The sequence below is a fragment of the Lissotriton helveticus genome, chromosome 2_1 (genome assembly GCF_964261635.1).
Source record: "Lissotriton helveticus chromosome 2_1, aLisHel1.1, whole genome shotgun sequence".
NCBI classification, from domain to species: Eukaryota; Metazoa; Chordata; class Amphibia; order Caudata; family Salamandridae; genus Lissotriton; species Lissotriton helveticus.
Window position 1 is genome coordinate 1,541,658,338 of NC_136059.1, and position 144,179 is coordinate 1,541,802,516.

General features: G+C 46.5%; 1 long non-coding RNA gene and 1 other non-coding gene across 2 annotated transcripts; one reads left to right on the plus strand and one right to left on the minus strand.

Moving 5' to 3' along the window:
* Nucleotides 1–21,532: 21,532 nt before the first annotated feature.
* On the minus strand, nt 21,533–67,352 carry LOC144819839 (uncharacterized). The gene is made up of 4 exons (XR_013607592.1): nt 67,234–67,352; nt 61,967–62,059; nt 57,555–57,633; nt 21,533–24,330 (listed from the first exon to the last, which is right to left on the minus strand). It is a non-coding gene; the product is annotated as an uncharacterized LOC144819839 (long non-coding RNA).
* Nucleotides 67,353–125,160: 57,808 nt separating this feature from the next.
* TRNAA-CGC (transfer RNA alanine (anticodon CGC)) lies at nt 125,161–125,232 on the plus strand. Its single transcript has one exon. It is a non-coding gene; the product is annotated as a tRNA-Ala (tRNA).
* Nucleotides 125,233–144,179: the final 18,947 nt, after the last annotated feature.

A 144,179-nucleotide genomic window follows, 5' to 3' on the forward strand; every position in this document is an offset into this window, starting at 1 on the left:
AGACCTGCAGTGATGGACCAAGTCCTCCACTAGCCAGCAATATGTGCATATCTCTTCATTTATTCAATGACTGCTCAGTTGGTGATGGGTGGTTTGTTGCTGTTGACCAGAACAGTTCTGGGCAAGACATGACGTAAAGAAGGTCTGACTTATGTTAGTGTAATGAGCAGTATATTAGTCTGTCTGAACTACAAAACACTGCCTGGCCACTGAATGTTATGGTATTAATATTAGTGCGGGATAGGAAGGCTATATATGAATTGATATTACTATATAATACCCACACTAGATGGTCAGTCTTTCAAAATTACCTGGACATGTACAGCTGTGAGCTGGTTGGGCTGTTCCATATCTGTGGACTGTAGATTGTACTTGAAGGCGTGCTTATTAATTTGGGTTCAATCCCAGGTTTGTGGGATAGTATAGTTGTCTTGGAAGCAGCCATCTTTTCACCTTTCATCTGAAGTGCATATGTTGCTCAATGATTCAAATCTTGGCTGGTAACGAGTACCAGAACTTGGTGGCTTGTACAAAGAAAGTGGTGATTCTTGGTGTGCAGTGTCCTATTATGTTTACATTATTTGAATTTCATTTTAGGTACTACGGTCAGTGAGTGGACAATGCAGAGTGCCATGAAAATTGCTTTTATTGCTATAGCCAGTGGAGTGCTTGTATGACTGGAGTCGTGCATTATGTTGGTGGAGGCAGATAAGGACTTTTTCGGCTGTGTTTTGGATTAGTTGCATTTTGCACATGATGGAAGTAGGAGTGCCACAGTATAGGCTGTAGGCAAGTTTGGAAATTAAAAGTGTAAGTATAGCTTGTAGGTTTTGTTGGTATTCAAGATATACAATAATGTGCTGCAGTGTTTTCATTGTGTTGAATGTGCTCTTCCTGACATTGTTGACATGTGCTATCAAGAATAGTTCAGAATCAATGGTTATTCCTAAGTTTCTTACTTCTCTTGTTGTCATTGGAGGGGCCCCAAGTTCCTTAGGTCACATAGTGGTAGGATGATATTTTGCCATTGTACATTAGTCATGATCGATATCTTTTCAGTGTTGAGCTTTAGGTAGTTACTCATCATTCATGCATGTATGGTTCCAAAGCAGTTATCAGGTTCTGAGCTGTAGGGATTACTAGGCCATCCATCCAATTTTACAATAATTTGAGTAACATCTGCATAGTTGTAATGGGTAAGGTTGAATCTAATCAGGACCAGTTAGAAGGTTATGTAGATGTTGAATAACAGAGATGTTAGGATGGAAGCTGAAGGACACCACAGTTTTGGGTATGAGGAACTGATGTGAAAGATGGCAGATAGGCTACACTTTGTCTGTCTCTGAGCTAAGAGGCAAGACACTTAAGAGCATTTTCATGCAGATAATTGTAAAATAGAGTATGCTGCCTTTGGAGCTCATCATCTATCTGTTGTTGGGGACTTTTTATGTAATATATGGCTTAAGGTAACTGAGTTCTGGTATACAGTGCATGCACTTCAGATATTTGGAAGGTCTGAGGCAAATGAGAGGGTGTATCAGTAGCACATGAAATTACACCACTATGTCTTTCTGCCTAATGGAATCTGCTGGACTATATACAATACAATGTTATCTGGAGATGGCCGAATCAGATGCTTTTGGCAGAAGGTTGGGGGCAGAGGAGGGTCAAGAGTCCACTGTATTAGAAAGTGATGTAAGATGTAAAATGTTAATATTTTTATATGTTAATACATTGTTTCAAACAAACAAAATCATAGTCCTAAACACCTCACGAAAGGATACAAAGCAGCAGCACTTCGATGAATAATTCTCTGCACCCCCATTATGGCTGTATTTTTCCAGTTGGAGGGGCATTTTCCTCACATGCTTATGCACCAATTCTGTAGAACCCGCAAATTGCAGTTCCGTGTTAAGAACCTTTCTGTGAGTGTGTCACTGCTGTGAATGAATAGCCTCTCTACTCATCAGTATTTGAGTGCATTGTTCCCAAGGTGATTCAGAATCTTATCTGCTAAGGCCACCCTATTTCCAATCCCATTGCACCAGTGCCAGAGTGCCAGACTGTCAGCGTTGGAGGTAGATCATTCTTGGTTCAATCCCCTAAATCTTGGAATAGCATGTCCAATCAGGGATCTGTAAGATCTAAGGGAACCTTGAGTAAGGCACGGGTCTTAGATCATCTACAAATGTGACAAATCACTTCAATCCAAATGTGGCAAATCACTTCAATCCTAAAAACAATCACTTGAGCATGAGGCCCTTAACAACTATTAGACAAGGCCATTACAGTCTGCATAGTCACCCAATTGTTGTTTCACATCCAATCAAAGAACCTCAGAGTAGAGAGAGAGAGGGTGGAGAGAGAGAGTGGAGAGAGAGTGGAGAGAGAGACAGTGGAGAGAGAGAGTGGAGGGAGACAGTGTAGAGAGAGTGGAGAGAGCGGAGAGAGAGAGAGAGAGAGTGGAGAGAGAGTAGAGAGAGAGTGGAGAGAGAAGCAGTGGAGAGAAAGTAGAGAGAGAGTAGAGGGAGAGAGTGGTGAGAGAGTGGAGAGAGGGAGAGGAGAGTGGAGAGAAACAGTAGAGAGAGAGAGTGGAGAGAGAGTGGAGAGAGCGTGAGAGAGAGTGGAGAGAGAGTGGAGAGAGAGTGGAGAGAGACAGTGGAGAGGAGAGAGAGAGTGGAGAGAGAGTAGAGAGAGAGAGAGAGTAGAGCGAGAGAGTGGAGAGAGAGTGGAGATAGACAGTGGAGAGAGAGAGAGTGGACAGATCGTGGAGAGACAGTGGAGAGAGTCAGCGAGAGAGAGTGGAGAGAGAGAGAGTGGAGAGAGAGAATGGAGAGAGAGAGAGTGGAGAGAGAAAGTGGAGAGAGTGGAGAGAGAGAGTGGAGAGAGAGTAGAGAGAGAGAGGAGAGAGAGTGGAGAGAGAGAGTGGAGAGAGAGAGTGTGGAGAGAGAGAGAAGGGAGAGAGAGAGTGTAGAGGGAGTGGAGGGCGACAGTGAAGGGAGACTGTGGAGAGAGAGTGGAGACAGAGGGAGAGTGAGAGAGTGGTGCGAGAGTAGAGAGAGAGGAAGCAGAGAGAGACAGTGGAGAGAGAGACAGTGGAGAGAGAGTGGAGAGAGAGACAGGCGAGATATAGTTGATAGAGTTGAGAGAGAGAATGGAGAGAGAGAGAGAGAGTGGAGAGAGAGTAGAGATTGACTGACTCAGAGACTGAATACTGACTGACCGAGAGACTGACTGGCTGTGAAACTGACTGAGAGAGATAAAGAGACTGACAGACTGACTGACAAACTGACTGACTGAGAGAGACTGACTGACTGAGAGAGACTGAATGACAGAGAGAGAGAGAGAGACTGACTGACTGTGAGAGAGAGACTGACTCACTGAGAGAGAGAGAGCGAGAGAGAGAGAGAGACAGAGAGACTGTGATGGAATTGGGGTCACAGTGCGTATGAAGGTATTCAATGCCACTTAAGCATTATTGCTCTTGCCACTCTCGGTCTGAGAAGTCTTGAGAATAAGGGCGTCCCTGACGCTGATTTAACACCTTCAGCTCCCACACCGCAAGTCCCCCAACCTCCTCCTACTATTCCACGTACTACACGCCCGGTCCCTAAACCAAGGACTGTGGCTGTGGATAAAATTTCAACCATTTCAAACCCTAGGGCCCCCAAACGTGCCCCTACACACCCTCCGGTTAACCACAAACCTGGAGCCACCACCAAACCACAACTTAGTAAACCGGCCAGCCAGCACACCCAGGACTTCTCAGTTAAGAACAACTTTAGAGGGGGTTACATTGACCTTCCACCGGAGGCCAATGATTTTGTGGTTGTCCTGACGGGAGTTCCCCAGATAGGTATCGACCAACATGAGAACCACTGGTCCCTGAACCACAAAATAATGCATTGGCTTAATGTCAATAGACCCATCCCTAATGGCCATAGAAGTAGAGTCTTGATGGTGCGCAGAACGTCATGGGTGGGCCCAACTAGGAAATCCATTCCTGGGGACTGTATAGTCGTAACATTCGATGACCCCCACACGGCGCAGTATATATGTTCATGGCCCTGTAGCGAGGGTTCCTCTGTTATCCCCAGGCCATTGTCCTTTTTTTATCCTCCACGCCCCACTCACAACCAAATTAATAATTGGTCACTAGTCCACCACCAACCAAGGAAAGGCCATTTTAAGAATGTGGATCCCTACTCACACTGGAACGGCTTCCCTACCTCTAATAGATTTGGAGGCCTAGAGGAAGTAGATTGACTCCTTAAGCACCCTGATCACCACACAGGGGGGATTGTAATATCACCACAAGCCGGAAGGCCTTGTGAATCCCCCTCTGTCTCTAAGGAATCCTTAGCCATCGAACGCCCTTCTGACTTAATAGGAACACCTAACATTCCACTGCTAGAGGGTGGGATGACAGACATGAGCAAGGTTGCATTGGCTGATTCGACCATCCTAGGTGAGCCTTGTCATTATGGTAGGGAGTCCCAGTTGGTCCCCTCCTATATTCCACTGTCTTCATTACCCCGGCTCACCCCAGCACCGGCTTACCCACTGGAGGATACTATGGCTCCTAACAACTCTAAAAATGAGCCCTTAGATAGGCCACCGCCATTGGCTGTGTCCTCTCCATTTGCACTTACCCATTCCATCAACCATTCCTCCTTAGAGGTATCACTGTTAAAGATTGTAAGCTGGAATGTGGCAGGGCTTGCTCGCAACCTCGATAACCCGGAATGGAATGCGTTCTTAGAGCCTTTTAACATCTGCATTCTGCAAGAAACCTGGTCTCAGGAACCTAAACATAGGGTAGGGTTCACAACCTACTTTGTCCCAGCTCACCAGCAAAGCGGATCTAAGGGTCGCCCATCTGGCGGCCTCTTGATATGGGTCAGTATTGCTCTGGGCCTAAAGGTGAGTCATAGGCCCACCCAATCTCCTGACCTACAGAGGATTTCAATTCACTGTGATGGGGGAAGGATGCTAGAGGTTTTTAATCTGTACTTGAGAGGTGCTAGAAATGGGTCATCCAGCTTGCCATCAACAGGCCTAAGTAAAGATCTGGCTGCTTGCAATATTAACTCCTACGTCCTCCTTGCAGGCGACTTTAACTGTTGCTTTGAACCACTGGCAAGGGAGGACATTTTGGATTCTTTCGATGAGGACACTAAAAGAGGAATACCGATTTTGACTCTCGACCCAATTCCAAAATGGACGCAAAGTGCGATAGACATCACTGCACTTTGCATGGAACACAACTTGCGCTCAACGAATGGTCGATCCAAATCGGATCCTGGGGGTGCCCACACATATAATAGGACGGGCCATACCTCCAGAATAGATTTTATCATGTTGAACTATAATCTCTGGCCTCTTCACCATGACATGGAGGTCATCACGTCTTCCGACAGCGACCACAACCCCCTCTCCCTAACCTTGTCTTCCCCGTGGCAGATGAAGAACCAGGTCAAGCCTTCCCACATCTGGAAATCATCCCATAACATTGTACCAACGAACTGTGGCAGACGATTGAAGTGGGCTAAAGTTAAAGAAGACGAGGCTAGACTGATGCAAGCTGGGACCATCTTGTCTGTGGTGGTATCCCGGCTTGACACTTTATGCCCACCGAACACTAAAGTGCTACCATTATTCATAGAGACCGTAGTATCCTTGAGTGATTTGTTTGTTATTCCTCAACCCAAGGCCAGGTCTGTAGCTAATGGTGCCAACAAAGCTAGAGCTAAATGGTATTCCTCCAAATGTAGAGCTGCTAGGGGGGATCTCATCACTGCAGTAAAGAATAGGGATCCAGTCATTATCAAATCCGCAAGGAAATTCTATAAAAAAACGGTGACTGAGGCCAAGGAGAATTATGAATATTATTTTTGGTGTGAGTTAACTGAGGCAAGTAAAAGGAAGGACTCGAAGGGTTTTTGGGATCTTTTAAGAGCAAGGGACAAGCCCATTGACCAGCAGATAACCTGCAACATTCCCGGTGACGTTTGGTTTGCTCACTTTTCCAAACTATACTCTGAGACTCAGGGGATATCCCTTGCATGCCCGGGCCCGGGCCTCTTGAACAGCCCAACAGTCTTCTCCCCTGTCATCGTTGACCCCTTCACTAACCAGGAAGTTGAAAGGGCAATTGGTGGTATTGCTTCTAACAAGGCACCGGGCCCCGATGGAATCCCAGGCGACCTTTTGAAGTCCCATCCAGCAGTATGGAGCAGATTAATTGCTTCACTGCTAAACGAGGTCTTGATGGGAGGCTCCTTTCCTGACTCTTGGAGGGGCGCTGAAGTTGTGCCAATATTTAAGAAAGGCAGCAGGGACGATCCAGCCAACTACCGTCCCATCAGTTTGCTGGATTCAACCCAAAAGGTGGCAGGCAAGGTGGTTCTGGGTAGGATTCTGCAGTGGGTTGACGAGGGAAAAATTCTGTCTGATTTTCAGGCAGGATTCAGATCAGGGACAGGCACCATCGAGCAGACATTCCGTCTCCTAATGATATATTGGAAGGTGGTGGTACTGGGAGGGGGCAGTTTGTACCTAGTCTTTATAGACTTGCGTACTGCCTTCGACCTGGTCCCACGGGCACTACTTTGGAATGTCCTCGATGGACTAGGCCTACCACCCTACTTGCTGCTTTTGCTCAGAAAATTCCACGAAGACAATTTCGCCCAGATCAGATGGGGTGTCCAGGGAGAAAAAACATCTCGTATCCCAGTAGACAGGGGTGTCCGCCAGGGGTGTGTGCTTGCCCCCACTCTGTTTTCTCTTTATGTAAACGGAGTGGTGGAGCATCTCTTGGAACATCCAGCAGATGCACCCACCCTGGCGGGCAGAAAAGTTCCAACTCTCCTGTTTGCGGACGACACCCTTCTGATATCCAAAACACCTGCGGGCATTCAGAAATTGCTCACAAGTTTTAAATCTTTTTGTGACTCTAGGGGATTGGCAATAAATATAGGCAAGACTAAATTCCTTGTCCTTAACCCTCCTAAGAAATCCGTTACCCCTCCTGCCTTAGACTCTATCCCCCTTGAAAGAGTCAGGGAATTTGATTACCTCGGAATACGGCTCTGTGATACCATGAGCTGGAAGGCACACCACCAAAAGGTATTCCTGACTCACAAAAGGGCCACAGGAGCCTTGCTTAAGGAACAGCGAGCCTCATCCTTAAAACCAATCGGGGCATTGATAGATATCTACAGAGCGCGGGTTGTGAGTGCCGCCCTGTATGGGGCTGAACTGTGGGGCTTGCAGAAAGTTGATACCCTGGCCCACCTTGAAAATAATTTCCACAAGGATTTGATGAGGTTGCCCCATAGTACTCCTACAATCCCACTACTGTTAGATACAGGCACTCGCCCAATCTGTGAGCAAGCTAATTTACGACCTTTGCTTCTCTGGTCCCGGATCTGGAACGTCCCCGAATTGTGTAGCTACGCTGACGCCCTAAAAGACCTTCTGTCGCTTCCAGGTTGCAATAAGATACCCTGGTTTAGGGAAGTCAAACGCCTGCTTTATGAGCTGGATTTGGGTGACGCCTGGGTCAACAAAACCGCACCCCCCAAGCAGTTCCTGAAGAGGGTGTATTGGCTATGGGTACACAATAAGAGAATACACAATTCCAACCATTGCAAATCTGTTGCCAAGTTCTTGTTGGTCAAAGAGATCCCCTATAGGGAACCCTATCTGGACCTGATTCATAATTCTGGAGACAGATCACTGTATTTTAAATTTAGAGTGGGTGTGCTCCCCCTAGGCTCGTTTACCTCTACCTGGAAACCTCCACTTCAAACGCTTCCACATTGCCCGTTCTGTGCTTCAAGGGTTGAGTCCATCGCCCACTTACTGTTTGAGTGTAAGGCTTATGCAGCACCTAGATCGAAATGGCTAAAACCATTGTGTAGGAGCCTAGGAACAAGATCACACTCAGAAGCCCTACGCATACTATGCTCAGATGCCCGCCCATTTTTTGCATGTTGTATGGCAAAATTTTTAGGTTGGGCCTGGCGTATAAGAACCTCAAGGAAGCTGCTGCTTCAGTAAAGTGCCCCTTGATGAACTATATTCCGTATGGGTGTTCAAATGTTAATGCTACCCTTATTTGCGCATCTCGCTCTTATTGCTTTTATTGCTTTTATTATCAAACCTGAAGGTATTTTATATTATGTAAATTGTATTGTTTTATTTGATGCTTTGTATTGCTTTTAGGATATGTACTGTATCGAAATAAAGCTTACTTACACTTCAATGCCACTTAAGATTGCTATTGTCTACTAATAAAAATGTATTATCAAAATGTGCTCTTTGTAGTTACATCTGCTTTTGAAATACATCATTGTCGCATTGTCTAATGTTTTTAAACGGAAACGAGAAGGAGCAGTGGATGCACTTTTGTCAAAACTGAAGGATGAGTGGGCCCGATGTTGTATATCATGACAGGAGTCTGCATCAGGAAACCCACCCAAAATTGGGCAAACTTCTTCAGTGTACTGATGGCAGGGACCCTGTAATGATGAACCACCACCTATGATAACCTGCTGGCAGACTAAGCCCAACCTTTGACTCCACCATCCAGTGTTACTTATAACGGCTGGATTAGTTACAGTGGTGTAACAATAGCCCCGCATCCCCTGCAGTATGGCGGGTCGCTGGCCTGAGAGCTCTAGACTGGCACGGAGGATGGGAGGGGGGCCCCCTCCATGTAGTTTGCAGGGGGGGGGCCCTCAAGTTTCGTTACGCCACTGGAGTGAATAAAATCAATCAGGCCAATTTGCGACCACTCTCTCTTGCTTTATTTAGTTATGTATTTATTGTTCAAATTGTAAACCTTTTTTTCTCTCCTCCCAAGGCTGCATAGAAAAATGTCAGAAAAAGACATTGGCAGCCAAAGTGTTTCCTCTTTTGTTGGATCCATTTCGCAGGGGAACAAATGAAGGAAAGCAGAGGAAAGAAAAGTCACGGTTGCCGCGGAGCAGAAGAAGTGGACACAGTCCCTGACTTCTCTGGGCAAGAAGGAAACAACAGCATTTTCCTTCTGTACCCGCCCGTCCTTGAACAGCCACAAACGCCCGCGCTATTTCGGCCGTCCTGGGACGCATATCTAGAATAATAAAGTAGGGGAACGGACTGCATTAAATGAAAGAAGTAGGGGCACGCCGTGCCCCGACCATCCCACCCACTTCGACCATTGGGCCAAACGATATAATCACATGGACGTAGTCTTTGATACCTGTTCCCTGCAGAGTCAGGAGTATCTACAGTCAAATTTGCCTAGGTATATCAAAATGAAATATTAAGGTTCAGATTATTTTATATCCCAATTTATGAATTTGAGGGGAATGGAACCCAGTTTTTAAATATAAACCTGCTTATCGACTCTGTGGACATACAACTGAAGCCCTTCTGCACGTTCTATCTATTTCCCCTGAACATCTGTGTGTAAGGAATGCCGCTGGCACCACGACACGAAGGGGAGTATGGGGGGACAGCGCCCTAGTCCCATACATCTGGCGAGCGTAGCCTGCAGCGCGTCCCCCGGTGCCGCCCCCCCGGCCAACAGCCAATGGGGAGGGCTCCTTGTGGACGGGGGAGGGCGCTTCCAAGATATATACCCGGCCAGCAGCTAGGCTCGGCCTTTCTCTCCCGCCCCGTGGCTGCTCTGCGCTGTAGTTGCTAGCAGCGGTTTGACCCTCACTCCCGCTCCCAGGCTGTCCCTGCATCGTGGGACGTTGTCTGGTCGTCTCGCGTCGGATGCGTCGCGTAGAGAAAGGTATGTGCTCCCAACTTGCCTCCCCCCGGCCCCGTCCCTGGGCAGGACCAGGTTGTATGGGGCCCAGTGGTATCGGCCACGGGGGAGGTTAGTGGTGGCGGGTGAACGGGTTAGGCGGGAGAATCCAGCATTAGGGGCGGTCTCGACCGCATGGGCATGCGGGCGGCTTGGTACTTCTGTGGCCTCCTGTACGCTTCACTGACCGCGCGGCCCAGCGCCAGTAGCTGTCGCCCCCCCCCCCCCCCCCCCAACCGTCGCCAGGTTGAAGAACGGCCAAGAGCTTCGTTTCTGTGAATGCAGTGCCCTCTGCGGCCTCCTGCACGTTTCACTTTACCGGCGCGCATCGAAGCTGGGGTCGGGGCTCCGACGCCTTCGCCTCCCCCTGGGCCACGCACGTTGGCTCTGCCCCACGGGGGACCCCATCTAGTGGCGTGGCCTCGGGTCTCTCTCCCTTTTGGGCGTTGTTGTGCGAACACTAGGCTGATTGGCAAATAGCCCCGATGCCGTCGGGAGAACCCAGGTTTATAGCGCCGCTATTCACATATGCGAGGTTCACACTCGTTTTGTTCTCCGTTTTAAAAACGTCGTAAATATATCGTCAGTGGCCTCCTTCACGCTGCGCTTTACCGGCGCGCATGGAAGCCGGGGTTGGTGCCCTCTTCAGAAAGGGTCAACGGAAGTGGGGGTCGTGCGTAACTACGAGATGGAGGGGCTGTTACAGGGCCCGGAGCCCGGGTCCAGCATAAAAACAGCACAAATCCGAACCTGTGTCCCGAGGGGCTATTCCTCGTATGGCTGTTCAGCGGGTTCGCGTTTTACTGTAGAGTTTCAGGTACCACTTTATTGAGTTGCTACCAGGCGGGCGGTGAGAGTCGCTCCTCGTTTAGAGCGTTAATTGCCGGCTTTACCGCCTCCTGATTGAATGCGTGTTAGTGCCTTCGCCCCAGAGTTGCAGGCCTGTTCAGGCTGATCACTGAGTTAGGGTGCTAGCTAGAGTCATCTACATGTGACCCAATACGGCAGAGTTTCGTAGGGCTCACTCAAGGGTTCATTTTACTGAGCGCGATAACGAGTATTCCATTGAGTTAGACAGCATTTGGTACCACACAAATTTCAGTTTGTACTGTGCTCTATATAAATAGTCATTAACGGTGTAAGGATGTTTACACCTTGCGTGGATGTGTACTTTACGCTGAGCAGACGTTCTTGCCTTGTCCCGCCTGAAGAACGGGGTGAAGCCTTCTGCAGCCATTGTAATGGGTTTATTAGTTTGGTCACATCGCGTGCTTCACTATTGGTGAATTAACTGTTCAGACTCAAGAACAGTGATCACTTTCACATTTATGCATCTCTCCCAGGCCCTGTGGCGCCGGACACTGCAGACAGCGCGTCAGCCCACTCTTAATGACCGATTCAGTGTACCCCACTCGGCCAAGGGGTTCGCACACCTGCTCTTAATAAATATCCTTCATTTCGCCCACAGCGTACTTCTGACAAGAGATATTATTGATTTCCTTTTCTGTCTGGCGCTCAGAAGAGAACTGGAGACATTTGAATGTTGCGTATATAATTTCTGCTTTTAAAGGTCAAAGCTCCTCCGTCTCGACTGAGGGATCGTGGCCGGGCACACCCCTAACTCGCAGTCCCCAAGATGCGGCCCTGTAGCGTGACAGCCCGCAGGACCCTACTTTGGGTGTTACCCCAACACCAGTGGCGCTCATCCGCTGCAAACAGCTCTACTCACCCTCCCTACACTTTAAGTGCGAGACTGGAGTAGTGCCATTACCCAGCTGTAGTGCAGCATCTCGATGTAGTGGAAAATGAGTAGGAAATAACTCTACCCCCTAGAGACACTACCCGGGAACCACTCACTGTCCCTTCTGTTTTAGACTAATTTGCGTTCCTGGTGATGTGCACGGTTTTGCCACCTTCCTCGCCTCACGGTGTCTGATGGTTGGCCTTACCTGGGGCTCTGGAGGTGGGTTTGATGCCAGCTTTGGCGAGACAGCTGTGCCTGGCTCAAGTACGGTGCGCCAGGGCTTCGCTCCTTGTCCTGGGCTGAACGCCACTGCCCGAGGATGCCAGGACCACAGGTTCTGTTTCACGCAGCGGGCAGAGAAGGGAAGTGACGCGCCGGAAGAGTAGCCACTGATTGAGCCATCTGCCGAGGCCGAGCCGTCGTGTCGCAATGTTTTGATGCAAGTCTGTCCTAATCTCAGCCCAAAATTAATGTATTTCGGTGCTGGGGAAGGGAAAGGGTGGGCAGAGCCTGCGGTTCAGGAACGAGAATCCACCGCCTTTTGGTAGGACGGAGGATGAGTCCATTATGCAATATGGCGGTGAGGGCAGTGCTTTAGGCAAACAGACAGTCACTGCTCACTTGCAGGCTACAAGTCCTCTTTCGTGCAAGTCTTTCCTCAAACTTGAGGGTTTTTATTTAGAGGACACCACTTAAGCGCTTTCAAAGCCAATAGGTCCAGCATTAAAATTCAGTGAATCTTCTTTGATTGCTGAATTTCTGTGTGGAGTGAGAGGCTACTATAACACATTAATGAATGTATGGAGCAAGGGACGCGTGAGTGCCAGGATGAGCGGCAAGGGGAGTGACCGAGGTTGGAGTCCGAGGCAGATTGTCACGTTCTTTAGCGGCGCTCTCGTCTTCAGTGGCGCCCCCATCGGCAGGCTAAGAGGCTGCAAGGGGCGCGGTACTGAGAGTGGTGGCACGGCACACGGATCATGCTGCAACTCACTACAGTCTTTAACGGTAGCCTTTTGTGTATAAAGACAGGAATGCCTGTTATCTCACCACACGGAGATAAGTAAACTTCACGGAGAGGGCACATCACATTTGTCCTCAAAATAAATGTTTAAAATAAACACAAAAATTAACATATCCGGTTACGTCCTCACTCAGACCTAACGACACCCCTGGAGTGTGGCGACCGTTGCACGACACAGAGAGGGCAGAGCGCACGACAGCCACGTTCGCTAGACACGACCGCCATTGCCAGCCATGTAGTTTTGCCGGATTCGGCCGCCATTGCCACTCAATAGTATTATGTTTGTCATGGACTCACTTTGACCCCCCCCAGTGGCGAGGGTAGCAACGTTGGACTCACAGGGCCGTCGAGAGGGGCGGCCCGGCCGCGTTTCCTTCACCGTCGAGTGTGGCGATCTGGTTGCGTACCTGCTTTGTTACTGACACACATTTCCTGCGCGCGGCGCTGTTAAGAAATACGGTGGAAAGGATTGGGTGGGTTTAGCCTGATCTGAGTATAAACTAATTGGTCAAGGGGCGAAGCAATAGATAACATCGTATGCTATTTACGGCCACGGACGGGTCCCGGACAACGTTGGCAACCCTCACAGGAACCATCGGTTCCATGGCCGGAGGAGCGCTCTACCATAGCACATGTCCACAGCAAGATTGTGAGCATTGGTAATATCTTGCTGCACCTCGGTTGAGGTGATGGAAAAAATCAACTGTGATGCATTTACACGAGCACATAAGACTAAAATGCGTTTGGGGACAAGCTGCGAAATAATTAAAAGGGGAAAGGCGCGCAGAGACTTGACATGGACGGCTCAAGCATATTAGGCGCCGGTAAAATCAACTGTGATGCACTTACATGCGCACATAGGAATAATGCCGCGTTTTTAGAAACTACAAGAGTTGAACTCTGGTGGCGTGAAATGGATGAAATATGATTAAGCCCCTTTAAAACTATTTTACCTACATCCCACCACAAATAGAGCCCAATTGCCTTTCTCATTCTGAAGACAACAGGACTTTAACATTTTGCTCAAATGATGTTGCACCTCATTGCAAAGCTTGGAACGTGTGCAAATTGTGCTTGGTTCTGTGTTTTTACTACTGCAATTCCCACCAGCTAAAATAGAATACGGCCTAAATAGTTAGTATGGGGGAAATAAAACCCTATATTGCCATGCACTTTGATAGTAGCCTTAAAGACCACGAATGCTTGTCATTCAGATGGCAAATAATAATCGGGTGCGAAATCCAACCTAATACCATGGGTAGCAATCTAGCCCTGAGGTGTTTTTGAGGGTCCTTTGTAGTCTGCACTCTGTGAAAGAGGCCTCATGAAATCATCATTGATTTTAATGTCGCGCGTACAGGTCCATCAGCTGCAAGCTTCTCATGGGCATATAATAAATATTAATGCATATTGCTGTGATGTGAGTAGCAATGCAATATTTCTCCATCTGCCGTGCAAAGGTGGGTGTGCACCTGCTCCACACAGCCCTAGGCAGACAATTGCCCTGTTCTAACCTCTGAAATAAACACGGCAAGCAAGTTATCACTGTCATCTGCCTTCATCCACTTCCCCTGCAGAATGACAACCATCAGAAGTCGCTTGTTATTGGGCGGTTGCTGGGTGGCAAGGCAATCACAGGCTATAACAAGGTCTGGAAGAGGGGTACAAAAAACCGTTCTGTATGCCGTGAAATGGATATATTCCCTCATGAGTGGAAATGAGAGCTGTAGACTCCTTCTGTGGTCAACAGGGCCTGCCCCCTGTAAGTGTTTTTAACAGCGAGGCTAAGATCACCCGCATTGCTGCTAAAGGCGTCTTTTATTTGAAGCCACTGTTTCTGTTTGTGGCCAAGAGCGAAACGCTATTGGTATGTGCAGGTAGTGCATCATGACGGGTCGTGTGGGCACGATTCTGTGTATGACCATGAACAGTACGATCCTGCTAACATGGCTAACAGGATCATATTATGCTAACAGGGCATATTGGTCTCATGAATTTGCAGCTAGCCTAAGACAGCGGTGACTGCAAGAGTGATCTGTGGTACAAGGATTTGGCATGAAGTTAATGCATCATCGATTACTGCAATAATTTCATGTCGAGTTAGTAGTCTTTGATAAAGGATTACATTTCTCCAATGCCAACACGAAAAATTGGTTCTCGGCAGAAGTCCCTCTTCTGTAATACCTGCCGCAGCGACATCGTGCCATCCCCCGCGGATAAGGGGATTTAAATTCACTGGCCCCCTGTCCCCAGGGAAACAGTGTTACTCGGCTTAGTGCAGGCACATGGATCGCAGAGCAAGTGAAAGGCTAAGGAGGAGTCTGCACAGGTTCGAGTACTAGCTAGGCCGGCAGATTCCAGCCTACCAAGGGTGGTAATACAATGAAGAATAGCTCGCACCATGTCCCTTGTAGGTGTTTGACTATTATTCAAAGTGAGGAATAAACCTGATTACTTCGAGGAGCAAGGTAGGGTGGTGGCCTAGAAAAATTAATCATGTACATTTCCAAGGCCTCAGCAAGTAGTCAACGTGGTGCCAAATAGGTATGCGGGGGATTAGCTAAAAGGTCAGATGAGTCGATCTCCCTGCGGGTATATAAATTGGTTCAGTCCCTCTAAACACATAATTCGCGGGACCGCAAACGAAGCGTCAGCCATGCGTAATGCGCCTACATGTCACAAAACGGGTGCCCAGGTAAAGCGCGTGATACCCGATGTCTCGAGCTGGTCCCAGCCATTGGCCCCTGTGGACTTACCGCAATATAAAAAGTTTTCAACATTTACTGATGTAAATTGAACTATTGTTCTACCTATCTCAAGAGGTCTTTATTGCGTCACACATCCTTACAGGTGTACATTCAGACTGACTGAGGCCACCCGAAGCCGTAGGCTGCTTGGACGACTGAGAGCGCGGCACAATGGAACAGTAATGATAGGTAAAAAACTTACAAAGAAGTCGTTAGTACATAAGGTAAAAGTGACAATTGTGAGCAACAAATTCATGAGGTAGCAAACGGTGCTTACAGGGGGAAAAGTTTGACCAGTGTGAAGGTCACAAGGGTAACAAAATACAAACGATACGTAGGCAATGGTGGCACTTGGGCAAGTATTGAAAGCAAACAACATGTGAGAGGTAGCAAACAGTGTGCTACAGGAAAAAAGTGGCGTGGCATGTTACAAAGGAGTACGAACCGCAGGTACAATGAATACTGCAACAAACGTTACGTAGGCAAGGCTGTTTAATATAATTGTAATTGACTGAATTGGTGAATGCCAACAAACTGAACTTAACTTGATATTTCGACTATTAATGGCTCACATTCCTGAAACATAAACTGAATACAGGAAGACTTACTGTAGACATGAAATCCCCTAGAAATTAAGAAGCATTTCATAATAAAACTTTTGCATAATGTCTTTCTTACATCTAGTTTATTTGATGACGTATCTATGCACCTACAGGCGAATTCGAGGGGTTCAAAACAAATGTATGTCAATGTGAGGACCCACTTCAATGCAAATAGTCACGTGCGATCCCCCGAATAATATGTCTGGACAAAAACAATTAACAGTACCCAAGGTATCTCGGTAGGAGTTGTGGCCTATGTGACTAAGGGCGTGGCCTAAGAACGGTATCTAAGCAATACCCATAAGAGGTGCGGCTTATGTAATAAGTGCATGTCCTATGACCCGTGCTAAGAAATATACATAAGTGGTGTGGCCTATGTAATTGAGGATCTGACCTTAGCGAGGACTCGAATTCTGGGTTTCCCGGGAATGAGATGGGGTCAGCTAAAGTGCAGACTGCAGCAATGTCTAGCAGAACGGGGCGGTCCTCCCAGCATCCTGATTATCCATCTAGGGGGGAATGACCGGTCAAGGTGGGGAGGAGAGCCTCTATGGAGGCCATGCAGAAGGACGTGACAGCTATAACTAACCAAATTGGGAGCCACAGAGGTAATATGGTCTGAGATTGTGCCACTAAGGCCTGGATGGGAGCAAGGTCGGCAGTTGCTATAGAGCAAGGCCGGAAGAGGGTCATCAGGTCCATGCAGAAATTCATTAGGCATGCGATGATACAGGAAAAGACTGAAGGATATTGGAAAGGGACGGAGTCCATGTCTGGGCGGGGAATGGATGTCTCTCTCCTAGACTTACATGAAGCCCTGTCGGCGGCAGGGTGGCGGTAACTGGTAGGTGGGGGGGGCTCTGTCATCGACGGGGGCCTCCTCCAGAGCTGTGGCGGAGTACAGGGCGATCTGGAAGCAGATGGACAGTAGGGGTACCTCTGCGGCAGAAGGATACAGTCTAAATACCTCTGCCTGGCACAGTAGGGTGCCCGAGCCAAGAACCTGGAGCCGAGGGGGTTCCAGGAAACAGCGTCGGCGCCCCGTTAGTCCTTCGGGCGGTCGGGGGGCCTGAACCGACCGGGGGTGTGCCTCATCTCCCGCCCTGACAGGGGGGGCGGGAGTCTAACAAAATAAAGTGATAATGTACTGCACCGTCTGAGCATCGACTCGCCGTGCAAGATGGCTCCTTGGGCATGCGGGTCAGCGAGAGGCTGCCGCTTTGGATCGCCTGTAAGATGACCCACCTACCAGTACCTGTGTTGTACGAAATAAACCTGCACCACTGCTTTCCCATAAATATGTCTCATGGTTTCCTTGGTATGTAAGTGTATGCGCGCAGGGCGAAGTAAGCACTGATGGTGTGGGCACTAAAAGTATTTGCGACCTATGTTCAAAAAGGCAAAACTAAGATCAACTGTGGAGGCTGCAGATACAGTTTTAGCATTAGGAAAGACAGTGCAAAAATAATGCTAACAGCCTTTTAGACCAGGCTTACCAAGCTCTTAACTGCATGATTTTACCACTTATTTAAATACCCTGACTTGATTCTTTTTATATCTGGGTTTAAGCAAGTTATTTTTACACAATGAAGCTCAAACAACATGTTTTTTGCACACTTTGCCTTTTTGCACTATATATGCATGTTCCAAGGAAAGCTGGCTCCAAAAGATTTATAGAAGGTCAAATGAGTTTAACTGTAGAGGTTGCTCGAGAGTTGAGACTGTGACAATGTCTGGAACAATAGTGCAATAAGAATGCTATTGATATATTATTTGACTAGACTCATAAAGCATTTAATCTGTAATCATGTAAATGTTTATACACTGTTTTGATTATACTTGCATCTAGATTTATAGATTTATACAAACTGTTTTATATATTGATTGCAAACCATATGTGTACTGACCCAAAAAAGTGTTGCATTTAAGAAAAGGTATTTGCCACCAGTGTTTTTCATTAGGCTAACACAAGTTCTACTGTTTAACCCCTTCGCTGCGGCGGCTATTCCGCCGCAGCGCTAAGGGGGAGGCGGGGCCCCGCGGCGGTCCCGTGCTCGTGACAGAACCGCTCCGTCACGGCTCTAAGGTGAGCTGTGCTTGTGATGGAACGGTTCCGTCACGGACCCGCCCGCCCATTAGAACGTCAGCGCAGGTGCGGAATTCGCGCCGCGCTGGCGCGGCGAGCGGGCCGTGACGGAACCGTTCCGTCACCAGCACAGCCCACCCGAGGCTCGTGACGGAACGGTTCCGTCCCGAGCATGGGAGGGGTTAAACCGCTTGAAGCTGTGATAGTCTCAAGGACAGAAGTGAAATAATATACCAATGACTTTTTATAGACCAGGCTTACAAATCATCACTTTGGGATTGAAATATATTTCCTATACTCTGAATTGTATCCAGATGCTTCCAGATGCAAGTAAACTGTTTTTATGCCTTGATTTTAAAATATATGATCTTAGACTTTTTATGGATCACCCGATACTTGTACTGATCGTGATGTTTTATACCATTTTATTTTAATCTTTTGATTAATACAGTAAGCTTGCAGTGGACATAGTGGGAATGTGAGTTTGCGCCAAGTCTGCGCTGTGCAAACACAATCCTTATCTTTCCCGCTTTCACAAGCATCGGGTTCATATGATGTGCTTAAGTTGCATGTATTTAGGGTATTCAGAAAACTTGTCCTGGTAGTGGGGAACACTTCTCAGTACACACTTCTTGAGGCAGGCCATTAAAGGTAAACAGCTTTTTAGCGTTTGGAAGAGCTTCTTTAAATGAGGTTGTGCCGATGATTTTCACCCTCAGGCACTTCTTGTACTCACTAATCCTGGCTAAGAAGTGATGACTGTCTTGGAGAGATTATCAAAATCTACACCAACCCTTATCCAAGCGGTTGTTGGAATGTCTTCTGTGATCATATATGCTTAGGGGTCTGGCACACTGGATATCTGACACCAAGGATTCAACCTGGGAATCCAGATGAGGAAACCACACTGCGCGGAGGGAAGCCTTGGCCTTGATGACAGGCATGTATCCACTGCAGACTAGTTCAGTTTGGGCTCACGGGTAATAAAAGGTGGGTTTCTATCAGTGGAGCCCGTCTTTTATGACTGGCAGTTTGTGATTTCCGGAGAAATGAGAGACTCCTGATCTGTCAGAGACCTCCTGCTCCAACCTGCGCGCTTTCGGGGAAAAAAAACGTACAATCGGGCTTTCTCTGGGGCTGCTCCAAGAATATGGAGCTCTCTCCCACCTGACATCAGAAGAATCCACTCTCTGACTCGTTTCAAAAGGGAGGCCAAAGCCTTCCTTATGGGTGAATTTCTAGCTGAAACCTGGCCTCCACCATCACCATGGCCCAGATCTATGGCCGTCTATTACCTTCCTTCGGATTATCTAGATACCTCATCAGAAACTTGGAGCCTTGTCTTGAACATTTGTAAATGTAATCTGTAATATGTTATTGTGTCATGAGTATTTGGATATGTAACCTGTGAATACATGCCCTTATCTCCCTCATGTATCCTGCACCTTGTCCCCTACTACTCGATCTGTAACTGATTGATATTAAACCTATTCTGTTTATTGCTATATTTTCCTGTAAAATACTCTGATACCCTAACGGGTCAAGTTCGCGCTTTATGAAACTCATAAAGAAATAAATAAATAATAAATAGATGGCTTTTGTAGAATGAGGACTGGAATTACGCATTGCTTTAGTGTGGCATGACTGATCTTGTATCAGAGATCTCCTGCTGCCACACTGGCTGGCATTGATTGCTAGCTGCAGACATTCAACACAATTAAGCGTTAATTCACACTCAGAATCACTGAAACACCATTCTTAGATCGGATTTTTGCTCTTTGAATGTGGCTGCATGGTCCAGAAAGATATTACTGATATTCATCCCACCTAAAAGGCCAGACAGCACCACCCTTACAGCATTCTCTAACGGTCTGGCTAGACGTGAGATCCTGAGACTTATGTGTCTGTACCCCCAAAGACCTACATGTGTTGAAAAAGCTTCTGCTGCATCGTGAGTCTGGGTCACAGAGGAGCTGATGGTATCCAGAGTACTGATCTTCTTGTAGAGTCATGGTGACCCACTAACCTCCACCACATGATCATCAACGGTGGATGTCATACCGTGGATGTCATGTGGCACTCCCTGCAAATTGCTTTGTTCAGGGACACATATCCATGCAGAGGAGCACCTCACCAGAATGCTTCAGTTTCTTGTGAAGAAGAATACATAGATGACATTGAGCAACAGAATAACCAATCTCATCAATAAATACTTTGATTAGCTAGCCTTTGAACAACGTGCTATATTCACCCAGTTAGTCATCAAGCTTGCATGTATGGAAACTAAGGCCAAACTTCCCTAGGTGTAGTTGCTCTGTAGTGTGCAGCCAGTCTTTGTGATGAATATTGTTCATCACAAAGAGTGACCATTATGTGAGATTAAGATGCCACAGAGCGGAAGAGGTAAAGAGTTGAGGAAAGCACAGTTACAAACAGTGGTGGACCTCAGGGAAGGTGTGAGGTGTACAAATGATAATCTTGCCATCTCATGAATGGTTTCACCAGTGTTTATTAGTGTAAAAATTGGTTGAACGTGAATCATAACTTTACCTTTAATTTTGTTCCTTACTTGGCATAAAGGAGAATTAAACACTCATAGTAGAGGTTAGCAGAGGGTGTAAGCTAGGCAAGGCTTCCAGTACCATGTTGTTAATCAAATGTGGGTTAGCTCCATGTAGAGACATGAACAGGTTTTACACACAGGTGGGGGGGGGGGGGTTGGGGGTGTTACACACCTCTAAAACATGCATTCTGTAGTTAATAGTTGGGTAGAAGCGCTTTCAGTCAGGTAATGCGAACTGTCTGTTGGATTTCACCTGCGATTTTTACATACACACCATAACAAAATGCACACTCTCCCAGTTCTGTTTTTTGAAGGCCTGCAAAAATGTTGATTAGTTTGAAAAATATTGCATTTTAAGTGCCCCTAACAATCTTGCCCTTAAGCCCCCCTCATGTCCTGCTTCTCATATACGGTGTATTATCAAGGTTTCCCAGTGTGATTGTTGGAAAATCTGAAGCACCTCTAAAACATGCATTCTGTAGTTAATAGTTGGGTAGAAGCGCTTTCAGTCAGGTAATGCGAACTGTCTGTTGGATTTCACCTGCGATTTTTACATACACACCATAACAAAATGCACACTCTCCCAGTTCTGTTTTTTGAAGGCCTGCAAAAATGTTGATTAGTTTGAAAAATATTGCATTTTAAGTGCCCCTAACAATCTTGCCCTTAAGCCCCCCTCATGTCCTGCTTCTCATATACGGTGTATTATCAAGGTTTCCCAGTGTGATTGTTGGAAAATCTGAAGCTCACACGCCCCCCAAACATACTGAGCAAGCTTCGTCCCTGTTTACACAGCTTCACCCATCAGACAAAGAAACATAGATCTTTCACCTTCATCTTCTGTCTTTGTGGAAAGTAAATTTCAAGGTGGTCACACCATACCATTCATGTTGGATCCTACTGAATAGTACCCAGGCAGTCGAAACGAATGGTAGAAAGAAAAGAAGGTCCGCACAGTTACATATGACTTGGTGCAGGCATGTTTCTGTGGACATTTTTCTTTATTGTAGACTTTGTAATTGTATTGTATTTATTGTTAACTGTACAATTAATTAAAATTATTACAGTAAAATCAGTCATCATGTTACAATGTTACAGCTAAAAGCGTGAGTAAAAAAACCCCATTTAAAACATTTTTTCCTATGAAAGAAGTTTGCCGCCCCTCCCCAGCTCCACCACAATCAGCCTTCCCCAGGGTTTGTGGATGCGATGGTAGGGCTTTATGGCAGTCCGAAAGCCCACATTGTTCTATGGGGATGGATGACATTGTGCAACTGTGGCAGATGTCCATTGACCATGGGTACGTCTTCCTGTATGGCTCTGTCCTGGGTGCTAGAAGTACGGAGAAGCTTCAATGCACTTACAAGGCCACCTGGCTGTCGTTCCTTCGGTTTGTAATACATTGCTCCAGAGTTTTGTTTAATTCATTTGCCTTTTTTAAGGTGATCCTGATGCTGTAGATCAATTTCCCCAGTCTTGCTAGGGTCATTGTGCTAGACTTGGAAAAGCACATTGCTGACGCTTCGCTACAGGATTTTATTCCATAGATGTTACAGATTGGGCGCAGTAGTCTTCTTCGATCGTCCTTGAGATTCGGGCAGCAGCATAAGAGGTGCAGCCACGATTCCTTCTTATGTGGACAAAGTCTGCAATTTGTGGCATCTCCCCTTCAGGGCCATGCCGGATTTAAATCCGCAATTCCTAGAGTGATTAATCTCATGGACAGTATTTTACTTCGGGTTGATTGAGTGAGAGCGTCACTTAGGTAAACCTGGGCTTTGCCTACCATGTAGGAGCTATTCAGCGGGTCTAGGTATGGACTTGAGCGGAGGGATTTGGAATCGAGATCAAATGAAATTTCACCAACTTGTTTATTTATAGCTCTTTTCCAGGTGATTATTGGAATTTACGGCCTCGATATGCTCTCTTCCACTATGTTCAATGCCTTTATTGCTTTATGCAGGGCGATGTGCCAGAGCGTGTGTGGCTCTTCAAAGATAAATCGCAGTTGGTGTGTTAATGAATTTGCTGGGGCCCTTAAAATCCTGAGATAAAGTTTTATAAAGTCCCCCTGGCACATCACATCGGGCCTTGCCAAGCCTAATTCCAGCCTTAGCCTTGCGTTCCTTGCTGACATTGTAATTTGGAGCACCGTTTTATAAGCTTTAGATTGTATTGAATTTAAGCTAGCGTGTTGTCACCCGGGGAAAGCCAGGTAGCCATAATTGATTGCTGGTAGAAGTTTCGCTTTTAGAACTTTCAGTATTGGGCCGGCAGTCGGGCTGATCAGGTGGTGGTTTAATTGCTTGAGTAGATGTATCACCATGTTGGCCTTAGTACTCTGGTGTTTCAAGTGGGCCTTCTCAGTTCTGTTTTTTGAAGGCCTTCAAAAATGTTGATTAGTTTGAAAAATATTGCATTTTAAGTGCCCCTAACAATCCTGCTCTTAACCCCCCCTCATGTCCTGCTTCTCATAGAAGGTGTATTATCAAGATTTCCCATTGTGTTTGTTGAAAAAACTGAAGCTCACATGCCCCCCAAACATACTGAGCAAGCTTCGTCCCTGTTTACACAGTTTCACCCATCAGACAAAGAAACATTGATATTTCACCTTCATCGTCTGTCTTTGTGGAAAGTAAATTTCAAGGTGGTCACACCAAACCATTCATGTTGGATACTACTAAATAGTACCCAGGCAGTCCAAACAAATGGTAGAAAGAAAAGAAGGTTCACGCAGTTACACATGACTTGGTGCAGGCATGTTTCTATGGACAGTTGAGGCTTATGGTGGGCACACTGTGAGAAATACATTTCACAACACTCTTATCTCAATTGAAGGTAACAGCGGGTAGCCCTCTCTTGGAGCTTCGCACAATTTGTGGTTGAGTGATCTTCCTTTAGAGCACTATTCAGGGTAGTCACCCTTCTGTAGTGTCTTGGGACTATGTGCGCTAGGACTGTTGCGGTACTGGGCAGACTCAACATAGGAATTATGTAACTTGCTGGGAGATGTTAAGGTGTGGTTATTAACTGTTATGAAGTAATGAGAGAGTAGTGTGTTACTGTATGGGGAAAAATAGACATCTGTGACAGAGCTCCATGTGTGGTGCAGTAATGTGTATGCTCCTGGGATAGGAAGGACACTACAACTGGCATCGAAGGTAGGATATGTGCCAAGAAGAAGCAAGACTGCTCTCCCTGAGAGTTTGCAATGATACAGCAAACTGCTTGCACGTGCCTTGTGCCCCCAAGTCAATGAGAAGCAGTTAAAAGTTGTTGTATGTGGAGTCAAAGCCCCGCTTCAGCTCGGACACAGCCCTTGAAGAAGGTGAAGGCCCTGTGGAAGAGCCCAGTTTGAAAGCCCGCCAGAGCTCCTTGGTAATGGTGGAAGAAAACAAACTGAGCTGCGCCAAAAACAGAGCCATCATACATGGAAAGCAAACGTTAAAGGCAGTGATAACCAGGAATGAGAAACGGAAATTCACTCAGTGGCAAAAACAGACAAAACACTTTATGACCTCAAAATCAGGCGAGACGACTCTAGTGTAAACACGGGTTCTTGCTTGCAGAAGTTGCAAGTTCCTGTGGACGTGACGAAAGCCATCAGAACAGTGAGATTTTGCAATGGCTGCCGAAGGGAGTACGAAGTATGATGCAGTTGCAATTCTGAAACCACCACCGCCGTTCAACACCGCCAAGAAGCAGAACATTAGCACCGGGTGGACTGCATGGATCAGGACGTTTGATGACTTCATAGATGCCCTAGAAGAAGTAGATGGTAAGAAAATCATTAACGTCTAAAAGTGGTTCCATTTGGGTAAGTAACTTCTCAAACATACGTGTCTCCACATCCAATCTCAAACCGGTTTTACTCATTAGCCTCAACCCTAATTGTATTCACTGTACCATACAATTACCATATTTAAAAATCATTTTTATTGTTCTTAAATAAACATACGATCGTGCAGTAATTTAAAAACAGATTCCATACATCAAAGACAAACAATAATTCATAAATTCTATATTCGGTTGTATCACAAGATAAAAACACCACTAATATTCATAATAGAGTCATTAAAAGACCATTTCAAACTCCCTATAGCATAGTAAAACCCCAAACAGGATAGAAAAGGAGACATACAAAAGAAAAAGAGAGAGAAAAAAAGCATATACGACAATCAGTTTATATTTCTTGTTTGTTGACCAATTGGTTATCCAGATCACAATTAGCATGTATTTCCTAATTTCTTTCAAACATGCTGATATGTCCACCCAATTTAGTCTGTTCCAAGTGTCTTGGAGCTATGTGTGCTAGGACCCTTGCATTTCTGGGCGGACTCAATAGAGGAACAACATAACTTGCTGGGAGGTGTTAAGGTGTGGTTATTAACATTTATGATGTAATGAGACGTTAGCGTGTGATTGTATAAAGACCTCTATTACAGAGCTCCCTCTGTGGCATGTTCATTTGCATGCTCCCAAGCTGGGGGATACTACACTTTCCAGCTGATGTATCTTCTCCCCCTTATTTTCAGATGCAGTGCACTTGTATCGGAATGTAGAGGCAGTTGGTAAGATATAGCGATGTGGCTGCCTGGAAAAGCAAGGTACCATCTGATTAGTGAGAGGGGACGATTGCAGTTGGCTGTTCACTAACAGTGGTGAATTCAGGTGGGAGATGTAGGCCTCCACCCGGCTGGCTGACTGTTGCCAGAAGTGGTAGCCAATCACGAGCAGGGCATGCACCAGTGTAAGATGGCTGTTGGTGGGGACGGGGTCTTAATTTTGAATTTGTACTTCCTGATCCTCGTCGCCAATGTTGATTTCCGGCCTCAAGGTGAACCCTGGAAGACAACATGTGTAGGTGGAGAAGGTGACAAAGAAACAGGAGGCAATATACGTTTCTTAACTTTGTTGGATTGACCATAGGCAGGCCAGCAAATCTTTCTTTTATACTTTTACGGAACGAACCATGCTTTTCATTTCACTTCTCATCCGGCTCTTCATCCTGCAAAGTCCAAAGTAATTATTAATAAATAGATCGTGCATTTTCATTATTGCACATCTTACATTGTTTACTGCGAGGCAATCTCCGAGTGTTGCGTTTGGCTAGATCTACGTGCCTAAAATATCAGATTTTGTTTCTCCTTTGTTTAAAATGTGGCTCGGCGTGTTTTTCATTCTCTCTCACACCTGATGACCACACAGCGAGGTCTGGGATCCCAGCTGCGGGGAACCAGAGCCACGCTGAGCTCTTGCAAAGGCTGGGGGGGGGGGGGAGGGGCGAGGCACTCGAACTGTACAACGCCCCCCTTTGTTGGAAAAACTCCCTCTCCAAAGTTTACTTCTCTACACCTCAAAGTCCAAACATCCTCTGAAAAAAGAAGAGAACAGCAGTTCTGCATTTGTAACATGGTGGCACTGTGTTTATGTCTTTTGCTGCAGTCACATTCAGATCAGGGTGACCTGAACTGTAAATTACTTTTCATTAAAATAACCCCTCCCCACCCCCACTCAAACACTGCTATAGCCCTTCACGGACTAATTCAGAGGAAGGTCTGAGAGTTTGTTACAGTACTGTCCCTCCAGAGGAACTTTTAGCCTGCACTATAGAAGCATTTGTAGGGCTCGGCTTACTCAAATTCAAATTTCAAAGCTTTATTCGGTTTAAAAACAAAAACCATAAAAGCATATCACATCAATGCGTTTAAAATTCATAGAATTCACAATATAAATTTCAGAACTGATTACAAGCTAAAAATACCAGCGACAGTCCATACTAGTTACACGATATATACCATTTTCTAATTTTTTGTATAGTACTATACAGGAGGCTATGTTTAAAATAAACAGTTTTTTACATTTTCCAAAAATCAAAAACCATGAAAAGGTGATAAAGTGTAATGTACAATAGCCGCCGTTTCCAGTGGGGATTTAACTTTTTTAAATGCACTGCAAAGAATCAAAGGACAAAAACGCAAAAAACACAGCATAAATTCTTAAAGTAGCAGCATTTTGTATCCAATTGACAAATGTTTTCTCACATGACGTCAGGCTAATGCATTTAATCAGATTCTCGGCTTTTTCTTTTCTTAGATCATTGTATATCATTTGGTGACTGAGGGTCCTCATGTAACAAGGCATCCAAATGAGAATTGTTGCGTCTTATTGGCCTCCTGGATAAAAGCCACTACTGCACTACAATTATTTTGCTAATCCACATATGTATTCAAAGGCAGAGGGCATAAGTATTCTTTCCTGATCGCGGCCGCCTTGTGGACGCCTGGCTGCTCGCTGCGGGCTGCAGTGAGTACTGACCTTTGGCATTTGACCCCTGGAAGGACATTGAGCTGGTGGGTAACTGCCGACGCCCCTGTCCGCTGGGTCCCGGCTGCTGCTGCCTTGGCTTGATGGGAACAGTGAGACTTGATTGGCCTCCCTGATGGCGACCCGGCTAGGGCGTGTAATGTATGGCGGGCCATGTACTGTACTTACTTCTAACTGAAATGTTTTGCATCAGCTGTGCCTCATTTATGTTCACTGGGAAGGGTGATGCTCTCTTTCCTTACCCGGTTGTTATGTGTCACGGGGTCACGGGACCAGTCGAAGCAGCCCCCGTGACTGATGTTTCATCTCCTTCGCAGGATTGGGCCGGGCCCTTTAACGAAAGCCTGGACTTGCATGAAGACACATCCCCCTCCGTGACGTCAGACAGCGCTGGCGTATCCACTACAGCGCTGTACGTTAAAGAGACTGACCCGGAAGAACGCGGGGTCGAAGGCGGGAGAGGAGGAAGACGACCGAAGGAGAGCACAACGCACGGCACCGAAGAAGACCCCCGCCTGGAAGCGCTGTCAGAGCACCTGAGGACCTCGGGAGACATCGCGGGAGCTGCCCGAGAAGGAGACACGAATAAGGAGAAGCCAGGAGGCCACCGTCACCATTTTTCGCCCAGCCACGCTCAGGAAGAAGCATGGCTCAGCAAGGTACGGGGCCGATTCAGAGGTTTCTTTTCTAAGGGAGGGGCCAGGTAACGAGGAGGCCGGTGTCGTGCCCACAGGATAGCACTAGGACCCTGTAGCCCAGGGTCAGGGGGACAAGGACACGGGACACCACATTCGGTCAAGGGGCGGAGGTCAGGGCACTCTCCAGCAGGACTTGGGCGTGGGAGGTCAGGGGATCAGGAGCGCGCCCTATAATGCCACAAGATTGTATGCATGCAAATAAAGAAAAGCAGAGATCACCTTACCGTCTCCTGTGTGCTCTATGAACAGCCCGACGTGACAACTGGCGACGAAGGCGGCGACATCGACCAGCGTGACGGTCGTGTGCATCTCGTCGAGACTGTGGTTGTGCCCAGGAGAAGAAAGCGCCGAGAAGACAGAGCGCCGAGGAAAGGAAGCGCAGCGACGCAGGAGCCCACCCCGGCCGCTGCGAGGAAAGACTGCCGGTAAGCGCTGTGCACTGAAGCGCGAGGGGAAGAGAAACTTGCCGCGTTTGCCGCGAGCTCTCGCGAGAGTCCGAGAGTCTCGGCGGCCATCTTAAGGGCAGGCGCGAGTGCCAATCGGCGCGCGAGGAAGGTCCGGCGGCCATCTTGGAGTCAGGTGGTATTCCGATTGGCCGCGAAGCACCACGTGACCCTCGGCGGCCATTTCGAAAACAGGCAAAAGAAGCCAATAAGAAGAGAGATTAGCCCAGCGGCCATTTTGAGGCCAGGAAAAATCGATCTGCCCAGAAAAGGGCTGATTCTAAAGGCAAAAGAAACAAGCACAGATAAAAGCAAAGGAGAAACAACAAAGGGAAAGGAATAAAGAATAAAGGCAAGAAAAAGAAGGAAAAAGAAGAGAAAGGTCAAAAGAAAGAAGAAAGACAGGAGAGAATAGAAGAGTGCCGGAAGAGCACGGAGAATAGAAGAGTGCCAAGTGGAGCACTGGAAACCACAAAAGAGTGCCAGGAAGAGCACCGAAAAGAAGAGACAGCACAGGAAATAGACAAAGAGTGCCAGGAAGAGCACAGAACACAAGAAATAGACAAAGGAAACAACAGAAAGCAAGGAGAAATGGCAGACCCAAAACCAAGTGCGCAATACAGAAGACCACTGCCATTCAGCCTATCTGAACCGCAAACAGGGATAATATGGGAGAAATGGCTTCGGCGTTTTGAAAACTATGCCGACGCAACGGATGTCATGGAGGCCAAGATGAAAGGACTATTCCTGAACTATGTGGGCGATGAGGTCGAGGATCTGTTGGTAACGCTGCCAGCCGCGGACATTGACACCTATGACAAGCTAACAAAGTGCCTGACGGAAAAGTTTGATCCGCAAAGAAATGTCGACTTCGAGAGATACAGTTTCACGATTGCCTTCCAACAAGCTGAGGAATCACTAGACGACTTCGCAACGAGGTTGAGGAAACTAGTGACTCACTGTGCATTCGACAAATTTGACAACGAGCAGGCCATAAGACTACTGATTATCGCAGGCTGTCGAGACATAGAATTCCGAACAAGAATATTGAAAGAACCGATAACATTGGAGAGCATCCTCGCACTAGGGAGGGCAGAGGCACGAGCAACAGCACACGCGAAAGAAATGGAACGTGGCAAAGGAAGAGGTGGAGAACAAATAAATAGGATGGCGAGCAACAACAACAAAACAGGAAACTGGAGACAAGACAGAGGCGGCCAGACGGGGAGGAAGCAACAAGAAGGAACGTGCTACAGATGCGGACTAGAGTTCCCACACAGAGGTGGCCCATGCCCAGCGTTTGGCCAGACGTGCCGAAAATGCAACGGACGAGATCACTACGCAAGTGTATGTCAAGGGGCACAGTTTAGAAATGACCGTGGAAGAACAAGTAGAGGGAGGATGTCGACGCGCAGACACATCAGACATGTTGAGACAGGAGTGAGGAGTTCGTCCGCAGAATCCGGGGACGAGGAAGGAGAAGAAAAAACGGAGCGGCTATACCTCATGACAGAGGTCAACACAGACTCAGAAGATGAGGAAGAAGAGTGTGATGAAGTAATATGCCTGGTGGACAAAAAGAAAATAAAGCAAACGGAGTCCGTCACAATAAAAGTGGGGCCACACGACACCACATTTGTGTTGGACAGTGGCGCAACGTGCAATATCATGTGCGTCTCTGAATACGAGAAGATGAAAGTGAAACCGACCCTGAAGCCGTCTAGAGTGAAAGTATTCACATGGGGGGCAAAGCGACCAGTGATCAACTTGGGGAAATTCAAGGAGGAATTAAGATACAAGGATCAAAGATTAACGGAACAGATACACGTGCTCCAAGGAGACATCCCAGCGCCATGCTTGTTGAGCAACGTCACGGCACAAGTAATGGGGCTGATGGAAATGACGTATCAGATGTCGGACAGAAAAACAAACATTCTTAAAGAATATCCCAAACTGATAGAAGGGTTAGGGAAGCTGAAAGGACGGCAAATAACGCTACACATAGATGAAACAATAAGACCAGTCGCGCAACATCACAGAAGGGTGCCCATACACCTACAGCCACAAGTCGAGGAAGAGCTGGAGGCCTTACTAAAACAGGACATCATAGAACGAGCAGATGGACCGACACCATGGGTGTCACCAATCGTGGCCGTCCCAAAAAAGGACAAATCAAAGATAAGAGTATGCGTGGACATGAGGATCCCTAACAAGGCAATTGAACGTGAGCGACACCCTGGCCCACATCTAGACGACATGATTAGCTGTCTCACAGGCACGAGAAAATTCTCGAAACTGGACCTATGCAAGGGGTACCACCAACTGGAACTAGACCCCCAGTCGCGATACATCACGACGTTCTCCACCCACCTCGGACTATTCAGGTACAAACGATTGAGTTTTGGGATCTCGTCGGCCGCAGAAATATTTCAGGAGACAATTCGTCAAGTCATCAGGCCGGTCAAGAACAGTTTGAACTACAGCGATGATATCCTGGTGTTCGGCAAGTCGGATGAAGAACATGACAAGGCCTTGAGGGAGGTATGCTCACACCTAGAGGAAGCAGGTATAACGCCAAATGAAGAAAAATGCGAACTGGGGCGGAACGAGCTAGTGCTCTTCGGTCACATATTTTCCAAAAAAGGCATGCGGCCAGACTGCAGCAAGGTAGAGACATTAGAAAAAGCAAAGAAGCCCACGGACGTGGCAGAAGTGAGATCGTTTCTAGGGCTGGCAAGTTACACGCTACATTAAAGACTTTGCCACCGTCAGCACGCCACTGAGAGAGCTGACGAAACAAGGACAAAAGTTTCAGTGGACCAGCGAGTGTGACAAAGGGTTTGAAGAGATAAGAAGAGCGGTGACAGCAGTGGATCATTTGGCCTACTTCGACCCGAAGTTATGAACAGAGCTGACAGTGGATGCAAGCCCCGTGGGGCTGGGAGCGATTTTAGCGCAACATCAGCCCGGGAGAGATTCTCCACGACACATCATCGCGTATGGGAGCAAGAGTCTGACAGACGTTGAAAGGGGATATTCACAACCCGAAAAAGAGAGCCTGGCGGTGGTGTGGGCCTGTGAACATTACCACATGTTCGTGTACGGGAAACCGTTCACGATTGTGACTGACCATCAGGCTTTGATAACAATTTATGGCAACCCGAATGCTAAGATACCGCCAAGAATAGAAAGGTGGGGAATAAGACTCATGGACTACAATTTCAAAATTATCCACAAGCCAGGAACAGAGCAAAACCCAGCAGACTATGTGTCAAGGCACCCCCTGCCGCAAAAGTCACGAGCGACCACAATGGCAGAAGAGTACTTGAACTTCGCACTGAAACTCAGTACACCGGCGACAATAACAGAGAGTGAACTAAACGAAGAAACAAAACAGGACGCCACCATGCAGGAGGCAATGAGAATCAACAGGGCGCAACGATGGAGACACGTAAACAATCACATGTGCGTAGGAAAAGGAATAGACAGGGAAGAACTGCTGGCCTTCAAAAGAATAAATGAGGAGCTGTCCGAATGCGAAAACGGGACAATAATGAGAGGCACCAGAATAGTGATGCCCCAAACGCTAAGAAAAAGAACAGTGGATTTGGCACGCGAATCACACCGAGGCATGGTGGCCACGAAAAAGATGCTCCGGGAAAAAGTGTGGTTCCCGGGACTCGATAGCATGGTGGAAGAGATGGTGACAAAGTGCCACGTATGTCAAATAACAGGACCACTGTCAAAACCAGAACCCCTTCAAATGTCCCCGCTACCACAGGCGGTGTGGACCGAGCTGGCAGCAGACTTCTACGGGCCGCTAGAAACAGGAAACTATTTTCTGGTTGTGATAGATGAGTACTCAAGATTTCCCCTAGTGACGACAGTGTCGTCAACATCGGCGAACGCAACGCTACCAGTGCTAGATGACATGTTTGCAGCATGGGGCTCGCCACAGACATTGAAAACAGACAATGGCCCACCGTTCTCAGGCGAAGAATTTAAAAGATTCATGGCGTACCTAGGCATACGTCACAGACGAATAACGCCGCTGTGGCCACAAGCAAATGGGATGGCTGAGCGGTTCATGGGGACCATCAAAAAGGCGGTACAAAGAGCAAAACTGACTCAAATTTCGATCGGGCAAGCCCTGTGCCAGGTACTCAGGGACTATCGGAATACGCCACACAGTTCCACAGGGAAGTGCCCGGCGGAACTGGTACTAGGGCGAGTGAGCAGAACAAGACTGCCGCAGATGAAGGAAGGAGAAAAAGCAGAACAGAAAGAAATTGCCATCAGAGACAAGGGACAGAAAGCAAAAATGAAAGAATACGCCGATCAAAAAAGACATGCCACGCCTCACAAGTTAGAGGAAGGGGACATGGTGTATATGAAACAGCGGCAGGTGAGGAAGTCAGACAGCGCGTTCACAAAGGATCCGCTAAAGGTGGTGAAAGTGAACGGGCCCATGATCACGGCTGCTGCTGGCCAACACCAGGTCACAAGAAACAGCTCCCACTTTATTTTTTTTTATTTTTTATTTTTTTTAAAACCTTTATTGTACAGAGAAGGCTCACAAATACGGGCCTACAACCCAGCGGGCCGGCCACCACTGATAAGAAACAGAGTCAACAGCACCGAAACGCATACAGAATATCACAACAAAGCATACAGGAAATAAGGGCTAAAAGCCATATAGCAACCAGCATGGGCAGGATACGTGAAGGTTGATTTTCTAATATAGAAACGGGAATGACAGGATAATAACAGGTAGGAAGTCTCGGAGGGCCGTGGTGGGCCGCGAACAAGCCGCGTTGGAAGATACAGGATAACGCAATAATGACAAACACATATCGATAAAGGCAGAATAGGAGTCCCGCCAGAAAAACAGTGGCAACCGCCGTTCAGCGCCCACCCACCACAACAAGAACATATCATATCAAACAGAATCGAAAAAAGCTTATCAAATAAAGCCCTCCGTTACACAACCCAGAGAATAAGGAAGAAACCCCCCCACGAAAGGGGGGAGGAAGGAAAGAAAAAGAGGGAAAAGGGGACAAAAGGGGAAAGGAAGAACGCCGCCTCAAGCACGCGCCCCATGGCAAACGAGATCAGAAACCACAAATCGGAATACAGAACCAGTAGTAACCGGAGCAAAATTACGTAGGGAGCCAAAGTCACAGTAAGACCAAACGGCTCGTGCATCAAAAATAACCCACCCAGGGGGACATATGCTGAGACCGCGCCCCGAAAAAGAGGACACACAAGAGCCATAGAACCAAAGAAGAAGAAAAATGAGGGGAGAAACACCCCAAAGAAATGACAGACCCCCCCCCCACCCCGCAAGCCCACCCTGCACCCCTGCAGAAGGCTATGGCCTACCCCCCAGCAGCGTGCCTGTCGCCCTAATCAGAACCCGAAATATAGAAGAGTTAGAGCAAGATTGAACCATAAAGACAAAAAAAGGGGGGGAAAAGAAGGAATAAGGGAGGAAAGAACACGGGAGAGGGCCATAAAACAGAATCATAGGCTCCCACCCTCCCGTCCGAAACATCAGTGCCCACGGGAGGACAAAGATTCTAAGGACACATTACAGGAATACGACAAAAATCCGACAAGGTCATACCGTTACCAGCCGCTCATCCAACCATCACAAAACACCAGTCCACAAAGGCAAGATCGTCTCATCCCTGTCCTTGTTTTTCCAAATCTGTGGCAGTCCGCCTCACGAAGAACCAGACCACGAGGAACAGGAGGCAGAGAACAGGGAGGTCAAACTTTAATCCGCAGAGGATGTGTCGTGTACCACTTGGATGATCCGGAACAGTCAGAAACCATTGTACACAAAGCAGGCACAGTTCCGAAGATGATCTGAGGAAAGCCGACCCAGCGGAGTCAGCACAGGCTCTTCGGTCGGCCATTCGAGGAGATGAAGCACAGGAAGAACCACCGAGTCCGTTCCGGACAGGACCCGGCCTACCGACCCACAGCACAGGAGAGGACACATCACGATGGAGGGCAGCGGAACTCCGCATATCCGCAGAAACGGCAGCCACCGGGTCCATAATTTCCAGGATAGTTCCAGCCGCACCCAGTAGCGACGTAGCCGCACACGCCAGGGGGGGCTCAAACGGCCCAGCGAAACGAGCCTCCTCCAGGTTATCAGCGGGCGCGGCCACAGGAGCACCCCAGGAGCGCAGGGCGGCGAGGATGTCGGCAAGTGTAGGAACACCTTTACAGTATCCGGCTTCTGTGCCACATCGTGGACCACCGCCGCCCATCTCGGCCCGGCTGAGATATACAGGGTCGGCCGCCATTTTGGAAGCCCGGCGGGGTCGCAACGATCCTCGACCCCGGCCCGGGCCGCAGCAGGGCAAACGGAATTCAGCCAACCACCAGCAGAGGCACGTCCAGAGCAAGAAGGGGGGCCACCAGAAGAAGGAGGATCGCAGGCCCCCCAATGCCACCGGCCCCGTTCTCCGAGTCCGGGCGGAGGCACTCAAAATGGCCGGACCGGAGAACAAAGGGGGGGGACAAGCCACATCTACGGTCAGCCCCGTCAACGGAAGGCAGCGCCTCCACCCCAGGCCGCGGGACCGCCTGATCAGGCCAGAAAGCCGCAACCGGCCTCTCTGCACAACCGCCTCGGCGGCCGAGCCCACTGCGCCATCAAAGGCCGGCCATAGCGTAGCGCCCCATCCGGGCGTCGCCGAGGAGACTCAGGCCAGTCCGCTCCGGAGGCCCCGAAGCGAGCGAAGGCACAGTTCCGGAACCACGGCACCCAGAGACAACCGGAACAGACGGTAAGTGCCTAGAGATCGCCGCAGATCCACAGCGTAGCAGAAATTGTCGTCCCGGGGCAGGATAAAGGCAGGATTTATGTTTCGAACAGGAAAGTAGACGGAGCAGAGCTAAAGCGCGGCCATCTCGGACGCGAGCTTGGCTCCTCCCCCAGCTCCCACTTTAAAGAGGTGAAAACGGAAGAAGAAGGAGACACGCCAAAGAACGAACAGACCAGAGAGATGTGGCAGGAAGATCCATCACCCGCCTTCGGAGAACAGCGACCAAGGCGAGAATGTAAAAAGACCAAGAGACTGATCGAAGAGATGTGAGGGGACTATCACTACACACATCTCTCTCTCTTTCTCTCTCTCTGATGACCATCATGAATCACAAGGATAAGACATTTTGTTTGCAACAAGGGGGGAGATGTCGTGCCCACAGGATAGCACTAGGACCCTGGAGCCCAGGGTCAGGGGGACAAGGACACCGGACACCACATCCGGTCAAGGGGCGGAGGTCAGGGCACTCTCCAGCAGGACTTGGGCGTGGGAGGTCAGGGGATCAGGAGCGCGCCCTATAATGCCACAAGATTGTATGCATGCAAATAAAGAAAAGCAGAGATCACCTTACCGTCTCCTGTGTGCTCTATGAACAGCCCGACGTGACAGCCGGGAGGGAACCCTTCTAGAGGAGCACATGTGTTTTTTCTGGTGCACTTTATCACATCCCAAGGTGAAACGCCACTGCGCTAACTATACGAGTGACTATTTTTTGAAGGCATTTGGTGGTGGTACTCCCCTCATCACGACGTTACCCTCACACCCTACCCTATACTCTTAGTATTGAAGTAGAGCCGTGTCCTAAAACCGCCTCTCCTTTCTCTTTCCTTTTGAGCGGAGCTGGAGGAGTGCTGTCCTAATCAGAAGAGTCAGAGGAAGACCTAAAAGACCTGCCTCGAGCACTGGACCAATTGGATTTGTTTTGCCCTTGTTTGACCTTGAATAATCCTCCCGTTTTCAAAAGACTTCTGACTGGTGGCTCCTTCCCTCCTTGTTAACCCTAAAAGGTTACATTATGATACCATAATCGTGCTTAGTGCACAGCGACCCCCCTGGATCTAAAAGTTAACTATCTCCTTAGAGAGTTTGGACGGAGGCATGTTTAGCAACCGACCTTTTGGCATTATTCATTTATATTGTTCTTTATGGCTTATTGCATTATTTGAACCGCAATTCTTATTGTTTTTTTATATATGTGTTGCAAGCAATCATGGATGTGTCTTTGGAGATTCAACATGGGGGTGCTTGAGTGGTACAGCTCTTACGATCTGCTGTGGGGTTGTGACGAGGAATGGGAGGGGAGTTACCTGAAGTGTTAAAATGTCAGCGAGAAAACTCTGTACGTGGAATGTACGTGGTATGCATACACCATCGCGCAGATACCAGATTTACTCTTACCTTAAGCGTCATCATATCCATATCGCGCTACAACAAGAGACACATTTAAATGAGGCGGAGACCTGTGGTTCCGTGAATTCTGAACCCATTTTATAAATAGCATGGTTCCGTTACGAATTTGATAGTAGCAAACCGTAACCAGTGAGTTCGGCAAGTACGAGTGATCTCGTCATGCTAGACCTACAGATTCACTTTGTATTTGGAGATTTCGTTCCGGACCATGGGTTCCATTTTGTGCATGGCAGCCATTCTTTGGTTGCCCTCACATAGGCCGTCGACTGCGGCCGAACGAGTCCTTGGTACACGTACACGTCGGCTCGAGTTCGTGCTGACTTTTGGATGAACCAAGTGAACTGACCTCGTTGCCTGAAGCTGACCTTGCGGAACCAGTTCTTTGCCCTATAGCTGATCAAGATTAAGGATCAGAGCACAGGACATTGTAAAGTTTGATATACACACACATCCCTTATCTTGCTCTGTATCTGTTTCTGTTTCTTCCTTTATGGCCTCTTTTATGACATGGGTTGTGGTCCTTTTATTATGGGTACTGTCCAACTTATGTAAGAAGGAATGTTGGGTATTTCTGTGTAATTGATGGTGGGCTGGACAACCGGAAAGTGGGTTTGTCGTTATGCGATACCTTCTGTAATAATGCCTATGATTGGACAAATTGTAAATAATGGGTGTTTGTCCAGAATGTGGTTTTTTTGGCATAAAGGGATGACTCGTTTTTGCAAATTTGAGCATTCTCCTACTAATATACGCGTGTTCTACTTCGTGGACCTCTGTTTCTGGCTGCAGCCAATAAATTCGATCTTTGACGCCACCAAGAAGTACCTTGTGTTTCTGTATTCTAAGACAGGTGAACCCGAAGACTTTGGGCGTGCCCCTGGCGCCGCTGGGTACTAAGAAAGCCCAGTTCTTCAGTTGGCGCCCAACGGGGGGCGACTTCAGTGGTACCGGTCCAAGCCTGAAGATTGCGAGGAGCTTTGTGAGGAAATTCCGGAAGAGGGCCCCCACTTCATCGACCCCGGTATGTCGAACGTGGACTGAAGGTTTTTGCTGCAAGGCTTCCCGCTTTTCCTGACGGCTACGAAGGACTGCTGCCCTGACTGTCGCCCTGTCTTGGACAACCCCCTTGTGACGATTTGTATGGCGAGACGATAGATGGGTCTTCTGGTGGCGTGACTGATACCTTAGCTAAGTATAAGTGGGTCGCTCCCAGTCCTTTGTTTTGGGTTTCTTTGGGTCTTTGATTTGGTTCTTGCAATTACCAAAGCCGAGGGGCTTGTACATTTACGAGACTATCGTTTGTGATAAATCCCTTGAAGTTTGAAGCTAGATTAGTGAGCGAAGATGCCTGGTCTTAGCAAAATTAGGAAGATATTTTGTTGTGGTCATAACAGGGATTCCCGGTTGGAGGACTTATGTCCGATACCTCCAGTTGGAACTCCGACTTATGAGCTCTATTCTAAACATGGCGTGGGTCCCATTACGTTTAATGAAGTATGGGTCCGCTACACTAGGAAAGATGGTGTCTTACGATGGCCTCAACATGGTAGTTTCAATACCGAGATTTTAAATAATTTGGAAGCTGTATTATTTAGGAAGAAAGCCCGGCCGGCAATGTTTGACTCTTTCCGCCTTTGGCGAAAGGAAGCCAAACAACAAGAGATTAAGCAAGCTAAAAGAGATAAGAGAGAAAAGGTTGTATCGATAATGCAAGCTGCTAAGCAGTTTAAAGAAAATTAAGAAGATCAAGCGATTGAGGAGTTGCATAGGCAACATAATATGGCCATTGATAAATGTTATCCAGCTTTGCCATCTCTTCTACAAGGTGCAACTAAGGACCCTGAAAAGGACCCTTTGATGTCACATTTGTTGAGATTACCACCCCCTTATGTGCAGAGTGCTACAGCACCTCCGCAACCTCCTGCTGTTGCTCAGCCACCTGCTCCTCCTCAGCTGGTTTCTCCTCCTACGGCGCAGCCTCCTCTGGGGCCGCCGACTTTGCTATCAGTTCTGCCTCAAACTTCCTTGTCTCACTCTCCTGTATCTCCGACTCCTCTGACTACTACTGCTATGTTTCTATCACCTCAAAATACTTTGTCTCCTGTCCTTATGACAGCTTCTCCTTCTGCCCGGCAAACATTTACTGATACTGTTGCTGGTCTTTTGTCTCCTTTCTTTGGGTCATTGAGTATGACCCCTGTTTCCACACGTAAACAATTACGTAGCCAGCTTCCTGGTCCCGAAGAACGGGCAGTGTTAGATCTTTTTGCTCGTAGATGGATTTCGAATATCTTGAGATATGATCTAGAGTCAGTTATGGATGTCTTCCAGCAGTGGGAGGCACCGAAGCAAAGGTACGTTTTTGATGTTATGTGTACTTTCCTCCGTGAGGAATGGGAAGATAATGAATCGGGTCAGGTCCCGTTGGAGTTACTTAATGTACAGTCTGAGTTTGCGAAAGGGACGATAGTGGGTCCCGGCATTGAGAAAGCAGTTGGGACGATACTCGCGTTTAGGAGCGAGCTTCCTTCTCAGCCACTGTTTGAGTCTGATCCTTCTGTTAGGAGGAAAGTGAGACAGTATCCGATGAGAGAAGTTCCTCCAGTATGGCACGATACGGTAGCTGCTGGTCCGAATAATGTTCCCCCAGCTATACCAGCACATTTTCAAAGAGTATGGGTACATGTTCCGTGGAAGAGACTTGAGGTTTTGGCTCTTAAACAGTCTTTACCTGATCCCCCTAAGAATCCGGCTGGATATTACAAGGAATTGTCCCAGACAGTTGACGCATGCATCATGAATTTAGCTGACATTGACATGTTGTTGGGTAACGTGGTTCCTCAACCTTTGTGGGCGAAGATTCGTCATGAGGATCATGCGCCAGAGTTAGGTGATACATGGGTGAATATCGCTGCTGCGGATGGTAGACAGGTTGGTGGAGCTAAGCCTGAGCCTTTAGTTGCCGAGTTACCTGGCAGGATTATTGATCTTATGAAGACAATGATGCCGGCTTTACGAGTGAATTGGGATAAATTAGCCGCATGGAAGCAAAAGAAAGATGAAAGCGTGTCTGATTTCTTCACTAGGTTTGAGGAGACATTTATAGATCATAGTGGCCAGGATATGAGTACGGAAGGTGGTCAGAGGTTGTTTGTGGACAAGTTTGTCTTTAATTTGTTACCCGAGCTTTGTAATAAGTTGAAAGATTCTGAGAGTTCATGGGCTGTTTCTTCATTGGCCCAGATATTGACGACTGCACAGTACTACGAGAATAGGGACAAGGATGAGAAAGATAGAGTGGAGAAAAAGACTAAAGATTTAAAGACAAAGGTTCTGTTGCAGCAAGCGTACCCGCCTCGCCCGACTCAACAAGAGCCACAGCAACGTTCGCAGTTTCAGCAACAGCCACAGTTTCCGAGGCTATCACAGAAGCCTGGGTATTTTTCTCCAAGGCCGCCGTTAGGTCAGAATCAGTGTGCATATTGTAGGGAGGACGGGCATTTCAAGAGTGATTGTCCTGTTTCACGACAACGTGCGAGTGGTATGTTGGGTCCAAGAGGTCGTGGTGGTTTCCAGCAAGTATCGAGGGGTAGAGGGCGTGGCACATGTCCTCAGAACGAGCGTTCCTTTCCCCCACAGAATTCTATGAATTATTTTGATCAGCAGAATGTTCCGACTGGCAGATCTACTCAATATTATGCTGATGATTATTATGTTGAGAGCGAGAGTACTGGTTATAATGATTGCTAGGATAGCCGAGGACAAAGGGAGGGAGTAGTGTCAGTTCCAGTAGACCAGAGTTGACCTTATGTTGCAGTAGTCACATCGGGTGTAGTAGAGCCTTTTCTTTTGGATACTGGTGCAGCGGAGAGTTCTATCATGCACTCTAAACTCCCTGGCGCACCTTTGTCTGGCTTAACAAATGTTTCGGTAGGATTCTCTGGCGCCCCAGTTCGTAATCCAGTTTCTAGTCCTTTCTCTCTTTCTATCGGGCCTTGTGAATTGGAAGCACCCCTTATCTTAACGACAGGTTGTGGTGAGAATTTGTTGGGTTTGGATTTGTTGAAAAGGTTGAATGAGACATTGCATTGTGCTCCTTCGGGAGTGCAGCTTACATTGGGTACCGGAATTACGTTCTCTCCCTGATACTCTTTGGGCTACTGGTCCTAATGACGTTGGTCTTTTGGAGATTCCACCTTATGTTGTAATGCTTAAAGCGAATGTTAAATTGCCACGTATTCCCCAATATAGGATTTCTAGCGATGGTGAAAGAGCGCTTTTAGCGATCATCTATGATTTGATTGAGAAAGATGTGATTGAAGAAACGAGAGGTAATGTGTGTAATAGTCCTGTGTTGCCTGTTCTGAAGCGTACTGACCCTTCTCAGCCGCCTGTTTACAGGTTTGTGATCGACCTTCGAGAGGTCAATAAGATTGTCTGCCACAGTTTCCTGTTGTTCCGGACATTACTGCTTTGCTGACTATGATTCCTGCTTCAGCTGCCTGGTTTTCGGTTATAGATCTGAAGAATGCTTTCTTCAGTATTCCAATTGCCGAGGAGAGTAGAGATATTTTTGGCTTCTCTTTAGGAGGCCGAAGCTTCCGGTTTAAGCGCGCTCCCCCAGGTTATTGTAAAAGTCCCTCCATCTATAGTCAGGCTTTGAAAACACAGCTTGATGCGATTGTCTTGCCTACTGGTGTTGCCCTTATTCAATATGTGGACGATCTGTTAGTTGCTGCTGATGATGAGGAAACTTGTAAAGAAGCTACTCTTTCTTTGTTGCGACATTTGTCTGATCTTCACCATAAAGTGTCACCTTCAAAGTTGCAGTATTGTCGACAAGAAGTGACCTACTTAGGTCATCTCTTGTCGAAGGAGGGAAGAAGGTTGACCCCAGAACTATTTCAAGCGATTGCGCAAATGACTGTGCCATCCACACAGAGAGAAGTGCGTGCCTTCTTGGGTATTACCTCTTACTGTAGGCAGTGGATTCCGAATTTTTCATTACTTGCGAAACCTCTGTTGGCACTTACTCTTAAGGACACTGTAAGAAGGTACCTTTACCTCTACCGTACGACCAGTGGATCCATGAGGGTATTGGTGATTCAGAAACAGAAAGAGTGCTGAAATTTATGCCATTTAGAGACGCACATTTGGTAGGGACTAGGTCTGAGCGAGAGGACGACGATATCTTGCAAGCAGCTGTGCCCCCGCCTTTGAGATTGGACACCACTGAGCCTGAATTGTTGTTCTGAGATCAGACGGTGCCTGGTAAAGGCCGTTATAATTTGCGACCAAGAAACAATGGACTAATAAAAAAATAATCTATTTCTGCTCTTTCGGCACTATCTCATCCAAGAAGCTGTTTTGTTTTTGGGTTTCCTTTTTTTTTCCTTTTTCGAACCACCATCCGGGTTCAGCTGTAGGGTGGCGGTATCAAAACTTGGAGTGGCAAACCATGTAGACGCAAGGTCGACGGTTCTGGTTTGTTCTAGGGCGTTCCCTAGACTTACAGACGCACACCTGAGCGAAGAAAACCAACTGCCGCGAACAGCACGGTTAGCGGATGGAGTTTTTTTAGATTGAGAGAGCTGTTGCAAAAATGAACTTTAAGACAGAATTGTGTAAATTGATTCGTAGCAAATGTTTTTTAATAACGTGTCTTATAGTGTTTTTTAGCATGATGTTGTCTTTGATGGGTGGGATTGTTTATGCTACCCAATTGACATTTGCACCTACCTCCCAACCTATGTCTTTCCCTACTACTATTTCTTTGCATTCGTTCCACATTTTACCTGAACATGAACTGATTAGAAGGTCAGAATGTATTAATAATTCCTTCGTACAACTTCTCCATCAACACCAGTTGGTAGTGAACACCACTAATTGTTGGGTGTGTGGTCTTATGCCACATACTACGGATAGAGGTATTCCCTATTTGGTTCTGCCATTCAGTTACAATGGGTCTGTATGGGCATATCAGACGATGTTTATCTATGCCAACGAAGTTTATCCCCTGCGCTCCATGAAAGATAACTCGAGTAATAGTGCCTTGGTGAAGGGAATAACAGATATGATCAGAGATATCGATACATATGAGACTATTCCTAAGGATGAGGCATTAGCTTATATCGGATGGAACGTGACTGGATATAGTGTTAGTCTGAATGAAAAGCAGAGACGAAAAAGGTCACCTCCAATTTGGATCGTACCCCATCGTGGTCATTTTTGTCTGCAAGAATCCGAGAGCTCAGTTAGGGAAGAGTGTCCCAAACTTCCCCACCGTTTTGAGCAGCTAAGGGCACGTATTTTGTTTGCTATGATAGAGCATACACATGGTTGCCTCCTGATTTTTCGGGAACATGTTATGTTGCATATTTGTTACCTCCTACGTATACTGCTGCTGTAGATTACCACAGAACGAGAGTTGTTAGGGATGTCTTCAATCAGGAAGATACCACGGGACAAGAAGTGGGAGACTTTCTCAAGAGTTTCCTACCGTTTTGGGGACCTATGGCAAATAGTAGAAACCTACGGCAATTGACGAGAGTGGTTGAGTCCACCATAAATGAAACTGCCGGTGCCCTTAGTAATTTGACCGCTGAGCTTCAAGCGGATCGCCTTATGACATTACAGAATCGAATGGTTTTAGACGTCATACTTGCAGACCGAGGTGGGGTATGAAAATTGATCCAATCGAGTTGCTGTGTTTTCATACCAGATAATGCTCCGACAGTATACCAGGCCATTTCTAAGTTACATAGGATCTCCGAGTCTATAAATGTGTATAAAGGAGATTGGTCGTTGACTGGATGGTTCTGGGGGCTGTTATCAACTTGTGGATGGAAGATTCTGATGATCATCGGGATGGTTTTAGCGATTCTCTTCTCATGTTGTCTATGTGTACAGTGTGGTCCTGCCGTATGTGGCCTTTGTGCTACTACGTGTGTGAAAGGACCTGTCTCGAGAGAAGTACTGAGTAATAGGATGATGCTCCAGCAGCATCTTGATGATCTGATGAATATTGATATTGATTCAGATGCAGACTGAGTGATTGCCTATGTAAGGGCAAAAGGAGGGGCTGTGGTTCTGTGAATTCTGAACCCATTTTATAAATAGCATGGTTTTGTTACGAATTTGATAGTAGCAAACCGTAACTAGTGAGTTCGGCAAGTACGAGTGATCTCGTCATGCTAGACCTACAGATTCACTTTGTATTTGGAGATTTCGTTCCTGACCATGGGTTCCATTTCTTGCATGCCAGCCATTCTTTGGTTGCCCTCACATAGGCCGTCGACTGCGGCCGAACGAGTCCTTGGTACACGTACACGTCGGCTCGAGTTCGTGCTGACTTTTGGATGAACCAAGTGAACTGACCTCGTTGCCTGAAGCTGACCTTGCGGAACCAGTTCTTTGCCCTATAGCTGATCAAGATTAAGGATCAGTGCACAGGACATTGTAAAGTTTGATATACACACACATCCCTTATCTTGCTCTGTATCTGTTTCTGTTTCTTCCTTTATGGCCTCTTTTATGACATGGGTTGTGGTCCTTTTATTATGGGTACTGTCCAACTTATGTAAGAAGGAATGTTGGGTATTTCTGTGTAATTGATGGTGGGCTGGACAACCGGAAAGTGGGTTTGTCGTTATGCGATAACTTCTGTAATAATGCCTATGATTGGACAAATTGTAAATAATGGGTGTTTGTCCAGAATGTGGGTTTTTTGGCATAAAAGGGATGACTCGTTTTTGCAAATTTGAGCAGTCTCCTACGAATATATGCGGTGTTGTACTTCGTGGACCTCTGTTTCTGGCTGCAGCCAATAAATTCGATCTTTGACGCGACCAAGAAGTACCTCGTGTCTCTGTATTCTAAGACAGGTGAACCCGAAGACTTTGGGCATGCCCCTGGCGCCGCTGGGTACTAAGAAAGCCCAGTTCTTCAGACCCACACATTACACCGCAGATGGCGAGGGCAACTCTATGCCACGGGATACTCGTCCTATGCCCGTGGAGCGCTGATATGGGCGAGCCCGGGGACTCCTTTCACAGTCACACACTCCCACATAGTCCCGGAGGGTAGATTTGTGATAGTGAACGGCAGGTTGGATGGGCGCCAGGTGGTTTTGACATCGTTGTATGCCCCTAACACGGACCAAACTGGCTTCTCCACACGGCTGTCTGTTAACCTGTCGCCTTGGCATGGGATTCCCTGGGTGTTGGGAGGTGATTATAATTGTATCCTTGACACTGCACTAGACCGTTCTTTTCCACCCCTGCCTGGCACACCTGTACAGGGCGCCATGAAAGCCCTAATGAACTGGGCCTTACAATGGGACTTGCATGATGCTTGGCGCACCCGCAATCCAACCACCAAGATATATTCCTACTACTCGAGTGCACATTCTTTGCATGTACGGCTTGACAGATACATGATGTCTAGTGACTTGCTCCCCCATATTACGGACACTTATTACATGAGCCGCACTCACTCAGATCATAATCCACACATACTGGAGTTGACATGTGCGCAACCGCATCCACCCATACCTACCTGGAGACCGCAACCAGACCTACTTCTGGACGCCCCTTTTCGGAACTCCCTTTATGCACAAGCAGCTAATTATTTTGATGAAAACACGGGCACTGCATCCACCCCTCAAGTAGAATGGGACGCATTTAAAGTTGTGATCAGGGGCCACTGCCTAGGTACACAAGCTAACATAAGGAGACAACTGGCGAGAGACCTGACGCAGATCGAGACAGATCTGCTTCAAAGGGAGCAAGAGGTGAGGGAGGATGATGAGGAGCGGGTGTTGGAGGCTCGCGCGGGACATGATCGCTTGCTGAACAGGCTGCGTCACCTCAATTATGCGGCCCACTCAGCGCGCACGCACCACCTGGGCAACAAACCCGGTAAATTGTTGGCCGGCTGATTAGACATGAAGACAGACGACACCGGTGGCAGCAATATGCACCAGCCGCGATGAGGTGGTCTACACACAAAGCGAGATTCACGCGGCTTTCATTGCCCACTACCGTACGCTGTATTGTTCTCGGTTACGGTTCTCCCTTGCTGATATTACTGCGTATCTTCAAGCCATGGCCCTGACAGAATTAAACGACGCCCACCGCAATGACTTAGAGGCTCCGCTTACGCCTGATGAGCTGCGCACAGCCATCTTTGCTCTCTCCAACGGCAAATCCCCAGGCACAGATGGGCTGCCCACAGAGTTCTTTAAAGCCTACTCTGACATACTGATTCCTGAGCTGCTACAAATGTACACGGCAGCTATCGAAGACTCCTCCCTTCCCCCACGCTAAACGAAGCTAACCTCATCTCCCTCCCGAAACCGGGCAGAGACAGCACGCACCTAGGCTCGTACCGAGATATTGGCTTCCATACTAGCCCAGTGGCTGGGCCCCTTAGTACCCACCCCGGTGCACAGTGACCAAAATGGCTTTGTGCCCACACGGAGCACTTCACATAATATACGGCGACTGTTTAGGGTGCAAGACTATGCCACGCGACAATGGCCACGGTCGGGGTGCTTAGTACTAGACCTAGAAAAAGCTTTCGACTCCGTGGAGTGGCCTTATCTCATGGCAGTATTGCGGAAGTATGATCTCGGAGACGACTATATAGACATGGTAAGCCTATTGTACCAGAAACCCACAGCGCGAGTCCGCACCGGCAGACTACTATCCGACGTTATCAGAGTCAAAAGGGGCACTAGACAGGGATGTCCACTGTCCCCACTGCTTTTCTCGTTGGCAATAGAGCCTCTTGCGGAATTACTGAGAATCCATGGCGCGGAGTGGGGAATCCCCTTGGTGGACGGTATCATGCGGTCTCATTATACGCCGACGATCTACTCCTGTATATTAAAGACCTGACCCTCCTACCGCCGACATTGTCAGATACCTTTTGCACCTTTGAGGCCATGTCTGGGCTCAGGGTTAACTGGGCCAAATCTGGAGTGTACTCGTTCAGTCCAGACATACAAGAATGTGAGATTAGCATTGATGGTACGCGACTTGCCTGGTACCCCACTACGTTCCGATATCTCGGTGTCTACATTTACAGATCCCTGACTGACGTATTGGAGGGCAACCTTGTAAAAGCTATTTCCTCCTTACAGGCACAAATGACTTTTTGGAAGACCCTCCCCCTTAACGTACCTAGCCGGGTGACACTGACAAAAATGATAGTCTTGCCAAGGCAGCTATATTATTACTCTAATATCCCAGTGTATGTTCCGACCCGAATCTTTCGAGAGCTGGAAACTCTGATCAGGAGCCTTATTTGGAACACTGGAAGACCCGAGTAGCACTGGCGAAACTCTATGCGCCTACAGACGCAGGGGGACTTTCAGTTCCCAACCAAGAACTTTATTACCTAGCGGCGCAGCTGCAATGGGTAGCCAGATGGCTGAGTGGAAAGAATCTGTGCGATACAGCCACAGATACAACAATGCTGACTCACACACAGGTCCACACACTGTTCCACCCCTTGACCAAAACTCCCTGCCCGTTGCAGTTACACTTGGCTGTGGCCCGCAAATGCTATATACGTAGTCTGAGACTCACCCGTACAGTGAAGCCCTATGCCCCGATACTCCTTTTACTGGATACTCCCCGAGATGGCGGGGTGATGACAGAGGCCGCATTGGAACAATGGACACGGGCTGGAGTGGACACAATGGCAGATTTGTACATGGATAGTACCCTGATTCCCTTTGGAACGCTGACTGCGGACACTGGCCTCACAGCTGGGCAGTTTCTGCAACATGCATCCCTCATACACACGTTCACGCGGGCTTGCGGCGACATTTCTGAGGAACTGCCGATGCACCTTCTGGTGCAGTACTTGCACGTTATGGGGAATGGATCCCACGTGATCCACTGGTTAGCGCAGGCTCTATTGTCGCACACACAGAACAACCTCCAACCGCTGCGAGATAAGTGGGCGGCAGACAGGGGAAGGGAATGGACGGACAAGGAATGGGCAATGATACTGGCAGGCCCCACTCACATTAGACGCAACCCCGCTTCAAACTCATCCAATTTTATATAATACATCGGGCATATCTGTCACCAAATAAAATTAACCAATATTTCACAGCCGATACCTCTGCGTGCCCGAGATGTTCTCTGGTTGATGCGGATCTCCTCCATATGCTCTGGAACTGTCCCCAGATACAGACATACTGGCATAATGTGACGTCACTGTTGGCAAAGGGGGTTGACGAGGACTTGCAGCACACGTGGGAGACCTGTCTATTGGGCCTATACAGGAGGACGAAACACAATAAAGTCCCTTCCAGATTCTGGGACCTTGGACTTATCGCAGCTAAGAGACTCCTTACTAAGCGCTGGAAAAATAGTGAACCCCCACATATCCCGCACTGGCGCGCCTCATTAGATAACTGGGCGAGAGCGGAAAGCACCACCCTTCACAGGGAAGAGACAGCAGGGCTGAGGAAGTTCCCTATAGCGCAGCTTTGGGACGACATTTTGAGATCTTTCCATCAGGTGTGTCTCGATCAAGGAGTCACTTAAATCCTCTCCCCGCCGGACATGACTTGGGCAGTGGGTGTGATGGAGAGTGGTGCACACACGCGGTGGGGTTTATTCTAGCCTGCACATAGCATGCCGCACCCACGTTACATGATAACACTATCACCCCACGAAGTGACGGCCACCCCCTTTTTAGCATACAAGACCCGATGATTAAAGCCCATGATTGTGATGGGCCTCTACATGTACCCTCACCCTTGCACTAATCCACCCATGGAACCAAAGACACATACCCTTGGACATATACGGACATATTGCTTGCACTCTAATTTTTTTGTATTTTCCTTGCTTTATTTCTTTTTCTTTTCCTTTTGGCTGCTTTCTTTCCCTATTCAGTCATATTAGCCTTTCTTTCTTTTGCACACTTAAATTTTTATCCCCTCCCCCTTGTTGGCCAAGTTTTTGGTGTCACGGCGGTTTTGCTAGAGGACACTTTTGTTAAGATGTTTGGAATATAACATGTTGATTATACCGCTTTTCCCCCTTTTTTTGGTACACAACATCCACTTATGAGACCACCCTGGACGACATGCTTACTACCCGTGGTTAAGAGAGGGCAGAGGGAATTATATGCACACAAGGTACTGTTAAATCATATCACGTCCATGAACCACATGCCACCTTCACGGTTGAGCTATGTGACGGTTCACTTTCAATAACCTCTCTCGACACATATTAACTATACCCGTACAGGCTACGACTAGGGGATCATGATGATTTTTCAAACACCTGACGCACTGTTCTTTCCCGTAACGGACCTACTGGTCTGCAGAGATGAGGCTCATTCTAAAATATAAAGCACCGTTTGTAAATGTTGATCTAATTCCACTTTCTTTTCTCCTTTTGCCTTGTAAAATGTAATGTATGACCAATGTCCGAAGTTGTACTATTATTGTTTATGATTGATAATGTGATCCTCAGGGATGGTTTGCCACATTTCCTGCTTAGCACTCTGGCATGTATTGTGACTATGCATTGAAAAACCAATAAAAAATATTCAAACAAAAAAAAATAAGTATTCTTTACTGATCCTTCTATAAAAATCACAAAAAGGATAAAGTGCACCATTATTTGATTTGATATACCGTCACATGGGCACTTTGGCAAAATGCTATTCCCCTTTCCCATTTTTGGATAAGCTATTAAAAAGAGGGCCAAACCCATACGTAGTCTTGTGAGATAAAATCGATGTGATATGTTTGTGACCAGAATCAGGTAATTTTGTACACCTATCCATAGGGTTCTATCACAATACTCCTTTATCATCGGTTTCGTGTTAGCATCGACTTCCCTCAACCATGTACGTGAATCGATCAAATTACTCTTCAGCGGTTTTTTTCATAACCTTTTATTTTGGAGAGGTTTATCTAAATCCGTATTTGCTAAACATTCCTTTAGTAGACTTTTAATATATATTTGCCATGGGATTTTCTTACCATATTCTGATGCCATAGAGCCATATGACATCCTGAGTAAATGTTGTGCCCTCTTTATTCCATATCCCGTGCCAAGTGTTTATACTTGTGGTCCTTATAAAATCATATATGTATGTGGCCCCCAATTCTCTATGAACACTATGGGTAGGGGTTGAGTTAGGTACCGCTAACAGCCTTCGGAAAAAAGTTTTCTTGTGTTTGAAGGCTTGCACAATTTGCCGCCTCCCATAGTGCTGCACCATAGCAGGTACCACTAACGCACTTACTCTTGTATAATGTCATAATTTCTCTGACTGGTTTGTTGCCCGTCTTTTTGGAAAATCTAAAAAGTGCCTCAGTTGTTCTAGCAAGTTTTTGTTTCCAGCATCCGCTGGCTATAAAAACTAGACCTAGGTATACAAATGAGTTTGTTGGTTCGATAGGGACATTATTTATATGGTGAATCCTTGTTTCTGCTCTTCCTTGTTCACATACCATTGTAAATGTTTTTTTCAAATTTAACACCAAGTCTTTTTCAGACATAAGATCAGCAAATTTTTCTATGAGGAGATGGAGCCCATTTGCGGTTCATGATAAGAGAACTGTGTCATCCGCAAAGAGTAAGATTGGGACATGGCGTTTACCAACTTTTGGGGCATCAGCAGTTAGTTGTTGTAACTCCTTATCGACCCCATTTATGTACAGCGAAAAAAGAAGAGGGGCGTGCACACAACCTTGTCTTATGCCCCGGGTTACCCTAAAGCTAGTGGTACACTCTCCGTCCAACCCATAGCCAGAGTCTAGCGGTCAAGTGCCTATAGATTTGTGAGAGGTATACGACAATTTCATTTGGGGAACCCATTTGGGTTAGTGTTTGCCACAGCTTAGAGTGATTAACCAAATCAAAAGCACTCATAAGATCAAGGAAACAAAGATGTAAATGGCCCTTTTTTGCGATCGTATATTTACCAATCAATAAGTGTAAGTTAATGCACTGTTCCACGTCCCTATTTCCCTGCGGAATCCATATTGTGTTTCAGTAAGAATGTTTTGTTCCTCTACCCATAATTCCAACCTTTCCAGTAGGATCTTGTCAATTAACTTTGAAGTTGTATCCAGGAGAGAAATCAGGCGATAACATTTCGCATCATTCCTGTTACCCTTCTTAAAAATCGGGACTATGATACTTTCAGTCCATGATCTTGGTATCAAGCCATCGTCAATAGTATTAACTTTTTTTGTATTATGGGGGCCCAAAAACCTATCCTTGATTTAAAAATATCTATGAAAACCCCATCTACTCCGGGTGCTTTTCCATTTGAGTTTTTTTCCAGGGCCAACGTGACTTCCTCAAGACTAATTGGGTCCATATTTGGAGTATCAATGGTTTTAAATTTCTCATTTATGTTTATTGGATCTAAAATTTCATTTACGGAATTACTTAATGTTAAAATGTAAGATTCCTTATCTGGATTAAAAACCTTTGTGCAGTGACTTATCCAGTCTTGGGGTTGCACTAAACTTTCGATCTTAACAGCACCACTTTCTTTAAAATAAGGTTGATTTATTGTTTTCCAAAATAGCGATGAGCCTTGTATCTGCAGTCTGCATTAATTTTTCCCATGCCTCATTCTGGATCTCCATTTTCCTCTTATCAATGGTCTGTTTATATATCATCCTACGGTTTTTAACCTGTTCTTTATCTCTGGGTTAAATTTTAAGAGCATATCTTAATTGTTGGTTAGCTTCCGTACATTCTGAATCAAACCAGCTAACTATTTTCTTTTTTATCTTTTTACTCTTCTTTTTTAGTCCCTGGGAAATTGCAGACGGAATATTGAAGAAAGATCTGATGATCTGTTGGTTTGATGAATCCTCCCTGTTACATACTTCTATATCATTTTTTGCAGTCAGTCAGCAATTTCTCCACAAATACGTTTGGATTTACCCCAGACCATTTAATTGAGATGCCATTCTCGCCCTGTGTTATTATAGTGGGTGCTAGACATGGCCCTATCTGAGGTATTTCATGTAGTCTGATAGTTAAAATCAATGGATGATGGTCACTTAGGCAACTTTTTTTTACCTTCATTGCCACTATTTGTTTTTGGCCATGTGCCGAAATTTATATATGATCAATAATTGAACATTGACCATGTCCTACAAAGGTTGGTAACTCTTGAGTGTCCTCTGGAAGCGATTGGTCCACCACTTCTAAGTTGTATTTATTAAGTGTCCTATTATTTGCTTCACCGAATGCGTTATGTACAAAGTGTGCGTTACTTCCACCCTCCCTGATGTCATGTCCACATAATTTCCCATCTACGTCACCACATCTCCTGATATTAAAATCTCCAGCCCAAATCAAAAAATAATCACTCTTAACCTGATTCACGAAGATATCGAGCTCCTTCTCTAAAGATGTAATTACTTGGTCTCTTGTGTTGTCGAAGACATTATGATACAAATTAATTACCACAAAAAACTGGGAATCTTTAGAATATAGCAGCAACAGTTGGAAACAGGGTGAGTTGGTATATGCTTTTTTTTAATGTTAACGAACATGTAACCGAAAGTAGAACTGCTAAACCACCCTTTGCTCTTCCATTCCGTGAAGGTGTTGCTTGCATATCAACTATTGAGAAGCCATCAATATAATTTGTAAGAGTGTGCCACGTATGACTTGCCCCTATGATTTGACAAATCTAATTAGGAAATTAATTGAATTGTATTATCCAAATTACTAAATTTGTCATGGATTCTCCCCTAAAGCACATGGAGACTAGGTTCCCAAAACAAATAAAAAGTAATAAGTTTTGCCAAGAGTGGCATTTACATAGGAAGTCACACATATTTTCCTAGCCTAAGGAGGGAACATTTGAAGCAAATACAATTGAGCACACTAAAACACATATACAAATCAGATATACAGGTCAGAAAAGAGACAAAAGAGAGGACGTTTTAGAATTGTGGGCTACCTATAAAAAGGTTCAATCCAATACTCCCACGATGCCGATAGCAAGCAAAGCATCAGCACCTTCCCCACCGTATGCAGGGATGATCATGCTCATACCAGCTCACCTTGCATTAGGATACTCAAACACAACAGTTGTAGAAGCCGATGAACCCCGCACCCCCGTAAGCAGATCAGACAGTTCTAAGCACACAGAAATCTAAAACCAAGCAAGCTCAGACTCCTCCAGCACAGCCCACATTTCTAGGGAAGGCCCCCAAAAGCTTGACTCCCCATCCACCATACCTTACATACCACACCTCAAAGGCGAGTAAAACACACATTCCCACTAGGTCAGACAAGCACGAAAGTGTGTCAGGGAAGTTTATGGAGGTCGTCGACAGTGAGCTCAGGAGATGAAGGCCCCGATCCCCCGGGAAACGACAATGAGGGTGGGGCTACAGGGTTTGCCCGGGGAAGGTACAGAAAGCGAATTTGAGGGAGACGTCAAACAAACTAAGGCAGCAAGCAGTTCTGAGCAAAGGGAACAGGCAAGATGGTGTGAGGAAGAGAGGCACAAACCGAGGCTTGAGAGAGAAAGGGCATGCAACAAGGAGTTAGAGCGAAGCTATAGGGCAGCTCACTCGCCTCATGAGGGAAGGGGAGCTACGTATAGGGCATCGAGCTGGGAAGAGTCAGAGGTCAATGGAAGGCAGTTAGCAGGGCTCAGATCCACATCATTCAGGCATAAGAGAGGTGCAGACCAAGAGATAAAGGAACAGGGCAGCCAGGTACGTACTCATTGCGACGCTGAATAAACAGGATTACACCAGTGCACACACATGACGGGAGCAGCAACAAGGATACGTGTTGCTTCTCACGGTGCATGACAAAGATAGGTGAACCCAAAGGGAGATAACAGCTAAGAGGGAATGCAAAACCATTGTGTACCTGTTTTGCGACCTGTTAGCCGATTGGACTGAGGAGAGGGACCACTATGACAGGCCTTGGCTGACGGAAGGATCGTTTGAGCCAGAGGACTTGGAGTGGCAGAGGACTGCATCAGGCATGAAGAAGGGAACCCTAAGTGAGACTTCCTGTACATGCAGCAATGCCATGCAAGATCTAATCCGTCTACCCTACCCTGCAGTAGAGTAGTTTAAGTTTCCTTGCTTATTGCCCAGCGAATTAATTTGTTGGAAATAATATGTGCTTACAGAGTAAAGTGGGAGTAAGTACATCATTTGATATCAAGTTTGGCATATGGGATAGACAGTGATGATGTATGTACCAAATCAATCTACATAGCTCATTTTATTCCCTGTAGTATAGTCTGTTAGAAATGGGGTCTCTAGTTGGCAATGGCTGGTGCCAATGTCCAAATAGGGACCCTTTTTCCTAAGTCAGGGCAAGTGGGCTACCCCTTTTGACAACCCCTACTCAACCGTGTGGTAACGTAGCACAAGCAGTGAGGCCTATCTCAGAGGCAGTGTGTGAAGCATTTATGACCCTGTACAACAAGGCAGTAACGACACCACAAAAGGACACAACTCAGGTAAGTATAGAAAAATAATATCTTTATTCAACCGTTTAACTCAAAACTCTCAAAGCATTTCAACAAACTACAAGGCATGTAAACTAGTAGGGATTCAAAAAGGCAATAACGTATTCACCAGAACGTGACAATAACTGAGTTCAAGGCCGGGTCCTACACGACCCGTTGCGCACCAGTTACCTGCCATTGAAAGGGGACAGAGCACGCAGCTTCTCGAAGAAGCAGAGATGATGACAGGCGGACTCCCAGCGGCCACAAGACTGGGCTGCAGAGGTCCACAGCGTGCACCCACAATGATTTGAGCACTCGGGGCAGGCGGGATCTCAGCTGCAGCAGCACACGGCTGCGGTGGCCTGGGCTGTGCTGGCGATGACTCTCATCTAGCAGCTCCATGGTGGGCTCACAGCGGCAGCAGCTCTCTCTTAGCTGCGGCGGCCCACGAGACGATAGCGACAATCCTCGACAATGGTGAACAAGGTGTGGGCACCTTAACGGCAGCAGCTCTCCCTTAAATGCGACGGCCCACAGGACAAATCACAATGAGGCAAAGTTAGCAAAGGTGCGGGCAGTCGGCGGCAGCAGCTTTCTCTTAGCTGCAGCGGCCCATAGGACAAATCCCAATGCGGCAAAGTTAGCAAAGGTGCAGGCACATAAAGGCAGTAGTTCTCTCTTAGCTGTGGCGGCCCACAGAACAAATCCCAATGAGGCAAAGTTAGCAAAGGTGCGGGCACTCAGTGGCAGCAGCTCTCTCTTAGCTGGGGTGGCCCACAGGACGAATCACGATGATGCAAAGTTGGCAAAGGTGCGGGCACTCAGCGGCAGCAGTTCTCGCTTAGCTGCAGTGGCCCACAGGACGAAGGGGGATGCAAAGTTAGCCAAGGTGCAGGCACTCAGCGGTGGCAGCTCTCTCTTAGCTGCAGTGGCCCACAGGACGAGCCGCGATGATGCAAAGTTGGCAACGGTGCGGGCACTCAGCGGCAGAAGCTCTCTCTTAGCTGCGGTGGCCCACAGGCTGAAGGGTGAAGCAACGTTGGCATAGGTACGGGCACTCAGTGGCAGCAGCTCTCTCTTAGCTGCAGCGGCCCACACGGATTCAGCGAAGGGTCCGAAGATTCACATTCAGACGGGGTCTCAGCGGCGGCAGCTCTCTCTTAGCTGCAGTGGCCCACACAGGTTCAGCGAAAGTTTAGAAGGTTCACATTCAGGTGGGTTCTCAGCGGCGGCAGCTCTCTCTTATCTGCATTGGCCCACACAGATTCAGCAAAGGTTTCAAAGGTTCAAATTCAGGGGGGCTCTCAGCGGCGGTAGCTCTCTCTTAGCTGCAGCGGCCCACACAGATTCAGCGAAAGTTTCAAAGGTGCAGTCCGCATTCCCCACAGTAGAACTAGAGGCTCCGGATTATTCGAAGGAGACCTCACCTGACAGCAGAATTCCTCGTACAGGCATTTGGACGGCTGACGGGGTGAAGTCTTATGTCCCTGAGACTTCTGCAGGAGGCGCTCTCGATTCAGGCCCTCAGCTAGTTTCTTCAGCAAGCTTGGTGAAAGTTTCAAAGTCCTTTCCTCTGTTCACTCGGACAGAGTTTCATCTTGACATCCAGAAGGAACACACCTGGACAAAGTTCCAGCACAGCGTTTTATACCTAAAAAGTCTTTGTTCTCTAAGGTCACAAATCACTGACTCCAATCAGAACGAGTTCGATGGGGTCGAGGAGCACTTGGTTTACGAGGCGACATCCTGCCCTTTCAGAATGAGGGGGTCTGCTATCAGACACCCAGTGGGAGGTGGGGCCATCATTCACCTTGCCAGGCATGGCCCTGCTCGGATCAAAGATTCACCCCTCTCCATGCCCTGAATACCGATCTCTCTCTCCAGCCTGGTCTGACCCAGCTGGCCCTGCTGCTCCAAAACCAGACGGCCAATACACATACTCGCGAAACCTACAGTAACCCTTAGGCAAGAAACCACCGCATTTTCAGGAGAGGCATTTCCAAACATGGGATATATAAACGGTCCTTATTAAAAGGTGTCTCTCAATGTCCTGAGCATAAACATATAAACTCGAAGTTCCTATCAGGTTCCTGTGGTCAGATAGGAAGATAGAAGGTAATCCTCATCTGGCCAATTCTGGCCTATGAGAACGGATCGTTTCACAGTAGCGACATTGAAATGGAGGGTAACTCACTATTAGAACGTGAACTCAGCTCTAGGCATTATGGTTATCCTAATGCACACAGTCATATTTACACAGGGAGATTCGCACTGTGGCACTGATTAGCAGTGGCACAGCACCCAGAGCATCTAAATCCAGCCAACATAACAGAGAGGAAGATAAAAGAGGAAGGAGGACCCACGCTAATGGTGCCACACAGTCCATAATGTTTCCCAATGTCTACTTATGGCAGACAGGATAATATTAATATCCCTTTTTCATACATGAGGTGGGTGACGAAATATCTTATTTATTATTCATCTGACTCTTTGGAGTCAGAGTAGAAATATAAATGCTTTTGGAGAAGAGCAGGGCCATTGGAATGAAAAATAGATAACTGTCAACTACAGTTGACCCAGCTGCATACAATAGCAAAATACCTGATGCTCTGGCAAGCAATGACTACGGCTCCATTATTTTAGCACAACACACGATTTGACTCCATAGAGTACAATGAGGTCCCCATTAATGAGAGGTAATTTATTTTTCCATTCTAAGTGTCAGTTTATAGTTACTTCAAACCCCTTTAGAAGAAACAAAAGTTCAAATTGCTGTTTATTTAATATGGTGTTATTCTGCCTTAATACTTTTCTGCCACATGGCATGTGTGAGTATTACAGAATTGGGCTTTTGGCTCTCCTAATCATAATCATATTCCAAAGGTCCTAGGGGGCCAGCAATAAACTGCTACTGTGCCACTAATTTAAAACAATTGTTTACACAGAGCAGCATTTACAATTTGCCTTTTTTCTTTTTGTTTTTCTCAATATAGCTACTCCTGCTGGTCCACACGTAGGACCCAACAAGCAGAAGATATCAGCCCATCTGCGGCGGCAGAGGCTGTAGCTTATTCAGATAGAATATCAGCGACTGGTGGTCCTGGAAGAGGAGTAGAGGAGTAGAAGGAAATAAATGCCTCTCTGGCCGAGTGGACAAGCTTAGGTTAGGCATTTATGGTTATGCAACAGAACGAGGCCTTAATGATGCTGATGACTGATGTTCTTCGTTCTATGTCTAAAATATGGAACACTTTTCATGTGTAGGTGGGTAAATGGGGCCAGTGTGGGCTATTGCTTGAGGAAATCCTGCAGTAAGTTGGTGTTGCTTTCACCACACCCGTCCGGCCAAGTTTATGATCTATTGATGGTGTAAATTAAGTCAAACCTCAACAATCAATCAATAAATAAATCACACAGCACGGGGTAGGGTTAGGGGTTTGATGAATAGACAATCAAGGGTATTTGGAGAAAGGTTTGACAAAGACAAACACCACACAAGGTCAACAATCATCTGGGCAATGAGCAGCACATCATTCGTCCTCAATCTGTTGTGGAAATGAGTATGACAGAGTACAGATAAATGCATTGCAAGCAGTCCTTCTGCCCCAGAGACCCAAGTTATCAGATATCTAAATGTTCTCTCTTCTAGGTGCAGGAGTGAACCCACCCACTCAGTTCTCCAAATATGATTGTTAAAAGAAAAATTAGATTGTATTGCAAAATTAGGTGATACATCTGCATTCTCTTCAGTAATGTCCACTCTTTGGTACCTGTCTGGACTGGTCCGGTAGGTAAGCAAGTGTGTTGACCTCAGCTTAAGCCATTCATTCATGTAGGAGACTAGAAGGCCTGCGAAATTGTAAAACAGAAACTGTATTTTAGAGTCAAAGAGATTGACAGAAGGAAGGTAAGCTTCATGAGGAGTGTCTCAAGAAGACTCAGAGACAGAGCAAAAAAAAAACAAGAGGGTGACTCAAAGTTTCACTTTTGCCACAAGTCCAACACATAGACACACACATACATTCACAAAGAGCAGCATTTAACAAATAAATGCACTTCTCTCCATTCTTGCTTCTAGCTATTTATGAGTTAGTTCTCCTCCTCCTTCCCTGCTCCTTCCCTGAGTTCTTCCATCCCCCTTCTGAGTCCAAGTAACTCCGTCCCAGAGCTGTCATCATGACCCGAACAAGATAGATGTGTAGTGCACTGCTGTTGAAGTAGAAGTAAAGAAAGAGAATTGCAGTATTTTGCATAGGTTTTTGTTTGTTAACTAAAGTGACTGTTCTGGTCTCTGAAGAACCAGAAAAAGGGAGTGGATACTGCAATAAATCTGGCGAAGTGTGAAAGGCCCAATCACCTCCAGGGAAAAAAATTATTGCCCATCAATCAGGCCTCAAACATTGCAAATCAATATTCATCTCAAGACATTTTCCGTAATACAGTTCAACACACCTTCCCTCACTGTCGGCCACCACATCAATCACCACTCACAGTCACTCGATAATCCGATCACTCACTGGTGCAATGGTTACCTATTCCAAACTAAGAATGGTGGTAGGAGACTCCGATGGCTTGTATCCTATGGAACGTAGGCACTGCCAGGTCCTCCCGGTGTGATCGGACCTTCTGTGCTACTCTGTATCCTGTCTGCAGGCTGGTTCAACGTTGGTACTATTGACAGAAGAGGCCAGGGGTGACTTTGTTTGGGACAATGGGAGACTCATGGCGGGTTTATGGGGCTTTACGGGTGCGCTTTGCGGCGCTATAATTGATTGCGTTCTACATGACTGCCGTTATTTGTATTTCTCAATTGCTGCCGTTTAGACGTTTTTTTGCCTGCGGGGGTAGGGGGGGCTGGGACATTAGATTGAGGGCCCTCCTCCCGCATTTTTTCTCTTTCTTTTTCTCTTTTTCTTCTCTGTATTTCGGGTCTCTTATTTAGGGCGACAGGCACGCTGCTGGGGGGGTAGGCCATAGCCTTCTGCAGGGGTGCAGGGTTGGGGGTTGGGGGATGGGTGTGTTGTTTTGTTCTCCCTTTTTGTTTCTATGGCCCTTTGCCCTTTTCTTTTTCGATGTCGTTGTCTTTCATGTCTCCCATAGTGTGTTTTGCCTTGATGGGTGGGACTAGTTCGCCATGATTGCTTGGTGCTTATTGCGTCTCTCCTTGCCCTGCTGCCCCTTCCCCGTCATTCTTGATCTTTATATATTGTTGGCATACCTTTTTGTTACTAATTCGCTGTCCTGGGGGTGTGTATGACTCTGCGACATTGATTCTCTTCTATTTTTGTTATTGCAAAATGAACCGTCTCTGATCCTTATTATTGTGCGGTGATTTCAATGTATGGCATATCCTGACTGTTACTCAGCCTTCGACCCCCGGACCGCTGCATTTTGTATGTTCTATTGCCCTATCTCCTGCTTTGCGTAGCGGCCGGCCGGATTGGTTGTAGGCCTATGGTTGTATTTCTATGCTGAAACAAATGAAGGTTTAAAAAAAAAAAAAAAAAAAAAAAAGAATGGTGGTAGGTACACTATCCGCATTTTTTCTTTTGAAAAACAATCTTTATTTTTCATGTTTCACATACATTGCAGAGCTCCGAAGCCCCAAAGACAGCTGCAGACATCTAATTTGCAGTAACCAATGACAATGACTTTTGATATTAAAGAAAACAACAGGAACACCCCCCCACCTCCCCGCAGTCACACTCCTACCCCCCTGAAACACCTAGCCGGACGCTGGAGCACATATAGAACCCCCCTCCCCCCTACAAGGTCCCATCTCCAACCCATACATTAGTCCACCAGAGGGCCACCTCGCTCCGCCGATGGATCCAAGTCTAGTCCCCGGTAATCTGCCCATCGTTTCCATATCTTGTAATGTTTACGGGGACACACCCTGGCAGTAAAGATCGGCAGTTCTATACCCATGCAGAAATCTAACCCATTTCTCCACGTGGTCAGTGACGGGGCTTGGGGTGCTTTCCACGCCTTTGCTAAATCCCTCTTTGCCAAGGTGAGACCAAGCAAAAATAGGTGTCACTTATAACTATTACCCCCCACCCCCTCCAAGACATGTAACAGCGCCAGACGCGGCGAACAAGGAAACTCCCAACCCAGCACTTCTGACAAGCAGGAAAACACCCCACCCCAGAACCTGTGTAACGAAAGAAAGCTCCAGACCGTATGCAAGAAGGTACCCTCTTCTGAGCCACATCAAAGACACTCGGGGATACAATCATTCCTGCTCTCCACAATAGCACCCTAGTGAAGTACACCCGATGTAAGTATTTAAATTGAATCAGGAGCAATCACGTGGCTATTGCCGCCCCCCGCGGACTCGCTAGTGCCTCAGTCCAATCCTCCTCCTCTAGGTCCCCTACATCCTCCTCCCAAGCTGCCTTGAGTCGCTGCAGGGTTGTGGAGCAGTGGATGGACAAGGTCTGGTATATGCGAGAAATCTTGCGTCCGACCAAAGTCGTCCGACGCGGTGTGGAGTACAATAACGTGTTTAGAAAGTGACAGCCCATAAGCTGCCGCTCAACCGGATAGGCCGGGTCATTCCTATCTCCATACCACCATTCGTTAAGAACTAGCAAGTGTGCAGCTTGGTAGTAGGAGAGAACATCCGATGTTGCTAGTCCCCCTGTGTACGTAGATAGGAAGCATGTGCGCAGAGCCACCCTAACCGCGCCTCCCCCCCATAAAAACCCGCCCAGTGCCGAGTTAACTTGCTGTAACCATAGGGGTGGAATCTGGAAGGGATGATTTTGTAGCTGATAAAGAAGGCGAGGGAGCGCCACCATCTTAAATATAGCTGACCGACCATAGATCGTCAAGGGCATGCGCGACCATACCTTGAGATCTTCTTTAGTACGATCCCAGACCGGGGCCAAGTTACGCTCCCTAGTTTCAGCCAGAACATCAGATATATAAACTACCAGGCACTTCATCCCCCTGTCGCCATTTGTAAGGCCGATGCCCATTCCCCCACCCCGGAACCAACCCCCCAGGACCCAGAGTGTGGATTTACGTGGATTCATATACAGCCCGAGGTCTCGCCGAAAATCTGGAGAATGCGTAATAATCGCGTCCCCGATCTATCCAGATCTGTAAGAAAGAACAGCACGTCGTCCGCGTACAATGCTATCTTATTGGTAAGTCCTGGTGTCCATCGAAACCCCTTAAGTTGAGCGTCTATTCACACCCAGGCCGCTAAGGGCTCCATGGCGAGCGTAAATAAGTAGGGGGAAAGGGGGCATCCCTGACGGGTACCCCTCCGGATAGGGAAGGAACGAAAAATCGCCCCCCCCACCCGCACTGAAGTCGTTAATGTAGAATACTAGTTCTATAATTAAGGGGATGATTCTTTTGAGGAGGACAGGGGCTTGAATCAACTATACAGTATAACAAAACACGATACCCCTGACACCATAGATCACACTTCTTTTTTACAGAAGTCCCTTTATTGACTCTGTATTTATCTAATTATTTTTTCATTTTATATTTTCTCACATTTAAATATTCCTTTCACCTTACATATAATACATTTTCATTATTTACAACGTTTTGACACAATATACATATATACAAACACAAGGTTAATCATATATGAAACAATCTGTTTTCCTTTTTGTCAATTACTGTACATCACTAAAACAGTGTTTTAGCAAGGTTTGAGAACCTACACCTTTTTTTCAGTGTCCTACTCTACTTTGGAGGTGTCAAGATCGCATAAAATCTTGATCTTGTCCACTCTCTTAATCGATAGTCCTATCTATGTGGTCTAAAAAGATTGTTTAGAATTTTGTTATTGATACGATGGAGTTGAAATTATCCTGTTCCACCTTATCCTTCTATCAAATAAGTCAAAATTTCTTCTGTAGTTTTAGACTATTAGGTGTTGCCGACACGTTTCGATCTTGCAGCTGTGGGATCACCACAATTCAAGGTCTTCTTCAGGGCTGTGTTAAATTGTGGTAGGACATTTTCTCAATCTACAAAGATAAATTAACTACTTTTAGTATATGATATTTTTCTCAAGGCGTATATACCCACTTTGTGAGTGCTGCAGAGTACTTCTTTCTTGCTACCTGTTTAACGGGAGTAGTTGTTAAGTTATTGGAAGTCTTGTGAATATGTAGCCAGGCTATGATATTTTAACATGAGGGCTATGGGTACCTACCCTGTTTCCTTCGTCTTTGGTAGGAAGGAAGATGAATGAGGAGCGGGTGATGCCTCTGATGTTGACTACTTGCTTATCGTCCTGTTGGATCGACTGTGAGACAAAGAATAATAAATGAGGGGTCACTATATATGTGGTGCAGAACCAGTAAAAAAAAACATGGCAATTACATGCACGGCAACTGACTGTAACAGCATCCGACGAAAGTAAGACTCAAAGAATGTTGCATGTTAAATAATGGAAAACCGGGCGATCCATAAAAATTTAAATATAAAGTTATTCCCTAAATACAAAACATCTAGATGTAGGGGCTGCCACTTTGCTACTTGCTTTGCTGTGCTAGCCAGCTGCCTGCTGATCCTTGCCTGGCGTGAGAAGGACTAAGCCTATCTCTACATCCTGGAACTAAGATTCTCCAAGGACTTGTTGGCTTGCCCCCATTCCCCAAACTTTCAGGGCCATAAAAGACTACTTTTGCAACAATCAACCTATTGTGCCTGCCCTTTCCATGAGATTAGCGTGTGACAGCTGCTTTGGGCTCATCAAGCACATCTACCTTGGTGGTGCGCTAATTGGACAGTTGTGTCTGCCATTGCCGTGTGATCTTTGTGTGCAACAGTGCACCTCTACTTGACACAATCACCTTTTATGGCGCATCGCTAGAGCATGCTGTGCTGCCTGTAAGATATCTACCAACTCAACTCTACCAGCCCTTCGTGGTTCCATGCGAGGAGAGATCGCGGCACCCGCTCTGCTCTTCTACCCGGGAGGTACTGTGCAACACTTACACCCGCAAGGCTGCGGAGCTGCTCTACATAACCTACCAAAACTTTGGGTTCACCAACCTATAGAGGCCCAGACGTAAGTTGTCCACCTTGGATTGTGAAAGCGTTTTTGAATTGTTGATTCCCTACTGAGCCCTAGCCATAGACTTCAGAATAGAAGCGCAAGGGCTCCCATAACAGTACGATTTCAAACCTACATCACTTTGAACGGATATGTGTGATTCTTCCTGTTACGAGCTTGCCTACTTCATGAATAAACATGCTACCTCAAGGCCTGCACATCTCTAGATCTATTTATTGTATTTTTATCATTTTGATCTCAAGTTACTAAGATAAGAATGTTCTAGTTTTCTAAACTGGTCTGGAGTCTTTTTGTGGTGTCTTTCCCTCTCTTACTGTAATCAAGTGTTGCACAAATAGTTTACACATTGCATCCTAAGGTAAGCCTAACTGCTATGTGCCAAGCTACCAAGGTGAGCACAGGTCTAGGATTGCGGTCCCTACTTGGACAGGTTGCATACATCTGCCAACTGGAGACCCCAATTTCTAACAGTGTGGAAATAGGGTTTCTATGAATATTTATCACTTGTGTATCACCAAGTGTCTTGATTGGTTTTGATCGTATGAAACCTGTTTCCAGTACACTTCAGAATTAGATAAAATGTGTTTTATTTTTGCTTTTCACATAATTCAGTTCAAAAACTCCTCTCGCTTTGCAGTAAGAAAAAAAGAAAAGTAAACACCAATCCTGTAGCAATTTATCAGAAGACATAGCCAGGCATTTGACCTCTGTATTTGTCGAACCTTGCAAATGTGACAAGTTAAACACAGAATTGAAAAGCATCTTTGTTTAGTACGAGGACCTTTCCAACCAATGAAAAATTACACAAAGTGTGATTTGGGATGACACCTTTTCATTGTGCCATTCACCTATGCCTACAATCATACACGTGTGCTGTATTTGACGAACCTTGCAAATGTGACAAGTTAAACACAGAATTGAAAAGCATCTTTGTTTAGTACGAGGACCTTTCCAACCAATGAAAAATGACACAAAGTGTGATTTGGGATGACACCTTTTCATTGTGCCATTCACCTAGGCCTACAATCATACACGTGTGCACAGACACCCATAGATCCCACTGCTGTAGACATAGCTACAAGTTGATTATTGTTGCCGAATGAATTGCTTGAATTATCCCTACAGAGACCCCTTTCTTTGCAATACTGTTTAATGCCTAGGTTTTTGGTGGGTTATTCAGGCCTCCCCTTATTTGGTTATTATCAACCAATATAGCAGTCAGGTATGCAACTCCCTCCAGGTGTCTAAAGGCAGCCCCACCAGGCAACATGTAACAATTCCCACAAAAACCCTCAACTGACAGATTCATGCTTGGTAAAGTAGTTTGCTTCCGGTACATACGAGTTCACAAGTGGCCTTATCGCCCGAGACAGCCTTCTGAGGCTGAGACAAGAATAGTTTTGCTCTATGAAGGAAGGGTGTTGCAGTTTGTTCAACACAATCCCTATGTCATTTCAATGCCAACCATCCCCATGGCATGTGAAGCCAAGTTTCAATCATTGTCAGCCATGTCCAGGTAGGAATCAAACAAAGGTAGCAATGGTCTCCCCAAAATGCGCTTCAAGCATTTCTAACGCAACATGTCACAAAAAATCTTTTCACAATTGCTTCAGGTTTTCCACATCTTCTGAAGGCTGCAGAACAGAACTCAAAAAGTACTTGTGCCAGGATCATGTTTATGTAGGTCAGGTCAAGCTGAGTGCACTAACTCAGAGCACGGAACAGTGATTGACTCTCCTCACCAGAGCTCACTCTGCCATGCGATGTTATCTTTTTTTATGGCGCTCTAAAAGTGTTATCATGCAAATTGTGGCACAAGTGTTGTCAGAGACATGAGAACACATTTCAATTGCAGTTATCTGCCTCAAATGTGTCACAGGTTGTGCTTCAAGGCTCCTGCCTATAATCCCCTGGTATTACTGAATTGAAAGCATAGTAGGTCGTGGCTCTTGATTCAAAAATTGCCTTCACGTTTCTCCTCCGCTCAGTGAGAGTGGAACTCGCCCCATTGGGCCATTCAGTGCAAGCAATTTGAAGGTGAGCTGGATATAAATATAAAGCATGTGTGGGAAGTGTGAAAAAGTTGCTGCTCCTATTGCCTCCTCAGCTGAATAAGCGTGTGCTAACACAGAAAACAATAGAAATGCATGGGCAGAACTGAGTTCAAACTAGCGCCCCCTTTCTTGTTATCAGGGATCAGGGTGCATGTCTACAAGAAAGAATAACCCCTGATTATTGCGGCAAGATAGATGAATTGTTGTGTAGGACAGGGTAATCTCAAAGTGGGAAGGGAGTCTAAGAAAAACAATTGCCAATAGAGGGCAGTGCTCAGAACCGATCTGATCAGCCCAAGCACTTTCCGTTTCTACATAGGGCTGATTAAATTGGCCCGCAGCACTGCTATGGACATGCATTTTCTTCCTGATCCCTGTTTCAATATCCTGAACTGTCTCATTTCTACCTCTACGGTCACTTGCTGTCATCTTTGGTGCCATGAACCCTTTAGTGTAAGCTTGCTCAAGAAACAGAAGTAACATAACATAACAACATACCTATAGGTCTGTAATTGGAGTCTTGGGGTCCAGGTTTGTTTTCTTTAATAATGGACGTATGTATTTCCCTTTTTAGGGCTTCTGGAAAAACTCCTGTCATTAAAGAATTGTTGATCAGTGTTCTGACTGGGATGGGAGCTGACATTTTTAGAAAAATACTTTAGCAGATTTGTGAGGGACAAGGGTCAAAGGGGCAACCGACTGGTGTGCTAGCTTTGGCAAGATCCTGACATTCAGTTGGTGATAGATCTTTGACAGAGGGCAGAGGCTTTGTGAAGATACCCCTCAAGAGGTTTGTTGGAAATGGTTTAATGCTGTTGATTTTTTTGTGTGTTAGGTATGAGTCCAACATGTCTGCCTTGGTTGTGTAGTGAGTTGCTTGTTTGTGTCGCAATTCGTGAGAAAAGGGCCCGATTCCTTGTTTGCATTTTGGATTGCGAAAGTATGAAAAAAAATATTTATTGGCTGTGATGCTTTGTGAATTCTGCTTGAGTAGTGGCATTTGTAGCTTTTTTGATTGTTGACTTGTACATTCTGTTACTTCTGTACGGGCATATTTTGTCTTGATGGTTATTTGTTTTGAGCCTGGTCCATTGAAGATTTGCAGTTTATTGTTTTATATATTTGTTTTAAAACTACAGGGTTTTTTCTTTTGTTTTGATGTTTTCTGTGAGACGAATATACCAAAAAAGCTTCTTGTAGCTATTCGTAGTGATTATGAACTGAGTTTATAGTGTCCAGATCTCTGTTAGAAGGACAGTGGGTTTCTAGGTTCTACGTATTCAGCTTGTTCCAGAGTCGAGATGTACTTGCAGATATGCTGAGTTTAGATGGGGTGAGCTGTGGTGTCTCGTGTTGGAAGACAAGCAGGTGGTCATCTGACCATGTGACCAGAGTAATCTTTTGGAATGCAACTAGGTCTGGGTTGCCGACAATGAAATCTAAGGTATATCCTGCAATGTGTGTGGAATTGGGATTGAGTTGTTGTAGGTTGAGTGCATCTCCGTCAGTGAGGATCATTCTGGGGCAGCGCATATTAGGTTTGTCAAACTTTATGTTCAGTTCACCAGGTTGCATATGTTTGAATATTTGGTAAGTAGATTTAAAACTGTGTCTAGAAAAGTGTCTGGGGATGCTCCATTGTTACACGGTGGCCTGTAAAGAAGGAGGAAGCTATAGGAAAAGTTTAGGGTTGGACTTCATCTGACGAGAGGGCCTCACAACTTTGTAAGGAAACGTACTCATCTTTGGGAAGAGTTGTTCTTTCTAAACCACCTCCTCGTATGGCCGTGCGATTTTTGCATAACAGTTTTATAGCCTGGTGAAACTGCTTCATGCAATATTTTGAAGCCATGTCTTCTCCCAGCCATGATTAATTTATGAATTCCCTCACGCAAGCCGTTTATAAAGAACACTTTCTCTGTTGGAGTAGCGTGTGGAAGGAAGTCCTGCTGCCCTTTGGCACACTGTGCCACTGGAACCATGTGCGCAGATCTTGAATGTACATTCACACAGTGCCAGGGGGAGTGTGACATCTCGCACCCTTTGACCTCATGTTATTGTGTCGCTCGGGGTGGCAACATCGAGTAAACTCAACGTATTTTATTGTAATTCAAGTCAAAACTCATGAGAGATATTTCCGATTGCACTCTAGTGCAAATATTAACCGGTATTAATTGGGTAAAAAGATACAGCAGAGCCTGGGTGGACACCTTTCGCGGTATATCATCCAATCTCGTGCCGAGCCCTGGTGATGTGGGTGCAGAATGGACGCTGCAATTTACGCAGCAGCTGCAGAGCGGCTCGACATCGTTGACGAGAACAGGTGAGCGAGGCACCGGGGCTTACCATAATTAGCCAGTCGGGACGTAGCAGGGGTTCCCCTCATAAGCAGCTCTTCGTCCTTGGGCGTAGTGAGGCCGAGATATTAATGGCAAAGCCAGGCCAGGCCTTTGTCTGACTTTAACATGGCGCCCAGGAAGAGCTGTCAGCACCACTGTAGGAGACTGCAGCCTGCAGGGGTCATACGAGGGGAAGGTTTTTCTGCATAATTCCTCTTCAGCCTATCCCTCATCAAAAGGGTTGATTGGCAGAGTGATGGAGGACTCCTCAATATCAGGCATGCCTACCCAAACTGCCTGACCTTGAGAGGGCCTGAAGAAGCTGCGGAAATACAGTAGGGGCCCCTGCAAATACAAAGGATAAAGTATAAAGGGTACCGGCCGAATGGAACACCAGGGGCAAAATCTCTTGCCTGATCCCAAGATGGCCACCACAGTGGTCCTTTACCACGATGAATTACAACTTTCACATTGGTGAGATGACCCACAGGCTTACTCCAAATGGAACACCAGGGGCACCATTTGTTTACTGACTGTTGCACTGTACCCGCCATTCACTGCGTTCAATCCCGAGATGCTGCCTGTACCTGCCTGACTCTAAAATGGTGGCCGCAATATCCCCATCCGTACCTCGCCTGCTCTCACCCCGAAATGAAGGACGAGGCAGGCGGCGCCACCCAGTAACACCGGGACTGATACCTTCTTTGGAACTATGATGATGCCCTACGGCATGAAACTTTAACTGTTTGTACTTACAGCGGAGCCCGAGCACCCTTGGCTGCTGCCCGGTGAAGCTGTCCTATGCAGCTATAGCGGAGTCTGGCTCTGGGTCACACCCTCGGCTGTCACCTGCCCAGTCGGACATCGGACAATGTTTGTCACAGTTCTTCATGGTTTTATCTGACTCTCTCCTCGACTGCTTTGACTGCTTTCTTCCCCCTGGAGTACTTTCCCCCTTCAGATCTACCTGACTGGCTGCTTTCCTCTCCCCTGTTTACCTTTCCCCCCCAACCCTCCATACCCCAAATGACTTTTGCCTTGGATATGCTACGCGCTAGTTATCTTATATTATTGTGTAAGCTCACTATTTTCTCCTAAGTATATACTGGTAACTGCAACTGTAACTGTAACTGATGTAACTATGTAACAATGTTCTGAAACAATGTCCTTTCTCATGTAAAGCGCTTGGATACCTCTCGGTCTAGCCAGCACTATATAAATCTTTTCAAATAAATAATAATGTAATAAATGATGAGTAGGTCAGGTTCTGTGTCAGTCAATAAGTCGAAGTACTTGTTTTTGGACACAGAACAAGCATTTAAATGAGTTGTTTTGAAGGTGATATAGTTTTGTGCTATGGAAGAGTGAGTGAGTATTGTCATTAGAGAATGCAGGTGGTATGTTATTAGTGATTTGGTTAGCTGTAGCAAGACAGAAATTGATCTGAATTGGGTGTTATTATCCTCGGTGTACAACGTCGGCCGTCAGGCCTAAAGGGTGGAGAGAAGCCTCCACACACAGGAAGTGGGAAAGGATACACCCTCCCAAGTGAAATCTGCCAACAAAAAGTATCCTGTCCAAGGCGAGCTAGAAAAACTCGGAAAGATAGTGGAGTATGGGCAAAGTTCTCAGTAAGTGGAATAATGGTATGCTTCTACTATTATTTGGGAGCAATACCTCTTTATATAGTAACCCTCACACACTCTATTAGTATCATGCTTCATCATCGGGTTCACCCTGGCTCCTAAAGGCCAGGGTGGTCTCGGCGGTGTTTCAGGGAGCTCTTAAGAGAAAAGGCCAGGGGGGTTAAAGATTAAAAACCCATCATACACTCCAAGTATCTCTTTAATATGACACTTAAAGCCGGGAGTGCAGAACCGAGTAGGTTGTATGGCGGGGTGAGGATCCTTGATGAGTGTGTGGCTATAGGACTGCCCCGTTAAATCTGCACTCACAAACCGTATTTGGTCCACCAAATTTGGGTTGGATGGATTTGAGAAAACAGACGCCATATTAAGGATGAGTATATCCAGAGGGAGCTTTTGTTTGATCAAACATTGGTAAAACATTTTTAATTTAAACGTGTGAATTTTGTAATAATAACTCCAGGGAGGGATCTATTACTATACATTGCCCTGAAGAAAGCCATGGACCCATAGGGCCGATCACAGGAGGAAACATGTTGGCACATTTCTAGGGTCATAGGACCATTGTATCCTTGGATCACCCTACTCCTCTTATCTTTCATACTCACCATATCTCCATATTATAGGGATACCTGGAGTGTATGTTGAGTTTTTAATCTTTACCCCCATGGCCTTTTCTCTTAAGAGCTCCCTGAAACACGGTCGAGCCCATCCAGCCTTTAGGAACCAGTGTTATTATCCTTGCCCGGCAGGCTTAGAGGGCATTTTGTAGGGTCTATGTGTGTGGGTGGTGTGGAGACTGGTTGTAATTGAGGGGATGAGCTATAGAGTTGACTTTGACTAGTAGATTTAGTGAGTGGTAGACAAGGAATGCAAGTATATGAAGAATGCTGTGGATTATGAAAATATGAAGCTGTTCTAATGTATAGCCTGCAACCAGTAATAAATAGTGAGAGGTGGTGGTGGAGCTCGATGGTCTGGTGTTATGGCTCTGAATTCTGCAATGGGTGATAGTTGGACAAATGAGTCATGTTCTTGTGTGTTTATGGACTGAGTGGTTGGTGTCTTTGTGGCTTGGAAAGTGTTGGATAGAGATGGGTGAGAATATGCATTGGCATTACGTGCATAGTAGCTGTGTGTTGGTATATTGAGATGGAAGGTGTTTGGGAATGTCTAAGATGTTTTAAAGCGAAAGGTTGTGTAGGTTTTTGTTTTGGTGGCATTGTATTATCTGACTTTGGTCTAGTAGATTGAGATGTAGGATTTGATTGTGAAGGATTGGGGTGGTGTGGATGTTGAAGGAGAGAGAATAGGGTTGGGTGTTGAGTCTCTGGGGAATGAGAGATGGGACGAGGAGGCTTAGGTATAGGGTGGCTAGGGGGACAAGCCAGGCTTACTGGTGAATAGGAGGGTTGAAAGAGTGTTGTCATGGGCTTCAGGAGTCAGGAAGAGGAGAGTTGTGTAGGGTGAGGTGATGCTAGATGGTTGAGTAGAGAGTTGGAAATGACCACTGCCTAGTGAAGTGTCTTTTTGTGTAGTGTTTGTGATTCTGGGAGTTTCTAGGTCTCACCTACCAACAGCCTTAGCTGTCTGGAGGAATCCCTTCCAACACGCGCACTTACATACATTCTAAGGATTTTTGGACAGCACCTAGCAGCCATTGGCTGCAGTGGTACATCTGGCTCTGCCCATTGGCTGGCAGGGTTTTATATCAGCCTTGATAGCAGCCCATGGCATATTGAAAGTGTGATCTACTTAAAAAAAAGTGATTCACATCTGAGAAATGCCACATTTGCATCCGCGTTTGACCCCCAATACCCAAAATCATGCTTGCCCATCCCACCCGTCTCGCTCCGGTGCTTCCCCATCATGGCCCAGAAACTTTGATATGCTACCGGGTCTCACACTATGGGGCAGATTTTCAAGCCTCTTGCGCAAACGGTGCGTCACTTTTTGTGACGCACAGGCAGCACATTTTACTGCCCCATATTTACAAGGACAGGAAAAGCCACCCTGTGTGGCTTTTCCTGTCCTTGTAAATATGGTCCCTTAACATGCAGCACTTTGCATGAAAGTGAAGTTCTATGGATGTTGCTGTGGGTGTTCCCACGCAACACCCATGGAACCTAACACATTTCCAGATTTATGAGAAATCGTAAACCTGGAAATGCATCTGAATGCTACTCCTCCCCAGGGGAGGTGTAGGGAGGCGCAACGAGAACAAATATATTAATTCCTCTTAGTTGTATTCCCTCTTTCTATGCGTGCTGCAGCACACATAGTACGTGGAAATCACCTCTGTTGATTGTTTATGTACAGGAAGGTGTCCCTTCCTGCACATAAACAATCATTACAAAAATTACGTTTTGCAAGTTCTGTGTGTGCTAATGCAGTACACATAGAAGATGTAAAACACCATTTCAGATTGTTTATGTGTAGGAAGGGAACCCTTCCTGCACATAAACAATCATCCCTGTGACACAGGCATCCTTGCACCATGGTGCAAGCCCATGTCGGGTCCTGGCAGCCCATTGTGCGCCAGCGCAGGGGACAGTTTAGGGATGTTTATGTCATATTATTGTAAATATGGTGAATCCCTGTGCTCTGAAAGTGCTGCAGCCTGGCGCAGCCAAAGGGCATTCTGTGCCGTGCTGCGGCACTTTCTTTTTAATGAAGCCCTATATATTTAAGTGCAAGGAAAGTTGTTATGTGCCATGGTTAGAAGTGGGGAAATTATTTAGCTGCAACGTGAAATTACAGAATCCATCCGCTTTTTTAGGGCTCAGGCCTACGTCACACTGCGTAGCAGTGTGGGCGGAGCCCAAGAGTCCTTTTCTTAGGGCCTCCGAAAACCTACCTAACAAATTCCTGGCTGCTCGTGATTTTTCATCTTTTTTTTGCCAGCTGCTTTCAATTGGCCTTCTCGTGCATGTGTTTTTGGAAGAGAGCATGCAATAGGCCATAGGCGGTAGAGTAGCTCCACCTATGGCATATTGCGTGCGGTCACGCGCACCAGAAGGCCATTTTTCTGCAATTATCGCGGCTGTCAGGGCCCGCGGTAATTGAAGACAGATGCTGGGCGCACGTGCACCACTCTCGAGTTTCTTTTTTCTCAGCTGTGTGTGTGTGCATGCCGCCTCCCGGAAACCTTGTTGTGAGTTGGCCGCCGCATCTAAACTCGACTCAGGGCGCATTGCTCCTGGTGGCGCAATGCAGCGCTTAGAAAGCCTATAACACGGAGTTTCCTCGCACTTCGTTTCCGTGGAGCCGTTGCTGACTGACTTAAAAGCTGACTCCAAGGCCTTTCGCGCTCTAGTGTACTTTCCTACACCGGCAGTTCCACGAAGTGCACATGCGTGCACACACACCTGTGTGGGGAAAGTCCTCGTGAACCCTGGTGACACGCTCTTCCCCGCACTGCTTCTGTTGAGATGTATAGCGTATAATCTCCGGAGTATTGTCACCTAAGAGCGATGCCGGAGAACTAGTGAAAATGGGCCGCACATGAACACACGCACCTTCCTTTCACGCTTTCACACGCAGGAGGTGATATCTCGTCACGCGCACAGGTTCAACGTGACCCCTTCACCAGGGACTGTCGTTTTCGCAGCATAGGTGCCTGTTTTGGGGACATGGGGGAGAGGGCAAGGGGCAAAAACTGTTTGCTGGGACAACAGGGACAGCAGAACTAGGCCAGGTAACCACAGCACCGGCTCTCTCCTACCTCCAGGCTTTTTAGTTTATACATATATATCCCCTTCTCCAGTGAACAGAACAAAAAGTAATAACTTTCTCTGCCGTGCCACCGTCACGGTGTTTCTCTTGCCATTGTCAGCGCTTTCCAGCTGGATCGCGAGTTTCTCCTCCGTTCCCCGTGCACTAACACTCAGCATCCAGGGTGTTCCCCTCCACAAGCCGCCTCTCTGCAGAAAGGTACCACACATTTTCCTTCGCAGAAACTCATTCCAGAAACAGATGCAGACACATCGGGATTGAACAAGGATGACGCTCTCCCATTGCCCGAGGGACACTCTACTCTGGCAGGATCATATATTTCACGAAATGGGGAGCTTAACTTTCCAGACGGTGTTTCCGTGTTTTAATGCCCAAGTTTTGAATGCATTTTCAACACACAGCCTTGTGTTCTTTTCAAAACCTCGCAGTCAAACAAAAAAAGCCGAGATGTAGGTGCACGTAAATGAGATCACATTCGATCACCTCAGAATCAAATGAATGGGTTTTTAGTTGTTTCACATGTTGTACCTAGTTTGTTGGGGTTATATACAACAAGGAGTTCGTAGTCGATATTGAATCCTTCCTTGGTCTCATAAAACATAGCATAAAATATACCATAATGTAAAGTAACGTGAGGGAACTTGATATGAGATTAAATGGCAATGGAACAGTTTAAGTATAACCATGGCCACTGGCGCAAATCTGCGGCTGCAGCATTTTTCTCATAATTATTGATGTTATCACCATCCATCTGTCATCTGCTGCATTATCAGTAGCTTCTAGATAAAATTAAAACTGTTTCTACCGGTTCAAAAGTTACCAAAGCGCAGTGACTAGTTGCAGCCCTTTGCAGAGGTTGAGAGGCCAGCAGAGTGAGAGTGAGTGCAGAGTGAGAGTGAGTGCAGAGTGTGAGTGCAGAGTGACTGCAGAGTGAGTGCAGAATAAGTGCAGAGTGAGAGTGAGTGAGAGTGAGTGCAGAGTGAGAGTGAGTGCAGAGTGTGAGTGAGTGCAGAGTGAGTGCAGAGTGAGTCCAGAATGAGTGCAGAGTGAGAGTGAGTGCAGAGTGAGTGAGTGCAGAGTGAGTGCAGAATGAGTGCAGAATGAGACTGAGTGAGACTGAGTGCAGAATGAGAGAGGGTGCAGAGTGAGTGCAGAGTGAGAGTGAGTGAGTGCAGTGTGAGTGAGTGCAGAGTGCGTGCAGAATGAGTGCAGAGTGAGAGTGAGTGCAGAGTGCAGAGTGAGTGCAGAGTGAGTGCAGGGGCAGAGTGAGTGCAGGTGCAGAGTGTGAGTGCAGAGTGAGTGTGAGTGCAGAGTGAGTGTGAGTGCAGAGTGAGTGTGAGTGCAGAGTGAGTGCAGAGTGCAAAGTGCGTGCAGAATGAGAGTGCGTGCAGAGTGAGTGCAGAGTGCAGAGTGAGTGCAGAGTGAGTGCAGGGGCAGAGTGAGTGCAGTTGCAGAGTGAGTACAGAGTGAGTGCAGAGAGTGCAGAGTGAGTGCAGGTGCAGAGTGCAGAGAGAGTGAGTGCAGAGTACAGAGTGAGTGCAGAGTGAGTGCAGGTGCAGAGTGAGTGCAGGTGCAGAGTGAGTGCAGGTGCAGAGTGAGTGTGAGTGCAGAGTGAGTGCAGAGTGAGTGTGAGTGCAGAGTGCAGAGTGAGTGTGAGTGCAGAGTGAGTGTAGAGTGAGTGCAGGTGCAGAGTGAGTGCAGAGTGAGTGTAGGTGCAGAGTGAGTGCAGAGTGAATGCAGAGTGAGTGTGAGTGCAGAGTGACTGCAGAGTGAGTGTGACTGCAGAGTGAGTGTGACTGCAGAGTGACTGCAGACTGACTGCAGAGTGAGTGTGACTGGAGAACACATAAGACCACACACACACCACAAACACACCACACACACCACACACACCACACACACACACCACTCTCTCACCACTACACACTCACCACCACACACTCACCACCACACACTCACCACCACACACTCACCACCACACACTCACCACCACACACACAACCACACACACAACCACACACCACCAGCCGTCAATACACGCTTTCACCAGGAACAAACACCACCAGCCATCAGTACACGCTTTCACCAGGCACAAACACCACCTGGCGTCAGTGCAGGCTTCCACCAGGCACACAACACCAAACGTCACTGCACGCTTTCACCAAACACACACACACCACCAGCCATCAGTGCACACTTTCACCAGGCACACACAACACCAGCCGTCAGTTCACGCTTTTACCAGGCGCACTCACCACCAGCCGTCAGTGCACGCTTTTACCCCATGCGCACTCACCACCAGCCGTCAGTGCACGCTTTCAACAGGCACACACACCACCAGCCATCTGTCCACGCTTTTACCATGCACACACACCACCAGCCGTCAGTGCACGCTTCCACCAGGCACACACACCTCCAGACAGCAGTGCACGCTTCCACCAAGCACACACACCACCAGCCATCAGTGCACACATCAATTGTTAACGTATCCACAATAAACTATTGTACCAATCGCAGTATAGTGCACTTTACTTTTAAACATATTCATCTAAAGCACAGCATGCCACCATTGATACAATTCCAATACAACCCACCTATTTCTACTACATACCACATGCATACACTCCATAACACATGGCTAAAAGACATTGCCATTTACAATGCCATTAGCTCTAACTCAAAATAATCCGAGACCTATTGCATTTCCAATGCTTGTTATGTTTAGCTGCAGCATAGATCTCAGGCAAAAAAATGCCTATATCCACTTTGCAGGTGGGGTAGAAGACGTAGAGCCTAATCCGAAGCCACACAGGGAATTCAAGTCCCCACCTGCTCCCTACCTTGAGCAACAATAGTTTTGCGTGAAATCTGAAAATTATGCAGCACATGGTGCATTATGTGGCAAATCCAAATTTATGTGACAATCACCGCAGACGTAGAATCACGTAATTCCAGAGTCCCTATGTACACTTCACATATAGCGAGGTTTATGAGCCAAAACAAGCCAGAACATGCTTGAGAGAGGGCAAATACGGATATATATGCACGCCACTTAAGCATCAAATCTTTTAACTGTAGACGACTATACCTAACACTCACAATAATTACAACAGATGCAAAAGGTATTCAGTGCGTTACATAGCAAGCTTCAACATTACTCGTTATGCACACAATAACACACTATACTGTGCAGTGGAATACTTTGTCAACATATTTCATGCTAGCATTACAAGGAGTGCGGTTGGATGTGTTTCTAAATCCTATTCTTGATCGCCATGAATGAGAGGTTGCTTGATATTAAGGAAATTAAACAGAAATTAAAGCCCTTCTTTTCAGAAGGGGGTGCATCAGATAATGACAAACCTACAGATTTCGATCTGGACTGAATGAAACAAAAGGGGTCTGAAGTAATGTGCGCCTTCTTTGTTTAGTTTATAATGTTTAACTTGGCTGCACCACATCAAAAGAACGCAGGTGAACGGCTCATGGTCGGCAGCCCATGAAAGGCGAGCAGAAGTCTGCAGATAAGTGTCTGAGCCTCTCGAGTTGATTTATAGCGGCGTCCACCGTGAGAAATGAGGAAGAGGCGCCCGATTTGGCTTTTTATGATTTGTTTTTTTGTGGGAAAATTCTTCCTTTCTATTGACCAATGCTCATTACTAACCTTTTAAATGATAACATAGATGTCTTCCATCTTAGATTAATCTGTAATTACCCGAGAAACAATGTTTTTATATAACAGCATATTAAAGTATAATAATTAACCATTGGCAAAGCCAGTAGGTTTTGCGTTGACTGTCAGAATTTTGGCTTTGTCAATGCTTGTTTTGTCTGTTTTAAAAAGTAAAGTCCACATTTGTAAAGCGCACAATCACCCGTAAGGGTCTCTAGGCGCCGTCGGGAAGATTAAGCGAGCTATTGCCCAGAGTCACATGGTGCTGGGCTAACCTGCCGCCGGAGCCGGGGATCGAACCGTGGTCCCCAGAATCCAGCGTCAGTCGCCCTGGCCGCGGCGCCACACCTCTATATTGGCAATTTGTAAATAACAATACATGGTCTTAATAATAGAATTTGCAGTTGTGCATACATGTTGTCTCTTTACAGTACTTATCACGTGTGTAATAGTAGGTTTAACGGAACAGTTACTTAGTGCCCATCCTCGGGTGACAACAGAAAGTTTTAACTCCATACATAACATTTTGTATTAATTACTTCATTCACTTGTCTCCAGCTGCAAATCAGTTTGCACGGGTTCACAGATATGGCCACGATAAGCATTCCATTTGCCCCAAATTCGAGTCAATTTCTTGGGGCATCATCTGTGAACGTATACTGCCTTTTCAACTACCATTATACTGTCCATGTCGTGACACCATTGGGAAAGGGCAGGGGCCTGTCTGGATCCCCATCGTTTAGCTATCATGGTCTTGGACTGCCGGCCACCTCCCCCCTTGAACACCGACCGAATTACCCAATTCAACCAGTCAACACATGGGGGTCTTTGGAAGTCAAGGGGGGGTACGGGGCCCCCCCCCCCTGGCCGTATTTATTAAAATATAAAAACAAATCAAAATTTTAATCAAATAAACATTTCTGACAATTATTAAAATGCACACTTTTCAGAATATTAGATTGACATCCGTTTCGACATGGTATGATGGGCTAACCTTAACAAATAGCTAATACAGCGTGTCTCCTAACGTAATCTAATCATCCTGAAAATTAAACTGCATTCTAATATTTCCAATACTTTTTTAATAACTTTTTAATAACTTTTTAATAACTTTAATAAAGGCCTACGGCAAGGTCGCCAACCGGTGTCAGATCCTTTTACAGCTGCGCTCTCACGTTGAAGATGCGCATGCGCAACCCAGGGCACGTTACACCCACGTGCGCTCCCCGAACTTCATTTAACCATAACAGGAGGGCCCAGACACTCGCGCACCTTAGTGACGTCATAGTGTTGTGAGGGGTGGCTACCAGCCTGAGGAAAGCGTAGACTCCCTCCCCCGCACCCTTTAAATTAATGGAGATCATCTCCTGCCCCTGAAGTTCTGAGAGAGACCAAATGGCCCCTCCCGCGGGCGGCCCCTTTCGTGAATGGGTCCGCCCCCCCCGTAAGGACCTTAAAATGCTGCTCACCGATTAATGACCTTACCGCCAGACACACATAATAAATATGACAATGCTAAAAAGGAAAAAAGGCCTAAGGATAAAATTGTTAACACACAGCAAAGCATAACATCTACATATATAATTACTCCTGTAAGCGGGAAAAAGGGGCCTAAGGAAAGAATTGGTAAAAATCACGGCACTGCACCAACGTTTAAATTCTGTACTTCCTTCCAGTAAACAGGAAATTCAAGGCCTACTGGATCAAGTCCCCCTTACATCTATGTTCCGGCACATTGACAAAACCTGATACTCACCATTTGTCACGCCCCAAGGTCTGCTAATAAGGGATGGAGGGTGGGGAAAATTAAACGGCCCCACGGTGGGGCGAGGAGCGAGCCTGGGGAGCGCGGGCACAAAGAGACCGCTTCCCGCGCTCCCCAGGCTCTTAACCCCTTCGCCGCCGCGACCCCGCCCCCTCGCCCCGGAAGCACTCCAGTACTTCCGGGGCGAGGGGGCGGGGAACGCGGCCCCGAAGGGGACGGGTTGTGGGAGGGACCGGGCCCCGCCATGCTTGCGTGGGGGCCTATTGGCCCCCCCTTGTATCATGGTCTTGGACTGCCGGCCACCTCCCCCCTTGAACACCGACCGAATTACCCAATTCAACCAGTCAACACATGGGGGTCTTTGGAAGTCAAGGGGGGGTACGGGGCCCCCCCCCCCCTGGCCGTATTTATTAAAATATAAAAACAAATCAAAATTTTAATCAAATAAACATTTCTGACAATTATTAAAATGCACACTTTTCAGAATATTAGATTGACATCCGTTTCGACATGGTATGATGGGCTAACCTTAACAAATAGCTAATACAGCGTGTCTCCTAACGTAATCTAATCATCCTGAAAATTAAACTGCATTCTAATATTTCCAATACTTTTTTAATAACTTTTTAATAACTTTTTAATAACTTTAATAAAGGCCTACGGCAAGGTCGCCAACCGGTGTCAGATCCTTTTACAGCTGCGCTCTCACGTTGAAGATGCGCATGCGCAACCCAGGGCACGTTACACCCACGTGCGCTCCCCGAACTTCATTTAACCATAACAGGAGGGCCCAGACACTCGCGCACCTTAGTGACGTCATAGTGTTGTGAGGGGTGGCTACCAGCCTGAGGAAAGCGTAGACTCCCTCCCCCGCACCCTTTAAATTAATGGAGATCATCTCCTGCCCCTGAAGTTCTGAGAGAGACCAAATGGCCCCTCCCGCGGGCGGCCCCTTTCGTGAATGGGTCCGCCCCCCCCGTAAGGACCTTAAAATGCTGCTCACCGATTAATGACCTTACCGCCACAGGCCAGGTAGTTAACCGACTATCTGGCCCCCCCCCAGAACTCCCCCCTTCTAGAAAGGTCATACTCTTCCTGCAAAAACTTCCACCCATGCCAGGATGTTTCTTATAAAAAGGGCATTCCCTTCCTCTGTTAAGTGCACCCCATCCCGCAGGTAGAAGTGTTCCCCCCAAATGCAACCGTGAGGGATGGTCTGTAAGACCGGAGTCCTAAATAACCTGTCCAGCTTGTTGTTGACCCTCTTTAACGAGCTGTTCAACGCGCTGACTGAGTTTCCCCCCCTCCATTGCATCCTTGGTATCAGTTGTGACCATACTACAACACTACCTGGTAACCGCTTTGCTAGCCAACCCGCTGCAGATATAATTTCTTCCAGGAGGACCCTTCTGCCCAGACCTGCTAGATCATTCCCCCCTAAGTGAAGTATTACCGCCGAGGGTGGTGTAGTATGTCGCGCTAGTAAGTCCGACATATAGTCCCTGAACTGATTGAGGCGGAGCCCCCCCCTGCCATGGAAGGAGACCCTGCACCCCCTACTTTCCACCCTTTGTTTGCCTGAACCTGCAAGAAAAATTTTGTTAGCACGTTTGACATATGAATGCCCCACTACCCAAATGACTACGGTCTTCTGTCTGTCCTCCTGGTCCCTCCATGCTGTAGTACAGTTGCCTTGATGCTCCGTGGGTAGTTTCCGTCCTGCGTCACAGGCCCGTGAAACTGTAACTAACCAGAAAAACAGCAGGTATTAGCAATACTCCACATGGCGGCAGCTCTCACAACATGTGCAACCGCACGTAGCGTTTATAAGCGCTTGAGGACCATCTCCCAATTCTTTGCACACTCTTTGTGGTCAAACCCCTAGCTGTTGCTTCTGTGGCTGCCCCTATCCGGAAGGAGTGCGTCCCAAACTCTTTGTGATTATAACCCGCTTTTGCCATGCTCATGGCTAGTACCCTCTGGAACTGAAACCTGGTAAGAGGAGTCCCATCCCCATGCATTAGCAGTGACCCCACACACTCCTGTGCCCGCTGTCTTATTAGTTCCTCCACATGTGTCACCGGGCAGCAGGGATTGTTCCTTGCCCGATGTAACGCCAAACTTTGGCCCCTAGCGTCCTGATCAGTTTTAGATTTCCTGATGCTGATCCACATAGTGTCGCCCCTTATGCTGATATCCTGCCGCTGAAGGCCGCCTATCTTATCACCTTTGTTGGCCGCCACGAGTTCACCTACCCTGAATGCCCCATAGAAGGCTAAAGAGAAAGCAGCTTTAAATAGGCCCACCTCAGACGTAGAGCTACATGTGTCCGGCAGCGCGAGGAGAACAGCTGACAGACGTTCAAAACCTATGGGTTTCCTGGAATCTATGGAGGGGGGCTGCATGCGCCGCCATCCTTTTAATGCCCTGTGGGCCTGGAAGCTGTGTGTAGGGTCCCTGCCCCCCCGTGCCCGTGCGAAAAAGGAGATAGCGGCCTTGTGCCTGTTGGCTGTTGCCACCGTGCGCCCTTCCTTGTGTAGGCTGCCTAAATACTCATTGAAGCTAGCCTCCATAGTCCACCTACTCTCCCAGCCCTGTCCCAGAAAGTGACAGTAAGACCTGAACGCCCCTTCGTATGCCGTCCTGGTCTTGGGTGCTAGGCTGGCTGCCACGAGGTCATGTAGTTGGGGGCACCAATTTGCCAAAGAATCGCCGGGAATTGGGCTGGCGCTGTCTCTGCCTCCGGCAAGTGATCCCTGAACACCTGCATCTTAAAGCGAGAAAGGGCATCAGCTGCATTGTTTAACACCCCTGGGACATGTTTTGCTCTGAAAAGTACATTCCTTGTCATGCAACACAGTACAATCTCTTTTATCAAGCGTAAAATGAGTGGACACCGTGCAGCTTGTTGGTTGATGCATTCAACCACCGACATATTGTCTGACCAGAATATTACCGATCTGTTGGCCAGCTCCTCGGGCCAGACTTTCAGTGCCACCCAGATTGGGAAGAGCTCGAGGAAACCAATGTTCACCGTCAGCCCGCTCTCCTCCCACCAGGCGGGCCACTTCTGCGCCACCCATTTCTTGCCAAGGATGGCACCAAACCCAACACTGCCCGCCGCATCGGTCCATAAACCAATGTCCTCCGAAGACACCGTGGGTGCACCCCACAGCACTCTTCCATTGAAATCCGCCAGGAATGCCATCCATATCCGCATGTCCTGGCGCACCTCAGCAGACAGCCGTGTCCGGTGATGTTTTTCACGAAGACCCCTCATGGCCTGTGCAATTGAGCGTGAAAATGGGCGAGCCATAGGAATTACTCTCAACGCAAAATTCAACTGTCCCACTGTCTGCTGCAACAGCCCTAAATTCACCTTCTTCGCTTGTAAGCACAGTCCTAGAGTCTGTTTGAATTTTTGGATCTTTTCTGCTGGTAATCTAAAACACCCTTCAACAGAATCCAGTTCGATGCCTAAAAATTCCAGGCATGTCACTGGTCCAACTGTCTTCCCCTGCGCCAACGGGACCCCGAAAGAGCGCATGAGCACGCAAAATTCCTGCAATGCCGACGCACACTCCCGTGAACCCGCCGGGCCCAGAAAAAGAAAGTCATCCAGGTAGTGCATCACCCAATGGTGACCCGTATGTTGTCTTAATGCCCATTCCAAAAAGGAGCTAAACTGTTCAAAATAAGCGCATGAAATTGAGCAACCCATGGGCATACACTTATCCATGTAGTACTTTCCCTTAAAGGAGAAACCCAGCAGGTGCTGGTCCTCTGGGTGAACCGGGAGTAGTCTAAAGGCTGACTCAATGTCTGACTTAGCCATCAGTGTACCTGCGCCCAAACTCCTCAGCATGCCCGCTGCCTGATCGAAGGACGCATACTTCACAGAGCAAATTGTATCATCAATAGCATCATTCAATGATGCCCCCCTTGGTGCGGATAAGTTGTGGATGAGCCTAAATTCCCCTAGTTCTTTCTTAGGCACCACCCCCAGAGGAGAGCACACAAAATTCTGCGTGGGAATGACGTGAAATGGTCCTGCTACCCTCCCCAAACGCACTTCTTTAGCTATTTTTGTTGACACCACTGTTGGATTGGCAAGGACTGATAGCTGATTCCTACACTGTGGTCTCCCGACATACCCCCCAGCAGGAATTCGAAAACCATGTGTGAAACCCTCTTGTAATAATCTAGCAGACGTGTGATTCGGGTACCTGTTCAACCAGGGGATCAATGCTGACAGCTGGATGGGTGAATGTGCTATTAGCGGGTGGATCTTACTATTCAGGTTTCCTCCTCCCCCTGCTTCCTGCACCACTATTTTTATTTCGGCATGTTGTTTCGGGGTGGGACGTGTGGCCACATACGCTACATGCGTGCCTGAACTTACAGGTACCTGGTGCCCTGTTGCATGTCCGCCTATTGAAGTCCCAACATACCCCCTTTGCCCCTCCATTTGCTCTCTGCTTTTGGGCCGTCTCCCCTCCCGGTGCTGATCGAAAGGGCTGTTGAAACGCCTGCTGCGGCCTGGGGAAATAACCTCTACCCGCATTTGCGCTTGTGCTTGCCCCCTGACCCTTCTCGAATTGATTGTGCCATGAGATAGAGTCTACCTTGTCCCATGATAAAGTTTTATCAAATTCTTTGGACTTTCTGAAAGCGACATCATATTCCTTCCATACATCCCCTGCATGATTCTCATGGAACATTGTTATCCTACTTTGGTAGCAGTTCATGGCTGGTTGCATCCCCTTAAAACGTTCGCCCATTACTGCGCCGAACACTGCAAAAGCCCTCAGCCAGTTGATGAGGTTTTCTTCCACCCTAAACTTGTACAACTTCGCTCTCCATTCACTGGGCAACAACATTTCCTTCTGTGATTTTGCATATTCCCATTCCCTGTTATCTATCAGCAATGAAAACATGTTCACATACTTGTCGGCCCATATCAATTCCTTTACACTCTGTGACACGTGCTGTGCTAAGCACTCACCCCTAGAGGGCAATGTTCCTTCGCCCAGCAAAGGCAGGGCAATCTCCTTACCATTCCCATTGTCGTTGGGTAACATTGCTTCCGCGGTCTTGGCACTGCCTCCATCATTCGCTGGACCTGTTTGGGGAGAAACCGGTGCAGGCGGCGTTGCGCCCCTACCACTAGCCAACAATATCTGAGTCACCAATGTTTGTTGCTCCGTTGTCAGAGCAGTATTGACCGGCAACGCACCCCCCCCTAACCACGGGAGAATAGCCGCCACCTGAGCTGCCAGGTCTATTGGCACGGGCCCTGGCGCGGGAGTGGGAGTAGGGCCCGCACCTAGGGGCACCGGAGCCTGTAGTGGCGCGACGGGTGGCACTGGTGCCGCCGCCGGTATTACTGGCACATTTGGTACTGCTACTGGCAACTGGGGCACCGGGGCTGGAACGGGCACCGGGACCTGAAGTGGCGGGAGTGGGGCAGCAGGGGGTACCTGTGGTGGCAGAATTGGTGCAGCAGGAGGTAGGACGGGAGTAATATTCTGTGGCTGCCCCCCCACCCTCTTATTTCTTGCTCGCCTGGGTGGTGACACAAAGACGCCCCTTGGCTTGGGCGGTACTATCGTCCGCTTGGGTCTACCAGATGGACCAGCCTGGGCATCTACTTTGGCCCCTAGAACCGCTAAAGCCTTATCCATTTTATCAACCTTCCCCAGTCTCTTATCCATTGCAGACATTCTGCGCATCATTTTTTGTAACATTACACCCACATTTGGATTGACACGCCCCCTTCTTTGAGACATATTTATGAGCACACCGTGCTCCGTACCTGACCCAGCTGGTGGTGCACGACCTGTAATACCTGACCCGATCACAAGCGCCTGTGCTGATGTATGGCGACCACAACCTAGCCTCGCAGTCCTGCAAAACAAAGAGCGTTACCTTTCCCACTAGTGACCATGAACTAGAGAAACACCCTATCCTTGATATTATCACATCAAACCCAACATTAAGTGGCCGTGCACCTTTAGCGTTTTAAATCGTTCAAATGTAAAACAAAACAACTCTTGCACCGTATTAGCAATACTTACCACATACACTTCAGATAAAATTATACCAGCCGTGATATGCGGCAATAGATTCCACGATAAGCCCTTAGCGCGCTATTCCAGTTAAACTATCCCCACTAGTCAACTCTAGCACTGTGTTGCAATTGATTTTTTATAAAACATGGATTTCAGTCAATAAATGACAACATAGACAGTCCTGGCTCCTTTTAGCGTGCAAATTCAGGTAAATTATCAAACCACGTGATATGAGGCAGTAAATCCCAACAGCAACCAGCAGGGCACCTTATCGTGCTAATACAATTAAAATATAAAAACTAAACAATTCTAGCACTCTGCTGCCCTTGGTAGCACTAATACAGGGATTTCTGGTCTCCCATCCAGCTTCTGCCCTAGCTGCCCCTGCTTCGCTTTGTTTCAAAGCTTGCGCGTCTAATCCACAACTGCCTGCAACCATAAATTAATTAACAGTTCGCTGGGGCACTCGCGTGTCGCCTTTACACTTGTCAATTTCACAAATTCGTTCTGCTGTGCTGGCTCGTTTAAAAAACGGCTTTTCCCCGACGTGCACTAAGCCTTCCTGCCGCTGCCCCCGCCCCGCAAAATACCTCGTGTTCCGCCTCTCCCTGACCGGTCTCCACCGCACGGCTGTGTGGCGCCTCTCACTCTTTGTCCCGGCCGCGTCCTCCCGCCTTCCAGCAGCAACCGCTCCCGCTCTGATTCACAAGGCGCCGGTCTGTGCTCCCCGACACCGTGTCCTCCGCTGCGACCCGTTCGCCACGCTCCGATCCAAGGCGGTCTGCTGGGCTCCTGGGAAGATACCGAGTCCTCAGACGACACAGGAACCTGCAACAAGCCTGTAACAAAGAAAGAGAAAATTAAACGGCCCCACGGTGGGGCGAGGAGCGAGCCTGGGGAGCGCGGGCACAAAGAGGCCGCTTCCCGCGCTCCCCAGGCTCTTAACCCCTTCGCCGCCGCGACCCCGCCCCCTCGCCCCGGAAGCACTCCAGTACTTCCGGGGCGAGGGGGCGGGGAACGCGGCCCCGAAGGGGACGGGTTGTGGGAGGGACCGGGCCCCGCCATGCTTGCGTGGGGGCCTATTGGCCCCCCCTTGTATATTGCGCTTCGCCACTGTCATACCGAGTGTCACCCATTCCCGAGTCACGTGGTTGAGGTCTGTGGGTTCCCAAATGTTGAGAATGCATCTCCTTGGTTCTGGAAGAACCGTGGTGACTGTGACTTGCGAGATTGTACGCATAACCGCCCCCCCAATATCTTACTATTTTTGGACATTGCCAGAGCGTATGTAAGAATGTGCTGATTCACCACATTGACGGAGGCAGAATGGAGTGTCAGATCTACCAATTTTTTTTAGAAGCGTGCATGTATAATATGTACGATGCAGAATTTTTAGTTGTACTAATTTGAATTTAACAGATACCGCCACTTCCTTGGGGGAAGCGAGGGGCATACTACCATGCAATAGCGATAATTATCGCTATTGCTTGGTTAGAGACAAATATTTACCGCAGAGCTGCAGCGATTTTTATCGCAGATAAACCTTGGTATTACCAAGGTTTATCGCAAATGCGATAAAAAACGGCCGCAATGCATGAATAGGCTGAATAGTCCGCGATATTCATGCATTACCGAGCTAATGCTCTTAGCCATGTTATCCACCTCCCATTGGATAACATGGCTAAGAACTGCTCAGGGCAGGTGTTAGCTTTTGGAGATATTAGCGCGAATATCTCCAAAAGTTGGTAATAGGAGATAGCGATGTTAGCGACTGTTTCCAGTCGCTAACATCTTGGCACGCCCACTTTGCATGTCATTAGTGATAAATATCACTGACATGCAAAGTGGGGCCCAAGATGGTCGCTATCTCCTACTAGCTGTCGCTAACTGGTGTTAGCGACAGCTAGGTAATAGGGAGATAATTTTATCTCCGCTTTCTTGGCTTTTAAAGCCAAAAAAGCGGAGATAAACCCCCTTGATAATATGCCCCCGAGTGCCTCCTGCCAGTCCGAGTCATCGACGTCGCCTAGCTCCGATTCCCACTTTGCTCTTAGGGCTGTTACGGTAGCTGGTTGGTTATTTATTATTTTCTGATATGTGTGGGAGATGGCCTTTTTGCCAGATGGTCCGTCAGGAGTCTATCCTCCAAAAGTGATGCCTCCGCGAGTTGTGTGTCTGGTGTGATTTTCATAGTGAGCACATTTCTTATCTGTATATAACGGAACATTTCCGTTTGAGCTAGACTGTAAGTTTGTTGCAGTTTGGCAAATTAGATTACTTGACCTTTCTCCCACATGTCCCCCACCTTCGAGATGCCTCTCAGATCCCATTGTTTAAAGCCCTTAGTGTTCCGCAGCATGCCTAATTTCTTTGTGGCCCATAGTGGCGTGGCTTGAATTATGACCCCTTCCCAGGCTAGTGCTCGCCACGCCTCGAACCATATCTGTATGGTGTGCGCCGTTGGACCTGTGAGGGTGGTTCATTTGACCTTATTGTAGGTTTTGTCTGTTTTTTGATGAAACTTCATTGTTTATTGTTTGGTCTAAAAAAACACACATTGCTATAGAACCAACATCGCTGAATGGAACTACTTTGTGTGCTCCTTGTGAAAGAGTAGACTGCCATCACTCACAAAAAGTTAGCCAGGGGCTTAAGTAGGCTGATCTTTTGGCCCATGCTGTATCATATATTGGGTGCAAGAAAGTTGTGAATGCCACAACAGGCCAATGGCTGAAGAGGGCTAAAGAAAAGACACTATAAGTAAGTCTGTGTGTGTGTTTGTGTGTGTGTATATATATATATATATATATATATATATATATATATATATATATATATATATATATATATATATATATATATATATATATATATATATATATATATATATATTTCTTGCTCCCAAACAAACACCAGCCTGCTGCACTCTCGAGCGGGTGCTTCTTCCAGGCGGGGGTGCGCCCGTCGAACAAATTACTGCTGCCACAATCCTTTCACATTTTCATGCGAACCAGAAACAGCACTCTCAGGGGGGTTATTAAAGCCAACAAATCTTTATTTGGCAAACCAGCACGGACAAGACGCGTTTCGGCGCTTAGCCTTTGTCAATTGCGAGTGTGAACGCGCAGCCATTCTTTTTAAACCACATTGCTCCACTCACAGTATGTATGGCACAAGCATAGAGAAAGGACAATATGACAGCAAATCTGTCGCCATTTTGAAGTCTGCAATTCTCACATGAAAAAGAAAAGAAATACATATCGGATTTTCCTTTCCCCCTTTATATATACGATCATGAAGATTGAAATGTATTTCTTTTCTTTTTCTTTTTTCTTTTTTCTTCAAAAAAACTATTTGAGCTAATCAAAACTCAATCTAAGGACGCCCCTCAACAGTTACAAGACGCCGCCCAATCGCAACCCAACTGTGAAAAATTCTTTGCCTGCTTCACTCAGAAGACCCTCAACATCGAGAATGATCTCTTAAAGGACCGATTACTTTATTCTGTGCCACATTCACAAACCCCCCGTCACCACCAGCTACTTCACCCCAAATACCTTCAGAGCGTGTCCCAAAGAACAATGCCGCCTGGTCGTCCTTTGACACCTACTCGGAAGAGAAGAGGCTTTAGGTAAGATTGTAAATGCCTTGAAACCGTCGAACCACCTCATCAACCAGCTCCCTGCTAACGCTGTTAAAGACCTAACCCCATGGCTTCTTCCGCTATGTACCAAAATCATCAACAGCTCAATCCAACATGTTGCATTCCAGATACCCTCAAAGTCGGCCAAGTCTCACCCATCCTTAAGAAACCAACAGCTGACCCCACGAATCTTAATAACTATCGTCCTATATCCAATATCCATACCCTGGCCAAACTGCTTGAAAAATGCGTACACCACCAACTAACAAAACATATCGCTCACTTTGACCTCCTTGACAACCACCAATCAGGCTTTAGAGCGGGGTACAGCACGGAATCAGCCATGACTCACATTATTAATGATGCACTTCAAATCCTGGACCAGAACGGCTCATGCCTACTCATCCTGCTGGACCTATCCTCAGCTTGTGATAGGGTCAAACACAAGCGTTTGCTGGATCTGCTCAGACTGAGGATGGGTCTTTCAGGATCTGTGCTAAACCTGTTTACCTCCTTTCTTCATAACCGAACACAACAATTCATGATTAACAACACTCTTTCCAACCCAGTCCCAGTAAGGCTGGGCGTCCCACAAGGATCCTCACTTTCCCCGACATTGTTTTACTTGTTCATGGAGCCGCTCACCGAAATCCTTCAAGCGACCAACGCGAAATATCATATGTACGCTGATGATACAGAATTGTATCTAAAGATTAACACCTTAGAAGACGTTAAACAGCTTAACTCCACACTCATGAACACACAAACATGGTTGGCAGAAAATCATCTCAAACTGAACGCTCTAAAGACTAAATTCCTCCTTGTAGCCCCCCCCGCTAAAATCCCTTTGATGCAAAACTTAATCCAACATCTCACTGCACTCAACGTGCAACCAACTATTGTAGACTCAGCAAAATCACTGGGAATAACTCTGGACAGCAATCCAAGCATGCAGAAACACGTCAGCAATGCTACAAAGGGAGCAAACTTCCAGTTAAACATTCTAAGGAAGTTGAAACCATTCTTACCAGTTAACGACTTCAAACAGGCTGTACAAGCGATAGTTATCCCCCGGGTGGATTATGGTATTGTCTCTCTATGCGGCCTCCCAAGAACGACTACAGCCCCCTTAGTGCATTAATAATCTGGCGGCTCAAGGTCCTCTAGGGGTGCAGACAACCTTCTTCTGAAACCTCAAAGATTCAATAAAAAAACAACATATAAACGATCCTTCTCTGGGATGGCGCCTAGGTTTTGGAATACTCTTCCCCCTGAAACCAGGTTGAATTCTTCTTTCGTATCTTTCAAAAAGGAAGTAAAAGCGATTCTCATGGCAAAATTTACTTGACCACTCTTCCCGGCCGTGAACCTTTTTCATCCGAGACTCGCTGTTTATGTTCGTGGAACAACTATGATCCCACGCTTTGGTATTTTTACGACTTCTTCTGTGTGTTTTATTTTATTTATCCTATGCTTGCTCTCTATACTGTGTCTTGCTATTCATTTGGTATAATCATCTTCGTTCATTGTAAAGCGCTCTGATATCCGCAAGGATCTTGTTCGCGCTCTATAAAACCTTCTAAATAAAATAAATAAATAAAAATACTAGAATCTAAAGGGCATATTATCAAGGAACGGCATTAAAGTTAATGCCACTTTAGCGGCAGGAAACTGCCGCTAAAACGGCGATAATGGGCTTGATAATATGCCGTAGAGAATTCCAATAGAAGCCCATGTTAACACCAGAACATGGGCTTCTATTGGAATTTTAACGCCGTTCCTTGATAATATGCCCCTCAGTATGTAATGTTAGAATGTAGGGCTGTCATGAGGGGAACCTTGCGGAGTTTGTTCATACTGCTGGATTAGACCGTTGCTTTGCTGTCTGCTCCTGTTGGTGATTGTTTCAGGTGTCTAGTTTTCTTGTAATATATCTACTTATTGGACCCACTGCTGTCTGCCCCCTCACTACATAAATTTGGCGACTAGCGGGAGAAGGCAAAAATGCACCACTCACCAATATTTCAAAATTGCTTGCGTTGTAGCTGTTTCTACTCATGCCAGGGTCGTCGGCTTGAACTATGCCATCCGACTTCTGGTAGGATTTATATTTTTAGATTTTGCGCTTCCTCTGCTTCTTCACTACATTCTGGTCGCTGTACTACACATGTGTAAGTAGTGTTAGTATGCGTTTATACAAAAAAATGCATCATGGTCCTAGGGAGGGCGACCTCTCAGGCGCAGGTCATACAATGTCCCGGGGTGTGCATTCGCTGGACATTTGTGTTTGCTATTAGAGGGTGGTGCATGGCTTCCACCCTGTGATAGCAAATACTTGTTCGACTACTTGAAGCGAGAGGAGGAAAACCTCGTATCTCTGTAATAGAGGGGATGCGGAAGGTAAAAATGGAGAGAAAAGAACAAAAAAAACAAAAAAGCGGGGCTCACCCGTTCTTTTAAATGAGGTCACTGGTGGGTAATGTTCCGTGGCCAATCCAATTATTATATTGCGGGGTCTTTGTAGGACTAGGGATCTTAATGTCACATGTAAATTAGGCGCGGAAGGGCACAGAGGCGTTTTGCAGCCTTGGGGAGCGCCACCCTTCCGGGTATTGTTTACTAATTGTTCGGGGGGGTTCGAGGCCAACTGAAGTCCGGGGATCGCCACACTCCGGATTTTTATTTAAATATGCAGGGTCGGCCTCGGCAGTACCTGAAGCCTCGGTGGTCCTAGGCAGTGCCTTATTTGTTCTGTAATCACACGGGCAGTACTTATGGTGTTATAAAATGATACACTCATAGAACTCTTGCAGTTGTACAATTACCCAGGCTTCATTTGTCTAGTAGTTAGTTAGATTATGTTTGGTAGGTGCACTCTAATATTAAATAATGTTGTCCTAAAAATCTCCTATAAACAGATGATTTTCACAATAAATAATAGACACGTGTTGTCAGAAGAAGAAGACCTATACACTCAGTTATTTATTTGAAAAAAAAGTAACCTTTATTAAAACAGAAATAAGTAGAAATGTAACTTTAATAGAACATTATAATAAAAAAAACGTGGGTTGAACTCCAGTGGAAGCAGCGTAGGAAACTTGCAAGACAAAAATGAAACATAAGTATGTGTGCTATGTGGAAGAGATAAAGAAAGGTAGTCCGAAAGAAAGGACCATAGTGAGAGTGGAAGGGAGGGGGAGTGAGTGGTAAGGAGAAGGGGAGGGAGAGTCAAAAGAAGAGAGGGAGGCGGAGACAGAGCGTAGGCCTATTGCACCCAGCCCTTAGTGTTTACCCTCCGTCCCACGTTTGTCTAGGACTCTGGGGTCTGTGAGAAATAGCATGGTTCAGCAAGTCCTTAAAATTAAATACATGAGGCCAGAGATTATGGGCCATATTATCAAGGAAGGGCGATAACATTATCGCCGCTTTAGCGGCAGGAAACTGCCCCTAAAGAGGCGATAAGGGGTTGATAATATGCCCTTGTGAATTCCCTTAGAAGCCCAGGTTCTGGTGTGAACCTGGGCTTCTATGGGAATTCTCAAGGGCATATTATAAACCCCTTATCGTCGCTTTAGTGGCAGTTTCCTGCCATAAAGTGGTGATAATGTTATCACCATTCTTTGATAATATAGTCCTACATTATTAGCTACGGTAAAATCGCTTGCATGCACCTGTGCACCCAGGTTGCTGCACCCCAACCCCTTCCCCCACACTGTGCTCAATTGTAGGTCTTGCACACTGAGGCTTCACTGCTCACCTGCCACCACTGGTGTGTCCCACTATGTGTTGGTGCAAGCTCCTAGTCTGGGGTACGTTTGTATGGTAGACCAAGTCTCCGGTCGGGGACGGTGTCTTGATACTGCCATGGAAGGTATCAGAATGCCAGGGCATCATTGCGGGGTCAGCTCCGCCCTTCTTGTGGCAATCAATGGAATGTCTAAAAAGGGAGAAATAATGTAATGGTGGAAACGTCTGGAGGTAAATGAAGGTTTATTTCAAGCTTGATAGAAAATAGGAGTTGAGTGCATCCTTCGTTTTTGAAGTACGATCTAGCAACTGTTAGTGGTAATCGTGGTTCAAACAGGAGTTGGAGGGCACAAGAATACACAAGGTTGAATAATAATACGGTATACGAAGGTTCATATCTAAAGGAACAGAGGGCATGGTAGAAGCATAATTTGCCTTGGTAATGCAGTTGCGGGAGCCTGTGTGAATGTACACTTAGTAAGGAGCTCACTACAGTGTCCTAAAAGTCAACGCCACGTGTCTGTAGGGCAGCGCTGCCCGCTGGCTCAAGCCTACAGTACGGTCCAGCAGGTCCTTAAAATTAGACCGATGCGACTGAATGAGGTCAGAGATCACATCATTACGCACAGCAACATCGCTTTTTCGCACGTGCGCACTCAGGGTGATGCACCCCACCCCTGCTGCAGCACCGCCCTCAACAGGTGTCTGTAGGGCAGCACTGCCCGTAGGCTCAGGCCTACCTTATGGTATAGCAGGCCCCACGTAACCACCTCTGGAGCGTTCTCGATGCGTTAGGTATTCCCCCATACTTACTGGATATGCTGATAAAGTTCCATGCAGACAATTTTGCACAGATCAGGTGGGGTAATCAGGGACAAAAAACATCACGAATACCTGTAAATAGAGGTGTCTGCCAGGGTTGTGTACTAGCCCCCACTCTGTTTTCACTGTATGTCAACGGAGTGGTGGAGCACCTGCTGCAACATCCTGCAGACGCACCATCCCTGGCTGGCAGGAGAATACCTACCCTCTTATTTGCAGACGACACCCTCCTGATCTCCAAGTCACCAGCGGGTCTGCAGAGTCTCCTAAGCAGCTTTAAGGCCTTCTGCGACTCAAGGGGCTTAGCTATAAACACAGGGAAGACTAGGTTCCTGGTTTTAAATCCCCCGAAGAAGTCAGTTAAACCACCTACCCTAGATTCAGTTCCACTTGAGAGGGTCAAGGAGTTCGATTACCTTGGCATTCGTCTCTGCGACTCTATGAGCTGGAAATCCCACCATCAAAAGATGCTGCTGACCCACAAGAGGGTGGTGGGGGCCCTCCTTAAGGAACAACGTGCCTCTTCCCTCAAACCAATAGCACCGGTTCTCGATATTTACAGGGCACGAGGTGTCAGTGCAGCTCTCTATGGGGCAGAACTTTGGGGTGTACAGAACGTGGACCAGTTGACCCGCTCTGAAAGTAAATTTCATAAGGACCTAATGGGCCTCCCTCATAGCACTCCAACTCTTCCTCTTCTTCTAGATATGGGCACCCGCCCCATTAGTGATCAGGCGAGGTTGCGCCCACTACTTTTGTGGGCACGTGTTTGGAGAGTCCCTGAAATGTCCAGCTATGCAGAAGGTTTAAAAGAGATCCTCCTAATGCCTGGTTGGGCAAAGATCCATTGGATAAGGGAAGTCAAGCACCTTCTTATAGTTCTGGGCCTTAAAGATGCCTGGATTACTAGAACTGCCCCGCCCAAATCAATTCTGAAGAAGTTATATTGGAGTTGGGTGACCGATGGCAGAAATAGTAATGCCAATTTGTGCAGGTCCACGGGGGATTTTCTCTTGGTTAAGGAAGTGCATTTCTGTGAGCCATATCTGAATACTATCCTAACTACATGGGACAGGGCTCTATATTTTAAATTTAGGGTAGGCATACTTCCAGTGGGTAAACTCACTGCCAGTTGGAAGGTCCCGGTGCAGACAACTCCTTTTTGCCCTTGTTGCTCGAACAGAATAGAGTCAGTTTCGCATTTATTGTTTGAATGCCCGGCCTACGCAGTGCCTCGCCGCAGATGGCTGAAGCCACTCTGTAGAGAACTTGGAACTAGATCCCATAAGGAGGCCCTAAGAATTTTAAAAACGGACCCTCAGCCCCTGTTTGCAAGTGGACTGGCGAAATTTTTAGGCTGGGCATGGCGTATCAGATTCAATAGGCTTTTGCACCTTGCTTGATATGTATTTCAGATTGCTTTTATGTAACTTTTTATGTAAATTGTTGTTTGAATCGTATGTTATTACTTATGTACTGGCTTTTACTGTTTTTTAATGTACATGTATTGCTTTTTATGATATGAACTATATCGAAATAAAGCTATTTACTTACTTACTTACTTACTGGTATAGCAGGCCTTTAAAATGAGACAGAGATGTGACTGAATGGGGTCAAAGATCACATCATAATGCATGGCAATATGGCTTATTTGCACGTGCGCAGTCAGGCTGATGCATCCCACCCCTCCCGCAGCAGCGCGCTGAAGAGGTCTCTATAGGGCAGCGCTGCCCGCCTGCTCAGGCTTACAGTACGGTCCAGCAGGTCTTTAAAATGAGACAGAGATGAGCCTGAACGAGGTCGGAGATCACATAATTACGCACTGCAATATCGTTTGTTCGCACCTGCGCAGCCAGGCTGAAGCACCCCACCCCTCCCACCACACCGCTCTCAATTGGAGGCCCTGTGCACCCAGGCCGCTCTGCTTACCTGCTGTCATTGTTGTGTGAGCAAACACTACGGGCAGCAGTGCTTACAATTCAGATGGATTGTTGATTGTAGGAGAGTGTACACATCATGGATCCCTTTCGTAGACGACGAGCAGTAGGGCTCACAACTTAGAGCCAATGTTGATTGGCAGGATGGTGCACACCTCATGGATCCATTTCTTTTTTTTTATTGCGCATTGTGATATGCGAGGTGGATGCGGCATATCATTTGAGGTAGTGTGGAAGAAGAGGGACGTGTGGCGTCGTGGTTATTTATACGTACGGAAAGTGGGCTGGGCTTGCGTACACCAGGCCAGCGTAGGAGTGTGAACAATTATTCCGGGGACTTGAGCGTTGTTCAGTTCCTGTCTGGCCAGGAAGTGTACTTATGTGTGTTTCTTTTGTAGTTTTGACCTCGCAGAGTGTGCAATTTAGATTAGTGTAGCATGTGTCGGGAGGGCGGAAACTATCGTTAATGAGATGGTAGGTGATCTAGAATGTGCAGTCTGCCCATGGCTGATGATACTCCTTGGAGCCACCAATACCCAGGCCAAAAGGCAGCACAATAATGTGCACACACACACACCAGGGGCATCGTGTAACACATATTTGTTTTTTGATGGAACGTTTGAGATGCATGGCAATCACACATGGAAGGCTAATGTACAGAGCATGAGTATTGATCAAGATGATCGTTGCACGTTGTGTGTAGTATAAGATATGTGTATACAGGAAAACACTTTCCAAAAAAGCTTTCTAAGCAGAAGAGGTGTCTCTCATCAAACGCTGTAGAGAGAATGAGTAAAATGGGTGGGGTCATACAACTGTTACAATGGGAAATGTTATGTACCAATCAAATGATTTTATTAAGGTCACATGGCAAACGCGCACCAAGTGCGCAATGAGGCTGCACCCAACGCAATTTTGACAAAATATAGTTATCATAATATAAGTTTATTACAGTTAGAAATATATAAATATTAAAAATAATGTAGGTTTTCGCGTGCTCTCATATACTGTTTAAAGTTATTTAGATATACTTTTGAGACAAAAAAAAGGGAATGGCGTACTTGGCGCTATACTATACGTCTGTGATGTAACACAGGGCCTGGCAGCGTGTACTCGTCGAATACACAAAGCGCAGCGGGCGTGACCCCATACATACATGACGTATCGCGTGGCTTGGTACTGCGTACCCGTCGGATACCAAAGTAGCACCTGGGGTTGATAGAGCGCGCGAGGCCACCCGACCAATAGTTTTCGCCGTTTTCCGGCTTCAGGGCCCATATACTTTCAAATCACCATACACATTGACCAGGTGACTTCACGAGCTCTACCAATTTGTGTGTGTTCCCTACTATTTGTTTTCAGCGTACCCGACTTACCATCCACTAACACGGGTACCTAATGACCACAATGAATCAGGGAGCTAGCTGAAAAGAAAGGCAGCAAAATACAAACCCAACCAATAATGTTCAAAATACTGTTTAAATGACCACGGACAACTGGAAGTTTTAAAATGTTTATCTAAAGTTCGTTCTCTTCATGCATCAAGTATACAAGAATGAGACAATCAATGACCAAGATAATGTAAATTATGTAGCTATATAAAAATAATGATAGGGTAATCATTGAAATACTGATATAAAATGCAAGAGAAAAATACTATGCAATTCAGTAATATCTAAGCATGGGCAGACTATGTATGGGTAACTATAGGAGGGCCTATAATGAGTAACACGCTTCACTTAAAGTAAAGGGGCCTTTGAACAGTCTAGGTAATGAAGTTCTAGACCATATCAGAAAATTACAAACTGCAATGCAAAATATAATCTCTAACAAGTGAGAAGACATAGGAACAAACTTATGAAAATATGTAATTGACTTTCAATAGTTGCGGAAAGGCATGGAAAATATAACATATGCAAATGATGAACTTTATTAAAGCAAAAGTTAGAAATTCAGAAGGTGCAAGATTTTAAGAGTTTCAGAGCAATATTTACCTAGAATGGTGTGGAAACCAAACCCTGGCCACGGGTCAGTTAAGGACAGGAAACCCTCAAGGAAGGATACCCCTCAAAGGACAGCAGGTGCAGAATGGACACCCAGGACAGGACAGGATACCCTCGTAATAGGAATCAGGACAGGACCCTCAGGACAGGACAGCAAACCCTCAAGACAGGACCGCTCAGGACAGGACCGGAACCCACAGTTCGGAAGCAACGCCTGCGCTCCACCCGCTCTGCAGCTATCGATCAAGACCCCGATTGGGTCAGCGAACTCCCAGTTGAGTGCTTCGCCAGCACTTTAAGGTTCAGTAGAACCTTAGACTATGGTCAAATTCGGACAGAGTGCTCCGCAGCTCTCTGTATCTTCAGTCACCTATTGAGTACGATGGGTCAGTGACAGGTCAGCTAAACCAGACAAGTCGGACGGCTCCCTAGGTGAACCCAGGGTAGATATACAGTTTGGGGACAGTGTACCACCCCCCAATGTTGCAAAGTGTCAGAATCCCTCAATTTGGATTGGTCCTAAGGTAGGATTTGGGTAGCACACCAATCACAACATAGTAATTTAAGCCTACATTTGCATAGTAGGGTACCGCCTAACTAGATTGGGGTTCCCATGAGAAGCTGTGCAGAAATACAATGGCAATTTTAACAATGTTGCACTGCGAGAACATGTGATTGGTTCAGCCGAGTTTTCAGGTCGTTTCTCAGGAGCATCTTGCTCATCACTGCCAACTGGCTGTGTTCCATCAGTCAAGGTCTGCTGTGCCTCGGCAAGTCGCGCAGGCGCAGAAGGGACCTCCAAGATGGTTCTCGGTACAAACAGAACCCCATTCCCCGCGGTACATGAAAAGTAAGCGAAAACAAATTAATACATAATAATGTCATTATGAAAACACATCACAGGGTTTGTACTTTTAACTCATCATCAAGAAATAAACGTATGCGTTTTAAATGTTAGCTACATTGATACGGGTACAAGAGCAGTGGCACGAGCAGTACCACATGATAAGCACAGCTATGAATTACGCATGCGCATAAATTTCCCTCCACTTCTGCAGACGCGTCAGGACACGTGAGTGTGGCTGACGCATGCGCAGTAACTAAAATACAATAGGCAGCCATTTTAAGTAACTCGAGTAAATTATTTTAGTAAAACATATAGGCAAGCGTCTTAATCTTTATTTAAACTAAATATAAACGTTAGTAAGACTTACACTTATTACTTTGTTACACATAAACGAGGTTCTTGACTTCGGCAAGCCGCAAAATATGCGAAGCTTTGCTTCATCAATCCCCTCTTTGATGATATTTACTATCATCACAAAAATGGAACCAGATGCCAACTTTCTTTCATACTTTATATAGCTCTATCTCTTCCAGCAATCGTTCTAATTTTTCTCTCTCAGTTTTAGTAGGGTGAGAAGTCTTCACCTTTTTGTATATCTGATCATTCACTTCCTCCAACTCAATCTCATCCACACTCCGTTTCAACCCTCTTGCATTTACCTCGTGCTTCTTGGTGCGCTTGCGGCATTTACAACAGATAAAAATGAGAAATATAATAAGACCTATAATACCAATTGGCATCAGTATCTTGAACAACAAGCTTTTACCTACACTAGCAAGCCAATGACCTACATTTGAGAGACCATCTACCAGTCTCTTCCAGGCACTATCAACCTCGAGTGGTTTGAGTTCCTTTGTCAAATTAGTAATGTTTTTCACATATCTTTTGATCTGTACACTTTTATCCGGAATATAAGTGCAACAATGTTGCGCCTTCAACATCCGGCAGACTCCGCCCTCTTTCGCTAATAAGGTGTCAAGAGCAAGTCGATTCTGTAAAACCATTGATCTGATCGCAACCATTTCGGTATTGACCAGCAGAAATCCATGAGCTGTTTCAGTAGACAGCACATCTACTATAGTAGACAATTTGCAAATTCTGTGAGTGTTCAGAACCACTCCCACTCCAGGTATCAGTGCACTGAAAATACTACCCATAATTTCACCTATACTTTCTCTTTTACTACGCACTAAGCCATTAGTATCTTCATTGCTTCCAGCTTTTCCATTCACATGGTATATTTTCGGGAAAACAATGCCAAAATAGCAGCTTCCATACCAGTGATCCGGCAATTTGAAATAAGCCTTGTCCCCACAAATATAATAAATTCCAGGAAACACAGGCTCTGACCCATTTTTGAAACCCCAACCTCCAATTACCTTGTAATTATGTTCGCATTCACTGGAACCAATGAAAACATTATTATAATAGCTAGTCTTCTCGCGATGAAGACATAGCTTGCCTTTCTTTTCAAAATCCAGCAACAGAGCAGGTCCCGCCCCACCATTTGAGGTGCCTTCCATGTTCTCTGCCCACTTTGGCTTTTTCTGACTTTCGTCATTAGCCTTCTTTTGTATTTTAATTCTTCTTTTCTCTGCCATGTTCAGGAACATCTTTTCCTGTTCACGCAAAGAACAAGTCAAGTTATCTCTGTGTGCATCTGCTATGTCAATGTTACCTATGGTCAAGAAGTAGTCTCCCATATATCTTATGGTGTCGCTTTTGGTATGTACAGGATTCAAGTTCCCACGTATAGGAAGTTCAGAAAATATTACGTCATTATTAGAGTAATAGTACTGTAACGGTCCTCTTTTGTAAAATAAACTAGCTAAAATGCTACAGGAGATTCCATATGTTAATGGCAAGTGATGGTATGTCACGCCTTCAGCCACAGAAGTAGGTAGCTTCATGCAGACATAGCAATCTTCAATTTCCATAGTCTCTACATAGTGTATTAACAAGTTTGCAAAAACATTTAAGTGTGTCCTGTTCTTAATTCCATGATAATGTAGTCCTCCCTCATCTGATGCTTCTAAGTCTCGTTTTGTTTGTCTCAGTGCTCTCTCATGTCTTGCTACACTCTGTGTTGTCAACTCCTCACTGTCGGTATTTACAATTTCAGTAGGGACAATGTTAGTATCTTTACTTACAGTGAAGGGTATAAAGATTGTTAGTCCTATCCAAATTACTATCAGTACTACTATACTACATATACACACCTTGCAGCACGTCTTGAAACGACTGCAACTAGGTCTACCATTCACAGTTGAATCAGACATTTCGGCTCAGAAGAAGTTTCTTGACCCCTCTTTGTGTCTTTACACAGCTAGCTTACTTTGTGCAAATTCACGGTGGTTCGTCTTCTTCTTCAGCAGAGTACTCAGGGACGGGCTCTCCGTCGCTTACGTCAGTTATATCAAGATCTTCAAGTTCTTCCAAAACGAGTGTCCATTCAGGAGACTTGTATTTCTTGTTTTGTCTTTTTAATCGTTCACTCCTTCTTTTGGAAGAGTTTTCTTCTTGCTCTGCTATCCGTGCACTTCTCCTTGCTTCTGCACGTTTCTCTTCCACCGTCTTTATCCTTAGCCGTAGTCTCTTTATGAACCTAGGCTCAAGGTTGTTTCTTTTCTTTAGTCTCTTAGTTGGTACTTGGACTTCACTTTCTTCTCTTATCCTCTTATTCTCTTCAGCTTGTGGCAATTCTGCTTCACTTTCTTCTTCTTCTTCCCTTATCTCGCTAGTTCCAGGGCTATCATCAATTTCTTCTGCCTGGTTACTAATCTGGCCTAGTTCAGGAATATTTTGTTTTTGGCTTTCGATTGTCTCTGTTTCTGTTTCTGTTTCTGTTTCCTGAACCCGTTCTTCTAACCCTATCTGATCCTGTTCAAGCACTTCGATCTCTTGATTTTCTTCTGCTCGAACTATCACTCTATGTCTAAGCTGTCCCTTATCCTCATCAGGAGTTAGTGGAGGTGTATCGAACACCTGTTCTGTCCCTGTCTGACCTTCTCCTTCCTCAGTTTTGATGTGAATCTCAGGCGGCTGAGGTTCTTCGCCTGTGCCTTGCTTTTCCTGACTAGTCCACTCTCTACCTTCACTAAGTCGCTCTCTTGTTCTGATAGGATCTTCGGTCAGATCAATCATCGGTATCCATTCTTCTGGCCATATGCTTGGCAGCTCGTCATCAGCTACTCCTGGCTCAGCTTCCTGGACCTCTTCAGCAGGCTGGATTCTTGGCAGTTCGTAGTCAACTACTCCTGGGCCAACGTCTGCTGTTCCTGCAGCCTGACTGGTGCTGGGCTGCTCGTTGTCAGCTACTTCTGGTCTGTCTCCTGCAGAGTCCTCTGCTGGTTGCCCTTCTTCTGCAAATTCTTTGTCTGGTAATACTTTCTGGGTGTGGCCAGCGTGGATCCACTGGGGAACACCTGCGACCTTCACTGCAGTGGTTGTTACCAGGATTACTTGGCGTTTCTTTCCCCACCTTGGTGCCAGACAGTTTGATCGAGTGTGCTTCTTTATTTTGACCCAGTCTCCTGGAACCAAGCTGTGGAGAGGAGTCGTTGGATTGAGGATGCCGTCGTCTCCAATCTGGCGAGAGATAGAACGCACTTGGTCACCCAATCTTCTGCAGTATTCAAGCACCAAATCATCAGTAATACTCAACAGTTTGCTTCCTGGCACCCATGCTTGTCTCATCACTCTTCCCATAATGATTTCATGGGGACTTAGGCCTGTCTTGCGGTCAGGAACACTTCTCAGTCCCATCAGGACCAGGGGCAGGGCCTTCACCCAGGTCATGCCAGTAGCATCTGTCAGCTTTGCTAGTCTGTTTTTGATAGTTCCATTTACTTGTTCCACTATTCCAGAAGCCTCTGGGTGGTATGCACAATGAAGTTTTTGCCTTATTCCAAAGGCCTTACAGAGTTCAGCCAGTATTTCATTCTGGAAATGTCCACCCTTATCTGATTCAATGATGAATGGCACCCCGAATCTAGGTATCAGTTCTTTTAGTAAACACTTCGCTACTGTCAGTGCGTCACTTTGGGGAGTAGGGTAAGCTTCTACCCATTTTGAAAATACGCAAACAATGACAAGGACATATAGCTTCCCTTCACAACGGGGCATGGTGATGAAATCAATCTGTATCCTTACAAAGGGACCCCCTGATCTCCCAATTTTGCTCAGTTCAACCATTGTCCTCTTGCCTGGGTTCATCTGTTGACATGACAGGCACCTCTGGCAGAGGGACTCTGCTACTTTCCTGAACTTCTTACTATACCAAGTCTGTTGAAATACCAGAATCATGGCATCCCTACCAATGTGTGATCCTTCATGTATTAATCTTGCCATTGTGCCAAGCAAGTGTCGGGGTAGTACAGGCATACCAGTTGGGCCCAAGATGACACCATCCACACGTCTCGGTCTACACCCATCCTCCTTCCATTTCTCTCTTTCTTGCCAAGGAGCCGACTCCTGCCACTCTCTCACTTCATCCCAAGTAGGCACTTCCTCAAACACCTGAAGTTGGCAGCTGGTTCCTGGCCCCCCTCGTTTTGGATTTACGATATACCGATCTCTGGCGCACCATTGGGCCACTCGGTCAGCATAATCGTTTCCCAGTGATACTTTGTCCATGCTCTTCTTATGAGCACCGCATTTTACCACTGCCAGTTCCTTGGGTAACTGGATGGCCTCTAAAAGGTCATGCACCACCTTTGCATTCCGAATGGGAGTACCTGAGGAAGTCAGGAATTCCCTCTGTAGCCACAATTGGCCAAAGTCATGCACAACTCCATAACAGTACTGACTGTCAGTATACACTGTTATGCGTATGATTTTCCCAATTTTGCAAGCTTTTATCATAGCAATCAATTCAGCTACTTGTGCAGACTTGATGTTATATAGGTAACCTGCTTCTTCGATTTTTGTTAAAGAGACTACTGCATAAGCAGCACTCAGGCCTCCTAGTTCATGTCTTAGACAGGAACCATCTACAAACAGCTCTTTATCATGCTCAGGCAATGGCGTTTCTTTTATGTCTGGGCGTGGTTTTGTGCTGAACTCTGTCAGATCAATGCAATCATGTTCATCATCATCCCCACCTTCCATTTCCAGGGAGTCGGGGAGTAAAGTGGCAGGGTTCAGAATACCGCACCTAACAATGCTTACATTTGCTGCACCCACAAGAATCCTCTCGTATTTAGTCAGCCGACTAGGGGTGAGATACTGCGTTTTAGTTCTGGTCAATAGAATTACCACTCCATGTGAAACATACACAGTCACAGGATGTCCCATGACTATGGACTCACTTTGTTCCAAACTTGCACAGGTAGCAGCTACTGCTTTCAGACAGCCTGGCAACCCAGAAGCTACTGGGTCCAAGGTGGCAGAGAAATAGGCCACAGGCCTTCTGGTCGTGCCATGTTCTTGAGTCAGGACTGACAATGCGCAGTTATCGCGAGTGTCACAGAATAGGGCAAACTCTTTGGAATAATCTGGCATTCCCAGCGCAGGGGCTGTACACAGACAGTTTTTCAGTCTTGTGAAGGCCATTAGGCTTTCATCGTCCCATTCTACAATGTCTGGCATTCCTCTCGTGGTCATTTTTATCAAAGGCCTGGCTAAGACTGCAAATCCCAGAATCCACTGCCTGCAGTATCCTAGTACTCCCAGGAACATTCTGACGTCTTTTTGAGTACGGGGCAACTGCATCTTTTGAATTATTCTCACTCTTTCTGATGTGACTTTTCTGACACCCTTTTCTATCTGGTGTCCTAGATATTTCACTGATTTTGCACAGAACTGTAGTTTGTCAGGGGCCACTTTATGCCCTTTCTCACACAGATGATTTAGGAGGGCAATGGTGTCAACTACACAGTCCCTATGACTTTTAGACGCCAGTAGAAGGTCGTCTATGTACTGCACTAAGACAGAGTTCCCAGGTAAGGTCAAAGTCTCTAGACATTTCTTCAAGATCTGATTAAAGATAGAGGGGCTCTCTGTATACCCCTGAGGGACCCTGTTCCAGCAATACACGTGACCTTCGAAGGCAAATGAGAAAAGAAATTTGCTGTCGGGGTGCAGGGGTATCGAAAAGAATGCATGACATAAATCAATCACAGTGAACCACTCAGCATCCCAGGGAATCTGGTACAATATCACTGCTGGGTTCGGGACAATAGGGCAGCAAGGAACTACAATTTTGTTTACCTTTCTCAGGTCTTGCACTACCCTATACTTGCCACTAGGCTTCTTTATGCCCATAATCGGTGAGTTGTATGGGCTGCTCATCACTTCCTGTATGATGTCTCCTTCTAATAATTTTTGTATTTCCAGAGTGACACCTGCTTTCACTTCAGCATTCATTTGGTAGGGCTTAGTGTTAGGATATACTGCATTGTCCTTGATGGCTATCTGTATGGGGTCCACATCTTTCATTAATCCCACATCTTTTCCAGTGAAATCCCACACCTCTGGCTTTACCGCTTCCTGGAGTTCTTGGGGCAAATCCTGCAGGGTCAATCTTTTAATTTCTGAGTCAGGTCTAAGTAACAATAATTTATAAATGCCATCTTCATCCGGGGTCTGTATTTCAACACCTTTTGGTGTGCAAAAGATGGTACAGTTCATTTTGCACAGCAAATCACGACCCAGAAGATTCACTGGGCTGGTGTCACAGACAACAAACCTATGCATTTGTTTAAAATTTCCAATTGAAATCTCCATTGGTTCGGTAAAAGGAGTACTAATCAATTGATTAGATACACCCACTACTTGGATATTTTCTCCCGAGAGGGGTAGGTTTGGAACGTCCACTGTTCTTACAGTAGAACGGGTAGCGCCAGTGTCCAACAGAAAGGTGACATCATTTCCGTCAACTTTTCCTTCAATGTATGGTCCAGACTGGTCTACCGGCAAGGAAGCGCCAAGTACGCACTCCTCGTCCTCCCCTCTCAGGCCCCGTCAGTCCTGATCATTACAAAGGAAGGTATCATTTAGCAGATACTGCGAAGTTGCTGTATTTCTGTTCTCACCGCTTTCCCAAACTTCTATCTCCTCACCCTCTGCTTGCCTTCCCCTGTATACCTGCTTGGGTGCTCGAGGCACCTGAACTGTTTTTACCTGGGGTTGAGTCTTTCTTGGTCTTTCTTTCTGCGTCTGTGGAGTTAAATCAGGAGTTTTTGCATTATCATCTATTAATTGAGGACACTCGTTTCGCCAGTGTCCAATTTCGCCGCACTGATGGCAGGGAAATTTCTTCATAGCCTCTTCCCTGCTAAATTTTGGCCGGGGCTTTCCTCCACCCCCTCCCCCAGGACTTTTGTTCTCAGCATTTTTAACCATGTTACTTAATTGTTTTTCCTGCTGTTCTGCGAGCTTTACTTGAGCCCACATCACCTTTTCCTTAAGGGCCTTTTTCTTTTCTGCCATCTCGTCCTCGCAGTACTTGGCGTACCGCAGGACCTCATCCATTTTCTTTGTATGCCAGCAGATTTTATTATCTTTTATCCACTGACAAATTTCAGGTCTTAAACCATTTACAAACCTGTAAATAAAATGCGTCATGTCCTTCAAATCGATGTTATCAATACCACTGTATGTTTTAAATACCTGCAATAACCTCTCATAGAAGGAGTGCACTGTCTCGTCCCTTTCCTGTGTTGTTCTATCTATTTTTGTCCAATCAGTTTCCTTTGCGGGCACCTTTTCTTTCAAATGCTGAATTACCTGCTCATATTTTCGCATGACATCCTTTGATGGCTCCCCTGTTTCCTTATTTCTTGGGTACTCCTCACTGGGCCAGTCTATGGCTATTTTACACTGGGTCCATAAATCCACCGGAACCACAATGTCGAAAAACCCATCCAGGTCTTTCCACAGACATTTCTGTACCTTCACGAACCTTTCCACCTGCCTGTACCAGTCTACTGGTTTCTCTCGTAATTTTGGAAAATCGTTCGTAAAGGACACAATATCCTGTCTAGACCAGGGGACATGCACATATTTCCCTCCAGGTACTTCGCGCATGGGGCATAACTGTTCAGGTTTCTCCACCTCCCTTAAAGCAAATTCAGGAGTCACTTGTCGGGAGCGAGCCTCTTCCCTCTTTTTCGCCCACCTGCTTCTCCATCTTTCCACATCTCCCCATTTCTGTAGTACTCCCAATAATTCTTTAATCTGCAGCTTTTTTCCTGCCACATTCAAGTGCTCTATATCTTTGTCTGAGAAGTCTGCTCTGTACGGTTTCTGTAAGGGCTTGGATTTTGAGATATCTACCCCCATACTAACTGCTGTTTCGGTCAGTTTTTCGTGGAGCACTCTGGTGTTCCTTGTAAAGCTTTTACATATAAACGACAATTCTTCTTCAGAGTAGGTATTCAATCGATCCAACCCCACATTTCCTGCCATTAATTCTTCTATTTCTACCCTCAGCTTGTAGAGGTCTAAAGGTTTCGTTTGCGGAGTCTGTTTCTCTAATTCACGACTCCAACTCTCAATTTCATCTGGAGTTACCAGAGAGACATTCCTAGTGCCTGTTGCGGATTCTAATTTAATCTCTTTCGCATTAAAAGGGTTATGCCTCTGCTGCATTCCCTTTCCGGTCGGTTTGTTTGGCAAGTCCAAGAACGCAACTTCAGACTCGCACTCACTGGACTGATCATCTATGATTATCGGTTCCTGTCTCGGGGGTGCCATGACTGGGGTCATAACTGGAGTAATCGGATTTCCCTGACCATTTCCGTATAACGGGACCACTGGTCCAATAGTTACTGGAATAGTCAATGCCTCAGGGCTGGTATTTAACTGGGAGATTTTCTGAATTATTTCTGTCCTTTGTCTAGCTAGAGCCTCTTGCTCCTTTTCCACTAGTATCCTTCTTAAAGTCGTGTCATGTAATATCTGTGGGGTCAAAGGAGAAGTAAAACTCGGGGCAGTAGGATGCGTTTCACTTGGTCCCCCACCATAATTTGGTTTCGGAAATAAAGTTCCAGTGTTAAAGGACCTGCGCTCTTCCCCATATGGAGGTTGAATAAAAGGCAGTCCTGAATTCGATGGTTTCTCTTCGCTTTCATACAAGGGTCTGGGAAACAAAACTTTCGTACGTGAATATTTTTCTTCCTGGCTTGCGGGCACTTTGGGATATATATCCCTTGTTTCCGCAGGTTCGGGTTTCTCAGAATAGGGCAATACTTGACCACCCCCTCCCAGTCCTAGGAATCTGTCTTCTTCCTTGAGGAAGTGGCGTCGGGGAGCATCTCCTACACTGGAAGGTCGGGTTCCCTCGTTATAAGGTGGCGGACTTCTGGTACAGATGTCATCTATCAGTTCATCATCTGACTCCCCCGGGGCCCCCCAATGCTTACACTTTTCGGTACTTTTCTCACCCGCTGCAGGGTTATGACATGCCGGCATCATGGGAAACAAACCCTCAACAATCATGCTCTGCCTCCACTGTTTCATCCTTTTATCCCTGGACTCCTGTTTCAGCCTGGGGTACCACTTGGTCAAACCCTTGTCCATTCGGGGTCTTTCTCTTTCAAAAGCCTCAATTTCCCATTCCTCTAATGCCTCATACTGCGTTAGTCTCGGTCTGGGATGCAATTCGTTCATCCGAGTCCTTAAATTAAATAGGATCCTACCATTGAAAGTCCCATCTAATGGAAAAGCCAATACTCCATCATCTTTTGTGTACTTCACCCAATTCTCCAACCACACACAGGTATTGTACCCTCGGTCAAACATCATAAATGAGGCAGGAGTATTAGGTGGTGGGACAAGAACACCTTCCCTAGATTTAATTGGTTTGTCCGTTTTAAAATAATTTTTCACCTTACTTACAAGGGACAATTTTCTCTTTGTTCCGTACATAATATCGTATCTATTAGTTTTCCACTGATCCCTTTCAAACCCTAGGTGCCTTGGATCAGGTCGAGTTCCTGTAGTCTGCGAGTGCCACATACGACTTCTACGCTAAACTTTGTTTACAAACTACCTCCAATCAGAACGCGCTTCAGAAATCCGTGCGACCAATGGGTGCGCGACTCTGAATAATCTCCGCCAATGGGTGCGCGGCCCCTTCGTGAGACAGTTCCCACGCTCTGGCTCTCACCCCTCCTTTACAATACCAGCTCCGCTACCCGCCCGCTGCTTCTACCAATCCCAGCGCGGCACAGAGTGACGTCAGAGGCGCTTCGCGACTGACTCCCTCCCTTCACAAGGTAACGGAAACTTTCTTTCTTTTAAAGTGCTCAGTGCTTGGTTATTTTACAACAAATACACATTCGCCACAGTGCTCAAGTGTCTAGACAGAGAAAGAATTGTTTTACTGCAAGTAAACTACTTCCATTTACTTTTCACTCGCTGCGGGCAGATCTCTTCCGCCTACCCTTCACTCTAGCATCGGTGAACCTGTTATTCCCCTAAACTCATCCACTTCTTTCCGGGATATATTCCGAGTTTAAGGTTTCTCAGCGGACCCCTCTGCTTTCACGCTAGCTCCGAGGAACCTGCTACTCTTCCGATGTGACCCTTACTAGGTTACGCCACTATGGGAATTTTGCCAATGAACCCAGTTACTGTCATTTATTCACACATGTATTCAGAAAACCCTAGTTAGTGCTTCCCGGTTATCCTAACCTGCACCTAACTTTCCTCGAGCCTGTGACCTCAGGACAATGGATTCTATTCACCACTTGCCCTTTCAATTCCCCGGGGAGTTCGGACAACAAGAAACAATACGGTTTACAAATGCATGGATTAGTACATATAACAATATAAGAACAAGAATAATAACAATACAATAATTCATGAATTTCAGCAGCGTATTCACAAGAGAGTGATCAGTCCCCTCGGAACAGCCGCTCTTATAGCAGCATTAATGTATTAGCAGCTTCCGACTTAACTAGTCTAACTAGTTCTACCTAACCTTTAGCTAGTCCCTAACCATCCTCTGATCTACCAGAAAAACTGATAGAGCGCGCGAGGCCACCCGACCAATAGTTTTCGCCGTTTTCCGGCTTCAGGGCCCATATACTTTCAAATCACCATACACATTGACCAGGTGACTTCACGAGCTCTACCAATTTGTGTGTGTTCCCTACTATTTGTTTTCAGCGTACCCGACTTACCATCCACTAACACGGGTACCTAATGACCACAATGAATCAGGGAGCTAGCTGAAAAGAAAGGCAGCAAAATACAAACCCAACCAATAATGTTCAAAATACTGTTTAAATGACCACGGACAACTGGAAGTTTTAAAATGTTTATCTAAAGTTCGTTCTCTTCATGCATCAAGTATACAAGAATGAGACAATCAATGACCAAGATAATGTAAATTATGTAGCTATATAAAAATAATGATAGGGTAATCATTGAAATACTGATATAAAATGCAAGAGAAAAATACTATGCAATTCAGTAATATCTAAGCATGGGCAGACTATGTATGGGTAACTATAGGAGGGCCTATAATGAGTAACACGCTTCACTTAAAGTAAAGGGGCCTTTGAACAGTCTAGGTAATGAAGTTCTAGACCATATCAGAAAATTACAAACTGCAATGCAAAATATAATCTCTAACAAGTGAGAAGACATAGGAACAAACTTATGAAAATATGTAATTGACTTTCAATAGTTGCGGAAAGGCATGGAAAATATAACATATGCAAATGATGAACTTTATTAAAGCAAAAGTTAGAAATTCAGAAGGTGCAAGATTTTAAGAGTTTCAGAGCAATATTTACCTAGAATGGTGTGGAAACCAAACCCTGGCCACGGGTCAGTTAAGGACAGGAAACCCTCAAGGAAGGATACCCCTCAAAGGACAGCAGGTGCAGAATGGACACCCAGGACAGGACAGGATACCCTCGTAATAGGAATCAGGACAGGACCCTCAGGACAGGACAGCAAACCCTCAAGACAGGACCGCTCAGGACAGGACCGGAACCCACAGTTCGGAAGCAACGCCTGCGCTCCACCCGCTCTGCAGCTATCGATCAAGACCCCGATTGGGTCAGCGAACTCCCAGTTGAGTGCTTCGCCAGCACTTTAAGGTTCAATAGAACCTTAGACTATGGTCAAATTCGGACAGAGTGCTCCGCAGCTCTCTGTATCTTCAGTCACCTATTGAGTACGATGGGTCAGTGACAGGTCAGCTAAACCAGACAAGTCGGACGGCTCCCTAGGTGAACCCAGGGTAGATATACAGTTTGGGGACAGTGTACCACCCCCCAATGTTGCAAAGTGTCAGAATCCCTCAATTTGGATTGGTCCTAAGGTAGGATTTGGGTAGCACACCAATCACAACATAGTAATTTAAGCCTACATTTGCATAGTAGGGTACCGCCTAACTAGATTGGGGTTCCCATGAGAAGCTGTGCAGAAATACAATGGCAATTTTAACAATGTTGCACTGCGAGAACATGTGATTGGTTCAGCCGAGTTTTCAGGTCGTTTCTCAGGAGCATCTTGCTCATCACTGCCAACTGGCTGTGTTCCATCAGTCAAGGTCTGCTGTGCCTCGGCAAGTCGCGCAGGCGCAGAAGGGACCTCCAAGATGGTTCTCGGTACAAACAGAACCCCATTCCCCGCGGTACATGAAAAGTAAGCGAAAACAAATTAATACATAATAATGTCATTATGAAAACACATCACAGGGTTTGTACTTTTAACTCATCATCAAGAAATAAACTTATGCGTTTTAAATGTTAGCTACATTGATACGGGTACAAGAGCAGTGGCACGAGCAGTACCACATGATAAGCACAGCTATGAATTACGCATGCGCATAAATTTCCCTCCACTTCTGCAGACGCGTCAGGACACGTGAGTGTGGCTGACGCATGCGCAGTAACTAAAATACAAGCGGCAGCCATTTTAAGTAACTCGAGTAAATTATTTTAGTAAAACATATAGGCAAGCGTCTTAATCTTTATTTAAACTAAATATAAACGTTAGTAAGACTTACACTTATTACTTTGTTACACATAAACGAGGTTCTTGACTTCGGCAAGCCGCAAAATATGCGAAGCTTTGCTTCATCAGGGTGACTTAATGCGTATATGATTTTATGCGGGACGCGGTGCCACAAACTCGTCGGATACGAAATGTGCATCATTTACGAGTTTAGCAATATGGTGGATAGGATTTGTGTGGTGATGGAGCTTGATATGCTACCTGTATGGGAGTGCAGTTTTCTCCCCCCCCAAAAAATATACATATTTTTGGGGGAAGATATAAAACATTAAATAATTTTTAAAGTTAAAAAAAAGAAGTATAATAGAGTTCTAAAATATATAAAATTATAATTGAAAAAATATAGGTTTTATAAACATTAAAATATGAAATTAACATTTAAAAAACTTTTGAAATTCACTGAAAAAACCATAGGTTTTACAGACATTATAGTTAGGAATTAGCATTTAAAAAACCTTAGAAATTCACTAAAAAAACATAGGTTTCAGGGACGTTATAGTTAGTTGAACATTTGACTCATATAAACCCAGAGAAATTTGCCGGTTATAGTTAGTTGACCTAACTATAACTCGCTTGTCCGCAATGCACTACTGATGACGTCACATATTACATCACTCATGACATGGTCAGTGACATCACTCATGTCCACTGATGACATCAATGATGACAACATCCTTGTGATAGAGTGGCAGACCTCCTCTCACCCTAATATAACCTTTGATACACACACTCAAAAATAGAAACAAACATTTGCAAAACAATGGACATACCAATACCACTTAAAACACACCTATTCAGTAATTCCAAGATCTACACACACATCCACTCATTCACCAACAGTCCTACAGTCACTCATACATGTACTCACTCATCGTATGTACTCATACACCTATACATCATGTTGCACACCAACACTCATCCATAGAGTTACTCACACACATAGTCACACATGCAAACAAAGTATCAAACATCCATTTACTTGCATATACAGTTATACACACACCACCTTACTTACTTCTACAGAAACTTGCACATACTTACTCTCTTACGCAATCACTTATAGAAACACATACTAATTTATACAGGAACTCTTCCAATCTCTCACTCTCACATATACTCACTTATATACACCACCACTCACATATACTAGTTTAAAACATATGTAGTTACTCATAAAGACACTATTGAGACAGTCATTCACTCACTAACACACCCATACACACACTCATCCACCCATACAGTCCTGCACACATGCTGTCTTTAACACATACAAACAGTGAGTCACTCATTCATGCATCTATGCACTACATAATACCCCCCACAGAACCATATAGACACTCAGACACTCATACTGATACTCAAAAAAACAACTAATAACCTATATAGACACTCATGTAGCTACTCCCCAACCCATGCAGCCGCTTATACACAAAGAGAGAGACTGATACATATATTTACATATTTAAACATTATTCACTAACCCATGTATTCACTAAGATACACTTAATCAGTCAGTTGTACAATCAATTTTACAAAAAAAATCATCCATTTAGACACTTATATACCTATTTTCTCTTCCATTGACCTTGAGATATACATTTATAAAACATATTTAATTTTGAGAAAAACACACACTGACTGGATGATGTCATCAGTGATGTCATTTGAGATGTTATCAGTGATGTCACTGACCATTTTTTTTTACAACAATGGAGAGAGAGAGGGAAAAATAATAATGCTAGGCACTATGTGAGGTGGGAACTCCTGGTCCCCCAATTAATCTAGAAAAAACAATGGAGGAGTAACCCCTCGTGGGTAGGGAGAAAAATAACTCTCTAATAATGAGCACAAGAGCTCTGGTTAGCAAATTTTGCCCCAACCTGTTACTGGATAAGGCATATCCTTATAGAAGACCCCTCACTCACCAACCTGGTTGGTGACATGCTTCATCATTGGGGTCCCACCCCATAAGCCGAGTGCCTACGGGGTGTGCTGCGACACCTGATTACAGTGGAGCTGGTTTCGTTTTTATGTGTTCAAGACTATCAAAAAATGTGTATTAAAAAGGGCCAACACTACTCACTTCAAGTATTTATTCTTGAGCGCTTGAACCCTTAGTAAAAATCAAGTGTGGCACCTTTGCCTAATTAGGAAGGCTTTGGTGTCAGAAAGTCGTGTTAAAATATATAAAAATAGCGAAAGTGTGCTATGTGAATGTGAATATACAAAATTATTGTTTAAAAAGGTCTACATGTTTCAACCCATACATGGATTCAAGGGTTTTCGTCAGGACCGTAGGTGATTTGAACTGGGTGGTCCGCCCGCGCTAAGGAGCGTCCTGCCCTAGTTCAATTTAGAGATCGTAAATAAGGATCTCGTGCAAAAAGGTGCGTTTTTCACTTTTGGAAAAAAACCTGTGAAAAGACAGGGAAACAAAAAACAGGAAGGGGTCACACACAGGGGTAGACAAAATGGATTGTACCACATATAACATATATATTCATGATCATTAGGACAATCATAATATCCACGTGTGGAATCATACCAGCATATCGCTATTGTGATTAGAACATATCTATTGCGTGGGTGGCAACAGAAATATAGTGATAAAATGCCGGGAGGTGCCTTTCAATCAAAGGGCAGCCGCCAAATGAGGGGTGTCGATATGGTTTGGCGTCTGTAATACGTGAAAAACAGGGGTCGATAAATGGGAGAGTGACCTATTAGCGTGCTGCGCTGTGATCGGCTGCCAAATAGATGTGAGCAGTCGTGAGAAAAACCGTCTCAATAGTATTGGGGCGGCTAGATTGTGCTTACGCTTGGAAGCGAAAGTCTCGCTTCATAGGCACCAGCGTAACCAAGTTGACAGGATTCAGTTATCGGAGACTACCAGTGGATCCCACAGAAGACTTGAAAAGCGAGATAACATCGCTAGTGGAATATGCAGAAACAGAGGGGTTCATATCGAAACAGGAGGCAAATTTCCTTTGCAAAAGCGAAGGCAAAATCCCCTACTTTTATACCCTCCCCAAGATACATAAAAACAGGACACCACCGCCAGGTAGACCCATCGTCTCTGGTTTGGGATCAGTCCTCGAACCACTGTCACAATTTTGTGACGTTTTTTTCAAAGCCATGGTGCAAAGAACCAGCACATACCTACAGGACACAAAGAGTCTCTTACAAATCCTTGACCAACTCACTGTGGATAATGACACCATCCTGGTGAGTTTTGACATTGAGAGCCTGTACACTAGCATCCCTCAGGATGCAACGCTGGAAGTACTAGAAAGAGCTCTAGAGAAGGAAACATGGACATCAAGGACACCCAAAAACTTTATCCTCGAGTGTGCAAGGCTAGCACTAAAAAGGAATTATTTCGAGTTTGAAGGTCAAATATTCCTACAAACAGGTGGGACATCCATGGGCAGTTCTTTTGCTCCAAGCATAGCGGGTTTGTATGTATTTGAATTTGAAGAGAAATACATCCTCAGCGATACAAACCCCTATAGCTCTAATCTCCTGATATGGCGTAGGTACATCGACGATGTGCTAACCATTTGGAAAGGCTCAGAGGAGTCACTAACCTCTTTCTTCAACTGGATAAACACTCGAGACAATCACCTAAAGTTCACATATGAAAAAAACAGTGACACCCTGGTCTTCCTAGACGTAAAAATCACAAAAAAAGATGGGAAATTGACTACTATTACCCATTATAAACCTACTGCCAAAAATAACCTCCTCCGTTTTGAAAGCTTTCACCCCAGACCCCTACGCGAAAATTTACCATACGGGCAATACCTTAGAATCCGTAGGAATTGTAGTGAACTAAATGACTACAAGAGCCAAGCCAAAGACCTTTCTCAGAAACTTCAAAACAGAGGTTACCCAAACAGAATCCTCCAGAAAAGCCAGAAGCGAGCTCGTAATCAGCCTCGCGCAGCGCTCTTGGAACCAAAAGAAAGGGTCCCGGAAGAGATACCTTTGACGTATGTTACAACATATAACACTATATCCAATGACGTATCAAGAATAATAAAAAAACACTGGAACATTCTGAACACAGGCAATCTAAGATGGAACAAACCTTTATTCTCTTTCAAAAGAGCACGAAGCATAAAAGATGCAGTAGTCAATACCAGACCCCTAGCGTTACACCCTAGAAAAGAAACACAAACTAATCTCTGGGGTCTACCTAAGGTAACTGGTCACTATAAATGCGGAAGTTGCAGTGTCTGCCCCTTCACCACAAATACAAAAACACTACTGTTGGAACCCAACAAAGTGTGGACAATAAGAGGGCAGACTAACTGCAATAGCGAGAATGTCATCTACAGATTGACATGTCCATGCGACTTGCATTATATAGGAATGACCAGTAGAAAAATAAAACTTCGCATCGGAGAGCACAGGAGCACCATCAGGTGCAAAAAGACAAATACAAAGCTTACTGAACATTTTTTATCGGTAGGTCACACTGCTGATGACATAAAATGGACAATAATCGAACAAGTACAACCTGGTACAAACCTAGACAAACGCCTATACGAGAAGGAACAGAGATGGGTCTACAGACTTTCCACGCACAAAACCGGCTTAAACGATAATATCCCGTGGAACAATGTATTGACATAAGAGAGCATGTTGGAATCCAGACCCACCACATGGAGTTATCCTATGCCTGTTCCGGTTTACAAAAGCCTCCAAACGGCAACTTTGCCTGTTTTCCAATGCCCTGAAGGTATTCTCTGTACACTTAACACCTTGTAAATATTCCCTATTCACATCTATGCTTTTGCTCAGAAACACGTTAAAAATACCCTAGAACTATGACTCAGCTAAGCGAGCGCTGTCCGCCTTAGAGCATTACAACCGTTACCATGGCGAAGTAAACATTGCTTTACTTGGGGTTGTCCTACAACAGTGTTCACTGAACACTGTGATTGGCCACCTCCGGATCACGTGCTCACCACACGTGACCCGGCCACGCCCAACGAGGAAGTGTTCACATTACCGGCAAACAGACACCGGAGACACTCCACGGGGCACGCCGAGCAAGAACCAAGTAGGTTAATCGGTCTGATGAACAGAAGCGACAAGTAAGTACACTTGAAGGATCGCTATGCGGGAACGAGCACCCGTAATTTTGCTTGGGGCAATATTCGACTGTCAAAGCGCTTTTGCCAAAGCGCTAACACTGGATACTTGTTGTTGTTTTTAATCTACAGGAGACGGAATCCTGTCAACTTGGTTACGCTGGTGCCTATGAAGCGAGACTTTCGCTTCCAAGCGTAAGCACAATCTAGCCGCCCCAATACTATTGAGACGGTTTTTCTCACGACTGCTCACATCTATTTGGCAGCCGATCACAGCGCAGCACGCTAATAGGTCACTCTCCCATTTATCGACCCCTGTTTTTCACGTATTACAGACGCCAAACCATATCGACACCCCTCATTTGGCGGCTGCCCTTTGATTGAAAGGCACCTCCCGGCATTTTATCACTATATTTCTGTTGCCACCCACGCAATAGATATGTTCTAATCACAATAGCGATATGCTGGTATGATTCCACACGTGGATATTATGATTGTCCTAATGATCATGAATATATATGTTATATGTGGTACAATCCATTTTGTCTACCCCTGTGTGTGACCCCTTCCTGTTTTTTGTTTCCCTGTCTTTTCACAGGTTTTTTTCCAAAAGTGAAAAACGCACCTTTTTGCACGAGATCCTTATTTACGATCTCTAAATTGAACTAGGGCAGGACGCTCCTTAGCGCGGGCGGACCACCCAGTTCAAATCACCTACGGTCCTGACGAAAACCCTTGAATCCATGTATGGGTTGAAACATGTAGACCTTTTTAAACAATAATTTTGTATATTCACATTCACATAGCACACTTTCGCTATTTTTATATATTTTAACACGACTTTCTGACACCAAAGCCTTCCTAATTAGGCAAAGGTGCCACACTTGATTTTTACTAAGGGTTCAAGCGCTCAAGAATAAATACTTGAAGTGAGTAGTGTTGGCCCTTTTTAATACACATTTTTTGATAGTCTTGAACACATAAAAACGAAACCAGCTCCACTGTAATCAGGTGTCGCAGCACACCCCGTAGGCACTCGGCTTATGGGGTGGGACCCCAATGATGAAGCATGTCACCAACCAGGTTGGTGAGTGAGGGGTCTTCTATAAGGATATGCCTTATCCAGTAACAGGTTGGGGCAAAATTTGCTAACCAGAGCTCTTGTGCTCATTATTAGAGAGTTATTTTTCTCCCTACCCACGAGGGGTTACTCCTCCATTGTTTTTTCTAGATTAATTGGGGGACCAGGAGTTCCCACCTCACATAGTGCCTAGCATTATTATTTTTCCCTCTCTCTCTCCATTGTTGTAAAGATTTAGGCAGCGCGCAGCTGCGAGAGTTGGATAAAACACATAAGACACCACACTACATTTGCCAAACCCTTTGGCAACATGGCCGAAAACCAGGGTCTATCATATACCTCTGCAGAGGTCGATGAGATCATGAGTGACCTATCCGTGTTCGCAGATGCTAATATAGCACAAAGTATTTCAACAACAAAAGATTGGGAGAATCTTACAGAGATGAAAAGAAATAGAATCAGGACCATCTTGCATGGGACAATTCTAAAAGAATACTTGAGTAACAGTATGGCTCCTAAAGGGCTATTGGTTTCAAATGCACCACGCATTTTTCTTGAAGACGAAGCTTTTCGTAAGGACTGGGCGGCCATAGCATGGCACTGCATGCACGATTGGATCGTTTTGATATTAAAGACAGCCTTAAGACTGTCCGAAAAAATACAAGTCGAGATCCAGGTGACAGAAAGCCACATGAAAACTACGATTACAGGCTTTAAGAAAAAACTGGATGAATTAAACAAGGAAATGACAGACTATAAAGACAATTTGACCCAGCAAAAAGTACAAAAGTTCCAGAAGGATCTAAAGAAATTCTCTTATACCAAGGCATACCCATACTCTGACCCAGAGTTTACCCCTCAATCTAAAGGAGAAGATACCTCAGATGCCTCCAGTAATGCCTCAAGCAATACTTCTAATTCGAGTACAAATTCTGGAGGAAGTAATTCCAAACCAAGAGGGAGAGGACGGGGTAGAGGTCAAGGGAACTGGTCACATTACGCACCGGTACCAATGCAAGGACCACCTGATCCATACTACCACCCACAAAATATGCCAATGTATGGCTGGCAACCACCGTTCCAGCAGCCATTTTTTCAACCAAACCCATACACACCCCCTTTTTTATACCGGGGCGGAAGGGGAAGGGGAAAACCAAGAAATCAAAACCAGGGAGCACATGTACACTGGGCAGCGGAAGATCCGAGTGCGAATCAGAACAAGCCCAGACCGCAACAGGCAGGACCGAGCAACCGGAAAACCTAATAACCAACCTCGCAAGTAGACCACTGAGCACAGACGAAGAATCAGTTCTGAATAAAGGCTTAGGATTTGTCCCGGCAGCGAATCTGGACAAATTCAGACTTCACTGTGAACTCTCCTCCTTTTTTAGAAAACTTAAACTAAAAGCTTTCTTCGAAAAAAGACCAATCTCTGAGGAGAATCCAGATCCTAACGAAACGGGTCTGAGAAACAAAGCCACTTTCACCCCTCCGCCACACTTGATACCTGTGGAAGTTTCCACTTTCGAGCAGGCAGCTTTCAATGAAATTGAGAACACTAAACCTAAGAAACAATTCATGAACCTGACCAATCAGGAAAGGGTCGCCCTCGAAACTCTGCGGAATTGTGAAACAATTGTAATAAAACCTGCGGACAAAGGCGGAGGAATTGTTGTGCAAGATCGCACAGCTTATCAAACCGAATGTCTGCGACTTCTAGCAGATGACAACAGTTATCGGAGACTACCAGTGGATCCCACAGAAGACTTGAAAAGCGAGATAACATCGCTAGTGGAATATGCAGAAACAGAGGGGTTCATATCGAAACAGGAGGCAAATTTCCTTTGCAAAAGCGAAGGCAAAATCCCCTACTTTTATACCCTCCCCAAGATACATAAAAACAGGACACCACCGCCAGGTAGACCCATCGTCTCTGGTTTGGGATCAGTCCTCGAACCACTGTCACAATTTTGTGACGTTTTTTTCAAAGCCATGGTGCAAAGAACCAGCACATACCTACAGGACACAAAGAGTCTCTTACAAATCCTTGACCAACTCACTGTGGATAATGACACCATCCTGGTGAGTTTTGACATTGAGAGCCTGTACACCAGCATCCCTCAGGATGCAACGCTGGAAGTACTAGAAAGAGCTCTAGAGAAGGAAACATGGACATCAAGGACACCCAAAAACGTTATCCTCGAGTGTGCAAGGCTAGCACTAAAAAGGAATTATTTCGAGTTTGAAGGTCAAATATTCCTACAAACAGGTGGGACATCCATGGGCAGTTCTTTTGCTCCAAGCATAGCGGGTTTGTATGTATTTGACTTTGAAGAGAAATACATCCTCAGCGATACAAACCCCTATAGCTCTAATCTCCTGATATGGCGTAGGTACATCGACGATGTGCTAACCATTTGGAAAGGCTCAGAGGAGTCACTAACCTCTTTCTTCAACTGGATAAACACTCGAGACAATCACCTAAAGTTCACATATGAAAAAAACAGTGACACCCTGGTCTTCCTAGACGTAAAAATCACAAAAAAAGATGGGAAATTGACTACTATTACCCATTATAAACCTACTGCCAAAAATAACCTCCTCCGTTTTGAAAGCTTTCACCCCAGACCCCTACGCGAAAATTTACCATACGGGCAATACCTTAGAATCCGTAGGAATTGTAGTGAACTAAATGACTACAAGAGCCAAGCCAAAGACCTTTCTCAGAAACTTCAAAACAGAGGTTACCCAAACAGAATCCTCCAGAAAAGCCAGAAGCGAGCTCGTAATCAGCCTCGCGCAGCGCTCTTGGAACCAAAAGAAAGGGTCCCGGAAGAGATACCTTTGACGTGTGTTACAACATATAACACTATATCCAATGACGTATCAAGAATAATAAAAAAACACTGGAACATTCTGAACACAGGCAATCTAAGATGGAACAAACCTTTATTCTCTTTCAAAAGAGCACGAAGCATAAAAGATGCAGTAGTCAATACCAGACCCCTAGCGTTACACCCTAGAAAAGAAACACAAACTAATCTCTGGGGTCTACCTAAGGTAACTGGTCACTATAAATGCGGAAGTTGCAGTGTCTGCCCCTTCACCACAAATACAAAAACACTACTGTTGGAACCCAACAAAGTGTGGACAATAAGAGGGCAGACTAACTGCAATAGCGAGAATGTCATCTACAGATTGACATGTCCATGCGACTTGCATTATATAGGAATGACCAGTAGAAAAATAAAACTTCGCATCGGAGAGCACAGGAGCACCATCAGGTGCAAAAAGACAAATACAAAGCTTACTGAACATTTTTTATCGGTAGGTCACACTGCTGATGACATAAAATGGACAATAATCGAACAAGTACAACCTGGTACAAACCTAGACAAACGCCTATACGAGAAGGAACAGAGATGGGTCTACAGACTTTCCACGCACAAAACCGGCTTAAACGATAATATCCCGTGGAACAATGTATTGACATAAGAGAGCATGTTGGAATCCAGACCCACCACATGGAGTTATCCTATGCCTGTTCCGGTTTACAAAAGCCTCCAAACGGCAACTTTGCCTGTTTTCCAATGCCCTGAAGGTATTCTCTGTACACTTAACACCTTGTAAATATTCCCTATTCACATCTATGCTTTTGCTCAGAAACACGTTAAAAATACCCTAGAACTATGACTCAGCTAAGCGAGCGCTGTCCGCCTTAGAGCATTACAACCGTTACCATGGCGAAGTAAACATTGCTTTACTTGGGGTTGTCCTACAACAGTGTTCACTGAACACTGTGATTGGCCACCTCCGGATCACGTGCTCACCACACGTGACCCGGCCACGCCCAACGAGGAAGTGTTCACATTACCGGCAAACAGACACCGGAGACACTCCACGGGGCACGCCGAGCAAGAACCAAGTAGGTTAATCGGTCTGATGAACAGAAGCGACAAGTAAGTACACTTGAAGGATCGCTATGCGGGAACGATCACCCGTAATTTTGCTTGGGGCAATATTCGACTGTCAAAGCGCTTTTGCCAAAGCGCTAACACTGGATACTTGTTGTTGTTTTTAATCTACAGGAGACGGAATCCTGTCAACTTGGTTACGCTGGTGCCTATGAAGCGAGACTTTCGCTTCCAAGCGTAAGCACAATCTAGCCGCCCCAATACTATTGAGACGGTTTTTCTCACGACTGCTCACATCTATTTGGCAGCCGATCACAGCGCAGCACGCTAATAGGTCACTCTCCCATTTATCGACCCCTGTTTTTCACGTATTACAGACGCCAAACCATATCGACACCCCTCATTTGGCGGCTGCCCTTTGATTGAAAGGCACCTCCCGGCATTTTATCACTATATTTCTGTTGCCACCCACGCAATAGATATGTTCTAATCACAATAGCGATATGCTGGTATGATTCCACACGTGGATATTATGATTGTCCTAATGATCATGAATATATATGTTATATGTGGTACAATCCATTTTGTCTACCCCTGTGTGTGACCCCTTCCTGTTTTTTGTTTCCCTGTCTTTTCACAGGTTTTTTTCCAAAAGTGAAAAACGCACCTTTTTGCACGAGATCCTTATTTACGATCTCTAAATTGAACTAGGGCAGGACGCTCCTTAGCGCGGGCGGACAACCCAGTTCAAATCACCTACGGTCCTGACGAAAACCCTTGAATCCATGTATGGGTTGAAACATGTAGACCTTTTTAAACAATAATTTTGTATATTCACATTCACATAGCACACTTTCGCTATTTTTATATATTTTAACACGACTTTCTGACACCAAAGCCTTCCTAATTAGGCAAAGGTGCCACACTTGATTTTTACTAAGGGTTCAAGCGCTCAAGAATAAATACTTGAAGTGAGTAGTGTTGGCCCTTTTTAATACACATTTTTTGATAGTCTTGAACACATAAAAACGAAACCAGCTCCACTGTAATCAGGTGTCGCAGCACACCCCGTAGGCACTCGGCTTATGGGGTGGGACCCCAATGATGAAGCATGTCACCAACCAGGTTGGTGAGTGAGGGGTCTTCTATAAGGATATGCCTTATCCAGTAACAGGTTGGGGCAAAATTTGCTAACCAGAGCTCTTGTGCTCATTATTAGAGAGTTATTTTTCTCCCTACCCACGAGGGGTTACTCCTCCATTGTTTTTTCTATGTCACTGACCATGTCATGAGTGATGTAATATGTGACATCATCAGCAGTGTGTATATATACATAATTTTAGTACAATCAAGGTCCTGCATAACGCCAGACCTAAAGTGTGGCTAGGTTTTCATTTCCTTGGTTATGCCGCATTTTTTGTGATGTACAACACGTGACAGACCACATGGTAGTTAGTTATGTAGGAATACATTAACATATCAATCTTGGGTTGAATGAGACAGTGCATACTTAGTTTGTATGGGCCTCCATACTTGCTGAATAACAATCGGTACCCCACTGTATGTTGAGATAGCATGTAGTACCCTGGGAAGTTAATATGTGAAGCACCCTATAGATTCTCCACTGGGTAGTGGGGAAGGGAAAAGTTTCTTTTTGTTTTAATTACCCTCACACACCCTAGTGGTGTCATGCTTCACCCAGTCCCATAAAAGACTGGGTGGGCTCAAATGTATCGCAGGGAAAGCTTGAGAGAAAAAGCCAGGGGGTCTTACAGAATAAAAATCCTCAGGCTGTTCCCGGTATCCCTTTAATCTTGGAACAGCATGGGACATTACAAACAATTAAGCATATACAAGAGTCAGTTGGATATATTATTGGTCCTATGACCATAGTGTCAACATGTTTCAGCCTTTTTATTGGCCTATAAAAGGTCCTAGGCTTTCTTCAGGGCTATATGAATGCTGGGGTTCCCTTCCAGGTATGAGTAGAAGATGATATTTCACCCTACTGGAAAAAGGGCAGATAGCTGCTCCTTTTGTGAAATTGAAGATACACTTATCTTTAATGTTTAAGGATGTTATTCCTTCTTCTCTATCTACAAAGAAAAAAGAGGAGAACAAACGAGAAAAACATCACATAACAACTGCATTGTACGTTCAGCAAATCCCAAGGCGATTTTTCAAATTCCACCCATGCTTGTCCATTTGTGTGCATGACAAACAGCCATTTACCTCAGTATGTGTCACACTCACAGTTTTTACTGTTATCTGATATCAATATCACACTCTTGTGATGAACTTGTATAGTATATCGTGTAGTGGAGATATACATCGCATTCTGTCCTTATTTAGTGCCAGTTTCTTGATCGTGCTTTTCAATAAAATCTGCATACCTCATACATCTAGTACATACTTGCACCATACTATATGATCTATGAGAAACACAATCCTACAAGTCACACATGTCGAGACTGCCTCCACCACTGTGGTCCACATGTGCAAATGTAGTGTGCTGATGGAGTATCACTATTCATGATGCTCTGGTGGGGCAGCTTCCCAAATCACATCAATTTGGCAATGCAAAGTCTGTCTGCATGACATAGCATAGCCTCATTGGTATGCAGGAAAGCAAGCTTCACCAAAATAGAGCAATCATTCACCCTCATTAAGGATGTCGACCATGGGGCTTGCGGTAGTCTGTCCCATCCAACACCCATGATTAACTCCCCTATTTACACATAACCTTGGTTCAGGGACCCTGCGCCAGTGCGCAAATAGTGTGCCTCCCAAGGGGAGGTGAAATGAGGATACAGAATCACATGTCTCTTTTTCTTGTCCAATAACTATGTGTCCAGCATTCCGCATGACACATAAAAGGAGGGTATTGCATAGATGGTGTGTTATTGTTGCTGGAATGTGTCCCTTAAAGCATGACGTCATGTGAGGACACTACGCTGACACAAATGCACTATGGTGAAGGGGGGGCTGGTGGTAGCACTAGTCACTATAATGGGATGTTGCGAATGTGGGAAACTGAATTGCGCTGTATGCCAACTGAAAGGCACAATTCACAAATTCACTTTGGATGCAAGTCATCTCAGCCAGTTCACATCCATTGCTGCCCAGTGGCAACAAATACTACTTGAGGCCCTGTGCATGCTTTCAATAGAGTCAACCACCCTCACCAATACAAAATCTAGTGAGATGATGCTTTCAAATACCCTGTTGAAGCAAGGCAGTACATGTGTTTTACATGTAAATCCCATGGTCAAGAGGCATGAAGATGTATTCTAGACCTGTGAGACTGATACATAGGGTCATATATACCCTCACAGGATCAGCTCTAGCATGCAACATCATATCAGTCATCATATACACACATCGCATACTATGTGCACACCATGTTTATTTGTGCAGAAACCACTACAGTATTCATCCAAGGTGCCTGACTGTGCAGCATGGTGCAGCCTCATGCATAAACCACTTCTCCCATGACAGCAGCAATACAGTTGTCAGGGAAATTATGTGACGGTCTTGGAGCAATGCTGCTTTGGTTCTGCCTGCGCAGCCATGGAACCCTAGTTACTGAATCTTGTGGAAGATATAGCCTACACTGTCCACAAGACGTGAGACCCTGTAGTGTAGTTAGTCCACCAATTGCATTGTACAGTGAAGGATTGACTCATATCTATGACCCCTTGTTTACTGTCACCATAGAAAACACTGCGCAATGCCATGTGCATACTACCAAGTCCTACATTGATATGCACTCACTATCCTTCTCATGCCGGAGCACATTAAACAATGTTGACTCCAATTCTCAATGCAAAATATGTGTGACTGAAGTAACACACATCACCTGCTCCTGTTACATGTTGTCAAACCAGACAGATATCAGTTCAGGAATGGCATTGGTAGCCATTAATAGACATACTTGATGAATGTGAGAGATGTGTCTACTCAATGGCAAACAGACTCTCCTTACTGGTGAGAATTCATTTCTATATGGCAATGCTACTCATCAGAATGACAAATAGCAAGTGAATCATAAATGGCAGCACAGCTGGATGTGTAGCTCAGTGTCAGCCATTTTCCATCCATACTGCATGTAGGTCACACTATGTCATATCACATCTATTACAGTAAGCAGGGTGTATGAGTCAAGCAAGACACAGAACAGATTGGAAATTAATATTGGGCTATTCCTTTTAATGACTTTTAACTAATATGACACCTCCTTTCCTTGCAGCAGACCATGGTTACGCTCTGATGCCGTGGGTCATGACTCCAATCAAGACCCCACATACAGAAGCCCACCGGACATACAACCATGCCCTATGCAGCACCAGGTCCATTACACCCAGGTCCCTTATGTCCTCGTCCCATTCATTACTAGACAGAAAAAAACAAGAGGAATGCTGGGACCCTAATACTGCCCCTCCCACTGGGAGTACATAAGCAGTACTTACCCAGCAGCACTCCTGTTCTTTTTTTTTTGTCTGTCGACAGAATGGATGGTGTGCTGGTGCTGCTCCTGCTGGGCTGGAGTGGTGGTGCTTCTCTTCTTCCCCCCGCCCGACTGCCTGGCTTTGCGGGCGCGGGGTTCCCTGGATTGACTCCTGGCCTGCCGGGCTTGCTGGGCGTCAGTCTCTCTTGGAGCCGGTGTTCTGTGCTGTGCACTGCGTGCACCTCCCGGCCCTTTGCGACTGGGGCTGGAGTTCCCGGTTGCTTCCGGGTCACGGGCTCGTCTTCCCGAGCCTGGCTGGGGAGCCGTGCCTCGCTGAATGGGCTCCTGCTGGATCTTGGATGTGACGACGGTGGGGTGGGGGCCTTGTTCCTGGGGTTGGCCCCCACTCCGGGTGAATCCCGATTGCGGGGTCTTTTTACTTCTGACTTGCGCACTGTGGAGGGATGTTTTGGTGCTGCCGTCGGCCTGTGCACGGTACCTGCCCCGTATTTCTTTCCCGTTTGGAGGGGAAGTAGCTCAGTGGTAGTGCGCGTGCTTCGCATGTATGTGGCCCCGGGTTCAATCCCCGGCATCTCCAGGAATCTCTGTGCCTTATCTTGACTGTGAAAACTCCCGTTCATAGGCGGCGCTGTGAGATGGATGTCCCTTTGTACACGTTCCCTGCCCTGTGTTCCGCTGCGGCTCTTGACATCGGGCCTGGGGATCTGGGTTCGTGGCTCGGTGATGGCGCCATGCGTCCTGTGGCTACTCACTGGCGATTCATGCTGCGTATTGCCCCGCCATGATTTCAAGTCAGCATTCATATTTCTTTGGCGAATGCTTTGTGCTGTGATGTTTGGCTTCGCTTTGCTGAGCTGCTGTGTCATTAATGCTTTTGATGTGGCCCGTGCAGCGTTTATGTGTGCCCTGGGCTTTCTGCGCTCGGCCGGTTGGGATTCGGGGGTTTGCGACCCTGGGATGCCTGGCATTTCTGGGGTGCTGATGTGGTCTGGGGTGTTGGGGTGTCGTGTTACTTTGCAGCATGTGATGTTTTCGTACCATTTTGCAGTGGGGGCCTTGTTGTGTTGTTGGCCCCCGCTCTGGCTGTTTTCACCCCCTTTTTTTCTTCTTTGTGCCTCTGTTAGCCTGCTGGTGCCGGTCCTGGTGTGGTGGCAGGAGAGCCTTCTGGAGAGTGCCGTGTTCCTGGTTCAGTACCTCCTGGGGGTGCCGAGGTTTGTTCCGGGACCTCTTGCTTGGGGGGCTTGCGTTCTGCGCTGTGCTACGTCCCCTCTTCTTTTTTGGGGTCTCCTGCTACTGCCTCAGGAGTCCGCTCTACTTGCCTCCTGTGTGGGCTCGGTGGCGGGTGCTTCTGTATGACTGTGGTTGCTCGGACGCACTGATGGTCTTTGGGGCTCTCTGACCCCGCCCCCCTCCTGCCGCGCTTGGGTGTCTGGATGGTGCTGGGCGGTCGGGCCCTGTGGTTCCTGTGCACCTCTTCTTGGTTTGCTTGGTTGGGGTTTCGGTTCCTGGCCTGCAGCCTTGTCACCTGCCTGCCCCGGCTCTAGCTGTTCTCGGGGGTGGGTGCCCCTGCTCTTGACCGCTCGTGCTTGATTGTTTTCTTTCGGGCTCTGTTGTGGGGTTTTCCTCTCCGGTGAGTTGTTTGCTGATTCCCTGTGCTGTCGGCTTTCGCTCTTTTCGTTTGTAGCCTGCCTCGGGTTGGCATAGGTTCCTGTCGCCTCTGTGGTGGCTGTTTCCTTTTTTTTGCTGGCTCTGCCTTTGCTTGCTCCTGGGGTTCCCTGTGTTGTTGGGGTGTCCCTGCCTGCTTGCTTGCACCTTGTCCTCTGCTGCTCTTGTGTCAGGGTCCCTTCTCTCTTCTTCGGCGATGGCCTGTTGGGGGTGCGTTCTGTTCCCCCTCTAATTCGGGCTCCCTGCCCCGCCTGGTGGTTGTGGGTCGGTGTTCCTGCTCCTGCGGGGGGGTGGGGGAGGGGGGTCCTATTGGCTCCCCTGGTTCCGGTTGGCCTGCCTTGGTGTTCTCTGACGGTGGCCTTGCCTCCGCTGCGGGCTGGCTGTCATGGCTTCTGCTCCGCTTGGGTGTCCTGGTTCTTCGCCTCCGCTTCCTGGCTTCTCTGTAGTTGGTCGGCGTTTGGGGCTCCTGGTTCCTGGTCCTGTTCCTCCCGTCCCTTGGGCTGCGCCTGGTTCCTCTCGTGGATGCTTGGCGGTGTCGTGCCGGGGGCTCTCTGGGCGCATGGGTGGCTTGTGCTGCCTTGGGTGCGGCTGTGCTGTTCTGTTCCACCCTGCCTGCACCTGTTCTCGTCTGTTCTCTGCTGTTGTGCTGGGTCGGGCCTGGTTGGGAGCCCGCCTGGGTCTTCCTGGTGCTGTGGGCCTCCCTTTGCTCCGGCCTGGGGCTTCGGGGTTTGTCCCGGGGCCTTCTGTGTGCTTGGGTTGCTTTGGCTTTGGCTTGCTTCTGGTGTTTCCTGGCCGCCCCTCCTGTTTGTGCCGTGGTGCCCACCTGGTTTGGCTGGGGCCTCCTGGGGGTGTCTGGTGTTTTTTTTTCTGGCTGGTGTGCTTGGGCGCCTGCTCTTCTTTCCTTGGCGCCCCTCACCAGGGTTTTGCTTACGGTGGCGGTTCGTCTTTAGTGCCTGGAGTTCTTACCGCTGCTGTCTGGGCGTGGCGGTCTTTTCCTGCTGCCTTGTCCTGACGTGCCGCCTGTTCTTTGGGTTGGTGTACTGTGCCAGTGCTCCACTGTCTGCTCAGTGGTTGTGCTTGGTCTGGCCGGGTTGTTGCCTGCATGGGCTCCTGGGGCTGTTGAGTGCTGTTGGCTTCTTGGTCCGTCTGCTCTCGGGTGTGTTTGCTCCCTGGGTTGTTCTGGTCTCGTCTGGTTCCCTTGGTGGGTGCCTGGCTGGGTGTCTGCTGGGGCTTTCCGCTCCTGCGTGTTGGGCTCCTTTTAGGCTCTGCTTCCTTGCCTGGGCTCTTTTGTGTCCTGGCGGGGTGCTGTGCTGTTGTGGCCGCTTACTGCTGGGTCCTTCTGGACGTTCTCCTGCTCGCGGTTCTCTTCCTGGGCTTGCTTCCCCTGTGTTGTGGGCCTGCCGGCTTCTTGCTGGCTCGGGGTGGCCTTGGGCTGTGCCTCCTAAGTTTTCTGGCTGTGCTGTTATTTCGGCCTGCTCTGGGAGTTCTTTGCCGGCCGTTTCCTGGGTCCTTCCTGGTTCTGGCGTCCTGGCTCGCTTCTTCCTCCCTGGCTTTTCCGGGCTTTGTTCCCGGTGTGGGTCTGTTTGGGTGCCCCACCCCCTCCCCTCTCCCTCTCTGGTTGGGGTGCGGTTCTGTGGTGCTCTTGCCTCTGTGGGTCCCTCCCTCTTGGCTGCGGGTTGTCTGGGGGTTTTCTGCTGCTTCCGCTTTGGCCTCCTGTGTGGTCCAGCGGGGTTGTGCTGGTGGTTCCCGGTTCCTCCTGCCCTTTGTGTGGGTCTGGGTGCTGCGTGGGCTCCTATTGGGGTTTTTGGGCCTGCTGTTCCTCCTGCGTGGTCGGGTTGCTTGGCTCTGGTCCTGGCTTCCTGGTTCCTTGGGCGGTTGTTGACCTGCTTTTGCTGTGTGCTTGGCTCCTCTCCGGTGTTACTGGGTTCGGGCCTTGTGGTTGTGGTCTGGGTGCTGTGCACCCTGGATCTTTCCTTTTTCCGCTGCTCCTGCCCTTGCTGCTTGCCTGGCCTGGGTGTGGGGTTCCTGGGCGGTCCTTTGCCGTTTGGGCGCCTTCTTTTGTGTTGCCCTCTGTGCCTGGTTTGGTGGCGGCTTGGGTTTCCCGGTTGCTCTGTGCTCCACTCCTGCCTGGGGTTCCCTCCCTTTTTTGGGGTTGGGGTTTTCTAGGGGTTGTGGCCAGTGTGTCTGTGCCCACCCTTGTTGGGCTTCTTTGTTGTTGGTTTCCGGTTTTGTTGGCCTCTTCTTGCTTGGTCAGCTTTCGGCTGGTTCTTGGGGCGTCTCTGTGGGGGGTCTTTTCTCGCTCCTGTTTGGCTCCTGGGTTCTTGTTGCTTCCTGGGCCTCCTTGGCCGGGTTTCCTCCTCTGGTCTCTTTGGGGCCAAGGCTTTGGTTTGGTGTTATGGGCCGGTTTCTGGCCCGTGCCTTCTCCTTCCTTTTTGGTGCAGGTGTTGGTGCCTGCACTCTGTTGCCTTTCTTTGGAATTCTTCGGGGGTGTCTCGATTTCCTTGTGGGTCTACCGGGTCCTGTTTGCCTTCCTGCTGGTTCTGGGCTTGGCGGCCTTGTCCAGTGGGTTGTTTTGTCATGTCCTTTTTGTCCTGGTCCCAGTTGCCCTTTCACCGGTTTCTCGGGTTGGCGGCCTCCTTTTTTGGGGGCCCTGTCCTTCTGTTTGTCTCAGGTCCTTGTCCCTGCTGTCCTGTTCTGGGTTGCGGGCCGGTTGTTTCCTGCGATTTTCCTTTCCCTCCTTCTCGGTGCTCCCTTTGGTTGCTGCCTTTGTTGTGGTTTCCTGGGTGTGCTTGTGGGTGCGGAAGGCCGGATTTCTGCTTTGGTATTCTCCACATAGTAATGAATGGGATGAGGACATAAGGGACCTGGGGGTAATGCTCTATTACCTCCCCGGTAATCTTCATTGCTCCGGGTCCCGTTGTCCTCGTCCCATTCATACACCCCTCCCTCCCCCCTGACGGCCGGCCTTCCTGTCTGGGCTTGGTAGTACAGGAGGGCTGCTGGGTAAGTACTGCTTATGTACTCCCGGTGGGAGGGGCAGTATTAGGGTCCCAGCATTCTTCTTGTTTTTTTCTGTCGGGAGATGGTTATCTCCACATTGTAATGAATGGGACGAGGACAACGGGACCCGGAGTAATGAAGACTACCGGTAAGTAATAGAGCATCATTGAGCAGACATTCAGAGTATTAAAATCCCTCTTCTGGAGCTTGGAAATACCTGAGGGCAAATTGCTTTACTTGCCACCCATGGTGTGTAAAATTATTTTGGTGTACTGCATTTTGCACAATATCTGTGTCAGGACAAATGTGCCATGGGCAGATGAAAATAGGGAGAAGGAAATAACAGACAATGAAGAGGAAGATGAGGAGCCTCAGCAACTTGGACCAACAGTTGCCGCAACACAGTGGAGGGACAACATTATAAATAATTTTCTTACTGAACCATGAATGTTCAAAATCATAGCCAACAATGATAAAATATCACACATTGTTCATCAATCTATAAATACATTTCTGAGCACTACCACTGTGTATGCATTTTCATTCCATAGTCAAAGTAAACACTTAAACATTTACATTTTACCTGTTACTTCTTTTCACACAGATAATGTATGTAGCTATGTTTAACAAACAGCATTGACGAATATCTAGTACCAATGACTTAGGGCCTGATTACGATGTCGGTCAGGAAGCCTCTGACCGCGGTCGGAGGCAACTCCAACCGACATCGTAATGAGGGCCATAGTGTGCATGCCAACTATCTGTTGCAGATAGTCCTCCATTCACAGCCACAATTACCATTGTGTGGTCATGTATATAGTGTGCACTTATATAGTGTGCACTGACTGTGTGTGTGTGTCTGTCCTGATGCCAACCATGTGTACGGCCTCATACTTGTGGACGATAGTAGAGGCCACTCATAGTATGATGACTTTCAAGTGTTCCACATAGTATGTGCATGGGTGCACAGTCCCAAAACTACAGTCTGCATATGCTACAACAATAACTGTGTCAACATGGTAAAATCCATTAGGTGATCACATATCACATAGACAAATGCTACATACTATAATTTGGCAGTCCAACAGTGTTGCATGCGAACACCCACGGTGTGATTTATGTAACCTTACTATCGGCCATTTGTAGGAGGTCACACCAAGGCATGCATGTTGATCTACCATATCACAATCACCATAATTGAGGATCATGTTTGACACAAAATAGGACATTGACTCTTTCCTGTGGGGTATGTCATTTGGCTATGGAATGCAAATACTATAACAAATAAATAGTACCAGACATCCATCCCCTTTCATGTGGGTGCACCCAATTGCTGCACATTCCTAAATTTCAACACAGCTTGATGCCTCCACTGTGAGACACTGCGCTGTTTGGCTGTAAGCTGAGCAGTCGTAGATGTGGATATACTGACCCCATGGCAGTGGTAGTCTCTTGCATCCCTAGGGGATGCTGAAACAATGTCAATGTCAATGTCAATGGGTGCTATTAATGAGTTAGCCCACGTAGCAACTCTGGTACGGTGCGCCATTGTGCTACCACAGTGTTTGGGCACAGTGCATAGTGGATCCCTGAACCGGAGGATCCAACTTATACGTTCACTTAATAACACATATATGACACATATGCAAAGACTGTAAGCAGGTCAACTCCACTAATCACACACAACACTGCATGTACTGTTTATTTTCACACGAATAGCACCTCCTGAAACTCTCCAAAAATGATTTAGACCCATAAACAAAATAAATCAACACCATTCTGTGTGAAATGTTTTAGCCGCTGTGTCAGTAAAAAATGATTCTTCTCTACTGATGTGTGATATAAACAGTATTTTCCATTGTCAGGCTTTTTGTGAAATTGACACATTGAGCGGTAGTGTAAAAAAAGCGACAAATTGGCTGAAAACGGGCCGGATCCGCCCTGGAGTGAAGTAATGGAGAAAGGGAAGTAATGTCATGGATCCTGCATGCTGCAAACCAGGAACTGTAAAGTTACTTTAATGTTCAGTTTAGGCCACAGTCTTACTGTCTGAGTGGTGGTGTTATGCTTGTGCTGGAGAGTGGTGTTGGTGTTTTTTGAGCTGGTGCATTGTGTCTGCTGTCGCTGTTGTGTACCTAAAGTTATTTTTGTGTATATTTGTACTATATTGTTGTTTATTGTCCTGTGTGGTGTCGGGTGTTTATCATTAGGGGTATAATTGTTATAGGGATAGTAGAGTGTTTTTTTTGTGTTTGGGTTTGATTATTGTGGGTGGGATCATGCTGGGGCATAGTCATTGTCACCCAATGAATGAGCAGGAGTTTAAGTCATTCCTTTGGCTGGGCTGCCATTACCTGCCTCACATGTTATGCAGTGGGGGCCATGTCATTAAGGGCTACCCTCTGAAGTTTCGCAAAAATGGATGGGAATGCATGCTGCAGCTCTATGGAGTGGACCGTAACACCCAGCCATTAAAGCATCGCTGGGCAGATGTGGTCAGCAGGGAGTAAAACCTCCTAGACTATGTTGGCATAGAAGTTGGTGGAGCAACGGTAAGTATACATAATGTTTCTGCTATCCTATGTTTCGCATGTACCCATGGACGATTTGTGGAACCATTAAGTGTGGCTCACAAGAAAGTTTTGCTCAAATTAGCCATGCCACCATGCAAAAGGGGGAAATGCCATGCCTACAGTGCTTGCAGAATATGTGCACCAGTGCTGTCTGTGACACTGTGTGGCCCACACTAGTATTGGTGTTACTGTAGGTGACAGAGATGAGTCCCAGGGAAGCATGGAGCTGATGTACATTGCCATAGCCTGTCCAGACAACTCATATGATGACAGAGCAAGTAGTACAGATGTGCTCAGAGCTGCTTATTTCACAACAGGCATTTGTCATGTACAATGGTGATGGGTCATCACAGAACATATGTCATACATGAAGGGGCTTATTTACAAGGCCCTCGCACTGCTGGCATGTTACTTTTTACAATGTCAAAAGTGATGCATCGGCTGCGTAAAACACTTGTAAAAAAAACTATAGTGAAGTGCTGATGATCCTCCTTGGCATACCTCCCTGAGTTGTCAAGCATTTATGAGGCCTGGCTTGGCTTACACTGCTTAGCTCACCTTTGGATGTGGCAAAACACGTAACACTTGTCTTGAACAGCATTTCTTATGCAATAGGTATAGTTTCTTGATGCCCGCTATGGGTGTGCTGTGCTTTGCACTGGCTTGGCAGACTACATTCCTCTAACTGCATAGCAAATCCCACATGCTGCCTTTGCATGGCCTCATAGATGCGTTTTTGAGGCCACAGCCACTAGAGCTGTCTTTACATATGTAATATGCCTCCAGGATGAGAGCTCAAATGTATGTCAGACGTGAGCCCACTCATATGGTACAGTATCCAAGGGTATACTAGCCTGAATGAGACCTATCTCTTCTTATACCATAGGTGTTAAAGTTCAAATATGTAATTTTCAGCTTAGGGATGCAGCTACCATAGTGGCTTTTGGTAGTGCATGTACAGGTGCATGTTTTCGTTCTCCATATGTTTGTTCATTTCAGCCCACCTCACCGATGTGTATCATTCATTCATGTAAACTGAATCAGTTCTTGATCACTTACAGCCTGAAGGGTTACACAGCCAATAGCCATGCAAATGTACTGTGCTTTTGTGCATATCATATATGTGTAGTAAGTTTACTGATGTGATTTACAAATTATGTCTTGCATGTGGACCCCCATCATACACAAAACTTGAAGTGTCGAACTTCAAGGACCCCAGTTTCACCAGTGAGTGCCTTCATCAATGCTAATAGCATAGTGCAAGGATTGAATGTGATGTCATATGGTATGGGGATTGCCAGAATCAATATGCTACCCTATTACAATAGAACTTTTGGAAGGAGATAATTAGGTAATGACATTTTGAGTGAACGTGTTGCATGTCTATCAGCCTCTGACTAATGTGAATGAGAACACTCGGCTATTATGCAATGGATCACATGATAGTGGCTTGACAGGGGAGTCAGGATCCAAGTGGCTGACCATGCAAAGATTTGTGGTAGTGGATACACATCTATCTGAAAATGGATATGGTTGTGAAGATTACAGAATAAATGTCACTTGCACGTGCAATGAAATTTGGAGCACGTAATGAGCGATGCCATGCTCCTTGAACTTGCTACAGCTCAAGTATGAGAGGTTTCATATGCCTCTGTATGGCATGAGCTACTTATCCTGCATCCATTGTTACATGTCATACCTGCCACGTTTTCAGTATAGGTAGCATTGTGTCCTGATCTGGGTCCTTGCCATATCAGTCACACTACGTTGTGAGACAATATATGTACTGTCAAGTCATTGCACATCTTACTGTGGGAGAAAGGCCATTGCAGGATGCAGAAGGTACACTAATATACAGTGAAGGCAGTGAAGGTGAAATGTGTACCATTCTATGGGTACTGTAGAGCTTTGTTCCCAAGCATACTCAGTACTGACATGGTCACTCCGAGATGTGCCAATGGTGTTGCAATTGTATTGGGTAACAATTGGCCTGCCTTTGCATTTACGACTGAGGACAGCTGACATGATGGATAATAAGTATGTGAATGGTCACTCTAAGCTTCAAGATGAATTTAGGCAGTAGGGGCTGCTACCTCAGATGTTATGTTATTAATGATGTTGCATGATGTTGATTCCTGTTCCTAGTTACTCTTTGACTGACATATATCCTCATTGCATCAACAGACAACATGACCCCAGCAGAGCTGAGGCAACACAATAAGCACAAGGAGCACTAACACCACCACGATGGGTCGCCAAAGCACACAGAGCTTGAAAAGGAGGAATGAGGAGGAGAAGTCCCTGAGCAAGCAGAAGTACGTTCCAGTGGGACCACCAACCAGCGCCAAGGGGAGCTGTTCCAGGTATGGATAGTTCAGTGTAGGTACCTCCTAGACAGCCACTGCCAGTGTCTCCACCAGCGGCCCATCGATCCCCCCTGGACCCACACCTCAGGGCACAGAAGGGCCCACCAACTTTGAGAAGGACATTTGCAATGACATTTTGACATCAAACTGCGTGTGGCAGTCCTGGAGAATAAAAGGGACCAGGCTTTATGTTATGTTATTTATGTTATGTTATTTATTCTTTTATATAGCGCACGGCTACTCAAAAAGAGTGTCCCGGCGCTTTATTGGAAAAGGAAGGCTGCTTCACAATAACATAACACCGATAAAAGAAAGAACAGACATGCAGAAAAAGTACAAACAGGAAAAATAGGCTACTGAGTAAACAACCAGGTTTTCAGGCCTTTTCTAAAAGCAAGGAGACTGGAAGCTCCCCGCAAGGCAAGCGGCAAAGAATTCCACAACTGTGGTGCAAGCAATCCAAAAGAGCGGCCTCCCAGGCGAGCTCTCTGCACACGCGGGACAACCGCCAAGAACAGAGATTCCGACCTCAAAGACCTAGTCGGTTGATAAAAGACCAGTCTCTTTTGAAGGTATTTTGCTCCCACCGCGTGGAGAGCTTTGTAGGCCAGAGTCAAAGCCTTGAAGGCAATCCGTTTCCGGATGGGAAGCCAGTGCAGAGTTTACAACAGGCCCGATGCACTGGCCCGTTTATTTAATCCAAAGATTGCTCTCGCGGCAGCGTTCTGCACCACTTGAAGCCGCTGCAGCAAGTACTCTGGTAGGCCCAGGTAAAGAATGTTGGAATAATCCAGCCTGGACCCAATCAGAGCCTGCACTGTCAATTTCCTGTGCTCCTCAGACAACAGGGGAAGGAACCTCCGCAGCATCCTAAGGATGCCGAAGCAGGTGCCCGCCACCCCAAGGATCTGGGATTTCAATGTTAACCCTTTGTCCATCTTGACCCCCAGATTCTTAGCGACATGGGAAGAACAAGATGGCGGAAACATATTAATCGGCCACCAGGCCTGCCAGTCTGGCTCTGTGTCGCACCCGAAGAATTGTACCTCGGACTTATCGGAATTGCACTTGAGGCTGTTCAGATGGAACCATTGAAAAACAGCCCCAAGGCAATCCCGGATACTCTCCTCCTCAAAGTCTCCTCCTTTCTTACAGGAGAAGAGGAGCTGGGTGTCATCAGCGTAGGACACGATCCGGGCGCCGTATGACTCCGCCAACGCCGCCAATGGGGTCATGAAGATGTTGAAAAGGGTCGGGCTCAAAATAGAGCCCTGAGGGACCCCGACTCCCAGAGGCGGCATCACGGCGGTATCCGGCGACGCCCAGACCGTTTGCCGGCGGCCGGCTAGAAAGGAAGAAAACCAATCGAACACCGTCCCCCGCAGACCTATCTCAAAGAGTCTTGCGAGAAGGCCGTCATGGGGGACGGTGTTGAATGCCGCCGACAAGTCCAACATCACCAGCATGACTTTGCCCCCAGAGTCCAGAACACCTTTAATGGTTTCCGAGACCTCAAGGAGCGCAGTCTCTGTGCTTAGATGGGGACGAAAACCCGACTGGGTGGCATGCAAGATCTCGTTGGTTTCAAGAAAATTGGAAAGCACACCCTGAACGTGCTTCTCCACAATCTTCGAGAAAGCCGGAAGCAGAGAGATGGGCCTATAATTGACCGGGGCCTTCGGATCTAGGCCCGACTTTTTTAACAATGGGATCACCATCGCCTGCTTCCAGGCTTGCGGGACCACTCCCCGACTCAGCGAAAGATTTAACAGCGGATTTGCCAGAGGATTGATCACCTCCGCAACTTTCGCTAAAAATTTAGCAGGGCAAGGGTCGAGGGGCGACCCCGATTTGAGATTGCCCATTATCGCTAAAGAGTCAGGGGCAGAGATCGGTGGAAACACATTCAGCGTCACACCTGGCCAAGCCCGCGGGGATAAGGTGATCTCAGGATTAGTCTGGACCAAGGGCCCAGGCGATGGAAAAGAATCCTGTATGTGTTGGATCTTGCTCGTAAACAAATCAGCAAGGTCCGAAGCCCAGGTGCCAGATGGTTTTTCGTCCGAGGTGTTAGACCATGGGGAGGTAAATTCTCTCACAATGGAGAAAATCTCCTTGCAGGAGTTGGAAGCGGCTTCTATTCTCCTAGCTAGATATGCTTTCTTTTCCAGGCGAATGTCCCGGTGATAGGCCTTGACCACCGTCTTATAGGTCAGTTTGGCTACCGTATCATATTGTGCCCGCCAAGCTCTTTCGGCTACCTTACACTGCTGCCGCGAAGCCGACAGTGCTACGGTAAACCAAGGCGCAGAGACCCGTTTTGGTGTCAGGCGTGGTGTCAATTCCGGGGCCAGCTCATTTAGCCTGTCTAGAAGCCAGTCATGCAGGGTCTCCAGATCCCTGTCCAAATCGCCCGAGAGGGGACACGGGCGATCCACAGCAGCCTGGGCCAGCATCTCTGGGGTCACTCGATGATATGCTCTGTGGACACGGCCCTGATGTTGTGCCAGGGCAACCATCGGTTTAGCTATGCCTTTGATCGTAAATTTGGCTAGCAAGTGGTCTGACCAGAGTACAGGTGTAATCTCAATCTCCTCAAGAGGGGAAGACGAGAATACCTGGTCAAGAATGTGCCCCTTCTCGTGCGTAGGCTCCTGCAAATAAGGGATCAGTCCCAGCGGGGTCATAGCCTCGGAAAGTTTAGTGGCAGCAGGATCGGACGAATCATCCATCCGGAAGTTAAAATCCCCTGCCACGATATAATGTTCCGCTTTCAGGGCCAGCCCCAACAGCACGGAGTCCAGGTCTTCAAAGAACGTGCCGGGTGAGCCAGGGGGTCTATACACAAGCAATCCCTTAACAGATTGATGTGGAGACAGAGAAATAGAAAAAGCAAGGGTCTCCGAACCACGGATGTCCTTCACTGGCAAAATCACACACGGGGTGCCCTTCCTGACCACCAAAGCCACTCCGCCCCCCCCTGCCCTTAGCTCTATCCTTCCTGAAGATGTTATACTCAGGCGGGATTGCCGTAACGACATCAGGATTGGAAAAATCACCCCACCACGTCTCAGTTAGCATAAGACATAGTGGCTTCACTGTATCTAGGAGCTCAAAAATGTCCTGCGCATGTTTACCCGCTGACCTGGTGTTTAGTAGCATACAGCGGTAGCCCACACTAAGAGTATTATGGTTGGGGCGTAAAAACTGAGAGCGGTTAGGGCGCCAGCCACAGGCCGGGCAACAGGATTTCCCGTGATGACGTCCGGGAAAGACAGTGCGACAGCCTGTGACCAGAGTGTCAAAAGAGCGAAGTTCCACAGGGGAGTAGTGCAGCACTGGAACCCCAGGAGGACACATCCCCAATGGAAGAGCCCCACCCGCCGCTCCGCTCGCCTCCGGGACGCTGACGGGCGCAGACGGGCAGGACTCTGGCTTGACTCCGGCGCGAGTCCGGCGCAACCGCTGCGCGTCACCGCTGCACGCAGAAAGCGAGCATTAAGTAGGGCTCACCTGTGGTCCTAGTGAGCGCTAGAACGCTCAAACAAGTGGCAACTCGCTACTCGCCACCCCCAAGATGGCGACCAGGCGCCAAACACGAAGGCAGGATGAAAGGTGAGACAGATCCGCGAAAAGCGCGGTGGGGGGCCCAGTTTAAGGTGCAAGTATGAGGGCACAGCTGCAGGAGATTAAGCAGACAGTGGCCAGACCAAAGCGCCCATAGACATAGGGACCTTTTCTGTCCTCCCCCTGCTCATATATTTTTGGATTGTATATATTGTGTTTTTAGTTTACTTTAGGTTACTGTAGTCATAGTGATAGCGATTTTAGTTTTTTTTTAGGGGTGAGTTAGATTGTTAGTGGGTAGGGGTGGTTTGGGTTATTTGGGGATGTGGAGTCGATGTGGTTTATATGTAAAAAGAAATACCAAAAAACAATATATTTTTTTTAAATATACAAAAAATATATGATTGTTTAGGTTTCTATGTGTAGGAAATTGATCTTTAGGTGTAGTTTCTGTTGCCCTTGTGTGAAGACGTGTCTTAAGGGGGTGGGGGTTGATGTTTATCATGTTGTGCTAAATGTGTAGAGTAAGCAGAGTTAAGTTAAGGTCGTTTTAGAAAATAGGTAGGCTAAGATAGTGTTGGATAGGTTAGGATAGGTAGTTAGCATAAGGTAAGTTGTTTTTTTCTTATTTAACTTTTCTATTGACATTAAATGTAATTGTTTGCTACACACAGGTCTATGTCATGATTTACTGTGTGGGAGTTAGCATGTGTGCTCGGGAAAGTATTTTACATGCATATGTCTTTGCTAACTGTGTTTGGCAATATGTGTGTTTAGGTATCTTACCTATGGGCAGGGATCTTTCAGGCTGGCCATGACTTTATATCATGTTACAATCAGACATTTTTGAGCAGTGGAAGTGGCAATCATGATTGGATTTTGACACAGTGCTGATCATGTATTCACATACAATATCTGTGAAGGTTGCTAATGCAACATGTATTGGAGGGATGTTGTGGTCAAAATCATTTCGCCAATTAATAGGTTTTTGTACTCTGATGGCTGCCCCGTACCCACTCACACTTGCAGCGTTAAGTTGTCAGGCCAATGCTTTATGCATACAGTAACCATGAGTGGCCCCAGCATTTGTGGGGTAACTTTATTCACCATTCACACTGACTGCATGACACCCATAACACTTAATGCTTACAACCTTCAATAAGCACTTGCTAGTCATCACACAAATAGTGATCACAAAATATGTTACACTGTCACTGCCTAGCATTGTCCCGGACTCCACAAAACACACGTCCCTTTGGCAAGTTGTTGGTGTAGTTACCTCCCAGATTTGCCAATGGTCAACCTGGTCCTGACTCTTAGAGACACACAACTCACAGGTAGTAATTATTAGTACATTTATTTACAAGTGAAAATGTTGAAGTGGCTCACAGGTAAAGTCCATTGGACAACTACCACAAAGGATGTTTAGAGCCAGTGGATGTCCAGACAGAGTATATGTGGAGAGTCAGGCGGATGACCACAATGACATTAGGTAGGATAGTATACTGTTCCCAATGAACACTAATGGTTGATGTGTGTTCAGTGTGATATATGGTACTCACTAAAGGCAGGAGGAAATTTACTCTTTTCGGGACCGGCAGAGCGAGGGGTAGGTTTTTCTGCCACAAGCACAGAGAATAAATGACACTGCACTACGCAGTGTCCAATATCTGCCGGAACACGTTGAAGCATAATCTGACCCGATTGGGGTTGATGTTCTAGATCTACAGGTACCACTTTTTAGGGTGCTCTAAGGGTGGTCACTCACTTTCGTAAATTGGGACCACCACCAAAAAGTGTAGATAGATCTTACATCGGCCCTGAAGAATTGCCTTCTACTGGATTTAATGGAAAGAAACATGTTGACCTCAACCGCGCATTACCCTGTAACCTTATAACAGTGGTACGCACTATTCACTTTTTTAATCAGGAGAGTGGCCACATTCATTGAAATTGTTCTGGGTGGACCTCTACCTCCTGTTTTAACCTCACGTATGCACATTTTCACATCTACACTCACTAGGGCCATTACACGCCCTACGGCAAAGGAAAAAAGATCTCTGCCAAAAAGCCCCAACATGGGTGTTGATCAGGTATTGCAGCGCCGACCCAATAAGGAGCAGACCCAAGGATGAAGCAAGACACCACGCTAATTGGGTGTGTGAGGGTCCTTTTCTGAAAGAAGGAAATTTCCTCCTGCCTTTATTGAGTACTATATATCTCACTACACACGCATCAACCGTTAGTGTTCATTAGGAACAGCATACCATTCTGTGTTTGCATTATATTTGGGCCTGTATGCTGGACCTAGTTAAATATAGCCCATAGTCCCCCCTTTTTTGTACAACAATATGAGGGAGGATAGACCACATTGACAGTCCAAAAATGGTCAAGGTGAACAGTGCGAAGTCAAAATGAGGACTGACAGCCAATGTTTCCTGGCATGTCAATCAGCACAGGGCTGAGGAGAAACTGGGCATTTGGCACAGAGAAATGCTACTAGAGACTTCTTCGTTAGAAAGAGGTACCATCCACATCTTCCTCCTCTGATGTGTGCAGTGTCTCCTGTGAGTGTGGTGTTGTAGATGTGGCAGCCGAGTGAGGCACACACACATCAGGGGCAGAAGATTTGGATCCTGGGCCAGCAGCAGCATTCATCTATGATAACTCATGAGGCAGCACAGCAGTGAGGAAGATCTGCTGGTTTACAACACAGCAGCAACCCCGCACTTTTTTGCAGAGGTAGGAAGCCATGGCAGCCATGTGGGAGTGCTGCTTCTTCTCCATGGACTACAAGATGGTTCTGATTGCCCCCTGCTCCTTTGCCTTTACAACGCGGGCACTACAACACACGCGTCGTTACCACCCGTTCTATTACAACGCAAGTCGTTACAACGACTTGCTTTTGGGAAGCACTGGAGTTTGGAATAGTATCTTTTACTATTCCAACTCCAGTCAGTGCAACAGGAGGGAAGGTGTGAGATTTAAAATCCTACAATGAGCTCCCTAAAGCAAGTTGGTGTAATGACTTGCGGTGTAATGGAACGCGTGAAACGATGCGTTCATTGTAGTGCCTACGTTGTAATGGCACTGCGCTGTTCTGACAGCATTGTAAATGCTGTTTACCATTTGGCAGGGCTGTTGTTGATGATGACTCTATCTCATGACACCAGTGATGTCAGCCAGGGACTGCTGGAGGTCACGGAGCAGAGCGGAAGGCCTCTAATGGCAGCAGTGTTGCCCCTATTGGGGCTGAGACACCCATGGAATCCCTCTAGGGTGGCCACCACAGTCTCCCTCCCCACCCGCATTTGATCTGCCAACTCCCGCTGAACTCCTACTACAGCACGTTGGAAGGTAATCTGTGGGTCCTCGTAGTCTAGGGTTCTGGGTGTGGTGGCAGTTGGTGGCTGTTTTTTTGTTAGGCGGGGCTGTGGAGACGCCATGACACTGCTGACCCTCTCTGTGTCCGGAGATGGTGTTCCAATGGAATTCAGGAGTTCTTGGAGGGTATCATGGTGAATGGTTGGTAGGTTGTCATCATCGCAATCATCACTGATGCCAGGGCAAAGGTTCTGGACAGGAGGTGAGCATTCATCCTCTGCAATGAGATGTGGAAATGCTATTGGTGATGCCTTCTACATGTTGACATAGTTAAAGCAGTTGTCAAATAATGTGCATTACATTACACTTTCAGTTCCTAATTGATGTGTATGACAGCTGTTATGCAAGCGTATGGATTGCAAATAGCACTGTATTTCCCCTTTCAGATGACTATCTCAGCATTGTCATCACTACCACTGTGTGCCCACTTTGAGTAGATGGGGCCTGTCGTAGTAGTCAGATTTCAATCACTGATGGTCATGCCATTTCATCATCACCAGAGTTGGATATCTGCAGGGTGTCACACATCGTTTTCATCGGGCCCATGCACGTGTATGTGTGCATGCACCATCTGGCTGTTCTAAATTTTGTCCTGGGACCCTGATCATACATTGACTCTCATGTGCCTAAGACACCTACATTATGCTTGGCCATCTCCAATGAGCTGACATGGCAGGCTGTTATACAGTGACATGTGTCAGACAGCACCCTAGATGGTAGTGGTGCTGGGAATGGTGACATGCACCTACCGAGGGGCATGTTCACTTTGAAATGATACAGCACGGAGATGCAAGTACTTTAGCTGAGCCACCCTGTGTCATTCCACAAACACAGGAAAACACTGTATTCACAAGAATAAGGCAAACCCCATGTGTTTTACCTGGCGTTAGCACCGATAATAACAACCAAGCATAAACACAAACAATTTTGCGCCAAGGTCAAAGGGTAGCGTACTGCTGTTTTTTTTTTTTGCAGCGATACAGGGGTGTGGATAAGGGTCGCGCATATTCCAGGAAAATATAGCCCATCCATGCATTTGTGAAATGATGCCGCTCGGTGCTGCAGATTCATTAGCATTGACGCTAGTGCCTTTTCACTTTAAATATGGCCCATGGTCCGCTGGTGTACATAACCTGCATTCACCCCACACCCAGTCATATATATGTAGATGAGAGGAGTTCAAGTGGTTCCTACCATGGCAGATGACACCTGTGCGGTGTGAGCCTGCCTGCCAGGACAGCTGCGTACCACGTAGTTTAATTTAGGGGAGCATGGATGTGACTCTCAAAATCTCCCTGTATGTAGGTACTACCCATGGCCCACATTTACCCCACCTCTCAGGTGTGTTGTTTCTTCTGTGAGATACCAATAGTATGCTAGAAATTTGTAGGCTAGGTTAATGTGCATGGGCCCAAGTGAGACAGAGTGGCATCTTTCATAGACATGTGGAGCAGCGCAGCGCAAGAAACCATCTTGCTGTGCCAAGCTTTGGGAATAGGAAAGTGCGGGGTTGCGCTGTGTTTACGGCAATACAACGCATCACTGTGCTTACCTTACTGCTGGTGCACATTCTGCTGGCACCAGCACCAACACAGGTATCCTTGAATTATGTTGATGGTGCAGGGGTGCCTGCTTTGGTGTACATCTGCTGTTCGTGTGCCAGTTCAGACAGTTAAGACAGGAATGCACCATAACTTGTAGAAACGGCACATTGCTGCCCTTTCATTTTGAGGTAGGATAGCAAAGCTAGAAGGCTTGCAACACTGCCCTACGCCAACATATGATCAAAATGCCAATGAGCATTACATCGATGTCATGTCTAAGCATAGATGAGCCTGGTGCCTACCATTTGTCCTGCAGACAGTTCGGCAGAGCACTGGGACATAGCAGCCTGGACTACTCGACATTACATAGTTCCCCACATTGTCCCTTGTTGGGCCTTACTCTGTTTTAGTTCATCATAGTAAGCACGGTCCTGTCCTGCAACTCCAGTTGGACATCCAGATCTCTATTAAATGCAGTCAGTGTTTGAGGCATTGGATGTCTGAAGCAGGGGAGACTTTCAAGTAGAGTTGTGGAACATTGTCATGTTAGGGAATCTCATTCATATATATGTCATGTGATCAAGGCTCCGTTAGAGCCGAAACGTTGGTGACTCTTTCTGCGTGAATAAAGCTGTTTATACCTCGAGGTCCGTGTCCGGAGTCTGCTTGCTGGGTCTGCGCGAGCGTGCTAGCTGGGAGACAGACGGTGCACAGGATATATATATATATATATATATATATATATATATATATACACACACACACACATATATATATATATATATATATATATATATATATATATATATATATATATATATATATATATATGAAAGCTCACGTGTCCAAGAACACAAGCCAAACTCACGGGGCTGCTTTGACAAGGCTTTATTCCAACCACAACGAAGCTTGAATAGCTTGACAAACAGGGAGACTTCAATTCAATTCTGTTTCGCCCAAGTCCCTGACGCGTTTCGAAGGCGTCTGCCTTCTTCCTCAGAGGGTGACGATGATTAACAGGTGAGCAGCAGGACGGGCCTTAATGAAAGATGAAGGCACGCCCCTGGATGGGTTGTGCTAATGCAGCAGTGCCTCATGGTCCTTGTAGTCCTGCTGATGATTTCTTGCCGCATATTGCGTCACTCTCCCACTTTGTCAACTGTGGTGGCAAAGTCTCGCTTAGAAGCCCCTCGCCAGCCAGGCAGCGCTTTGGTCGATGAGCAGGAAAACGGTAAATACCGTAAAACCAACGAGCTGGATGCTCGTCCTATCAGGACTCCTCCCTCGACGATGTCTGGCGGTGCTAGGCGCAATGCAGTTGCCCTGCGACGCTCCGTTTCCCCATCAAGGCGCTGGCACTCTTGTGGCGGGTGCGGCTGGGAAGGTGATGGGACCGTCCAAAAATGAAAGCTCACGTGTCCAAGA